Below are 121,896 nucleotides of genomic sequence, written 5' to 3' on the forward strand. Positions count from 1 at the left end.
TCTGTTCCTATCACTGCCACTATAAAGGGAAGTGTATTTTTAATTTTGCAGGCATGTCAATGAACAGTTGAAGGTTGCCATAAAATTTATAAAGCCAGCTTGATCTGCTGGCTTTGATATATCAGCTGAATCTGATATAAGCCTGCTTCCCAAAGGCTGGGCAGTTATAGTCAAACCATTTCTGGTCGAAACAAAACCTGTCCTTAAAGATCTTAATCTATTCTGTTTATATTGTATGTGAACTGCACTAGCTGGTAGCAATGCAGCCTTCAAATCAAGGCATGGTTCACCTTACCACTAAAGATGCAGAGGAGTCGAGTGATTCGTACTGGTTAGCGAGTATTTGACTGACCTTCCAGTGTTTGCTGAAAGGCATTTTGCACATCTGATTGTCTCCCTTTAATCAGTCCTCACAGCAAATTTCAGAGGGTATGTCTATGAAGAGTACCTGAATGCTTGCAGTCCAATAAGGAAATTATTAGCACTGGTGACCTCCACCAAAAAAGGTCGAAGGGAAATTTCCCTTTCAACTCCTCATCAGCTCTTCGCAAATGAGTGTGAGATCCCACACTTACAGCTGAACAGCACCATGGAAACTGGTCCAGGTGAACTGCTACCCATTACAAAAATCTATGTTAATCACATGCATAAGGATGATAGAAATGCTCCCTGGGCACCCCAGTGCAATGAAACAATGTGACTTAATGACATTTGCAGGATATTACATACAAAAGGAGGAAAGAGTAGGATTTCCTTCAGAGATAATTAAGATATGGAACAGGGACATCAGTGGGGTAAAAAAGGTTAAAATAAGGAGTAAAAATCTATGCTGCTGCACTTCAGAAGTTTTCCACCTTGGCCTTTCATATCTTTGCAATAATTTTTCAGAGTGCTTCCTGAAGTGCAGGCCAGAGAGAATTTTTTATGAACTCCTGAAAATAGATTTAAAATTCACAAAGTCTCCTAACAACCGCTATGCTTCCTGCCACTCTCCTCCATGGTAGTGCTTCAGCTGAGAACTCAGCAAAGCTCAACAGACTGACACATGGCCGTGACTGGGCTGCTAAACACCCTCTGATGTTGAGGAGACGATATTCTACAGCCTTTGGCTTGTATGATTTTTAGTGGATTCAGATCTAAGCCTCTTTTGGCCTTTCAAATCCACCAGAACGACGAGGCTACTGGAGGGGCATTACTACCATCTACTGTTAGTCAGCCAGAATTGCACCTGAAGCCGTTTCTGAGTCTCCACACGTTTTGTACTTCTGCTTATTTATCTTTCCAGATGTTTATTTATCTTGTAAGGTAAGATTAATAACAACAGAATTCACTTAGGCAAGGGCTGTGACATCAGCATGCAGGAACTCACAGGTGGACACACATTGCTGCAGCTAAAACACAACATTGGTCTTAAAGAGCAGGGAAGAAGCAGCAAATACATCCCTATGGCTTGAGAACAATTTTCTCACCTCCCCAGCAAGTACCTGCACAATAAATACGTTCCAAACTCATGAAATGAGGAAAGATTTATCTTTTATCACTAATTTAAGCTCACTGAAAAATCCAAGTAGCTCTTTTACATAAGGAAATCGAGTGGCTAGGTCAGAACATTTTCTGGTAAAAATCAGCATAGCCCCAGGGACCTCCACTCGGGTAGATCTGAGCCAATTAACTCTGCCTTATGTACAGAGGTCTGATAAGTAAGCCTGTGCTGAGGATTAAGTCACCAAGAAAAGCACAGATAAGGCCAAATTTTATCTACTGTTGTTTGTGAGCAAAGGTGAAAAGACAGTTGGTCAAGCAAACCAAACTGGGCTGAAAGCCAAGTAGTATAACCTCACTTACTCTTGCAGAGTCACTTCAGATTCAGGTCTGCAAAATGGAGCCTCCTCTCCTGCAACTCCAGGCCATTTGATTTAGGTACGTACCCTTAGAGGTATGCTTATGTGAAACTGCCTTGCCACAGGATTTGCATACAGCCAACATTCACATGAGTTTACATCCATTTATTTTATCCATCTCTGATGGAAGATCTTGAACAAGCTTTGCAGCAGATCTCAAGATTTAGCTGTTTCATCAGCATCCTCCAGCTCTCCTTTTTATAGGATACATAGATAAATACCTAATAGTTCTGCAGTCAGCGCACACTGGCCTCCCACACAGGGGAGATGGAATCATCTCCACATTGTCGTTCCTCATCTCTGCAGTTTCTCCCTTTTTTATTAAGATGGATCTGATTAGGGTCGGTTTTGCTCTAACGAGGGCCATTGCTGGGCCTGCAGGGACTAGCCCTTGCCTAGGGCTTCCAGCTCGCTGCACAATGCAAATGTAGGCTGTGGATGCACAGGTGAAGTGCTCTTTTTCAAGCAGACGGACTGTTCAGTCTGTCCAGGTCCTAGGGACTGATCATGTCTGACAGGCTGTACTGTTAAAAAAGGGCATTCTCTGCTGTGGCCCCCATAGCCTTCATTTTCCAAGAACAAAAGCATTATTTTTCTGTAGTTTGCTCTTGTATAAGAGACTCTGCTTATTGTAGAAGCTGCCTCCTACACCCACCTCCACAGAAGCTCACTCCTGAGTGGGGTGATCAGACCAGAATACATCACTGCAGTCGTCATACTGCTTCCCTTGACAAAGGCTTTCACACTTCCCTGGTCCACCTCTCCTCAGGACACCACCAGACACTGCATTTCTATCTAGATGCTTCATGCTCACAGTCCAATCATCCTGAAATCAGGCTAAATGGCCACATTTTCCAGTCCTGTCATTTATGCTACTGATGAGATCACGGCGCTATGCTCCAAACCACATGGCTTTACTTTTCTCTTCTTTCCTTTGTTAAGTTCCATTCCACTTCTGGCCCTTTGTGTAGCACAACCTGATCCACCTTCACCAATGGTGACCTCTAAATGCTACCAGCAGCTTGCATAAATGTGTCCCTACCTGTGTGCTGAGCACATTAATGAATATGTTAAAGCAGGAACAGTTTTAAGACTAACCAAATATCTGGGAAGCATCACTGTCAGCTTTCCTCCAAGCTGATACTTTTCTTGAGCACAGCACATATTTTTGTCTCCCCTTTATCCAGCAGAGTTCTAACATGTAAGTAACATCTTCAGTAATTCCCCATATGGCAGCCATCAGATACTTATTAAAGCCTGGGAGATTTACCACATTTTCCCTGGCTGTGAAAATTTATTATCTTAAAAATAATAGTGTGACACGACCCAAAATTGGTATGAGCTTGTTATATTTTATTCCATTTTCCTCCCTCTCCCCCTCCTATCCTTCCTCTCATATTATTTTTTCCCTCTAAAGTCTATTCATAAGCCTTACAGACCGTTGTTACAAGCCTAGCAACTCTGTTGTTACTATTTGTAAATACAGGACATTTTTATTTGCTGTTCTCCAGTCACAAGCCTGATGTCCTGTTTGCTCACATTAGATATCCCTGGGACAATTTCACTCGCCCAGTCTGACAGAGTTCTAGGACAAAAAGTGTCTTGTCCCCAGTGCCCTCTTCTTTCCAGGAAAGTGCACAGAACTCTCCACATTTTGCTGTGATGTTCTCCCTCTTCAGCCAATGGCTTTTGTAGGGAGGGGAAATGCTGGCAGTTTGCTGCTCATGCATGTTGCAGTTGGAGCAAGGCTACAGATTGCGAGATACTGAAAATGGACTGGGGTAGTCCCTTGTATTGACCACAAACTCCTTGTGCATGTCTGCAAAGATCTAGTTCAAGACTCAGTGTTCTAGTTAATGAATACTCAGGCACAGTTCTGCTCAGCTACTGAAGTGTCTTCACACCAGCCAGCAGTTCTGAACTCAAATCATGTGGGTTTGTTATAAGAGAGATCCTCATCCCCAGAAAGGAACTCAAGCTCTGTTTCTTTCCCAGCATAGGACTTGCAGGCAAGCACCCTGCCATGGGCTGAAGTCACAAACCTTCTGGTATTTCTTATTTCCTCCACTCCTTTTTCTTCTCTTGCAAACCTGGCAGATCTTTTTTTTTCACAAACCCCACAGTATCTGCCACTAGGTTCTTCCTTCCTCTAGAGAAGACTTTTAGGCTTTCTCCTCTCATTTTCATTTATATTTTAACATAATTCTCCCTCAGACCTCTCTAATAAGAAAAGGCTCATCCAAAGGTGCAATTAACTCTTCCAAGGCCAGTGCAGCATTTTTCCATGAGGTCTCAAAAATGTTCTGAAGAGCAAGCTGAAAGATACTGACCATGAACTTCTTATTGCATCATAGTGTGATGGTCTGGGTATTTACTAGGGAAAGAAAGCACTTTGATGTTGACTTAAATGTTGTTCATTAACTTCTTTTCCATCTCCCACGTTTCAAACTACACTGAAACACAGTATTTGTTCCTTTGGAGAACATGTTATGTAAACTTCTGATGAAAAGTAAATATTGTTTTAAAGGAACTGGTTATGACTGATCCAGTCTGAAAACAGCTACTATAAAGGAGCAAAGAAGGTCTCTCGTTTCTGCCATCATTGTGTTTAGGCAGACAAATATGACAGCCATTATCACACCAGGAATAGCTTCCAGGCAATCACAGGTTTTAAACCTACTGAGAAACAGATGAATATTTAGGGCTGTGTATCATCCCCTCTTCTGTGGCATATGGTTGTATTTTTCCCATAGGATGTGCTTAGAAGTCTTAATATTTGATCAAATCCATCCTTGCACCTAAAGCATCAGTCCATATCACACACCTTTTACAATGGCCGGGGAAAACACATTTCCTATTTTCGGCACCCAACAGCTTTATGAGGTCTTGCAAGTCCTTCATGCCAAGGCAGTACTTGCTGCCTATAGATCTCCAGATGCATCATCAAACAGTTCTTCAAGGTGGGGTTACCTCTCTTTCACATGCAAAGCAACCGAAGCTAAGCCAGCCAGGGCTTCCAACCACCATTGTAACATTGGTGATGGTCTTGTTCTGCATTGGCGGGTCGCCCAAATGGTCTCCAGAGGTTCCCTCCAAACGAATTTTTATGACTCAGTGACTCCACTGGTTCGATTATCCAGGGTTCCCGCTGGCTGCTGTTATTTCCCTTGTGCTGGCAGAGCCACTCACTGCATCCCTGTTAACCCAACTCATGGAGTTAATCTGCCAAACAGGTAACCTTACCAGAATGAATGATTCATTTTCTGCTTCCTGCATCAAGTCACTGCATGGTCAGATGAACGACAGAGGAATGTCAGAGAAAGGTGAGAGCCTGTGGCTAGGAAGAAGGGATGGGACCTCCCCTTTCCATGGCAGGTAGCGGCTGCATCAGGCGACTGGTAGCGTCAACCCATGCCTTAAGGCAGACTTGGGAATTGAGCCTGCTCCGTTGTTCACGCCTGCCCCATTTCCACAACCTCTCACAGCGTCACAGATGTGGTTGAGTACCTCTGATGGACATCTGCCAGATTGCCCTGAGTATGCTCTGGTTGGGCATGGATCTTGGCATTTGGTCCGCAGGCACGGAGCAGTGACTGCAAAACACTTGGCAGTGGCAATCCCTTAGCCCACTACTTAATACCTGTTACTAGCAGCATGTTCTTAATTCTCTCCCAGCATGTTCACCATCTCACTGGAGGTACAAACCCTTGTATCCAGAATATGCCTCTCAGGCACATGGCTGGTGCAGGTTTTCCACAGTTTTCTAAACACTGAAATGATAAGCTCTAAGACATTGGTCTGAAGTTCCTGGCTACACTGAAGCATTTTTTGTTGTTTGTTTACAGGCCCAGGCTCTTCTGCCCTAATAGCTGCTCTTTGAAAACATGGACTCTTTTCTACCCTTATTTCATGTCTCATTTCTTTGATCTTTGTTACACAAGCAAACTTGAACTCCTGCTCTAGGAAAGCCTTTGCATTCATTCCTCTCTCCTAGCACAAGCTTCACATAGTATTCTATAATTCTGTTTAACATTGTCTTGGTATCTCTTTTGCTTTTAGCCATTCCATCCTGTACTCCCTTCAAACTTGGCTAAACCAAATCTCTCTGTTTAAATACCCATCACCCACAAGTCTGAGTACCATCTTCTGCATTGACTATCACAGAATCACAGAAACATTCATGTTGGAAAAGACACTCAGGATCACCAAGTCCAACCAATAACCCTGCTCTACAAGGTTCACCCCTAAACCATATCCCCAAGCACCACATCCCTCATTGTCCCTCTTCTGAGGGGACAGGTTATAAATCCAGTCAGTTTTGTGAAAAATATGTACAAAACTTTTGTGCTGGCTCTTCTAACCTGCTTAGTTTCACTGGAATGCAATGCATTTTCCTACTTTTCCCTCCCACAATTCTTTTCAAAGACTTCACTTGCTGGGAAGTTTAAATCTGTGGCATGCAAGTTCATAATATCAGAAGACCTCCAATGTCCCTTTCTGCTCTATGCAAGATACCAACTGTTTTTTTCACAGGCACTGTTGCACCCTCTCCAGTGTTTTTGATAAGGATAAACTGGATGGAGACAGAGTGCAAACTGAATACGGAAAGAGCTATTTCAGAAATTACCTAATGTGTAGGCACTCCTGCCCCAAAATAACGTATTTTGTCTTCATCTCTAGCTGCAGAAGGGGCCTTGGACAGGAATAGGGGAAATTACTCCTGAAAAAACGATGATGCTAATGTGTTTGAGCCACACACATCTTACAGAGACATACTTAAGGAAATAACACTTTTTCTGGATGTATTTGGGGGCAGTTTTGGGGGGAGTTACAGTTGATTATGGAATGCAGAAGGCGGCCAAAAGCGTATATTCCTTGGAGACTGGACTCTTTCTTGCAAACTCATATTGATCCAAACAATGGGACCCAACTGTGACTGAAAACTGTAGGCCCTAATAATTTATTATTTAGTGATACAAGAAAAAAAAGAGTTTCCCTTCCTCATTAACTGTCATAATAGAGAGCAGAAATTGTTCATTTCATACCGACTTAAATTTCACTTTCAGCGAAACTGAAGAGAAATTATTTAATCATTCACCCTCTATTTACCTTTGATATCAAAGCAAAGTTAACATAGGCGGCTTCATGATGCATGTAAAACAAATCCCACCAGAGACCATTTCAGGATTTTAGGGGAAATTATTTGCATCATTATTATTCTACTGGGCTGCCTGTAATTTTCAGATCAAACCCAATACATTCCACCCCCCCCAGTATCTGCAATGACTTCCAAAATTATGCAGATGATTATTTTATTAGCATGTACCCAGATGGTAGACTGCCAGGCGCAGTTACTGTCATTGCATCTAGCTCTCTGTAATGCAAGAATTACTAAGAAAACAGTACATTTGGCCACTGGTTATACAAATTAAGACCAAACCAACAGTTGCAAACTCAATTCAAACAAAATCAATAAAAGGTATGTGAATCATCAGACTAGTAACATTAGACGCAATGTTAACACTAATCTTTTCATTAAGATGTCTAGCACAACACTGAGATGTGGGAAATGTCTGACAGGCTGCTCCTGCCCCACAGCCTCATTCCTCATTGACTTTCTCTAAAGCCAGTTCTATTTAAAGCAGTTCATCACAAGCCTTGCAATTTATTCTATGGGTATACCTTAGATCACAGCTGAAGAGACAAGGACCTAAACCATCAGAGCAAACGACAGTGAACAGGGAAAAATACATCTTCACTTGAAGAGTGAATTTTTGTCCCACAGCAATCAGGGCCATTTGTGACATTTACCACACTCGAATGGCAGTGGTGTTTACTCCAGGATTGTATTCTGTATAATTGCAATGTTTGTCTCTTCCTACCTCCAAGGGATGATTACCCATGTAGTTTGTAAAATCATTTTGGATGTGAAAAGCACAGTGTGTAATATTGGCTGTGAGGATAAAGTACCCAGTGTATTGTAAGATAACTTATTGAATCCCAAAGCCACAGAACTGCAAGTTTGAAAAGAATCTCCAGAGATGATGCTGTACAATGAGGCTGAATTAACTGTCTGGTATGCACAGGGGCTAATGAGCTGTTTGCAGCAGGCAGCCATTACAGTCCCAGTTATTTAGCACCCATCCTCACCTTCGGATCTTTTCAGTTGCTGAAGACTCCTCTCCTCCTCTCTTTGCTCTGATTTCTTCCTTTGGGTGTCCACCTTATCTCTGTGGTTCTTCTCAGCATTGGTGGACTACTTCTTTCTGGTATCAGCACCAGCCCTTCTTCTTGGGTAGTCATGGTGGCCAACGAGCCTCAGACATATTTGCCATTTCTTAGCCCACAGACAACATAGAAATTTATCCTCCTGGGCACAAAGACCAAATATGATCTGGAGATTCCTTCCTCCACTAAATCTCAGACCTCTTTCTCTTTTCTGCAGCACATTGCCCAAGTTCCTTCTGTCTTCCTCCCCAGACAGATCACTGATGAGGAAGTTGATGGCAGAAGAAGTTACCTGGATTCCTTGGTTGGACTGTGACAGGCAGGTAGAGAACTGTGCCAGTGTCTGCTGTTTGGAAAACTGCTCCCCATCTTCAGGATGAGACAGATGGACAGATCTGGCCCACAGGCTACCAGCTTAATGACACAGAATCATAGAATGCTCTGGGTTGGGAGGGACCCTCGAAGGCCATCTTGTCTAACCCTGCTGCAGTGAGCAGGGACATCTTTAACTAGATCAGGTTGCTCAGGGCCCCATCAATGCCCCAAAAGTGCGAAAGCATAATCCACAAGTGCAGGAGTTAGCATATCAAGGAGACAGCAATCTAAATACACCTTACACTGTTTCAGAAATCTGTTCTCTCTCTTTCCAGGCATGGGTGGGAAGACTGTGCTATTGAATCTGGCTGAGCTAGAAGCCAAGTGTTATATTAAAATCTGTACGCCACAGGGGGCTTGTGAACACAGGTCTTTTGTTGAAATGTATTACACATTATATCTGCAGATTGGGTTTAGCTTTACACCTTGATTCTTCTGGCACAGCTGTTTGCGTTAGGAAAGTCAAACATGATGACAGATCTGATAGCGGGCACTGTCTGATGCAAACATGGGAAGCAGGAAGCAAGAGAAATCAAAGAAGAAAAATGTCTCTCCATTAATGCACAACAGCAAACAGTCCAGCCATATTCTTGCTGAAAGGAATTTGATGTCTCGGTCAGTGCTTTGCCTAATGAGCTACCAACATCAATCTGTCATCATCTGTATTATTTGAAATGGCCTCTGCTGACACAAGGTATATTCATGTACTGGCCCTCTTGGGCACTTGAGAGTTCAAGTCCTGGCCAGTTTATACCACACTGAATGATAATGAAGGGTAGCAGAATAATCATTGGCTTCCTTCTCTCAAGGGGAGGCAAGAATGTTGTTGTAGGGATATCCCCCAGCCAAGAAGGGCTTTTGATTACAGAGCAGGGAATATGAATTATTTGGTTCTGTGTGTACAAATAGTCTCCAGCAGTCCTGTGCAACGGTGCTTTAGCTCTCCAAAGCACATGTGGTGCATCTGTCCATCTTTACTGCCATTTCTGAGCCTGCCCCAACAACCCAACGCTCAAGAACTTGCAGGGCTATATCAGAAGACAAGAAAGGGATGAACACTGGCAATAGTTGACAATGCCAAGCAAAGAAATCTCTTTTAGAGCTCTTCCTATGGTACACATGTAACATCACACAATAATCTTGAACAGTACTTCAACCACACTCAAAATTTTACTTCCTCTGGAAATACCTACCGAGCGATATTTCAGACTGCAAGATTTCTGACCAACACCAAGCAGTTCTCTCAAAAACAGAATCCTTAACTTGCATCATTAAACAACAGCATAGTGGAAGCTTCACACAATGAAGCAAATAATTTGTCATGAAACTTAAGGTGAATGGCATATATTCTATATTCTTATTGGTGCAAAGTTAATAAAAGATCTTGTTTCCTTTCAGAAAGTACCTGGCAGTTGCCACATCATCAAACTAGTCAAGCCTTATGCCTCAGTCCATCCTGTCTCTTCCTAAACACCTCCAGTGATGGTGACTCCACCACCTCCCTGGGCAGCCCATTCCAATGGCCAATCACTCCCTATGAAGAACTTCTTCCTAACATCCAGCCTAAACCTTCCATGGTGCAGTTTGAGACTGTGTCCTCTTGTTCTGGTGCTGGCTGCCCGGGAGAAGAGACCAACCCCCACCTGGCTACAACCTCCCTTCAGGTAGTTGTAGACAGCAAGAAGGTCTCCTCTGAGCCTCCTCTTCTCCAGGCTAAGCAACCCCAGCTCCCTCAGCCTCTCCTCATAGGGCTTGTGCTCCAAACCCCTCACCAGCTTTGTTGCCCTTCTCTGGACATGTGATTAGATAGTGTTGGATGATAGGTTAGACTCGATGATCTCAAAGGTCTTTTCCAACCTGCTCAATCTATTCTATTCTATTCTATTCTGTTCTGTTCTGTTCTGTTCTATGTTAATACACACTTCAAACTGTCCAATTGAGTTATATAGCAAGATAAACAGCAATGTTTGACACCAGTATTAATAACTTTGCTGCTAGGAACTCGCAGGTTTCAAAATGTATGAACTAGACCTCACTTTGTCTTCTCTAGCAAGCAAATATTCTGCATTCCTTTCTGTCAATGGAAGGCCTTCCTCCAGCTATCCCAAGGATAGTTTCATATTTGAGACTTGTGTGTGGACTACAGGATGTTTTCCTCACTCCTTACATAAACCAGCATGCAGACAACAGGAAGGGGCCAGCTATGATATCCATTTTCAGAGGAATGAGTCATACCAAACTGCACTTGTTAAGCAAAGATGATAAGGCTATCCCTAGAGTGGCATTGCCATGAATGCTCCTGAAGGCAGATTAGGCAAATACTTAGCAAAACAAAAATGCAGCAGACAAACTCACCATTTTAGGTGTTTTTCAGATGTTTTGCCTTGAGGAGTCCTAAAATCTTTTCAGTGTAAGTGCAGCTCTCTGTATAATAAACACAGGTTTAAAAGTCATGTAACACTACTATAGATAGTGTGACAAGGGGCAACTCTTCAGGCCCTGTGAGAATTCAGAGAGGCGACAGCCTCAAGGACAAGCTCAGGAATGGGATTCTTTCTGAAGAGAGTGAAAGAGACATATCTGTCAGTGACATGGCTGAACAGCTCAAAGAGATTGTGATGGCAGAAGGGGCGAGGTGAGATCCAGGTGAACAGTGAAAGAGAAGATCTGATCCTGGACAGTCTTGCAGATGAGAGGAGAAAACTGAGGTTGATATTCTCATGAATGGGGAACTACATGGAGAAATGATGACATACTTAGCAGACTAGCATAGGGAGTAGGATCAGTGGTGGTGCTGTGGAGGTCATATGGAAATCAGCACATTGAAGCATTTTGAGCTATAGTGACAGAAAACAGGGATTTCAGATATATTTGGCAGAAAGAGATTATGATGCAGACCCAGACTGACTGTGTAAAACAGCAAGACTCAAGAACACCCAAGATCCCTTTTAAGAGAAAGACTTGGGTGTCAGGAACAGGGTGCTGCCACCAGCAATAAAGAATGGAAATACCAAATGGAGAAATTAGACACCCATTGATACCAATGATGCTTGACAGGACAGCAAAGGGGATATGCCAAAAGCAAAGATGCCCACTACAAAATCTTGTCGCCTAAATGAAGCAGTTCTGTGAGTTACCTTTATTTGTTTTATTGCTAAATCCATGAGGACAAAAGCAGCACTCTGCTCTACCCAGTTTTGTGTACACTTCCTAACTGGCAGAATTTAATATCAGCGTTAGGTTCAGAATGTCTGGGCTGAATGTAAACAAGGATAAAGCTCTCTTTCCTTTGGCATTACAAAGCTTAACAATTTCACAAACATCTCAAGAAAAGCTGTTGATGCACACCTGCTTATATAAAAGTGACACTGGATGTTGTTTTTAATCAGCCCACGGAGCTTACATACATATCTCCCTTTCTTTTAGACACTAAGGAGAAGGTCACCTGGGCACTTGTGTCTGTTCAGACTGCCTCATGTTTATTGCTCTTGACAGCCTCGAGTCCCTGTCTGCTGTGAATCTGATGTTGTGTAAATTAAGCAAGGAAAGCTGTAAGTTTAGCTACTTTGTTGTCATAAAAGTCATCCATATTTTATGTCTAACATGCAAAATTTCAACTCCTTATGCAGGAATGTCTACAGAATTTCTTTTTAAAGTGCACTAGCTTGGAAAGATACACTTCCCCTATTGCAAATGTGTTATTAATACATTGCCTCCATGCTATTAAACTAAAATGTCCCCCTCATGTTTCCATCCTAGTTCCAGTTTTTTAGCCATGTGGCTGGAAAGCAGCAGCAGGAGTTGAATAAATGGATGATTTAGGGACGTATAACAGTAACAAACCAAAAAACTTTCTTGATCATCTGCCTCACTAAAAATAAATAACTTTAATTTTTAAAAAACCCTCTTGCCTGTCAGAATTATGTAAATCTCACTGGGATATTGATTGAGTTTGTCATGCCCCTGAAGCAATGCTCCAAGGTGAGAAAACATATCAGTTCGCTATCCTCCCACCTGCCATTCCTTAGCCCTGCCTGTAACAGCATGGATCTTCCTGTCACTCATGCCAATGAGCCTTCTGATGGAAACACATGCACCATTTTCAAAACAGTAGCCCAGTACAAGTGGGGAACAATTTCATGTTCTCAGACTGCCGCAGCACAAGGATGAATGTGTAGTTTTTCTCCACCAAACTCGGTGGAAAAACCACTTGCTTACGGTGCCAAAAGTGAACTTCATTTCGCACATCAAAAATATGTCATTGCAGCTGAGCATGTGGGGATCCAGAGAGCACAGCAGGTTTCCCTAACACTTGCTACTAAATTTCAGGATTTAACTCAGCAAGGGAAGATAACATGTGGAGCTATCATGTGGATTTCCCCATCAAAGAGACTAACAGCCTCATAGGACACGACAGCATCCAGACCAATTTTGAATTTACATCTTCAAACATTCCTGTAAGTAGAAGGAATTAATGTGGCATGTTTTGATTTGCCTTTTTAAACTGGAGCCATGTGTCTGTGGATGCCCTGGTAATGCCAGGACAGTCATTAGTCCTCATAGCATGTGGAGTTTAAATTCACTTAGGTTGACACGCCGTTCACTGAGACAAGGAGAGGTCGGTTTGACTGCAGGGTGTCTGTTTACTCAGTGTGAAATACTCTGTTTCTGCTGTCTGATCCACTGTTTGCTCCTGCTGTTCAGCTCTGCAATCTCTTCCCAGTATCTTGCTTCATTTGTTCTAGGCTCTGATATAAAGCAATGATCATGGGGAACACCTGTTTAAGATGGAACCCCAAAATATAGCATAAGGACATCAAGCCACAGGAAAAATCTCAGTAGCTGCTAATCTCTGATTTCACAGTTGCCACCTATCCAACTCCAACACAGCTTTCCCACACCCATCAAATTGCACAGGCATGATACTGAGAGAACCATGACATCCCTGCAGGGCTGAAGCAAAAATATCCCACTGTTAAGAGTTGCATAGCAACATAAATAACTTTGACCTTGATAAAAGGGCAAAAAGAAGTATAAAAATTTGGGGAGTCTTATGCACCAGGACAGGATATCACAGGGGAAGTCATGCAGGGACTTGAAAATCCTTGACTCAGACAACTGCTCTTGCTACTGACTTGCAACATCAAAACACGTAGCAGAGAAAATGAGGAAATGGGGAGGAAAATTTAAATCAATTAAAAACTTCACTAAGACAAAACATCTTATATAATCTCCCCACTGGGAAGAGAGGGAGAATAGACTTTCACGTAACAAATGCTAGTAATGTCACTTGGTGCACTTCTGGAAGGCACTCAAGTTTCTCAGTGGCACAGACAATAGAAAAAGAGAGAACATAACAGAAATAGATTTGGTTGCCTTTGTCTGGGAGGAGATGGTCAAAAAATTGGAATTTCCATTCCAGTAAAAATTTCCAAATTCTTGACAACTTTTCATGGTCTTAAAAAAAAATTTAAAAAAATCAATAAATCTGAAATGCTCAATAGGAAACCTAGAAGCCCTGATTTCAACCCTCTCAATCCTGCTACAGCTCCAGTAAATGAAGAAATCTCTTAACTTTTACTAACTGGCAGCTGTTTTTCCTGACTCTTTGATTGCTCTAATGCTTTCATTAGATCCTTCAACCACTGATAACAACACTTTTTACAAAATTCAGTGGGTTATTTCAGGTCCCAGGAGTCAAATGGAAAACAAGAGATTAATAGATTGAGATAACAAAGTTGAGTGAAAAGGAATGTCTAAGTAGGCACCCAAAACTAGAGGCTCCCGAATCTGGTGCCATATCTGCACATTCTATTTCAGAATACAGAATTAACCAGGTTGGAAAAGACCTTTGAGGTCATCAAGTCCAACCTATCACCCAACACCATCTAATTATCTAAACCATGGTACTAGTTTCACACAGAAAGAAATCTCTCAACTCCAAATACTAGAGCAAACTATGGCACATGATCAGACTTCCTTCTCTTAGATGCTTTCATTTTAAAAAGCAAACAAACAAACAAACAAAACCCCCAAAATAAATCAGTTCTCATATAATGTTCTACTGCTGCAGACTGGCAAAACTGTTCAGACTTCACAGGTTTTCCCATGGCCTGAAATTTCTGCTATGGGGACACTGGGGGACTTGGACTGTAGTAAATCTAAGCCAATTTAGATCTGCTGAAGATTTGCCCGTGCAGTGTTACGGGGCCAATAAGACTATGCAAATCAATTAGCCTAATTTGTCTTGAGGTTTTTCTCAGACCTCTATGGGTTTTCACAGGCTCTAATTTTAAATGCTGATTATACTGTCATTTAAGGAAGCAATATGCTGCCCTGACAAGAATGGTCACCTTAACTACCTGACATTTTCCCTGCAGACATCTTCCTGCGTTAGTGTGCAGGTTTCTAGGTAGGTGATGGCTGCAGAGAAGACAGCCCTGATGTTCCAATATCTTGTGAACTCTATGATCCAAAAGTAATGTACTTAATCAAGTGTAAAGCAAGAGGTGATTAAGTTTTGCAGTATTGTACAACGCTTGACTGCTCAGAAATGCATCTTTTGATGTGGTGTAGAGAATTGGACTCGTTCTGTCTACTTTACCAAAGAAAAAAAAGGACCTTTTTATAATGTGAAAAGAGAGCCTCAGAAATCCCCACAATTGTTTAACTTTGATCTGAAGCTTTAAAAAGATGATATTTATCTGCTTGCTTCTTTAAGTTGTTTGAATTTTAAGCTCAGGAAGAGGTCAACTTGACATCTTGTGGAAGCAATTCTTTTCTTTTGCTTTTTTTTAGCAGGTGAGGTTGAGCAGGGGCAGCAAGCTTCCAGTCATCACTAGTTGTTTTAAGCATCCAACCAAGGGGGGGGTGGGGTGTGGAAATAAAGAGAAAGCAAAAAAGAGAACCATCAACTCACCTTTCCACTCTGATTTATATGAATTATTAAGAACTGAGATTCAGTGGTGCTTCAGTTCTTGAGCATATAATCAATACTAGATTTTATATATAACAAAGGCAGTAAACCCAGCTTGTTCTGCTTCCATCACAGTGAAGCCTTGTCAAATCTCTCAGGCAACTCAGTTCACTAGGGACAAAGTCTAACACTACCAATGTGAAAGGTGGATTGAGGGGGACTGAAAACTGGCTGAATGGTTGGGCCCAGAGGGTGGTGATCAGTGGCATAAAGCCTGGTTGGAGGCAAATAATTAGCAGTGTACAGCAGGGGTCAATGATGGGGTCCAGTCCTGTTTAATATTTTCATTAATGATCTGGGTGATGAGGCAGACTCTACACTCAGCAAGTTTGTAGATGACACAAAACTGGGGGGAGTGGCTGATATGTCAGCAGGTCATGCTGCCATCCAGAGGGATCACAGCAGGCTGGAGAAATGGGATGCCAGGAATTTCATGAAGTTCAACAAGAAGTTTGAAATCCTGCATCTGGGGAACAACAGCCTCATGCATAAATATATGGGTCCAACCTAGCTGGACAAGCAGCTTGGCAGAAAAGGACCTGGGGGTCCTGATGATCACCAAGTTGAACATGAACCAACAATGTGGCCTTGCCATGAAGAGGCCTAGCAGTATCCTGAGCTGCAATAGGTGAAGTATTGCCAGATTCAGAGAGGTGATCCTTTCCCCTTATTCAGCCCTGGTAAGGCCATAGCTGGAGTACTGTGCCCAAGTTCTAGGCTTCTCAGTACAGAAGAGACACAGACATACAGTGCAGCACAAAGATGATTAAGGTAATGGAGCATCTCTCCTATGAGGAAAGGCTGAGAGAGCCAAGACTACTTAGCATAGAGAAGAGAAGGCCTGGGGACATGTTATTAATGTGTATAAATACCTGAAGGCAGAGTGTGAAAAGGACAGAGCCAGGCTGTTTTCAGTGGTACACAGTGACAAGACCAGAGCACAAATTGAAACAGAAGGTTCTATTTGAACATCAGGAAGCACTTTTTTATTATGAGAGTGACCAAGCACAGGTACAAATTGCCCAAAGAGGTTGTGGTGGAGTCAGCAACTGTCAATAGGTGGCCCTGCTTGTGTGGTGGAGCTGGACAAGTTGCCGTCTAGATGTCCTTTCCAACGGCAACCATTCTGTGACACACTGATTCTGAGAAAGACTCGTTCACTTCAGTTGGCTTTGTGATGTGACCTTCTGTCCAGGAGCCCATGGAAATCAGCTCAGTTTCTTGTATGGTAAGAGCTATTTGCAGCCACTACTAAAGGATAAGTTTTTACTATATCCAGGACATAAAAGAGAGAGTACAGATCTACACTGAGCTCAATAAAAAAGTTATTTCTGCAATTATTACTTCTTAAGTGAGGGTGCCCAAAAAGGGCCAGTCCTGATGTGACACAGGCCTGCAGGGAACTGACATCAGCAATCTCACTTTCAGAAGAGATTAATTAGGTAGATCTGTGTCAAGTCTGTATCCAAAAGGTGACAGGCTCCTTGTTGTATCACCTGTAGCCAAACTGCCTGACTGCACTTGCAAACTCCATTCCCAACCATATAAACCAAATACCTATTTCCTCACTCATATCACAGCTCACCCAAAAAGTGCCAGCTGCAAACATTCTACATTGCACTGAGCAATAATAATCATATGGGTACATGCTGTATGTCAGCAAAGAAAGTCCACACAGTCAGTAAGAAGGGAAGGTCTTGAGTAAGCCTATGGAGAAACTGAGAAGTATTTCTTTTTTTGTTCTGCTTGGTAAATGGAATACTGAATGTGAGTGACAATGGAGAGGGAAGGAAAAAGGTAATAAATACTGTTTGGTACTTGAGGTTTTAAGTTTTCCTTTGAAAATGGAACCTGAAGTTGACTGAACTGGGTTATATATTATATTTTGGAATAGCTAGAGCTTGACTGCAGAAATGTTAGACATCTTACAGTATTTGCTGCTCTGAAGTGGAGAAGCTGTAACCTAAGAAACTGAGTAATGACCACATCAGATTTATAAATAAAGGTTTAGGTAATTATATGTCACTTAGGCAAAAAGCAATTTCAGTCTGCACCTGTTGGAAGTTTACCCTTATGTTTCATTCTAGAAAAGGAAAAAGATTCACAGGTTAGAAAGTAACTGTGGGATAATAGTGAAGAGTACAATACTATCATTCTAAATAAATTTTCCTTGCTTCAAAAGGAACACTCAGAGTGTGTCTTTGGGATGCCAAACCATCCTGTAAGTCGTCCAGGCCAAAGTCAAGAAGACAAATTATCATCCACACAACAGAACAAATGCCAAACAACACCTGCTTCAAATGAGAGGAAAGAACCTATCATGCTCAGAGCAATGTTCTGCTGCAAGAGAGAGGAAGAGTCTTTCTTTTCCCCAGGAATCTCTTCAGTATGCAAATCCTCGTATCCAAAAATCACCTCATCCAACACAGATGAAGGAAAGAATTCCACCTTTTTTGTCTTTCTCATTTTGCTTTTCCATCACTTAATCTATCCAACCAACCAATTTCCATTTATTCTGTTTTCCTTAATTCCACATTCTAGAAGAGAGAAGCTTGACTCCACTGCCTTATTTTTATTCACAATTATTAGCCATGCTCACACTATCTTGCAAGCTGAGAAAAACTTATCTGAAGTGAAAATTTCCAAACATGCTGGAATCCTCCTATTCATGTCGAATCTGCAGCTCATTCTTGAACTTCTTGGAAAAGATAACAGAGATTAAGATATTTTAAAGCCAAAAGAGACCTCTATTATTCTGCAGCCTGATCACCACCACAAAATGGATCATAGAAACCTACTCTGAAATGCCTGCAGGAAAAACTCTTCTGCTGCTTGAACTAGAGGCTACTGAGCTAGAGTTTATCTCACTAAAGTCATCATACCTTAATTTACAGACCTTAAACGCTGGACACATCATAGAAGCCATATTCCACTCCATAGGACATTTTTGTTATCCATTTACTGTTTTGTAAATGTGTACACTGTGAATGTAAATATAAACTGGGGCCCAGCACTCCTGAGCATTTAAGCAGCCTATTTTCACCTACATTCTCCTTAAAACACATTTGTGCTCTTTAGGGTCTTCTGTCAAATCCTCAAATCTGTACAACATATTCCAGAAAAATTTCTACAAGATGCCTGCTTTGCAAAATGAAATTCCAGGAACCACTGGAAGCATTCAGATTATTCAGAAAGAGCTGATGCAAAAGATTTAGACACTACATCTCATTTCCTATTCCAAATGAATTCAATAGGAGAAGTTGCTATATAATTACATTTACTGTTGAATGTGATCCCTACAATGGATTCAAATCCCATTTTCTCATTTATCTTGTTACTGATCTCACAATTTAGACTGGTGTCTGCTGAGATCTGAGCCCTAACAGATTGTGTCCTGCTTACAAGAAAGCTTAATTAGCAGTAGCATCTCTGCACATTTAACAGAGGGATCATATTCCTCTTGCGTGTACTGTATTTGGTTGGTGTCTAAAAACTGTTACATTTTTGCTGACCCTTTCTTCTTTAGCTGCTTTAGCAGACTTTGCAATATCCTACCTGATAAAATTTACTTTGGCCAATATTAATCAGTGCGTTTGATGTCCCAACGTTTACTTATCTCTTTTGTTGTTTGCAATGCCTCTTGGAATTGGGACAAATATCAGACGTGCTCCATGCAAAGTCTGTGGTATGTACTATATAAATGTGTGGTGGTTTTAGACCTCACTTCTAGCTACCTAGCTGCCATCTGAACAGTATTCTTAGATCTTTATTTCTGAAAGGGATCAGCTTTCCTCAGGTGCCATGAAGGCACTAGTAGCTTTAATATTGCTTGTTCAGCTTCCAATTCACAAAGCTGCACCAGCAGCTCCCCCTGCTCCCTTAGGCTGTGATGACCCAGAATCTGAAGCAGCAGCAGAAGTAGCTGTGAGTTACATTAATGGCCACAGTCATCATGGATACAAGTTTGCCTTAAACAGAATCGACAATATCCGCGTGCTACCCCAGGTAAGTGAGGAGCTCAAAGGCAGAGCATTTTGTTAACCTGGAGATGGTTGGGAATGACCAACAAGCCCTGCCAAGGGCTACTTCCTCACATGGGTTAAAGCAGCATGGCTCTGTTGATTTAAATGGGGCAGTGCCAACTGGTAGCAGTTGAGAATCCAGGTCACTGGAATGTATCTCTCAAAGAGCACAACAGAGAGGAAGAGAGAAGCGTTCAGATATTTTTGTACAAGGCTAGGAAGTGCTCAGTTTACAAATGCAGCATGCTTGCTAGGGCAGATCCTCCAAAGTGCTGAACCATGAGCCCAGTAGCTAATCTGGAGGAAAATTGGTAGGATAATCTTTGTGATGCAGGTAATTTATTGGCTATGTACATGCCTATCATAACTCCATGCTATTAGTGATTTTGTAGTAGGCATTAATTTTACCTAATATCCCATTGACCTGACAAGGAAGCTGAATGGAAATAACTGCATCTTACAGTCTCATTTTCACTAAGATATATTGTCATCATTACAGGCATCTAGAAAGGCTGTAGAAATGGTCATGAATACAATGTATGCACCCATTCAGAAGCTTTGATTCCCTCAAAACATTGAAAATGGTCCCAGATATTAACAAGAATGAAATTCCATGGCTGTTTTCTACTTATTATGAGAGAGCGAGAGAGGATACCGATGTCATTTACAAGAGGCTAAAACAGACATTAATGAGATTAGAAGCATGCCCACAGTCACCCACATGAAAACACTGGTGACACTGCTTTGCTCACATTTAATACTTTTACACTAAAATAACTTCATATTTTTCACTAAAATAACTACATTCATTTACTCCTGAGTCAAACCCCAGAGTTAATCTCACAGCTAGGGAACCTCACTTTGGCCTTTCCACTCACATGTCTTATGTTATTCTTGCAAAGGTTCAGGAACAACCATAAAAGATTCTGCAGCCCATAAACAACGCAAGTATTTGGGCTGGAACTTATCTGGTGCAATTCAGGGTAGTTCTAGAGGACTGAAGGAGACAGGCCAGTGTGCACCAGTGTTACACAGGGAGAGTGCCCATTGGAATCGGCTGCCCAGGGAGGTGGTGGAGTCACCATCATTGGAGGTGTTTAGGAGGAGACTGGATGGAGTGCTTGGTTGCATGGTTTAGTTGATTAGGTGGTGTTGGATAATAGGTTGGACAAGATGATCTTGAAGGTCTCTTCCAACCTGGTCTATTCTATTCTATTCTATTCTATTCTATTCTATTCTATTCTATTCTATTCTATTCTATTCTATTCTATTCTATTCTATTCTATTCTATTCTATTCTTTGGTATCTGGTTACAGAAACACAAAGATTTTGTAACAGAGCCAGATGTGGATTTTTTAAAAACTACTTAAAAAATAAAATCAAGTCAACTTAAGAGAGCTGACCCTCTACATACAGGCTGGGCTTTCCAAACATCACAGGCCAATTCCTTAGCTGGAAAAAAAATTAATGGTGTGACTATCCTGACTTACTCTAGCTAAAAAAATGGGCCCTGTTGTTTATGAAATCAAAGAGGAAGGTCCTGTGCAGTTACTCTAGTGTATACCTGGAGTACCAGTCAGCAACAGAGTTCACAGCACAGCCCTAAAGAAGAAATCTGGTGATATTTTGTGAAGTAATTACTACAGTTCTGAGTTTGTTTGTTTTGTTTGTTTGTTTGTTTGTTTCTTCCAGGGGCCAAATCATGAGATAATATTTCTTGAACTTGACTTATTAGAGACCACATGCCCCATTCTCAGCCCTACACCTCTTGCAAATTGCACAGTAAGGAGCTTCACAGACCATGTGAGTATCTAAAATATCACTAGCTCAGTCCAAAGGTGTATGTTCAGTATGTGGATGCTAGATGTCAAACTATGTTCAGTTAGATTTCCAAGCAAATCTTCTGTCTCTGTAAAAGCCTAGAACCACCCCATCACTTGCAATCTCATGTCATGAATTATTTGACTCCTAGATTTCTTTTATGTCCTGTTACCTAAAGAGGACAGGTCACTGTCAGAATAACATCCCACATACAGTTCATGAATGCCATGGGGCCTTGTTAAGAGGATCCAGATTCAGGCTTCCATGGTCAGTCCAGATGTCACTGGCTCATTGCAAACTATAGACAGGGCAGGCTGTGTAACTGTGCAAACACAACCCCTTGGCTGCATGGAGGGTGTTAACTAGTGACATTCCATTAAGTCTAGCCACCTAGATCTAGTCAAGACTGCAGGAGAGCTATTCCCTTCAGACAGGGCTCTGCCTTCAAAGTCATTCTTAGCTGGAATGTACTGGCCTCAAATATTTTGCTCTTATGCAAGTGTGATCCAGCTGTGAAAAGCTTTCCCTGACCAAAGCAGTGGGAGTGTTGTCCAAGTACAGGCAGCTCTGATTTCTAGGCAGAAAGCAGAGTGAGCAGCTGACAATTTAATCCTGCTGTTCCTAGAAGAGGGCCGAATTCACAGTGCTCATGACTACATGCGAATCTTGATCCACCCCTGTATTCACCCGAGCTCAGATCCCATTTACCATTCTGGGGGAGGTAACTCTAACTGTTCCCTCTTCCCAGTAAGTCCAGCTTTGCCTTTGCCATCTCCTCCCCTGCTGGATGATCTCTCATGCTGCACACAAGGCAGCACATTCTGCCGTTACCATGGCCACTGACCAGCTGAGATTAGTGAGAATGGTATCAAACAGCTCTGCAGAAGGCCTTAACACATAAGTATTCATATTCTTTGCTCTTTATGAGAGAGGAACCTGAACCAGATGTCCACATATTGGCTATCCTGGCACTTCTGACGCTTCAAATCCACATTTGGATCCAAATTTTGCAGCTCTGGTCTGTTTTTCACACAATCAGAGACAACAGGACACGCCTAGCAGCGCCTTTGCAATCAGGCTAATTTTGCCAGGAACAGTCAGCCAGGATCTGTTCTTTTGATTTTAATAATACTTGCCCTTTCCAGAAATTCCTATTCATCTGAATGATGTAACCCTTTGATTTTTGTCTCTCTCTAGGCAGTTGAGGGTGACTGTGATGTCAAACTGCAGAAGGTGAATGGACAGTTATCTGTACTTGCTAGTAAATGCCACTCACATGCAGGTAAAGACTTGGTTATTTAGGTTTTAATCTAGAGGCTGGAGTATTATTAAAGCAGTGGTTATAGCTCACAAGCTTTTCTGATTCTAGCACTGTGTATATGGAATAAAGGATGACAGTTAATGGATTTTCTAAACCCAGATGATAAGAGTAATTTTTTCCCCTTTTCTGATTTCATTCTTCTAAACCCAGCCTTTTCTCTTTGCTGTTCTTTACTCTAACAATTAAGATACCATAAGTCAATCTAGAAGCAAGTTCCAGATTTGAATTAGAGATTGCCAGTACTGAGGATTTTCACTCAGAGTTTAGCCTCAAGAATTTGATTGCTTGCTGGTCTGAATTTGAGCTTGTTGATCTTCAGAGCCCTTTTGTCAGATGTTGCTTACTTATTAAACCAGCATTTTTAATATTGCCATGGGAAAGCAGAATCTCTATTCAGCCTCCTTTGTGTGAGCTCTCTGCTCTATACAAGATGTCTTCTGTACTACTTCCACTACTGGTGAGCGAATGAAATGATGAGTGGAGCTTTTTAGTATGGAGAGGAGAAGACTGAGAGCGGATCTAATAAATGTAAATAAATACATGAGGGCTGGGTGTCAAGAAGGAAGGGACAGCCACTTCTCACTTGGGTCCTGTGATAACAGCAAGAGGCAATGGATGTAAACTACAGCATAGGAAGTTCCACCTCAATATGAGGAAGAACTTCTTTACTGTGAGGGTCACAAAGTACTGGAACAGGCTCCTCAGAGAGGATGTGGAGTCTCCTTCCCTGGAGACTTTCAAGACCCATCTGGATGCGTTCCTGTGCAACCTGCACTACATTATATGGTCCTGCTCTGGCAGGGGGGCTAGACTCCAAACCCTAACATCCTGTGATCCTGTGAACACACAGGCAAACACAATTCATTTTTCATCTTCATTTTTCCACCATTCCTTGTGTGAGCTGGGACATCTTTTAATTGGTATTGTAGATAGTTTGCCAGAAAGAGAATCAATTAAAAGGCAAGTTAGGAACATTAAAAAGGCACTGTTGAAGTCCACAGCACTTTCTCTTGCAGAAAGGCTGGGACTGCAAAAGTCATGTGAAATAGTGCCATCTGTAGCTTGTACTGCAAAAATTCCTTCCACTATAATTTGGAACAGACCATGAAACACTGTTTTATGTGACTGAATAGGTTTATAATGCCTTTCAAAACAACCTAAAATCTGATCGAAGTGTCATCTGTTTGGTTCCTCCTGCAGACTCAGCTGAAGACATTCTCCAGCTCTGTCCTGACTGTCCGCTGTTGGCAAGCTGGAATGACACTGAGGTATTGGCAACTGTTACAGAATCACTCAGTGCCTACAATGGCAAAAGTACTGGTGCCTACCTCAAGCTCCTTGAGATTGGAAGAGCCAAAATACAGGTAATTGCTAGAACTGTGTCTAGCTTTTCATGTAAACAGAGTACTTCTTCTGTGGTAATTGTGCAGTGCTAACTAGTTAGGTTTGCAAACAGATTTTGTTTGCTCTAATTTGCCCTGCTGAATTGCTCTTCATTTCCCAGGCATTTTGTGTGATTTTAGCCACAGGAATCCCTTTAAATTCAGTAGGAGATGCAGAGCTAGAAGCCACAACATTTTCCTTTTATCTTTCCTCAAGCAGCTCTGCAGTTTCACAGTGCAAAGCCAGTTAAACAATTTTCCTGTTTTATCAGTATCACCCAGCGCATGTTGTCTTTGTGGAGTTTGCTGTGGCTGCCACAAACTGCTCAGCAGAAGCTGCTAATGTGGAGGCTTGTCACCTGCTGCCTGATGACCAGTCTGTAAGTATGCCAGCACATCAGTCCTGATCTCACAGCAGCACGCCGTGCTGCACTCACGCTTGAGCAGGAGCACACTGTTGTGAGGATGAAAGCGCAAGAGCTGTGTGCCATCACGATGTGCTTTTCAGGAGAGAATTCCTAAAGCTAAATCTCACCTTGCTTTTCTCTCTGAGGTATGTGGACTAAATCCTGCTGTACCTGAATATATTTCAAAAGGGCTTGGGAACCAAAGTGCCCTTTACACACTGTATTTTTAATCAACAGGATATATAATATTGATTACTTTTCTTAACATGAGCACCTGAGAAAACCAGGCTCTTTGGGCAGTGCACAAACACGTAACGAAAGGGCAGACTGCTTTACCTTCCTGTCATCTGAGTGCTGTCAGTGTGCCTCATCCTCATACGTGGCCTCCTGAAAAATTATACTGTTGTACACTTTATCATGTGAAAATTCTACTCTTGTTTCTCGTGAAAATGAGTCCTAGAGAGTTTTAGTGGGTGGGAACCTTTTACCTATATATATAGGGGTGTGTGTGTGTATATATATAGGTAAAATATATATAGATTCCTATATATTTTTTCGCTCCCTCATATGCAGTCATACAAAGGATCTTACTCTAGAACAGCTCAGGAGTTTCACTTACTTGCTGATTATGCATTAAAACAGCTTGGCTTCTGAGTCTAACAGACTGAAAAAGAAGCACTTTACTGCTCAGCTAAAACATGAGATGTAGCTATTTCTAAATATAATGAAATTTAAAATTGTAATGTAAGTCTCCTCTATTTCTAACCAATTTCTCTTGTCTGTGTTCTGCTCTGCCAGAATTTTGGTTTCTGCACAGCAACAAAGGTTATAAGGCCCTCACAGGACCTTGAAGTCAACTGCCAGCTCTATGGACATCAGGTACCAACTCCAGACACTCCCTTCCTTTCCAGAGTATTCTGGCCTACCAGTACTAGAATTATTACAGTACTAGAATTATTAATACCAGTACTAGTATTAGAAGCAATCACCCTGAGTTAACCTCTCCCACAGTAGACTGCATTAGCTAGCTATGATGAGTTTAACTTTGCATCCTAAAACCCAAGGCAAAGTAGCTCATGGTATCCTATGGATTTCTGTGCCAAGAATTATGTCACCCCTGCCATCCAAGCTTGACACAGTTTGTCCTCCTAGCCATCTGGCAGCTTCACATGTCTGGTAGGGCAGAGGGAACCAAAGTGTACTCAGCTAGGGGGATGGGGCAGATAGATGTAAAACATAAATGAGCCATTTCTGGCAGATTTAATCAGCTGGGTTTTTTTGCTAGTAGTCCTTAAATTGTACTGAATTCAGCAAGCCTGACCTGCACTGCTATAGCTATAGGAGGAAAACATATATGCATTGGACTTGAGTGCTCTCCAGGAACTTTAGTCTCCATTAGGTCTGAGAAGGATAGGTGGTACCTGAATACTTCCTATGGACCAGAGCTCTTGGTAACACAATAATTAGCTGACTAGGAATTATAGGAAAGAAAGAGTAAGACAACTGGTCTTGAATGTTTCATTACCTGCACAGGTGGCCCTGAAAGTTCACAGAATTTGGTGCTAATGATTCACTGAATATGTTCCTGCAGTCCTGTGTATGTATTCAAATGCGATCAAACTTCTATGACTGCCAGGAACATTTTGTACCTGGGTTGGATGCCTATATCTAGTTAGGAGCAGAGTACCTAGTAAGGTATCAATAACCTGTGTATTGTAAGCCCCAAGTCACTGAACACAAACTGTTTTTCTTTCCCAGCCTGGAGTTACCTACTCTCCACCAGGTCAAGCTACATCAGGACTGGTGCCTGGAGTTGTGCAAGGCTTCACAAACCATAATCTCAGGCTTTCCCACAATAACCCTCTTGCATCTGAATCCCTCTCTTCAGAATTTTCTGCTTCCCTGCTTTCAGCAAAATCTGTAGCACGAAGAGCAGTTGCAGAGGTTGCTCAGCATGACAAAGTAGCTCGCCCAGTTGGCTTTGTGCCTCCTCCTCCTCCATGTCCTGGGAAGATTCGTCATTTCAAGATATAGGCTATGTTACAGACATGGCAATACAGCTAACTGAAAGATCAGTGTGCAGCAGCAACACGCAGACCACAACATCGGGTTCAAAGAGGTGAGAATGTCTGAGCGCAAATGAATTTTACTCTCCAGAGAGCAGAGCCGTGGCCAGGATCTTGCAAAGGCCTGCTTCAAAATATTGGTGCTTACAATATATAGCTTTTGTTTTCTCTACATACAGAGATGCTCTATCCAGAATACAGAAAATATTGTTTCAATGAAACTGTTGTAAGAGCTATACAACAGTCGTATCTTTGTGACAGAACCACCACCCGAAAGGTCACTTCACAATAAAATGTTCGACAGAAATGCTCTGGTATCTTTTATCTGTGTATATTTTCATTTAGTTGTCAAGTATCTCCTTCACAGCATTATGAGTCACATTCTGGGCTTGGTTTCAAAAACAGTAAGCTCTTGCACTTCTCATCAGCTTCACTGGGATGTGTGGGTGCTGAGCACTGCAGAAAATCAGGTCAGTCCTTTCTTTTGATCACGCACCAATAACACTGAGGAAGTGTCAGGGAAAAATGTGTATTTCCCTGCCACCTGTAGTATTTCCTAGCCTGTATCTACTTTTAATATCCACCAGAAATACCTCAGTACTTTTGGGCATGGCATAAAAGCATCCATGTCGATGAAAAGAATAAGGAATGAGGACATTTCCATTGCTGCACAGGCTGAAAGCATCAATCCTTCCAGACAAAGATGTGGATTCTCTGTCTTCCACCAGGTGCAATACGGTCACAGGGTACTGGATGGCCTGTGTGTATATGAGGGAATATCAATTCAAGGGAATAAAAATATACTACAGGCATGTGTCTCATATAATAAGATCCAGACAGTGATGATAATTTACCATTGCCCTAACAGTCAAATCTTCCTTGAATTTCTGACACGTTAGCATCTATTCTAGGTAGAGAAGTAATAAGGGACAGGGGCCAGAAGGATCTTCACTGCCAGCCAGACTTGAATTCTGCAGGCCTAGGGGAGCAGTCTCAAAGATAGTCATGAATCTTTAACCAGGAACAGCACTTGCTACGAGATAATTATCATGCAGGCAGCAAAAGCTGCAGAACACATGTCATTTCTGAGCTGTTTCAAAGAACCTATCCTGTTCTCTTAGTTACAACCTTCCAGTATCCGGTAAGCAACACAACTAACATTTGTTCTTGGTGACGGTGCAACAAGTTGTTGTACAGAAAGGTTCTGCTCTGCTGTGTCAAGGGGGAAAGGAAAAACCATAGGTACTTGCAGCAGTACTTCACATGGGTGTGTGGAGGGGAAAGGAAAAAGGAAATCAGACCAGGCTCTATAAGCCACACTCTGATGTGATGGTAACACACTGCTGACAAGCTCTCCCCACCAAGGCAGCAACTCTCATGTTTCAAGAATATGCTGAGTTCTTACAGAAGTGTGTTGCAGGCAATTGCACCAGCTACTGCCAGTCATTGCTCAGCAATTTTTTGCTTCTCTGCAAAGCAGTGACTCCAATACATTCTGCTTGCAGCCATTCCTTCTAAAAGTGCTAGAACTGAGCTGCAGAAATTTCTGGAAGTGGTAAGGTAGGTCATCCTCCCATCCCACTCCACGAGACACAGCACAGCATTTAGTAACACCAGATACACGAGACTGAGTTTTTAACTCACCAGGAACAACTTTTTCCTAGCTTTTGTATTTTTTAAACTAGGAATTGCCTTAACTAAACCATACAAAACTGTTTCTTTTGTCATGAAGTGGGCACTAAGCTACAGAAGACACAATGTCTTCCAGGCATAGAAAATTCTCTGATGGCAGAAACAGTATATTTATAAAAGTGATCTCTGCCCACAGGGATCTCTGAACTCCATAACTGCTGCATTTTCTTGTTGCTTGCTCCAACCACATAATGCAAGGATATGTAGCTGAACATCTGCAGCCTCCACACTCCACAGATGTTCTCCTACACCTTGGCATTGTTATTCCATTGTTTCCTAAAACAGGAGGGGGGGGAAAAAAAAGGTGGAATTGCTCTGTGCATTCCAATTAGTTGCTACACCTCATCTTTCTCCTTAACACCCTTCTTCTTAAGGACATATTTTGCCATCTTAAGGAGAAGTTTTCCATGACTGCTTTGAAGCAGTCACTTTGTCTCCCTGCAGTGTGCCCCTGTATCCATGTACCTGAGCCTTAGAAACAGGATCAGTATTTTGTCATAGATGCCCTGGGTAATGAGGGCTATGAAATGGCAATACATAAAATACAAATGCCTCCATCCCTGCAATGCCACATGAAGAGTTTTGTCAGGTCTGCATCACTGGCTGACAATGTTTTTCAGCTTTTTCAAACTCTGTTTTGCTAAAGCATAGGTACTTTATGTGCTCAGATTTCCCAGCTGTGTCCACGTTTTGAGTTTAGCTACTTCAACAGAGAATTTTTTTCCTTTCCAGTGGAAGGAAGAATACAAAGAACAGAGTCAGGGACACAACAATTCCCCATTATGAGGCAGTGACACAGGCAGTACTAATTGGCACCCATCTCCACAGAAATGACATGCAGTGTGAGCATAAGGAAAATTAGTTCTTAGCCTTTAGCTGCAGAGGAAGCATCTCCAGACACAAGGAACATGAGCAAGTCTGCTTTGCTGCTTTTGCCATTCCTGTACTATGGCTACTGCAGTATTTCTCAACATTCATTCCTTTTATCCCTTCCCTCCAGGCTGCAGTCTGTACTTCATCATGCCTCACCCTGAGTTTGCAAAGCAACTGGCAACACATCAGGTGGCTCAGCCTAGCAGCCATGTGCCCCTTCTGTCCTGCTGTCTGCCTAACCAAATTCCTGTTAGAACACCTTCAAGCCCAGTGCTACTCCTGATGTTTCTGGCTGTATGTATAATCTACCCAGCTTTCTATGAACATTCTTTTAGACAGGTTCTTCTGCCTCCCAGAAGAACATGCTTTGAGCATTGCTGGGCTAAAGAGCTGAGAATCTTTATAACACCTGTGAAAAAAACATGACAATATGTAAAATTTTAACCCCCCCAATTTTTACAGTAGTATTAAATAGAGACAATTACGTCCTTCACTTGCACTTTTCCTCCCTCGCTCCAATACAGGGACAACCCTGGAACCTCAGTGTCATCCAGCAGATAGCTGTGATCACAGAGACTCCCAGGATAGAAAATGAGGGCCAGGGCAATGGTTACCCAGCTTCTGGTATCCTTCAAGGTGAAATACTGCAGAACTGCCCCTTAGTAGAAAATGATGACTTTCACTGGGATCCTCCCCAAGTAATGGTGGTTGTCACTTCTCCAGACCTTTAAGATAACAGCTATTTGTGCAGCTATTCCCCTCTGCTTCCTGACAGGTTGGCCACAATGCACACCGCTGTCATTTCAAACTAAACTTTCTCCAGGCAGAATTTTCCATGACCCTTTTTAATCCATACTCAGCAAAACACTTGAGAATCAATGGTGACCACAGAGCAGTCTCTCAGTTGGCAAACCAACCTCTAAATTCCACAGTGAGAGGATAAGTCAAAGGTACAAATAAACCTGCACAGCTTAGCTTGTGCTCTGTGACACTATGAGAGAAATAGCTAAGTCAGTGAATGGCTGCCCCTAGAGTCACAGTCTCCAGTCACAGCAGGATTGTATTATTTATTGTTTCTGAAAATGAACAAAAGCAGAGCACTGAGTAGTGCTAAAATAATTAAAACAGTGACATTGTTGAACCAATTTCCTTTGTTCCTCAGCCTATAGCCACAGGCCTATGATTCTCCTGTGACTTCCTACAGTTTAAAGTGGAGTAGACCGTGGAAGTGGTTAGAGAAGCCAAGGAGCTAAAGATTAAGCAGGAGAGACTGTTTTCCTTGAGCCTATTCTGGCCATACAAAATAAGGGAGACAGTAACACTGACCAAGAGAAAAATAAGGTCCTAAACCATCCGGCCAAGAGCCAGTTACAGGATAAGTAGCTGCAGTTGACAGAGAAGTCTGGACTAAATCTGGGAGAGCTATGCAAGGAGATGGAAACTGGCAAAGAAACAACTGGATGTACATTTTCATTGATTCGAAGTACAAGAAGAGTAATTCACAGTCTAAAAAAGAGCAAGAGGTAGAAAGAGCAAGGAGGAAGGCACTGGCTACAAGAAGTCAAATGAAGGCAGGTCACCCTCCAGTTTACATTATGTGGTCTCTCTTCCTTAAAAAGTTCTTTCTGCCAGATTCTCCCCTTCAGAACTTTGGCAGCAAGAGAAGTGCAAACAGCCCCAGAACTGCAACTTTCTTGCAGGCCACCTTCCTCTCCCCTCCCCTCTCAGCATATAACTTCAGACGGTTCTTACCTCACCACTACATTTGTTCTCAGGCAATAAAAATGCAGCAGCATGTTACAATTAGCAGTGGAGTTCATGTGCAACTATACCTGCTTCTAAACCCACAAGAATATAAAGGTAGGCATTGCCAGCAGGGGCTGAAACCAGGTACAGCCAAAACGTTAAAAAAGGAGGAGATGAAAGGAAACAAGGCTTGCTCTTTGCCATCAGAAGCAACACGTAGTGATGGCAAGTTCACACTGTACAATGTGGCAGTGAGAACAAAGTCAGAAAGTAGAAGGAAGATAGGATGAAACAGGAAGAAATATTCAGGGCTCAGAGCAGAGGTCAAATATAAGGTACGTCTCAAGAAATTAAGATCTTTAGGAAGCAAAAGACAAGTGGGTTGAATCAAGACACTGAGAGGGAACAAATCCTGAAATAGAGCCTTCAACAGCATAAGACCATTTTGATAGCCTTGATTCACTTATTGTCTATTCTCTAATCTCTTACAGCATCATATTTTGCACCATCCTCACCAACAGAAGTGAAGTCTTTGGGGGTGGGAATAACTTACTCCCATGTATGCCACTATATTGAATTACAGTGAGTTTTAAGTCCCAAATAAATGCAATGGAATTTCTGCTTAACAGCAGACACCATGGTGAAATCGTTATTTCTTTACTTTTTCTTGTTATCATGTTATCTAAGAGTACTTAACATTTATCCAGAAGCTTCCTGTCTGGACATGAGACTGCCTTTTGCTGGCTTAGCCTGGGCTAAGAGTTAGGTATCCAGCTGAGTGAAAATGCTCAAAGAATGAATCCAAACCAAGCTTTCTACTCCAACCAAACTGACTGCATGTAACAGAGAGTCAGTCTGTTTGTTTACAATTAGCATTTAACAGATACAAAACCCATTTAACTTTGTGGCCCTTATCCAGTTGCCCTTCAAATTACCAAGACATTTGTCATTGTTTCATTTTGAAGAACTGGATCAGTAACAGAACAGAGCTGCAGCCAGACATGTCCAGCACATGAGTGAGTTTAAGCAATTCTGTTCCTTAAGAAAACAGCTCTGTGTCTATTCTTCTTCCTTGCAATGAGGTTAAAGTTATATGATCTGCCCAGTCAAGTCTGAATTGGAGATGTAAAGCCAGAAGGAGAAAGTGCTCTTTGACCTCAGAGAGAGCAACAGCACTTTTGTAAGACTATATAATCATTGACTTAGTGTTTGCTGTTGCAGCTGTCGATTTAAAGGTGATGGTCAGTATCAAATAAAGAGTGGACACAGCTCATAAAGAGGCAGAGCTCCATTACTGAAGTCTGCTGTTTTGCACGGGTCAGTCCCTCCATACTGATTTACCATTCTGGTCGCTAAGCAGGATGTTTTCATTTGTTTCAGTGCTCCTCGGTGTACAGGCACTTTGGTCCTGTGGTGCCTCTCCTACCAGACAATCCCCAACAGCATTGCTCTCCCCAAGTTGTGATGACATTACAGTAGAGGAGGCTGCCGATCTAGCTCTTCGCCAGATCAATGCTGACCGAGAGGAGGGCTACATACTCAGGCTGTACCGAGTTTTCAGTGCCCAAGAACATCCTCAGGTAAGTTACCTGCTTATGCTGTATCCGCTTCCCCCACGAAGAGCCCTGTGTCCATCACTCTTCCTTAGCGTTATCTGTGTGAGCTGAGAAATATTTCAAAAGGCAAATGTAAAGTTGCATTCACAGGACTCCAGAGGCCATGTCAACTTTATACACAGATGACTAGAAGCAGTTTCATCACCACTGTGGGCAATTAGAGAGCAAATCTCAGTCACGATTCTCTGCTGCCTGCCCCTGGAATAGCTCCAGGCATCAGTTCAAATTTGGTATGAAACACCACTACTCTGATTTAATTTCATTTTACACCTTCCTCCCACTGCCTTGAGCAGTTGGAGTGCAAAGGCTATTAAGTTATCCTGTGTTTCTCACAAAAAGATGTAAGCACTAACAGGTGTAAATACATCCAGCTTGGGACCAGGGAATTCCTTCACAGACCTCTAAATGATGACTCATTCTCCAGAAGAAATCTGAAGCCAGTTCAAGTGCACAAATTACACTGAAAAAAAAACCTATGGAATATAACTCTCATATCCTCAAGTATCTTATTTCTCTGTGTGTGCTTAATTTATTACTATTAAATGTTACAATAGCTGACTCTGCTAGCACTAGCCAGGGACAACCAGAAATGAGTGCTTGAGGCCCACAACACATAAGGCACTGTGGAAGCACACTCCTAACATAACCTGCTTGCTCACTTCCCATAATCCTACCTGAAAGGCTGATTTCTGAACCCTTAATGAAAATCAGTCTCATTGCCAGATGTTTAAAGATCTGTACTGGCAAAGATATGACACTACTTCCTGCTGCTCTCACAAGGACATAGTTCCTCCAAACATGTTGTGTTCTCCAGCAATCTGAGGTCTCGCAACTAAAGATGCACTCTGCTGGACTTTGCACTATGTTCTCTACATGGCTTTGCTCAGGTGACAGGATGTGTCCACCAGATAACTGGATCAGGTCTCCTGAGAATTTTTTTCTACATGAGATGCCTCTGAGCTGGTGCACAAGTCATATCAGCAATCATAGAGCCCCTGTCCTGGGGCTATTTCCTACTGACAATAATTAGAGCATCCCTATGACCACCATAGAGTGCGGCATGCTGTAAACCACTTTATTTTTCTGCTTCTCCTTTCTCCTAAGTATGTATCAGCACAGGAGAATTTTGGTCCTTGTTTGTGATTTGGTCAGTCACTTAATTCCCTAAGTACTTTACTTCCTGCCTCAGGACATACTTTGCTTTTTGTGAATTTAGGGAGTTGATTTATTTTTATTCTTTTTTTTTTTTTTGTAGCTAATATTGTTTCTCCTGCAAATAAGGTATTCCATGACACTGTAATAGCAAACCAGCCCATCTAAGCCCCTTGTCACATTTTCCCTGCTGCTGGGACCTAGTACACAAGCATCTGTCAGCTATGTCAGCGATGTTTATGGACAGTAGCAGCCTTCTGCAACCTTCTATTCCCCTCAAGAAAATAAAATCTTTTTTGCCTTTTTTTTAAAAACCAGCCAGTCATCCTTCCTCTCTTTTTTTTTTTTTTACTCAATACTCAGGATAAAAACACTTTCAAAGTTACTTCAAATTCAAACCTGCCCTTAAGCAACCTGTGGTTCAGTTTTGCTCTAATTGAAACTAATGAGCCATCTGCTACTAACTTACATGCAAGTAGGACAGAGCCTTTCTTTCATACAAGAGGCTCATGATTAATTTCACTGACAGGCACTTAACCAAAATTACAAAACATGGCCAAATATTCAATTTCTTCCCCTTGCACCAGGTCACCCTGTCACAAAGGTGATGCTGCATTGCCACCACATCTCTTCTGGCTCCCCAGGCTCCCCGGTACTCATTGTAGCAGCAATCCTAGATCAGCAGTGCTGAGGAAGGGATCTTTTTGGCAATGCATAAAAGATAGAAGTTCTTATTCAATCCTAAGCAGATATCAAAAAGCCTTTGCATAATGGTCTTTTAATGAAAATTAAAATAAGGATGATGAAACCTTCAGAGATCTGCTGAGCTCTGAATAAACCCCAAATTACCTTTTCCCCAGTGGAGGATGATACATACAGAAGCAGGTAGACAAAAAGATGTGTAGATTTTATAATAACCTCATCTGCGTGTTAGAGCTGATATTATACAAGAGAGCTACAGGCAACAGGAAATAGAGCCTGGTCCACCGTGGTTGCATTTAATATTTCAAGATACCAAGCTTTACAATCAGCCTTCATGATTCAGCTGAATAACCCCATCTAACATCAAATACATTTGATTATAAGAACATTTCTTTAATGAGATATGAGCATGCTTTTGCTTCTAGATTACCTGAAGAGCTGACTCGAAAGCTCAAGTCACCGATCTCAACTTTGGGACTCCTTCAAGATGCACATTTTCTTTGGGTATCACTGGTTCAAGCAGGACAAGTCTTGCTAATGTTTTTTTGCTCATAGAGGATGTATTTAAAGATACAAGCTTGTACCAAGTGCTGCACTAAGTTTACAACAACTGGCAATTGCTCTTTGACAAGTCTTACTTTCTGTTTACTGATTTAATCCATATTAGCTCTCATAATAAAGAATGGTATCATCATGGTATTAGGTACCTTGTGAGAGAACAGAGAATTATGATCAGTTCCTTCCCCAGAAGGAAGTATGCAGCCAGGTGTGGGGATGCTGCCATGCCATTGTATGCAGTGATGCTTCACTCTTTGTCAAACCAGCTTTTGATCTTTTCACAAGCTTCCATATGACACTTAGAATTAAACCTCAGGATTAGTGTAGCAAACCTTTGAGAGTTCAGTGCAAGGCATTAGTTCTTAGAATACTTTGGGGAAAAAAAGGAGGATATTAATATATTTTTAAATGGTAAAAAGCATGATAATTGCATATTACTTAGAGACAAAACTAAACAAAATGATCTTATATTTATTCTCTATTTAGTTTTCTCTTTTATATTTAAAGGGTCTGGGTTTATAGTTACAAGTACATACAGAAGAGCTCACATAGAATCACCACCTCAGTCTCTTTCCAGAGGTCTCTGTATACTGTGTGGCCAGAATCATCTGCATCACTCAGTCTCCTCAAACCTCAAGAAAGATACCTCTTACTGTTTTCTCAAACAGTATAAAACAAAAAAAAGACAGCAGTGCTCTAGCCTTTAGATGCCCTATTGACTGATCTTCAGTTGCTGTTAGACAGAAATCAAAACTGAAGTCAAAATTACACAGATACTGGCCCTAGACTTCTACAAGAGTCTTGCCCCATAAAGTGTTGTGGTTGTTTTTTCCCCATAAATCAGTGGGGAATAAATCAGTGGGGAAATCAGCTAGGAATAAATGAATGAATACTGCTCTCATTCAGTTTTGTTTTTTTCTCCCTTTTCAGTAAAAACATAATCCCAGTCCAAACATCTAAATTCTTCAGGATGTATAAAAGACAGCTGTTCTCTTTCCAGCTTTCCACTACAGAAAATAAAATATGATCCTAATACACTATATCCCTATATATATGTGTGTGTGTGTGTGTATATATATATCCCTATATATATCTGTGTATATATATATACACACAGAGAGAGCTATACTTGCATTCTTTCCCTGCCCCTCTCACATAAAAACACGTGTGCCCACAAGTTGAGCCCTAACTCCTATGTGCACCTGTGCTGCACTGAACTGAATAAAGGTTTCTGGATTTAAGCACAGGCTCAGAAATCAAGCACTGGTCTGAAACTTTAAGTGCATCAAAGACATCCATGTGGATATGTGAGGTCTCTCATAGCACATTCTGGTATGAGAGAATATTTGTCTGTATGAATGCAGTCATTGCCTCTTTATGGCGAGTGTAAAGCATCCATGCTTGAAGAAGACACACTCCAAGAAGGAGACACACTCCAAGAAGGAGTACCTGCTGGAATATTCTGTGTTAGCAATGTTTTATTACTTGTGGTATTTATTGTCTCTTTCTTACTGAAGGCAAAACCCCCTCCACCTTTCAAATCTAACCATAAAACACAGCTGATGATTAAAAACATCACTAGGTTTAGTCCTTATTCTTGGGTTCCAGCTGGTAGCAGAATCAGAATGGTAAGGCTGACTCCAAAAGGCTTCAATTAAAGCTGGCTAGACATATGACCAATCCTGTCTGAAGAGCACCTGTCCCACAGAATGTTCAGTTTGGGGGATATCTATGTATATACCACATGTGTCTTCTGCATTGCTCCATCTCTTCCTTTTTATGTGTCCCCACATTGTTCTATACAAAACTGGGATATGATCCTCTTTTATTTATTTTCAGGAGATCACTGGTTCTGTCTTCTATCTCATCTTGGATGTAGTAGATACCGAGTGCCATGTACTCAGCAGAAAGCTGTGGAAGAACTGTAAGGCCAGAGTACCTCATTCAACTGTAAGGATATTATTTTCTAATTGAATCTGAAGTATGCCCATAGAATCATAGAAATGTCAGGGTTGGAAGGGTCCTCAAGGATCACCCAGTTCCAAACCCCCTGCCATGGGCAGTGACACCTCACACTAGATCAGGTTGCTCAGAACCCCATCCAGTCTGGCCTTAAAAGCTTCCAGGGATGGGGCCTCTACTGCCTCCCTGGGCAACCTGTTTCAGTGTTTCACTACCCACATGGTGAAGAACTGTCTTCTAACATCCAATCTGAATCTACCTTTCTCTAGCATGGATCCATTCCCTCTAGTCCTATCACTAGATGACATCCTAAAGAGACCCTCACCAACTTTCTTGTAGGCTGCTTTAAGACACTGGAAGGCCCCAGTAAGGTCTCCTCAGAGTCTTCTCCTCTCCAGTCTGAATAGCCCCAACTCTCAGTCTGTCTCCACAGGAGTGGTGCTCCAGGCCCCTGACCATCCTCATGGCCCTTCTCTGATCACATTCCAGCACATCCAGATCTTTACTGTAATAGGGGCTCCAGAACTGGACACAGTATGATACGTTACTCAGGTAGTACAGAAGACAGCAAAATCCCTGCATATGTATTTTTAATAGGCAGCAGAGCTTAGAAGAAATCAAACCCCATTTTTTAAAGCTCCATAATTTTTCTCTGTACTTTCTAATCAGTTTCTAGACTGGTAAGATTTATAGTAAAAATGAAAAATTGAAAGATTTTTTCCTTTTGACCAAAGCTATTAAGCAGCCATAGCCAAATAGCTATGCTAGGGCACTATTTAGAATAAATGGTTTACTTTTTATAGCAACCCTGTAAGAGTTTATTTTAAAGACCGTCTGTCAAGAAGGGAATAAAAAGAATCTCCATTTTATATAACATGCAATTTTGGGGTGAGTTTAATTCCACTTTCATCCTGACAACTTTGCAAAAATGGCACTGAAAGAGGAGGGGGGGGGGGGGGGGGGGAAAAAGGAAAAAAAAGATCAGTAAGATAAGCTGCAAAGACAGAAAGTGATCTAAGACTGTTACTACTGTGTCCAGTTCTGGGCCCCTCAGTTTAAGAAGGACATTGAGACACTTGAACGTGTCCAGAGAAGAGCAACGAGGCTGGTGAGAGGCCTTGAACACAAGCCCTGTGAAGAGAGGCTGAGGGAGCTGGGATTGTTTAGCCTGGAGAAGAGGAGGCTCAGGGGAGACCTTATTGCTGTCTACAACTACCTGAAGGGTGGTTGTAGCCAGGACGGAGTTGGTCTCTTCTCTCAAGCAACCAGCACCAGTTTAGACTCGAGGTGAGGACAAAGTTCTTCACAGAGAGAGTCATTCGTCATTGGAATGGGCTGCCCAGGGAGGTGGTGGAGTCACCATCCCTGGAGGTGTTCAAGAGGGGATTGGATGTGGCACTTGGTGCCATGGTCTAGTCATGGGGTCTGTGGTGACAGCTTGGACTTGATGATCTTTGAGGTCTCTTCCAACCTTGGTGATTCTGTGATTCTGTGTGATACAGGTGACCAAAATTATTCTGAACCAGTGAAAAAAAACAAACCCTTATGAAACATAGAATGATGAGAAAGAAGCTTCATGTGGAAAATAATAGTAAAAAAAAGATTAATTCCTCTGTGCTGCTTCTTAGGTCAATCATTTTGAATTGAAAACAAAAATAAAAAAATTCTGTTCATTTCTGCCTTCAGCAGGAAAATGATGCAAAGAATACATTGTTGATATGGCTTCTGTGCAGTCAATAAAGCTATGGCCTAGAGGCCTCGATCATACATGTGGCAATATTTAAGACGCACTCAGGGAATGTATATGCAACTTTCAAACACAAACTCACAATGGATATTAAGAGACCAGTATTTTTTTTCTGCCATAAAGTCAGAGTGTCTTTGTGTGCAAGGGTGCCACAAAACTGATTTAGGGCCTTTCCTACCACTCTCCTTCCTTACTATTGACACAGGGAGAAGATGGAAGAGAGGTGACTGGATCCAGACACTCTGAGCTGATCGCCAGGTTTCAGCTCTCTGGGTTACAGTCATAGATCCAGCTCCTGGGGAATGAGGGGGCGGGCGTGGGCAGGGAAAGCAAATTGTGACACTTGAGCACTACTCAGGTGCCAGAAGTACCTTGTATAAGCTATCCTGCAGACAAGTACTGACCCTGTGTAGCTCAGAATTACACCAGAGGAAGATCTAGGCTTGTATTTCTAAAGGAGATATTTAGAAATGTACTTCACTGCTATCTGAGTATACACACAGCTTTTTTTCTTGAAAAGCATTTCATGATGCAAATAGAAAATGAGCTACTCATTGACTAGGGTACTAGATAATCACAGAATCATAGAATGGTTTGTGTTGGAAGGGACCTTAAGGAATATCTCCAAACTCCCTTGCCATGGGCAGGGACACCTTCCACTAGTTCAGGTTGCTCAAGGCCCTGTCCAACCTGGCCTTGACCACCTCCAGGGAGGGGGCATCTACAACTTCTTTGGGCAACCTGTTCCAGTGTCTCATCATCCTCACTGCAAAGAACTTCTCCCTAATATCCAGTCTAAATCTAACCTCTTTCAGCTTAAAGCCATTGCTCCTCATCCTATCACTACAACCCCTTGTACAAAGTCCTCCCCCAACTTTCTTGTAGGCCCCCTCAGGTACTAGGTGGTCATTATAAGATTTCCCATGAGACTGACCTTCTCCAGGCTGAACAGCCACAACTCTCTTAGCCTGTCCTCATAGGGGAGGAGCTCCAGCCCTCTGATCATGCAAAAGGTACAATATTAATTGTTTGAAAATGTTTCTGTTATTTTAGGTTTATGGTCAATGCAAAGCAATCATCTACATTAATCAGGCAAGAAATATTGCTCATCTGAATAATTATGAGTGCACTTTACAACCAGGTATGCCTTCATTTAACATACTCATTTTAAAAGAGAACTTGACAAATATTCTTTGCCACACACCATTACTTTACATTTTAGTTGTCATTATGGCCCCACAGCATGTGCATTAGTTTTCAGCTGCCCTAATTTTCTCAAGTCAGTGATTATAAGGCCAGTATGGTCAAAGCACTGCAGTAATAACTGTTTTCATCTTTGAGACACCCAGCAGAGCCTCTATATGGGCCTTTACCCTTGTCATGACCTAGTATCCCGAGCCAGCTCTGGGCAGCATGAGAGGTCATGCTGGGATTCAAAAATTCCCTTGGAGCAAATTAAAGGGAACTGACAACAAACAGCTGATGAGGTTGATTTGCTAGAGCCAAGGAAAACTCTCGGCAAAGACGCTTGGTTGGACAGGAGCAGAGGGAAAATGGGAAGAGAAAGGAGAGGGAAAGAGAGAGAGAGTGGGAGAGAAAAGAAGATATCACCACTCCTTGGATCTAGCAACGATTTCACAGGGACAGTCTAGGTTCTTGATGGTGGGTGCACATTCCAACAGTGTCTTCTGTGATAACCCTGGAAGTTGCAGTCCTTTTATACCTTTTTGGTGGTGGTGGTACGTGAGAAGGCTGCTGTGTGTCTCTCCAAATCACAAAGAGAGGTGTGCACCTGTGCACTGCATCCACCACCACCCCCACCCCCGAAATGCCATGTGTGTCACATGGTGCTGTTACACATGCTTTTAAAGAGGGAATTCCCACCTCTGCAGGAATTCTCTCTTTTCATTGTTAAGACAGCAGCTCTCCTCGGGAGATATCAAAGCCATCACCCTATCTATTCATGACCAGGTGTGTCACATCTTGTTTAAGACAACAGAGTCATAAAGGGCTATCAACCCTGCCCTGCTACAGTCATTGTTTTGAGACAATAGAGGACTGGGCTGTCACAACCCTCTGGTCCAAAAAGCATTTCAATGCATTTTTGAAAGGTGAGTAACATCAGCAAGACCTACTTGTCGGTAGGCTGAGCTTCTTTCTGCAGTGTTTCTGCTTCCACTGCAACATTTTTTGTGGGTCTGCAAATTCATAAAGATCCAAAGCCTCTGAGTGAAGCAAACCACATCTTGTTATTCCAGGGGACTGGAGGACAAGTGGATAGGGTTAGGGGTATATATGTATTTACAGTGAGCTACACTATTAGCCTGCTCACTTTCTCTAATGACATTGTTTTGTTTGAATAAAAAGTTCCACCCAGATATATCTGGAAAACATGTCCTGACTGCCCAGTTGATGACAATCCAAATCAGCCCAAATATTTGGAAACTGCTGTTAAAAGCCTTGCCAAGTTCAATGAAGAGAGTGAACAAACTCATTATTTCTCTGTCCTCAATGTCACAAGAGCTTCAATGCAGGTAAGCCAAGGCTCATCTGACTTGCTTTAGCCCTCAAGTATAGATCCACTTGTTAACAACTTTGCATGATTTGTTGTATCTTACTGATTGTTTAGAATTTGCATCTGTGTAGTACAGAGAATACTTCTCCTGGGAAATTAGGATGTGCATTGATCTAAGACTCTGATTCTACTTGTTGCAAAAGAAAGGCTTTATGCAAAACTCCAGACAGATTTACATTCTAAAATTGAGGGAATCTTCACTGTGAGCTCTTTTCTTCTACCACCACCATGAATTAGTGATTCCCTAAGAGAAAGTATTTAATCAAGCACAGTCATCCTTTCCAACACATGCCTGTAATGAGTTTAAAACTAATTTTAGACTAACAGAGAGTTAATGATCACTGGCTAAATCCTGTTTGTCTACCACAGTAATATCTGGTCTTTCTAAAATTCATTACCTATAGCTAACAAGGTAGTTTTCACTCTTCACCTCAAACTGTTAGATACTGCTACAATGCCATATTTCATTGCTCCCATTTCCCAAATCTGAGGTACTTGCACTTCAGAAATTGAAAAAGTGATCTTGTTCATAAAAGCAGCCAGAAACCATGGAGAAAGCCCTGATGAGGCTCTTTGGATGTTCTATGTGGATGCTAACTTATTACAAAACCCCAACTCATTTCAACTATAGCTAATCCACGAGTTACTAAGATTGTGCATTTGTAAGAGATAAAAAAAATTAACCAGGCAATAAAGCTGCACTGGCCAAAAAAATCATTCCATTTGAATGCAACTAACAGGAATGCTGCAACTGTAACCTGCTCCTTCCACACTTAGTAGGATTCTTCCTTCTTCCTGACACATGCACAAGGTCTAATTGTCATTGGTCTCCCATTAACAGTGGGTCGTTGGTCCTGCATATTTTGTGGAGTTTTTAATTCAGGAGACATCCTGCTCCAAAAGTGACAAGACTGCTGACATCTCCAAGTGCAAGCCACTTCCACCAGAACAAGCTGTAAGTGCATTTCCTTGTATAAACACCTATCTTTCAGAAACTAGGGTTCCTCAGTGAATATTAGCTTATCCCTTTGATTCTTTGTGGACAAGAATCAAAGCCCACAGGAATCTTTTTATGGGTTGTACTGCTACACTGTCTTGGCAATGCATAAACTGCTTAGAATAAGTATTTCAGTAAAAGGTCTGAATTCTCACCTAAGAAGTCCATGAGCAAAGAAAACAGAAAGAAAAAAAACAAAAGATCCAGAAAAAGGTGGGGTTGCCATTGCCTCACAAAACAGACTCATTCTTGCAAGTAAACAGACATAGACAATTAATCACAATCAACTCATAAATAATATATTCATACTACAATCAAGTCAGGTAAGGAAAACATTTAGGAACTAAATTAAAAATTATAAAAGAAACGAGGCATAACGCCAGGAGATAACATTTCAAATCCCATCTTAACTTAGATCCAAGCCCTGTTACCTACAGCTCAGTAAAGCCACTACTATTAGAAGCAATGTTTTTTTCATAGCTTCCTTCACTAGTATGGTATGAGATTGGTTTTGCCTGAAAAAATTTGTATTAGGTTCTATTAAGGGGGCCTACAAGAAAGGCTGGGGAGGGACTTCTCAGGATCTCAGGCAGTGATAGGACTAGGGGGAATGGAATGAAGCTGGAGGTGACGAGATTCAGACTGGATGTGAGGAAGAGGTTCTTCACCGTGAGAGTGATGAAGCTTGAGGCCCCATCCCTGGAGGTGGTTAAGACCAGGCTGGATGAGGCTCTGGCCAGCCTGATCTAGTGTGAGGTGTCCCTGCCCATGGCAGGGGGGTTGGAACTAGATGATCCTTGTGGTCCCTTCCAACCCTGACTGATTCTATGATTCTATTCTGCAACTTGACTGCATGGGGATATTCTGCTGCAGCAGAACTCAAGTGTGCTGTTGTAATTTGGCCTTAGGTTGCCACCTCATTTTTACTGTCGTGTTACCTAGCTCTCTTTTACTAATGTTAAGCCTTTTTCAAAATGCTGCCTGCCTTTGTAAGCTTGCCAATCCCAAAAGAAAAGTTGGCCCAAGCTGCTTATCCCTACAAATACATGCAGAAGCTGTAACTATTCTGCCTTTTCATAATCACTTATTTTACAAGATAAGAGCTAAGTATTAGTGCTACAATGTGAAAAAAATGCTTACATTTTCTTCTTCCAGCAAATAGGCTTCTGCAAAGGCTCTGTAGTAAACAGTCACATGGAACATCAGCAGTTTGTCTCAATATCCTGTGAAATCTACAGTCTGCAGGTAATTCTCAATCTGGTCTTGATATTGCAAGAGTAACCCTCCTTTACAATCCAAGAATTGAACTCTTGAAAGCCCAGCCACTCTTAAGTTTTCTTATTCACAAAGATATGGGTTTTCAAGAAAGTGATAAGGTCAAATCAGGAAGAAATTTCTCTTGTGACAAAAGAGACTGTTGCTAGGTGAGTAAAAAGGCAATAGACTAAGTTGAGAGTCAATCATACAGAATGTGTTCAGAAAGCTTTACAAAGATACTGTAAATAACAAATGGAATGCAAGAAGCAATAACTGTGCAGTTACCCAAGTTTTATGCACCCACCTCCCCTGGCATAAGATGTAGTTCCATATGTCTATCCATTGAGCTTCTGTTCTGCAGCTGGTCTTTGCAGACTGAAACTGCAGCAGATCCTTAGTGTGAAGGGTGACCTTGCTCATATCTGAAAGAATTTGGAACAGCTTCAATGTAGGTAATGCTTATTGTCTGTTATTTAGGATCCTGCCACTGAAGAGCAAGATAATCAGACATCTGGAGAACCCAGCCAGACTCATCAACAATCTTCCCCTTCAGAAGCCAATCCTTTCTCCCCATATCTAGAAAAGACAACGGGCTCAGTTAATATGCTACCCCCTTCAACTGAGGACATTTCTTTCCACCAACTGCCAGAAAGTCATCACACACATAAAGATGGAAAGCCAGTTCCACCTGAGGCTGTAGGATCTAAGCCCAGTGTTGATGAAGAGAAGTCTCAAGTAGACAAACCAGACTTGACCAAACCACTCACTGGACCAGTTATTCTCCCTTTTCCTGGAGAACTTTCTTTATCAGACTCATGTCCAGGAGAAGCAAAGGAGCCAAAGGCCATCCTTGAGCCTTTGATGCCTAAAAAGCCCACTAGAGCCTAGTCAGCATTCAACCACCTCTACGTGTGACAAAATAATGGCCAAAACGGCAATTTGTGCAACATCTTTAAATGAACAAACTGCTTATTGCAGTCTTCATCTTTGGAGTTCTTCATTTTTTAAGAAAACACAAAAAAGAAATTTAACTGAGGCATTTTCCAACAAAATAAGCTGGCTTTTAGTTTTATTAATTAATGTTAATTAAAATTAAATTCTAACTTCATTTTAATTCCTCCCACCAGTAAGAGCTTGAAGGAAAGGTAACTGTGGATGATGAAAGAACCTGCAGGGCTGACACTGCTCAAAGGCATCAGAAAAAAAAATCCACAGTAGTAGAAGTCTGCCAGGATACAGTATGGGATGGCTGTTCCTACACAGGTCAACATCTGACAGGGCCAGGCATGATAGCCAGGCTGGCAGGTCAGGGGCCTGTCCCATGGTACCTGAGCAAAGCAAGTAGGGCAGATCCAGGGATGGTCTGGTTACAGGGGGAGGCCAGATCACCACATAAGTTCATGGGCAGTGAGGCACTTCTGAGATCAAGCCAGCTACATGAGTTTTCAAGTCAGAATCAGACAGCCCAGTGGTCTCCAAGAAGTGCACAGTGATGAGGCAGGTCTGAGATCAGGCCAGGAAGACAGGCTGCAGGTCTGAACCTGTGTCCGGATCAACGGGGTCTGTGGCCCAGCACAGGCACAGCTGCAATATACCAGGAGGTCCTGTGGGATGTGGGCCTGAGTTGGATGGGACCTGCCCAGATGGTGGCCTGGGAGCCTGTTTCCAAGATCACCAAAGAGAAGGCTAACAAACCCCAGCTGTGCTGCCAGTTGGCCCAGAGACCCCCCAGCAGCCAAGCCTCCAGGGGTGTATCCCCTTGCAGAGCCATACCTTGGGTCATGGTATATAAGTAGAGAAGGTAACAGTTCCAGACGTTGGTGGGTTTTAGAATTTTATGGCTTAACTTCTTTCTTACAATGTGATGAGTTGAGGCTTTTTTTTTTTTTTTTTTAATTTCCCATGGAAGATCTCCAGAAAGATTTTTTTTTTCCTAATACGTTATACCCTCACTTAAAGAAAGTGAAAATGAATATTGAGAAACCTCTGCACATAATTCTGGCTGGTGGAGAATCAAGCCCAAGCTATTCAGGTTCTTATGCTTTCCTGACCCTGTGCAGGAAAAATGATGATTTACAAAATCAGCTTAATTCTTTCTTGAGATAGGTCATATTAACTGCCTTATAATAAAAACCACAGGGACACTCCACAGCCTGTAGCTAGGAAAAATCAATTTCACTGTAGCCAGACATAGCAAATGCACTGACAATAACAAATATAAATAAATGAGAAGACAAGAAGAATAAAAAGGCTGTAACATGGGAAAGAAATGTTGTTTGTGGCCAGGAGTGCCCTGGTATTTGCAATAATTATGGGACTCATATAGCACCACAGAGCCTTGCTCTAGTTGCTACCAGATCTGTAAAATAATTTGTTCAAAACAAAAATCAATAAAATATTACTGTTTCTGAAGCTTTTATGCTGCTGAATCATCCCTAGAGGTGCTGGGTAATTTCTCCATTCAAAAAAGCTTTTCAACAAAAAATTATGGTCTTGTTAAAGTACCCTGACATTCTGCAATTTGATGAAAATGTAGTATTTTATTATTATAAATAAAACAGAAATAAAAGTATTATTTTCCTTTGAGTGGAGACAAAACAATCCTTAAATATTGTACAGAGCAATGTTCATAACAAACATGTTTGGGTTTTCAGTTTTCAAAACTCTTAAACCTCACAAATGTAATTAAAATAAGCCAAAAAATTGCCGTGTGAAAACATAAACTGAGCCAAAAAAAAAATGTTTCCTTTTCAATTCCACATCGTGAGAAATTTCAGCAGGCTTGGGTTTCATTCATTGCAGGGTAGAAAACAAGTCAAAATCAGGTAGTTCTCCAAAAATGATAAAATCCAATTTCTACCCAGTTCTTATTGCAGTAGGAGCTCTAGGCTGTGTCAGCATCCCCCTTTTTATCAAGTCATCAAATTACAGCATCTTGCTCTTCCCTCGGGAAGTCTCACCTTTGCCAGCTCAGATTTCCCTAACACAACCAGTGTGTTGCACCTCCCTGCAGAGGGAACTGCCAAAATCAGGGCTACCAGGTGTCACTCCATGCCCTCAAGCAGGGCCCAGTGGTTGGCACCAGTGAGTCAGAAGACAAAAGCATTTGGGCAACAGCCTGTCACACTTCAATGATTTTCAAAACACCTTTTTTGCCCCTCTTTCCAGTTAATCTCTGTATTTCACTATTTTAGAAAGTTATTTTATTAACTGTGTGTTGATTGTAATCACACTCTGCCTCCATCAGTTTGATGATACTACTGAGATTTATATCACCATGTAACCAGATTCTTCCTCAAAAGCAGGGCTGGAGAAGAAATCACCTTCATTAGCTGCTAACCACACCTAGGAATACCCCATTTCAGCTAGTTCTCTTTCTTGACTATGGCCCATGACAATAGCAAACTGAACAGCAACAGCAGCAGGTGAGGATAAATGGAGTGGAGTTGGTGTGAACACAAACAGATGGAGTGTAAAGGGAACATCTGAAAGTCTGGAGCATTCTTTGAGCATTCAGTTTGGATACTGTGCAGCCTGTTCGGCAGGCAGGGCTCAGAAATGACGTTTGGATCAGGATTTTCTCTAGCTCAGATCTGAGATTTGGATTCAAACACTTCTATGATTAAAAAATGAATAGGAGGAGGGGTGGGGGGGATGTAACTAAGCAGTAACTGTACCTACAGTGCAGACCTGCAAGCACCAGTGGTCAGTGCAGATTCATGGGCATTTCTTCTCTTTGCTGTGGCCACTCCAGCACAGCAATTCCCATGCCCAGCTTTCAGTGTCACCTAGACCGCCGTTTTCCATAACAGGCCTGGTGCTAATGGCCAATACTTAACTGTGCAAGCACAAGTAGGAGACTGAAGATGTACCTCTTCTGTGTTTCCTTTGTTCTCAGGACATACCTGGGTAATGATGCACTCCCAGATGGAGTTGATATCATTAGCAGCTGGTAATGTTTAGTCCTCACTACATCACATCCTGCTGCTGATTCAGCAGATTTATGCCAGTGTGCGAGCGGGCCAGCACTGCAGCTTTCTCTTTCCAGCACGCCCACATGGAACAGATAAGGGCACAGGACACAATGCACCTAGTCTCCAAGCACTGACTCTGTGTGACAGCCGGATCTGCAGCAAACCCCCTCAAAAACATACCCAGATTGTGCTGAACCTCTCCATCCTCTAGCCTGGTCTCTCACTATCTAGCCAAATGGTGCAAAAGAGCTGGCAGTAACACACCCTATGTACCTGCAGTCACACCCCAAATGCTAAGTGCTGCTGCTTCTCCTTGTTCAGCAGAGAATGGATTTTGGCATACCATTCCCAATGCACTTAGCAATTTTTGTTTCACACTTTTCACACACCAATTTTTTTCAACACTTGCTGATCTTATGGTATTATATCAGTCATTATTAACTTGCTATATGAGCAAAGTCCAGCTAAAATCTGGTTTGATGTTTATTTCAGCAAACATGCCAGTTTCACACGGCTTTCTTCAGGCTCAGATAAGGAATGGTCAGTGACCTCCAGGACTGTTAATTTTTTTACCAGACATTATCAAGCCTTTATCTCTGAGGTGAGGCATCAGGAATGCAAATGAAAAAAAAAAAAAAAAAAAGGGGGGGGGGGGCACAGTATTATGGAAAGGTTACAGAAGAAGATATGTTGGCATATTTATGCATCCATTAGCTAAGCACTTGTTGAGATTGTTCAGCTACCTTTCTCCTACACTCGGCCAATCAAAAAGGTTTTTTTAAGGTAAGGCCCAGCCATCAAAGCTCTCTCTCAAGATGGGTTTAGAAATCAAGGTATTTGTAAAAGAAGCTAATTACAAATTCTATTTGTCTGGCTTCAGACCCTGTCTCTTGTACACACTTCACGGATAAATACTTTTTTCCTGCACCTCTGAGATGATACACGTTAAGCAGCTGCATCCAGAATATATGCATGTACTATTTTGATTTCAAAGGTAGATTTTAAACCTCTCCCACTAGATATAAATACAGAATCACAGAATCACCAAGGTTGGAAGAGACCTCAAAGATCATCAAGTCCAACCCGTCACCACAGACGTCATGACTAAACCATGGCACCATCAGCAATCACAACAGTTGCCAAGACTTTCCTTATGCTAGCCTAGTACAACGTAAAAGCTTAACTTTTAAGAACAGTAAAATGCCACAAGCCCTGAAAAAGTAAAATCCCTTGGAAGTTCCTCTGACCCCATTCTTAAAATCAAATTCTTAACCCCACTTTCCTCTCCAGGATCACAAGCCCCTTAGCAAATGGGTCAGTCTTGCACGGTATCTTTACGGTCATCAACTTACAATTAGGGTCATTTTTTTATAGAAAGTAATTTGCAGCCAAAGACACTGAGGACAAGACAGGGAACAGTGACACCCTTTTTAGTCCCTGCATCAGTTCTTGAGGCCGCCTAAGCGGTAAGACTGCAGTAACTACATTGTTAACCTGCTCAGTTGACAGCTGACCTCCCCCCATATAACTTCGGAACTTAAGGTCTGTTAGAATGAAATTTGATAGGCAAAGTGATGAAGCTTCTCAAAGTTTGCTAAAAAACAGGTGACTGGTAAAGAAAAATAAGCTGCAGGCAGGGAGGTGAAGCTATTGCTGCAGCTGCTGCTTTTACGACCATAGCTGAAGCAAATTTGTACAACATTGCATTTGCATCAGGGGCATCTTGTTTACAGCTAGCAGATAAAAATGAGACATGAATAAACACATAACACATTTACATGTATTTCCATCACACTTGGGGGAGTTTCTGTTAGATGCAGAGATACCTCCAAAACTGGAAAACCTTTTTTGCATCAAGGTGTCACTCTAGTATGAAGCTATGAGGCACCACAGACTGAAAAAAAAAGGAAAGAGAAGCTAGCCAAGAATTCAGATATAAATAAGTGGAGCCACACATGTTTTTGTTAGCTGTACTTTTCCTTAGGAGCAGAAACAGCTGCAGAGCAGCACAGGCTATGAGACTGCTTGCTAAGGTCTACCTGCATAATTGACTAAGCAGTGTGGTTTGATAATCCTAGCCTGTGAGCGAAGTGCTGCAGCAGAAGGCAGAGAACAGTCAGTGAACATAACAGTTGCCCTTCCAAAATATGAGATATCTGTAAGTAGTAATGACTATACTACAGGAAAGGCATAATTGGCTGTTGCATATTTTCACCTGTGTTTGTCAGCTCTCTTCCTCCACCTCTGCCCTGGCTCCCTAGAATAAAGCTGTATTTATTAAGCATTTATCCCCATTATGCTGCTTTTCAAGTGGGGGAGATAAGCCTCTAAAAAGGTTCTCCCAGATTTCTGGAGAGAAGTTTAGGATGGATGTTGAATACTAACTCCTTAAAGTTTGAATCTGGATCACCTCTTACTGTTTCAGGTCAAGGTTTGGTATGAGCCGTTGAGATACACAAATTTTTGACAACTACCCAAGGGAGATGCCACGTTTAGACAAATATTCACAGTCCTGACAGCAATCTGTTTATAGAAATAGCTTCATTATAACAACACACAAAACTTACAAGCAATACATATAAAACCAAAACAAGTATTAGAAAAATCTATCAAACTGTATGAGAAGTTATAAAAACACATTATCCTGACTCAAGTACAACAAATATTTAATTAACTGCTCTGTCTGTGCCTGGAGCGCTTGTCCGTGCTGCACTTCATTAATAATAGAGTCTGAGCTTCATTTTCCACATAAACCCCAAAGACAATACTCTCTGCAGTGGGAACAGAATCTCACTTTTACTTCTGCAGCCAGTTTTGCAGTAATTGTACATTTTCTGCTGTTTATTCCATTATAAATTACTTCATCTGATGCTTTTCTTCCCTATGACTGCCCACTTCAAAAATTAAGCGCCATTGTAAGTGATGAACATGGGTGTAATTTGGAACATAGCAATGATGTCAATATTATTTTTAACTGATGAGACAGATTTCTAATGTCTTTGATTATATACACAACATTTATTTCAGTGCTTTTTTCAGTCTTCCAGAAGAAATTCTGAATTACTGTAACGAATCATTATAGAAACACAGCACAAAACCCCCACATGCCTTACTGCGTACGAAGGGTGGTTCATGCCAGTATTCATCTCTCACAGTGCCAAAAGACAATTCTGGTTAGGAGAAACGTATGTCCTGCCCCCCTTTCTGCAAACCATTGCCTTTGTACTTTTCCAGCACCCAGAATCATTGTACTAGGGATTTTAAAGAGTACTCACTGCTCACTCCTTCCAGTACCCACCAAAGGACCTGCTTGCCCATGAACTTTCCTAAGGCATTCTAACCCTGCTGATACTGTCTGCTTCCACATTTTTCTGCAGCCACAAGTTCCAGCAGCTGACTATCCACCATGCAGAGTAGGCCATTTAAAATGGATTCACATTACGTTTTGAGTGCTTGGGGCAGGAGTTGATCTGCTGGAGAGCAGAGAGGCTCTGCAGAGGGACCTCAACAGGCTGGACAGATGGGCAGAGGCCAACAGCATGAGATTTAACACATCCAAGTGCCGGGTTCTGCACATTGGCCACAGCAACCCCATGCAGAGCTACAGGCTGGGGTCAGAGTGGCTGGAGAGCAGCCAAACAGAAAGGGACCTGGACGTGCTGATTGACAGCTGCCTAAACATGAGCCAGCAGTGTGCCCAGATGGCCAAGAAGGCCAATGGCATCCTGGCCCGCATTAAGAATAGTGTGGCCAGCAGGAGCAGGGAGGTCATTCTGCCCCTGTACACTGCACTGGTTAGGCCGCACCTCGAGTACTGTGTCCAGTTCTGGACCCCTCAGTTTAGGAAAGATGTTGACTTGCTGGAACAAGTCCAGAGAAGAGCAATGAAGTTGGTGAAGGGTTTGGAACACAAGCCCTATGAGGAGAGGCTGTGTGAGCTGGGGTTGCTTAGCCTGGAGAAGAGGAGACTCAGGGGTGACCTCATTACTCTCTACAACTACCTGAAGGGAGGTTGTAGACAGACGGATGTTGGTCTCTTCTCCCAGGCGGCCAGCACCAGAACCAGAGGACACAGTCTCAGGCTGCACCAGGGGAGGTTTAGGTTGGATGTTAGGAAGAAGTTCTACACAGAGAGAGTGATTGCCCATTGGAATGGGCTGCCAGGGGAGGTGGTGGAGTCACCATCATTGAAGGTGTTCAGGAGGAGACTTGATGGGGTGCTTGGTGCCATGGGTTAGTTGTTTAGGTGGGTGGATTGGTTGATGGGTTGGATGTGATGATCTTGAAGGTCTCTTCCAACCTGGTTTATTCTATGTATTCTAAGTTCTTCATTTAGCATGCCTAATACCAGAGAATTTTAGAGTGTGCCCTGAACTAACTCTGAAAGAAAGCCACTACTTCAACTCTACACATTCTAAAATACAATTTCCTAGGCACTAAACATTCTAAGAGTTGGATTTTTTTAAGATAAGGATTAATGAAATGAGTAAGGGTTAAGGATGATTACCCAGCATATTTCCCAAAGCTTCACACAAAAATAAGTCACAGAAAAACTTCAAACCCAGAAATTAAGTCAATTACATAGCTAACACCTTTGGATATAAGAAGCTGATTCAACCCTTCACACCAACCAGGACTTGGAAAATTTCTCCTATGAATCTCATCATAAAATTTTGGACTCACATTGAATTTTTGGATTTTCTTATTTGGAATTTGAATTTTGTATTGTCTCTGACAAGTGATTATGGCCTTTTATGAATGTTTTAACCTCTCCTGAGTAAAAGATGCTGAGACAGCATCTTCTCCTCTCTGCTTCACAGCTGATGTAGATGTATCCTGTGAAAGGTATGAAACTTAAGATGTACTGAATTATTTTAGTAAATATAAAAAAACCTACCAGCAGCTCTCTAAAGAAGTTCATGATGGCTGCTACAGCCAAAGAGCACACAAAACCGAGAATGGAAAGGTAGCTTTATGTCGTTTCATGCCACGCCTAGATTACATTGGCATTAACACAATCAGTGTGCCAGACAGAAACGATCTAAAGCTAAGAGAAGTCTGCAATGAATTTGCTTGAGCTGCAAGAATAGCTAGTACTTCTGTTGTACTTCTGTGTGAAGAGAAGATACCCACCAGCTTGCAAGTGCACATCCCTTTTCCAAATCTGAGTGAACTCTTTGTTTCCCTTTCAGTACCCTTCCCAGATAAGGATCTGTAAAAACAGGGATATGGATATAGGCTTTGTTTGACCACAAATATTTCAGCATATTTTCAGTTCACCTGTTTTTATAGTAAATAGAAAGCCAAAATTGTGTAATACTCACATACATTAACTGGGCCTTCTTAATGCCAGGCTCAGCAGTGCACTGTTAGAAGCCAAGTATTTTTCATAGTAAAAGACTATTGCACAATGCCTGCTATAAGAAGCACAAATATAGTCCCTTTGATGGGTAGTCCAGAGAGTATTATAAGACCTATTTTCCTGAAAATCTGCTCAATCATTATATAATCATTTACTTGCTGTTTACTGATGTTAATCCAGGGTCAAGGTAACAGCCCTCTGACACAACACTTAAATTTATATAAAACCATGCCTTTTTAGCATTCATTTATAACTTCAGCAGGCTACCCTGATTTAAAAGCAGACTACTGGCTTCATCAGAGCATGGGCAGAAGTGACCTAACACTGCAAACAACATGCTGCTTCTAGCTTCAACTTTTTTTCTGACACTATTGCAGTGCTCTTATGGCCAAAAGGAAACAAGCATTACACCTGCAGACTGTCATGCTGTCGAAAGAGATGCAGGAGTGGCCCTGGATTTGGTCAACAGACATCGCAGAGACGGCTATGCTTTTGGCTTATTCCGTGTTGCTGATGCACACCAACTACACATAGTAAGTAGCAATTTAAAGGCCAATTTACACAAGACTGTCATTTTAAAATAATGAGCCAGATCATTAAAAGCTTATGTTTATTGCTTTTTACAGAGCAGTGTTGATATAATCCAGTGAATCAGCTCTGATTTACACTATCTCAGTATTTATTTATGCACAATTTGTTGTACACAAACTTGATTTGGAACAAAGCTGGATGCCCTCCATTCTCTTGGCTGACAGGATGCTGGCATAAGAGGTGCTCTGAAGAGCTTCATACAATACCAGAAATTAATCTGTCCTGTCTGTTGTCAGGTCTCAGATGTTATGTTCAAAACTTAAGTTTCTTTAATCTGCAAATATTTAACATTAATTAGACCAACATATCCTGCAAGATCTCTGTTTTGTAATTATCTGAATTTCAGAGATAAGTGCATAACTGGAGGGAAGGGAAAAAGGCAGAGGAAGCCAAGGGAGACAAAAAATGTCACTTTACAAAACAGGGGAAGGGCTGGATAGAGAATCCATACCAGTCATTTCCTATCGCCTTCCTATTTCTGTTTCCTAGGATAAACAATGACGGCCTACATGCCAACGCAAATCAACAGCACAAAAAGCATCAGAACACAAAATTTCTTTAATTAGTAGACAAAAGAGTCCAAGACATGTAGGTTACCTTTTAGCTGCTTGGCTACAAAACTAGAATCCAGGTACAAATACACTGTTCAAGAAGAGTACACATCTTAGTATGGCAACTGAAAAAAACAGGCTGGTTTTTGATGAGGCTGGATAAGGTTTCTTGCCAGGACAACAAAAAGCTCAGAAAGTGGCCCTAAGCCCAGATTCCTACAGGTTTTCCAGTATACTTTCAGAAAATCTGAAGGATTATTTTGCTCTTCAAAGATGAAGATGTAGTAAGTAACACTACTGGGTTTTATACCATAGCCAGGGAGTTAAAGAGCTCATTTAGGAAGTGATCAGTCTTCTTCAGCAATTAAGAGATTTAACCCCTCAAGTCTTCCACCCTTGAAGATTATTCTGCTGCCATGCAGGTGTGTGCTAGCACCCTCTAAAGCTGAGCCACAGACATGCATATTTCATTTAATTGATGAGAAAAAAAAATACTTCTAAACCAAAAAAAATCTCAGTGTTTATACATTTTGACTACATAAATACAGACTCGTAGCTCCAGAGCTGAGGATTCACACTTTCAGATGAATGCTATACCCACTAGACTACTACACTTATATTTTACTTTGTACCCTTAACAAATTTTGCTGTCTCTGAAGCCCAGCTTCAGCTATCACATAGAGTCTACAAGAGCAGAAAAAACTCTTCTATTTTACCGCTAAAGAATTCTCTCTGTAAAGGTCTCTTTGCCTTCTCAGAATCAAAGCCACCAGGTGTGGTCTCCTGCATGCTGATCACCAACATTATTATGCAAGAAGTGGTGTTGGCTCCACTGCCAAGATGACATTAGAAAACTATTTTTTTTTTTTTTTTTTAAAGAAAAGATCAGAAGATCAGAACATTATTTTGATTATCTCCATGCAACACTGTGCATCAAGTCTATCACACCGACACTCTTGGAAACAAGCAGAGCAATTCTCTACTGGGTTTTTACATGTGAATTCCAGAAGCATAAGATACTCAAGTATTCACACTAGAACAGTTCTGGGCTTGTGTGGTACAGGACTCTGGTGCCAAAGATGTTTTTATAACAACTAAGAAGGCACCATATAAAGGACTCATTTTTTCTTCTACATATTTGGATATAGACACTTAATTTCACTTTAATTTAGCCATTGTTGAATCCAAGTGTGTGCTTGCCAGGGACGAATTGGCTTCTTTAGCATTTCACGAGTTTCAATGACAAAGTGAATGCATTTAGTCATTTCAGTTTTAGGGGGCTCCTAGTAAAGAGCACATTTTATAAAAGACTATCTTAGCCATCTTACCTTCCCATTCACTGCAATTCCATAAATACAAATCAGAAAATACCCCAGTCTTTCTCACTGTCTCTGTTCTCTGCCTGCACTTTACCTTGTTCTGTTGACTAGCAGCTTGAAATTACTGGCATTTATAAAATAACACTGACATACTTACTACCCCAAAGCAGTGAATTATCATGTAGCTAGTGGGTAGGATGGGTATCCAGGACAATTCTGGCTTTTGCTGATTCTGCTATTGAGTAGCATATACTCTGTTCAAATCACCTACCCCTGTTTTAAAAACAGAGACAATGCTAAGACATGCACACTGCAGCTGTAGCGTTTAACATGACACTGGTGTACTCTCACTAATAAAAATATTACACTAGGCTGCAGTAATTCATTCTCAAGGTCTCATCTATATAGAAGCAATCTGAAAAAGGAATTTCAATGGCTGAGATTTCATAAAAGCTGAGGACACTTATCCACAGTGAAGGGCTTTGCATTATTTTATCTAAATGACAAAATAAAATACGTCTGTGTTCATTCTGATTGTCCACATAGGCATTGCATAAAGTTTAAATAATCCATTCCACATGTGTGCTGAGAGCCATTTTCCTACAGAAAAATACAAAAGGAAAATTCTGACTAGATGTAAGGCCAGAAGAAAAAAAAAATTCATAAAGGAAGTGGTTAAGTACTGAAATGACCCAGGAAGGTTGTGGGACCTCTTTGGATATTGAGCTGTATATCACCTGTCTTGCTGATATACAGAACTGGGCTGAATCTAACTTTGAAGCTGGCTTTACCTTGAGCAAGTGGCTAGACAAGATGACCTCCAAAGACCCCTTCCAGCCTAAGCCCTTTCTACACTTGTCAGATCAGAAAAACCTTAATAGGAAACTGGGGAACCTGCATTAAAAATTAAACATATGCACTTCAAAACCAGTTTCTCGCACACAAACTCTTTCTTACCAGCACTTCTCTTTCAGGGAAATTCATCAATCCTCTACTTAACTTTGGATGTGGTGGAAACTGAATGCCCTGTATTATCCAGAAGACACTGGGAGTCTTGTGAATATGGTGACCTCTATACCATGGTAAGTAATGGCACCCAGGCAGACTTATGTGTCTGTATTAACTTCATCTGAATCGTCCAGAAATTTCTGTGTCATAAAATCTCTAAGTGAAGACTAGAGTATGTCCTACTATAAAAGAATATCTATTGAATTCTAGAGTTGTTAAACATAATGTCCTAATTTAAAAGTTGTTAAACATAACATCCTGAGCTCCTCTGCTAGCTAACATTATCTTACTGCGAATAAGTATTAGAATGACTGAGAAGGCTGGTTTAGTTTCCCATTGTCTACTCAGTCATGCAAAGTGATAATTAAAATAAAGGCTTTTGTGGATGGAGATCCCATTTTATCTGAATTCAAATTTTGAGTGGTACCAGATCAAGATTAATGACCACATCTGACATTCTCAGATGTACTGTACATTAAAAGGAGGCATAATTTCTATGATCACCGACCTCCAATTAAATCCAGTAAAAACAACATAACCATGATTTTTTTTTTCCTCATAGGACTTTGGCCAGTGCAAGATTATCACATACACAAACCAGCTGCTGAAGAAACCTCAACTATATGGATTTAATTGTACATTAAGCTCAGGTAAAATAACCAGTGCTGTAAGCCAATGCATAACTCAAATCAGCCCTCTTACCACATTACAAGTCTGTGCACTACTAGTGTATGGTAACCATAACAGATTCATTCATCTGCTTGTCATTCATGTTGTGGATAATTCAAATGGAATGTTAAGAATGAGGCTGTTCAGTCTGGAGAAGAGAAGGCTCTGAGGTGACCTAATTGTGGCCTTCCAGTATCTGAAGGGGGCCTACAAGAAGACTGGGGAGGGATTTCTCAGGATATCAGGTAGTGATAGGACTAGGGGGAATGGAGTGAAGCTGGAGGTGGGGAGATTCAGACTGGACGTGAGGAAGAGGTTCTTCACCGTGAGAGTGGTGAAGCCCTGGAATGGGTTGTCCAGGGAGGTGGTTGAGGCCCTGTCCCTGGACGTGTTTAAGACCAGGCTGGATGAGGCTCTGGCCAGCCTGATCTATTGTGGGGTGTCCCTACCCATGGCAGTGGGGTTGGAACTAGATGATCCTCGTGGTCCCTTCCAACCCTGACTGACACTATGATACTACGAATAAAGGTTACCCTACTCTTCTAAAGCATACTTGGTTAATGTCAGGTGATATCACCATCCCAGTCCACCAAAACATAGTAACGACTATCAGAAAAAAATACTAAACTTGGAAAGAATGACAGTTTAGGGTGGTAAGACTCTAAGGTTTTAATTTTCAGAGGGTTTTGTTTGGTTGGGTTTGTTTGGTTTTTTGTTTGGTTTTGGTGGTTTGTTTTCACATTACAGGACAAACCAACTCTAAGGAAGAGCTAAAAGACTTATAAGAATATTACTTTTCAGATGCTTTTTTCACATTACAGGACAAACCAAATTTGTGGAGTGAGGGACAGGTATTTTACCTATCCACAGAGACACTTGTATTTCAGTTTCTCTGGCACATGCACACTTCCAAGACTACTAATATCCATTACAATGTTAGCAAATTTTCTGTTTTCACAGTTCCTCCTGATTTATTAGAGTGCAAAGACTGTCCTGTGAAAGTTGAAATCCTAGAAGTCACTGAGCAACATAAAAGTATTGCTGCAGAGGCCCTGAAGAAATTCAACAGACAGAGTAACCACACAAACTACTTCAAAGTGGACAAAGTCGAAAAGGCTTTAAAGTTGGTAAGTGGCATTTTGTTCTAGAATTACTTATAAACAACAAAATTCTGTGAGCAGCTCCAAAACCACGGGACCAGAACCCAAACCCTTCCAGGATCAGAACTATTGTTTGTCACCTCTCAGCATAAATCATCTGCTTAAAATGGAAGTTCAGCCTAACTGTAATTTAGGCATGCAAAAGCAAAACGATGTCTCATCTGCTAAAAAATATGACAGAATGATGGCATCCAAAATGTCAGAGCCACCCCTCTGTATTTTTAGTTTGAATGCCTATGTACCTATCATATCACAACATACAAAAGTTTATTTACTACTGACCTGAGTTCTTCAAGATATACAGTCATTAGTATAATCGTGGTCACATTCTGTCTGTCAGCTGAAGTCAGATCATTTTTCACTCTTAGACTATTTAGCACATGGTGGCAATAGAAAGTCAAACATACTCAGGAGCATTCTGACTTTCTGCAGCAGAGCAAAGCAGCACGCTGAGAGCTCTGAAGCATGGGAGGTAGATCTGTATCTGTGCTGCTGTACCTGCCGAAGAACTATTTGCTCTGGTAAATGACTCCTCCATCTTTGAGTGATATTGACATGAAGACTTACCCTTTGGGTGAAGCATAACTCACATCAACAAGCTTTCTTGCTGGGAGATACTGGAGACCTTCACTTAAACAGACCAGGGTCATTCTGTCAACACGTGTCAGTTCAGGGCACCTCTATAGTCAAGTCCCATGGTGTCTACTGTAACCCATGTTGATCTTGGAAATGCCTACAGTATAGCATGCAACCCTATCTCTCTGCAGCTTTTAATACTGCTCAGAAACTTGACAGTGTTCTACACTGTAGTCCCGTGAAGAACATGCCTACACCCATTTAGCCCATGGCTGGCTTTTAAGTTGCCTAAAAAAGAATCATGGATTTATGGAGGAATCATGGATTCCTCTGACTTCACACACTGCCATCTTTAGCAACAGTGACAATTTAAGACTGTATGACTGTATTTCAACAGATTGCATAACACTTAGAAACTGTGAGTTGTAATTTTAAACCCACCATGAAGTATGTGCAGCAATGGAGTTAAACTAGGGTAAGCAATTAGTAAAAAAACAACCAAAAAAGCAACACAAAACCAAACAAACACATCCCAACAAACACCAACACACACACCCCCAACATCCCCCCCCAGAAAAAATACCCCACTAGTTAAAAAAATAAGTAAATTAGTTTAAGCAATTTAGTTAAATTAGTGAAACTTGTGTGCACACACATGCTATGGACACCTTCAATACAGACTTGAAATAAACTACTACTGCACTTGGAAATTAAAATGAAACACCTCTTTATGGATTCTAAGGGGATCAGACAGGCCTTCTCCCATGCTCTCGTGGAGCAATGCCTTCTCTATTAATTATGCCACTGAAAAGAGAAAAAGCAACAGTCTCATAGCAACTGGCAGCATTTTATGCCAAATTAGCATCATCACTGTAGTGTCACCCCACCACCACCACTGGATAGGGATGGTTGCGATCCAATAGATCTCTGTATTCATACAGGAGCAGCAGTTCTGTTTATGGAGAAGACTCTAAGGATGCTACTTCATAAAAACATAGGCTGTAAAAGTAAGAGGTTTTATAACACAGACACACTAGACAAAGAAATAAAACAACCATTCCAGAACTCATAAAGCTGTGTGAACAAGTCAGGTATGAATTATCTAATCTATTTTCCTCACTGAATACACATAAGTGCATGAACATTGGGACAGCACAGGTAACAAAAGCACGATGTAGACAGGATTTTGTCAGCAATATGAAGTATGGATGCTTTTATTTTTTTAAACTGGATTAATTTTTTTAAAATACACCTAGCTACTATTTCTTGTTTAACCTCTTGGTTTCAGACTGCCTCCCGCGAAGGTCACAGGGTAGCATTCTCTATAAAGGAGACCAACTGTTCCAAGTCCACAGAACAAGCAGATCAGGCATTGGAATGTGATTTTCTGGATGACTGGCACGCTGTAAGTAAAGTCCTAGAATGAGCACTGGTACAATGGCTGAGAGCAAGATGATCTTCCCAAAATATTTCCAAGTGTTCCTCATAAGCATGCATCCAGCACACCCAAATCCAGATCATAATTTTGCCATGGCTTCTGCTTATTCTACCAGGAGCCAGCCTGAACTCTCAAATCTAAATGTATCTGGGGGCTGGCATATTACAGACCTAGGGGTGAGGAGCTTTTCAGTTTGGATCTTGCATTCACATTCAAATGAAAGCCAATCTCTAGGAAGTAATTCATGCTGTTTTCACAAAAAGTTCTACCCTAATACAAGTCAGAAATACTGAGAGAAAAAAAGCAAACACATATTATGTCATCCCAGTGTGCCCAGGGTTACTTTCCACCCCCACTCCCCCTTTTCTGCTGGGGAACAGTGAGTGTAATAATCTAGGTGTGTCTGCAGATTACTCAGAAAGTTGCCTTCTCACCTTCCCCTTACAATAGGAATCTACATCAAAGAAACAAGTAGGCAAAATCATAATTTCAGAACAAATTACTCCCCAGAAAGTAAACTGAAGGAATTACATAAAACTATGGGGGAAAAAAACAAACCAAACAACAATCCAAACATACAGAAGTTTTGGTTTAGCTACTTCCATTTTCTTTTCTGACTCCTTGGGTGGCAGAAGACTGGAAAAGGTGAACAAACGGGTAGCAGAGCCAAAAGTTGACTAGACTGAAGCACAAGCCAGATGGCTAGAGTGCTTGAATTCTGTTCTCAATGCTGCCACCACTGGGGTGCACGTGTAAAATACCATTAACCTTTGTAATCAGTGCTCATAATGGGTTACTAATGGCCCAAATAATCAAGATCAAGCATCCACTACAGAAACCAATACACAGAAGTCCTTCCCCAAGCTCTGTGCTCTCTTGCACATGAGCAGTTCCACATGCAGCGACTGGATAGCAGGTGAAAGTCAAGGCACAGAGGATGCTAAGGGAAGTGATGATGAACAACTGTAACAAACTATTTTTCAAAAGATAAGTCTGGAAGAAACCTCTGCCTTGAGCTTTGTCTGGAGAAGCACAGCTATGCAGTATGTTTTTGAGGCCATTCAGCAGAATTTCAGAATAGCCCAATCTGAACAGAACTCTGGCAAGCAAAGATGAAACCAAGGAATAAATATCAGTTGCCCACAGGGTAGCCATTTTGAAGGATTCAGTAGCTAAGTTGTTCTTACAGGCATCAAAAGAGGAGCAAGATGCTCTCTAGATGCACACAGCAAAGTGATCTCCCCAGTCAGGAGCACTCAAGATTGGCACATACTTTAATCATTATTAATAGCTGGCAAGTATCACTGGTCAGAAAGCTCAGGATCTATTTAAGTTATGTAAACATTGCAAGTACTGAAGGAACTAGCCTAGCTTTTACAATCTTGATGTTTCAGTAGCTTTGTTAACTCAATCACAAGCATCCAGATGTGCTTTTTTTTTTCTCTTCCCTTTGCTTTTGTTTAGCATGTGGGATTCTGCAAGGCAAGAATTATCAGTGATCCAGAGGAATCTGATGGAACAGATATAAGCTGTGAAATCTACCGTCCTTGGGTACGTACTCGCCTGCTGAAATGTCTCTGGCTATAGCCTCAAGCAGTCTACAGCAGCCTCACGCAGCCCACGCTGAAAGATGATTGCAACAGTTATGTCACAGAATCATAGGCTCACAGCATGCATCAGGCTGGAAGGAACCCTCAAAGGTCATCTTGGCTAACCACCCTGCAGTGAGCAGCGTCATCTTTGACTGGATCAGGTTGTTCAGGGCCCCATCAAGTTTGACTCTGGATGTCTCCAGGGATGGGGCTTCCGCCACCTATCTGAGCAACCTATTCCAGTATTTTACTACGCTCACTGTGAAGAACTTTCTCCTAATGTCCAACTTAAATGTACCCTGCTCTAATTTAAAACCATTGCCCCTTTTCCTGTCACTACACTCCCTTGTCCCTTTATTACTGCCTGGGTGTGGTGCAGCATGTCTGGAAAGACTGGCTTTTGATTGCCAAAATGAATTAGAATGGAGCTGCCCCCACTACTCCCTCCAAGGGTGTCTTCTCTCAGTCAAATCATAATCCTTAAAGTCCATAGAGACTAAAAACAAATTCAAAGGACTGTTTGAATGAAAGAAGCAGGGAGAGAATCTTTATTGTATTTGGAATTTCATTTTATATCACAACAGCTAGTCCAGCATGGGGTTTATAATGTTTTGGTCCCTCCCAGATTTTGCTCAGTGGGTTATATGATTTCACTCTGTCTTGGCGTAGTATTTCCAGATGATTTGCAGTAATTTGGCATTTTATCACCTACTCCTTCTCTTCTATCTTGAAAAAACAGTATTTTTTCCTTCCTTACAGAACTGTAAATGCAAACCTACTAGCTCCTCTCTCTCTCATCACTTTCTTCTGTCCTGTTTACATTTCACTTATACTTTGTCTCTTGGTGTGTTTTTTATAAACAGCTACATGACTGCAGACGTCCTCATCATCATTTTGGTCACAGACATCATCACAAACATCCTCACAGACATCATCACAAGCATGGATGTCCACCCTCTTCTCAATCCAGACCTGAAGATGCTGAGCATAAAGATAGTTCCAAAGAAGAACATCAAGCAAATCATGAAGGATCTGCTCCTCCTCCCCATGGTGGACATCATCACCATCATCACCCACACCATTGTCCTCCACCTCCTCCCCACGGTGGACCACATCCTCCTCTCCAAGAGGAACCCAAACATTCCCTGTCTGCTTCTCCTTCCCATGATGAACAGCAGCATTCTTCTCCTTCCCAAGAGGAATTACATCAACATCCTTCTCCTCCTCCCCATGATGCAGCACATGATCATGATCACAATCATGGACCACACTGTCCTCCCCCTCACAGACCACATCACCACCATCCTCTTCCCCACCATAGACCACATTGCCCTCCTCATCATGGACCACATCACCACCACCCTCCTCCCCATCATGGATCACACTGTCCTCCTCCCCCTCCTCACGGACCACATCATCACCATCCTCCTTCCAATTGTGGACCACATCACCACCATCCTCCTTCCAATTGTGGACCACATCACCACCATCCTCCTTCCAATTGTGGACCACATCACCACCATCCTCCTTCCAATTGTGGACCACATCACCACCATCCTCCTTCCAATTGTGGACCACATCACCACCATCCTCCTTCCAATTGTGGACCACATCACCCTCCTCCTCATCATCATCTCTGTCATCACTATGACAGACACCACTGCAACAGGACAAGTATACCAGGAAAGCACTTTCCATTACAGGTAACAGGAGCTGTCTATCACATTCCAGTTCTAAATCAGCAGGATTCTCTCACACCTCCCACTGCAAACTTCCTTGAAGTATCCCAAAACAACCCTCACTCCTCCAGCACTGAGGAAGATACTTTCTTCACTGGCTCAAATCAAAAGGAGATGCCAGAAGCTCTGGTATTTCCAGATCATCCTACACAATCAAAGTCATGCCCAGGAAACCCCAAACTCATTCTTCCAGAAATTTTACCTCTATTTCCACATAACTCCATGGAAGAAAAATCCTCTATATGACCTCAGAGAAGATGTTCCTGGTTTGAGAGCTGCAGGGCCAATAATAGTTTTACAATGAATGAAAACAGCACATGGAGAAGGGAAGAAAAGATACAATTTCTGGGGAGGAGAAGCACTGAAAATGTCTAAGACAAGTATTCCAATCTGCCTCTTGATTCCCAGCTATCGCAGACTGCCATAACTGAAAGGCTCAAAAGTCTCTGTCTCCCAGATAATGCCAACGGGTACAAATCTCCTCAGCAAGTAATGCTTTTCAGTTTAGCAAAAAGGAACATTCTCTAATAGAGCAATCTTTAATTTTCTCATAATTCATCATTATAATGTACTTCTCTGAGGCAATCTGACCACCTCCCATGGCACTATTCTCATGCTTTATAAAGATTCAATGAAAATAAAGACCCATAAGAAATTTTTTTTCTTGACACTGTTGCCAAAGTTTTGTCTTTTTTGTTCCTATGGATGTTCAGCTGCACAGTAAAAAACCCATGAAGCATACTCTAGCATGAACTGACTAACACTGGTTGCATTACTGCCATTATCTAGAAAAGATCTGAAAATAGTTAATGACCTGTAGTGTAACACCGCAGGGTGGCCTGCACAGGTGCTTCCATTGCTACAGTTGCTGGTGGTGATGTACCAGGTACACTGTATTCAAGGACAGCCCTTTTCAAAGAACTGCTCTTAGAGGAGCAGAAATGCAGATGCATGTAAGAACTCTTTCATGGAAAGGTTTTCCTTATTGCTGAAACTTCCTCACCAGAAACTGAGTTGGGAGGAGTGGGAAGAAGGAATACCGGTGTCTCTTTAGGCCCTCTCAAGGTAAAGTCCATTCAGGCAGACCTGGGACTCCACTGAGTTAGTTCAGAACAGTTATCTCATAAGCAAGAACATGAGATTAATCACAAAAAATTAGTAATTTTTAATGGCATAAATATAGTAGAGGGGTATATCAAAGGAAGAGAAATAAAATGGAGACAGCATTTCGTGTCACTGAGTGAAGGTTTTCTAATTTTTAGAAGTCCATTCATGTGCAAAATTTTTATTTCTGCCATAGTTTATCCTCAGAGCCTCTAAAGCGCATTTTCTTCAACCAAAACTTGTAGCAACACACAACTGGAACACTGCAGCTGAGGCAATCCCAGGGTATTCATAGTTTCAGAGCAAAGCTGTTTGGTGCTTTACGCTGGAGCAAGGACCAGATGTTCCCAGCCAGGTTTGATTCCTGTTCTGCCTGAGACAGACAACATCATTTAACCCCTTGTTCTTTGGCCTCACTTTCCCTGTCTGTAATAATTACAGGACATTAGAAGACTGATTAATCCATGGTCCAAAGGCAGTCTTCATGTGACAGCAAAAATGGATACTTGCAATAGCAGAGTGAAGGGCAAGGTTTATCAAGAGTTTTGGAAGAGCTACATGACATTCATCTGTCCGAAGATGTTTTACAAACATGTTCCAGCTTCTCAGAACTATTGCAGACTGAACACTAAACAGATCTGTAACATTTACAGAGTTGCTGTCCAGGACCAAAACTTCATTGCCACTGTGACCTGCTTGAGTGTCTTGTTTAAGCCTTCTGAAATTCATTCTTGGTAGCAGTTTAGATCTTAAGAAAAGAAGCCAGAAAGCTGCAAGCATTCTGCTGTCTCTCGCTCAGGAGCTATCCTGCTCAGCCTGCTGTCCACAGCTGCAGCCATTAGCCTGTTATCTTGATGGCAGGTGGATAACCTTAGTGTCATTGTGGTGACCACACAAAGTTTATTTAGATAAACTCAGAAGTTTATTTGCAGTATAAACAGGGTATGATGAGAACCAACCAACCCCAGCAATCCACTCATTCTGTTTACTTAGCTATTGCTCCTGAAAAACAGAAGAGTTGACTAAAACCCTGTCAGGCATTCCTTTTCCATTTGGTTTTTCAAGAGCCTTCTAATTCAGGGGACTTTTATTCCTCAATTATGAAACCTTTCATTGTACTCATGCTCTGCTGTAGTTTTATCTCTAGCAGAGCCAACCCTATACCATTTGAATTTTCACACTGCGATGACCCTGATGTCTTTAAAGCTGTCGACGCAGCACTGAAGAAATACAATGGAGATAGAGCAACTGGCAATCAGTTTGCTCTATACATGGTGATGGAAGCCAAGAGAACTGTAAGTAGACTTTGGGGGCAAAAAAAAAAAAAAGCTGGAATTGTTTCTGTAGTCTAAATCAGATTATCTCCACATTGCTCACGAGAGCAAGCATGACACCAAAGTGTCTTCCAAAAACGTTTTAAAAATCAAAGGAATGACTTGCACAGTAAGACACTCATTACCATGACAAGCAGGGATGTATATTCTGTTCTTATCAACGGGGCTATGTGGGCTGGTGAACTGCTCATTAATGAGAGGACTAAAGAATAGATAATTTCTGTTGCTAATACAATGTGTCTTACTAGTCCACTCTGTTTTCTCCTTTCTCTGTTGGGAATTCTACCCCTTTGCATCATCACTAAGGTTTTCAGCTCAATGGCAAACCCACACTTCTTAAAGAACCTGAATATTATCTTGGCTTGGGAAGAGCTGATATCAAACATAAGAAAGGATGACATAAAATGTGGCTATACTCTGAACAAATTGCTTGCAAATATTATTTGATTGACTCTAGTCCTGAGTCACAGCACAAGGTGGTATTTTAGTCAAACAGAGTGACAGGAAAAAAAAAGAATGAGACATGATCCTTTGCCTGGAGTCCTGTATAGCATTAATCTAACAAAAGGGTATTTACCTCTGAGAGGCATACAAAGACGATTATTACCATAATAATGACAAGCATTACTTTACTTGAAAACAACATTACCTTTTTTTTCTACTGGCTTGGATTTTCAGATGTAAAACACAAGAAACCCAGTACCAGAGAGAATATTTTGCACTCCAAAAATCACAAGATACTTTTAATCAGATAGAAGTTGACCTCAGAAAGGGGACGTGAATTGCTAAATGCCTTACAGTAAACTGCCCAAATCTCCTGGCACCTACCCTCTGGTTTTCCTGTTTGCAAATGGGAGATTTTAGCACGTAGTAACAAAGATTAAAATCTGGCAAACCCTTTACACAATTAACATTAAACAAATTAATAGTCCTACTGTCTACACTGAACTACACACATCCTTAATAACAGGCTACTGCAAGCATCTTTGTATCAGAGCTGCAACACCACCTTCCTTTTGCTGCTGTTGCCAAAGGACAGGTTAATATCTATTGCAATTGTTGTTTATCTTTCCTCCTCTAGATATCCATCTTTCTCTTTCTTAAAAGATCTGAGATGGAAATCAGTTATTACTTTGAATCACTGATCTGACTATAATGTTAAGTAAAAACAGAAAAGAGGAATCTGCAACAGAGAATTCCTTATCTTCAATAGTCTTTTTCTAAAAAGAGTATAGGTTTTATTCATTGCTAGTCTCACAATGTTGAATACATTAATTAAATAGCTGGTTCTTACATATTCATGTACATTCATTATTGATAAGGTAATAAAACATAAAAGCTGACTGGTGAAAGACTGAACCTGCCCCAGTTAAAGGCATAGCTGTTCCTAATAATAATAATGACATAAACAAATAATGTACAGAAATAATGCCTTTTCTCACCTATTTTGTTTACTTACTGAGCTGATTTATTACAGATCTGGAACACTGTAATAGAAAACAGAATTTAGCTCTTTTTAAATCTACTTCCCAGATAGTATAATCTGATGCAGCTCTATAAATGTCAATTTATACCTGCTGAGAATTAAATCCATTATATTTTTAGAGACCTTTCATCCTGTTTTACAACCTGCAAACATTTATCAGGTACCTCTGCACCCCTTCACAGCTGTGGCAATACACAACAGGAATTGAGAGAACACAGAATCTAATTCTACATGAGCATAAATTCAGTATATTCTACCCACATCAGCTCAGCTGCACCACTAAGGCAGGAATTCTCATTTAATTTTCCCAGCACTATCATTTAAGGATAACCAGTGTTAAAGTACAGCAACTGCCAGTATTTGTATTTGAAAAGGCACGTTGGCAGCACATTTTAAGTGGCTGTAAAAGATTAGTAACTTCTGCCTTTATATCTCCCCTAAAGGATGAACAACAAACCTTGCTGTGTGTTTTTGTTATGTTACGGGCTCACTACTCAGTTTACGGCGAGGAGAAAATACCCCCTCACTCATTTCCTTCTGATTACCAACATTGGAAGCATTTCCACTGGCCAGGCCAAACTTTGCTTACTACCACATCTCTAATGCATCTCATGGGATTCCTGAGCCTACCCTGAAGAGCAGCTCTGCCTTTAATGCCGATAGGAAAGCTGCAGGCACTGCCAAAGGCTGTCTCCAGATCATATGCCCTCCTTGCCCCTTTCCCCTGAGTAGGCAGGGCAGATTAAGTACCCTAAAGTAAAGGCAGACTAGGCACTGCCAGGCTGCCTGAGGGTTTCTGGCTGCTGTTGCTGGGCTGCCTGTGGAGATGTACAGAAGGAAAGTAGACAGCTCTGGGAAAAGGCCAGGAGTGAGAGAGGCAGCAAGGAGCATAGTCCAAGCTGGTAATTATGCTAACTGTCCAACCTGCAACTCAAATTTGCTTATTTGGAGTGCATTTGAATATGAGCATAAAACCTAACCACTTCTTTCTGGTTCTAAACTCTTCGGTACTACAAATTAAACTGAAGGTAATTGAGCATCCTGTACCTATGGTATCAATATATTGTAATTGTAGGTAAGGGCTCAGTAATATAAATAGGTAAGGTAATTATTAAACTACCAAGATTTAGAAGACCTAGCATGGAGACCAGCAGCTAATCTGAAACTACACTGTAAAACCTATGGTAACCAATGGATATTATTTACCATTTGACTCTCTTATCTTTTCTCTTGATTTATGGCTATGCAAATGATGACATGCTCATTGTTTTTATCCAGGCAGGTCCTGACCCACAATTCTATGTGAAATATCGAATAAAAGAAACCACTTGTGCTGTAGAAGAAAACAAACTCTGGCAAGACTGTGATTACAAAGCATCTGAAGAGGCTGTAAGTATCTGTCCTCTTTAAAAGTTCTCTGTACAGAAACATCAGCCTAATGACCAAGACTACAGCTACCTGGGGAAAAATACAGTGAAGAATTTCACTTTCTTAGTTGTGTTGCATTTGAGAGCTCATAGGACTAAAGTCCAGTTACACCAATGTTTGTTTACATCTCTAAAGTTCACCATTCTACTTGTGATTTCACCATTGTTATCCTGAATACATGCAGAAGGGAACATTTCAACACTTCAACACTTCAATATGTAGGTTCACTACAAATTCAACATATGATACAAGCACTGTGAGAGTGTGAGGGCTATAAAACTTGCTGTTAATGATTTATAATGGAAACTTGCACAAATAATTGACTTCAGATCTGCCCCAACAAAACTACTGACATAGAAGCCACTATGGCAAAAAAAAAAATCCCAGAGGGCTTTCCGCAGTGCAATATGCCAGAGAACACCTAGAGGAGATACAACTGGGGCACACATAGCATAGAATCTTAGAATTGCTGGGGTTGGAAGGGACCTCAAGGATCGCCTAGTTCCAACCCCTCTGCCATGGGCAGGGACACCTCACACTAGATCAGGTTGCTCAGAGCCACATCCAGCCTGGCCTTAAAAAACCCCCAGGGATGGGGCTTAGCATGCAGGAACACTGCACATTTCCAGGGGAAGTCCCTGTTATTTCACACAGTACACAATGCAAAGAAAGGGATGAAGGTGTTAACACCATTAGGGTCAGTGTGAAATGCCATGTTGACTGCTGCCTATCTTGTACTAGCAGAGAGGAAATTAGGTAAATACACAACTCATATGGACTTCATTTATGAGGATGTGCTCATTTCCGTTATTCTAACTGTACATTCTTCAGTTAATGAACATGCATCAATCATGACACAAAGCCATCTTTCAAATTATCTGCTCCGTTTCTTCTCTACTCTCCTCACAATCAACAGCACCATTCCTTTTTCAGTAACAAAACAGCAAATGAGACATTAGTCCAAATGCAAATATGAGCTTGTTCCCCAACTCAATCTGCAACTGTCAGGTATGTTCAATAGCTAGATGAATATATAGCACTGTATTTTTCTTCAGCAATTTTAAGACAAATGTTGTCATATGTTTTTTGCAGAGCACAGGAGAATGCACAGCTCGAGTTCACATGAGTAATGGTGAAAAAATGAGTAATGTTTCGCAGGACTGTAAAATTTTCCCAGGTATGTAACTGTTTGGGGTAGCATTCCACAAGTATGTTGACAAATATAAATGGGAAAAATACAATACTGAGGTTTTCTGGTAATTTTAGAGGTAGGAGCTCCTTACCTTTCTACTTGGACATTTATAAATGCTCTATTTATAAATACTCTAAGCAACTACATGTTGAAGATGAAATTTCACTTCACTGTCACACACACATAGGCTAAGTCAGTGAAGCACTGGCAGTTTCTCTAGGATAATGAAAACCAGTATGCACACTAAGTTTCTTCAAACACTGGATTTATACCAAGTTAAAGTGAATTTGCTTAAGACCAAAAGCATATCAATCACTTAGAGACTAGATACAGCTTGTCACACATGAATTTTCTATCCTTACTTAGAATTGTGCCAGAAATGATATATGAAAAAAAATTACATGACAAAACAGTACCTTATCTTCTCCAAAATAAAGTTGACCAAAGTATTTCTGTTAAAGTTTATCAATGCAAATATTTAGCCCAACCAAAAAAAAAAAAGAACAACAAAACCATTTTAGTTACAAAATAAAAACCCTGTAGTGATGCAATTATGTGAGACTGTGGTATCTTTTGGATCTTAAGAAGCAGCAGTACTACATTTTCTGAAATACCCCTTTCAACCCAAACCATTCTATGATTTCTTGCCTATAAGACATTCATATATGACTCATGTTCACATAGTAATTTCCTTCATTAGAAAGGGATCACATTGTTTTAAAAGCTTTGAAACCGAGATCTCTATGTGCCTATGCCCATTGTTCCTGCAAGACATATTGAAGCTACTATTACAATATCCATGTAACTACTAGTAGGGAGCCAAGTGCATTTTAACTACAGAAATACCTACCACAATTTCTGAAATGTTTGGCATTTTTTGTGGGGGGCTTCAGTTGTTTTTGTGGGAGGTTATTTTGGTTTTGGTTTTGTTTCGGTTCTTTTTTGTTTCTAATTATCTTGCTTAATGCTCAAATGTCTGTACCTCCAGCCAGCGCGCTTCTAGGGACTGCAGTACACAAAATCTCCATGTTCTGCTACAGAACATAGGCTGCAAGGTTCAGACGCATTTGTAGAGCAAGGGTGACACCTAGTTGCCAGAAAAAGCTGTGTGAATCCCACGGAGAATCCATGGGAAATTTGTACTTGAAGCTTTCCTTAGATAACCAACCAACGACAAACCAACAAACCAAACAAACCCATAAATTACATTAGTTGTATGTGGTCTAAGAAGCTCATCTCTTCTTGCTAAATTATAGCAACTCTGAAAAAAAGATGACACTTGTTCAGCACTTACGAAAATTTCATGGGACCATAGGCAGTTTGGAACTGGGGGTACTGTTGTTTTATTATCTCCCGTGTGATTACTCCCTGAAAACATGGTCATTTTTTCTGTCACATGTATATATTTGCCATTACTGAATCAAAGTAAATGTTGCTAGAAATATGAAGGGCCAGGTTTTGTTCAAGTTCCCCTTGGAGAGCTAACACTTAGTGGTATTGCTTACAGTGAGATATTCTAAATGTACAGAGCATCCAAATCAAATCTAAAGGAAAGTGCAAAACAGTAGACCCTATCTGGTGAGGATTTCTCCACCATGATAGGTACCACACTGTTCAGACTTCATAGTGGAACAGTTTGATCATACTGACCTGGACTGGTTTCCTGGCTGGTGCAAGCTGGCCTAACCCCATTAAAGCCAGTTCACGCCAGCTGAGGATCACGCACACAAATTTTACTTCAATTCCATGGAGACCACATATTGTCCCACTTTCATTCTCAAGCTCACTGAATCATGAAATTAATTTATGTATTGAACTATAAAATTAATTTATGAAAATCCAATCCATGATTACTAGGAAGGAAAGAGACTTAATAGGATTAGTAGTAGGAAACAGAAGTTTGAGCATCCCTGTCAAGCTTGTCTATCCACTGCCAATCCAGTTGGTTAAGCCTGACAGTAACACTGAGTGGTAACTGGCAGCCACAGTGACAAGCAACACCTCAGTAGGACAGCTCAACTATATTCCCTTAGGAGCTCAGAGTCAGAGCAGTTCACATGGGTGAGCCAAAACACTCCTGCCAAAGTCCCCATCCTGTAACACAGTGAGGACAGCAAGCAGCTGCACATGGTGGGTGAGCTCTGAAAAATTTTGAGTACCTCCTTACTTGTAGTGTCCAGTGGCTCTTCCCTGAGTGAATGAGGGATGACTCTGCCTTACTGGTGTCAAAACTATGGGCAAGGTTCTTCAGAGACTCAGTGACTCCTGAACTATGGCTGGATCCAAATGCCATGGATAGCCCCTACCACCACAAACCAAATTATGTTCCTAAATAAAATTAATGCCTTTTGCAGGCCCTGAAACTGAAGTACAGGTTTTGCTGAACACTTCAATTAAAAGCAGGAAAGGGTCTTGCTCATTGAACCTTTTGTCTCATTCCTAGATAGGAAAAAGAAAATCCTGAGGCTGTTTTACATGAAGCCTTATGTTTGTTTGGTTTTTTTTTTGTTCATTTCTTTTCCAGCTACAAAGATAAGAATTGCTGTGGGTACCTGTCTTGGATGCTTCCAGCCTATATCAAGTGACAGTTCAGAAGTGCCAGAAATTCTGAAACAAGCCATTCAAAAATTTAACAGGCACAGTGCTGAACCTGCCCTTTTTAAGCTTGTGGAAATAAAAGAAGCCAAAAGACAGGTTTGTGCATGGGTTTGCTCTAAATTTTACCACCCCCACCACCCCCCCCCCCAAAAAAAAAGCCAACACCAAACCAGGTATACTGGATGTTTCTGATTCTAAAGTGGCTTATGTTTCATAAAGGCTTACAATATGTATCTAGAATGTAGACCCTGGAAATAATTCTCTTATAAATTAAGGAATCATAAAACAGTTACCCAGTGGATTTTCAGAACTGGCAGCATTCAAAAATTTGGATTATCAATAATTTTTTTTTTTCCAATCTGCAGTTGCATCTAACTGGCGTTTAGCACCAGTTTATTTGAATTCGGTGCTGACATGGGCATTTCATGTCATCTCAGATGCTCTTAGGTATCCCACTTGGCTTCCCTCTGAAGCACCAGCAGGAGAAGATCTATCCCAGGTTCTGTGCCAAAAGTGCCAGCCTGCACAGATGTCTCCAATACTCTTTAACCTCTCAAACAACAGCAGGCATCTATGGCTTTGCAATGCAGTACGACCCATATGTCAGCAGCTGCTATACGTTATACAAAGGGTAAACCCCACAAAGGAAAGAGAACAAGAAGAAGCCAGCATGTCACTTGCTGAAAGATTTCTGCACACAAGAAAATTTCACATGCTCACAAGCATTTCTGCTTTGCAAGAAATGGCTGCTCAAGTCACAGAAATATCACGTCATCTGCTATTCCATGCACAATTCCTTCCCTGTGAAGGTCTCTCCTATGGATCTGTGTCATGTTGCTAAGGAAGTGAAGTTTCTTTGCTCTTAACTGGTATATAAGCTGACATCAAAGACAGGCCCTTTGCTTTGAATGTACATGTATTTACTTAGCCAAAATGTCAATTTGTCCCATGATTTCTTTTAGGTTGTCCTCTTTTTATTTACTGATGGTAACAATCCCCTTAGCTTACACAACATTGAAGCCCTGTGACACAGCATCACAGACAGACTGCAATCCCACAGCTGGGAAGAGAGCCAACATGTAACCCTGGTCAACAGAGACTACTTGGAGCCCTCCACTTTAACTGATCAGGGATGGAAAGCTTCTCTAATTTCCCTTTTTTAGCTCAGTGCTACCTGACCCATGTGATGTAGGGAGATTTCATGGGTGCACAGCAGTAGCCAGAGTAAGGAAAACCAAACTGTTTCCTGGAGAGGAAACAAAAAAAAGGGGCAGAAATCTGGACAAAAAGCAGGCAGGGGCAGGTAAAGCCCAAAGCAGACACAATTATGGGTAGAAGATAAACACAGGACACTCAATAAGAAATTATGCCAGTGGTATAAAGTTACATTATTCAGATGCTGTTTTACTATGTCCCATGCTCAGGAACACAGGACTTGCCAAGCTCTATTAGTGCAGTCATCTATCTAGACCAGTTTCCTGTCACTGGGAATAATAAGTCACAGATACTTTGGAGGAAAGTGCAAGAAACCAAGAATTATGAGACTGCAGGCTTGCCAGGAAAAGTGGATTCCAAATACAAACTGCACTTCTAATATATGCATGACTTAGTTTACTTTTTGTATCACAAGGACAAGACTTTTTTTGCTGTCCGTGAATATTCTATGGCTCAATGACGGCAAATTGATTTGATAGATGGAAGGTACTAGAAGAGCAGTTTTGCTTTTTTTTTTTGCTAATCACATTTAATAGTTTAATTTCCAAATTTGTATTGGTTTACATAATGTATCTGTTCCAGGTGGTAGCTGGATGGAATTATATAATTAAATTTGAAATTGAGGAGACTAATTGCTCCAAAGACCAATTTCAAGATTTAACTCCAGAGTGCAAAACCACTTCTAGAGGGGTAAGTAATCTTTAAAATCTATTTAGCAAGAAGGTATCATATTAACAAATAATTATGGAGCTCTGAAGCCAGAAAATCTATAGTCTTGCTTCCCTTTGTGAATGAAGTTTAAATCCAGGCTTAGAGATAACTGTCTGTTCATGACATTAGAATATATACGTCTTCTCAATCAGCAATGATGACCACTGAAGTGGTAACAGATTACTCTATAGGATCTAAACATCCTCATCCAAACAGTAGATTACTTGAGAAGTTTTATTATTCAAGGAGTTATTCAAAAGCAACCCAAAAAGCAATAATTAAAATGAGCACTGTTTTTCCAGCTTAAGACCTATCTTCTAAGAACAGCAAGTAGAAGAATTTTTACTTAATTCCTACCACAGTCCAAATAAGTGGAATTTATTAATAAACATGCATACTCTAGCTAAACAATGCTGCACAAATAGGTACTTCCTCAGCTTTTTTGACCTGAAACAGAATTAAGTGTCCCAAACCCTGAGAGTTGTTCTCTCAACCAGTCCCCTGGACCAGATCACCATGAGGTCAGGCAGCACTCCTGCAAATTCAATGCAGAAGACAGGAAAGCAGAGTCATAATGAAGAGTGGTGGTAAATGGGGGAGGAAAAAACCACAGGACTTGCATCTGTTTCAGCTGTTGTGGAAGTGCACTATTGAGTGTGACATTCAAGAGCCTCTCCTGTTACAAAATTGCTCCTTGGATGTCTCAAAAAATATTTCAGAATGTTTCAAGCGCATTAATTGTAAAAGGAAAGAATGACAACACTGGCAGTTAACAGGAGAGTGAGACAGACTAACTGGAGCAAGTCTCTCCGTTACTGCACCTGCCCTTAAACCTTAAGCTCATTCACACACTGCTTTGATTGTGCAAGGTTTGAGGGATTGGATCTTTATCACTTATCTCCTAAACTGTTAAGCAGCCTTGCTAACAGATCATTGACTGACATTAGAATCTGATATTCCAGGAACATTCCATATCGTGGAATGACCAAATTCCATGGAAGTTGTTTCATACTGTTATTCAGCTCTGTATTATTCATTTTGAAATGTAAAGATTAGGATTGCATCCTGCATTGAGCATCCATCTGAACCACAGAGTTGGGCATTGTGTCACTCTCCCTAGCCTGGAGAATAAGACTTATCTTGATTTTTTTTTTCCTAAACCACTGCTAAGCACATTTTCTAATGGACAATATTTTCTGTAATAGCACTAAGATCTTGAATTGTCAGTAATTGTTCTCATTCTGCAGTTGGGTTTCCTTTAAAGTTTCTGATAAGGGATTTCACTGAAACCTTTTTGAAAAAAAAATGTTTTCAACAAGTCTCTTTGCCCACTTTTGTTGATGCTTTTGCAGAACTTTGATAAATCTGCAAAACACAACTTCCGTTTACAACAAAACCCCCGCTCTCGCCTTGATGTATTCATTCTCCACCGTTCTTTCCTTATTACCATTTGTAATCACTTGAATGGTACAGGCATCAGTTTTATGGGCCTATAACCTTTTCAAAACAGAACAGCATCAATGTCTGCTTCCTTCCAGCTCTCAGATATCAAGGCAGTTTTAAGCAAGCCACCTACCACAGTTCCTTTAGAACACCTGAGTAAATACAAAGAAACTCGGAAATGTTTGATTTGTTAATTGTGTAATCTTCTTTTTGGTCTTTACAGTTTAGGGCAGAAATTCCAGTGAGTTACCCATAAAATAGGATTCTGGCCTGTAAACATCCCCATTTCCTTCAGTAATGAACACATACAAACGGTTCATTTAGATTCTCTTTTACAGTTTTATTTTCTCTGAGCGGTTCTTTTGAACCCTGATCATTTACTGGCTCTACAGACTGTCAGGCTTCTCGCTCTCACTTTATTAGAGGGAGAAAAGAATAATTAGCAGCATGTTTGACTTACTCTGATAGTGAGAAGGTGCTAGGATGGGAGCGTCTTCATTATTTCTAAATAATAAGGAACTGTTTTGGGCTTTTCACTCCAGCGTGTAGGTCAATGTGAAGCCAAAGCCTTTGTAAATCTTCAGGCACAGATCGCAGATATCGCAAGCAAATGCAAGTTTCCAGGTATGTAGTAGGCACTATCAGTTCTGAAAGTTCTGCAGCTTTCAATGTTGTTGTTTTTTTTACAACTGTAAAGACAGAATTAAAATGCAAGAAATGAAAACATGGTAACAAGACTAAAAAAGCACTGCATCTTAATGAAACATTACCACAGAATTTTTCACTTCCTGCAAGTGTTTCATATGCAGTCACATTTTATCATTTGCATACTGCCCTACTTCTGTGACATAGAGCTGCTTCCCGATTCTCAACTGGAGATTAAGAGAGAGAGACTCCAAGAGTGCAATTGTCCCACAAAAATCTGTTCATGTTCCACCACAATGACAAGGGAGTTCATGTTCTCCTGTGTAAAGAACTTTCCCGAGAGCTCCAATGTAGTCTTTTGAAAGGCAAAGGCACTGAGCACTTTAAGTTGTCAAAAAATGGTAATTCACCTATTGATACTATCATTATTTATTTCTTAGTGCATGGCTATACTTACATTTGATATATTAGAGGCCTTTCCCCCTCCCCCCTAGTAAATAAATTACTTAGAATAAGTAAGTTCATTACAGTTGAACTCCCAAGTAATTTTCTTACTGTTAATTCTTCCTGCAGCCATCTTTTTGGACACAGGTTGTCATCAATCCACAGCCTTAGAGCAATGAATACAGTACTACTCCATGCAGTAAGAGCTGCATTCTCATCTGTTCAGACTTGCTTTACTTCAAGAAATTAACACACTCTTTTACTGGCACCTGTTTCACCTGAGTCAGGTCCTCCCATACATATAGTAGGTGCATCCCTGTTTGCTAGCCACCCACGAATGGTACACACAATTCTTGTTTTGACAAAACTGTTAAGTGGCCAATGTGACACTTGGAGCTGAAGCAGTGCTCTTTTAGACAGGCAAGATACAAAAATGCTGAATGTATAAAACTAAAAAGATATTTTGGTTTCATCTGATAGACCCAAACACAAAGCATTCCAGAAGGCAGAATTTTGTAACTGGTTTCCCCAGTCTTTATTTACATTGACTCTTTTGTTCCTTAGATATGATGATTGTTGATTTCTTTCAGTTGAAGACACAGCAATTCCTGCCACTCGTACTGGTTGTTCAAAGACTATCCCAAATGACCATCCAGAACTAAAGGAACTACTCAAGGTTTCTATGCAGAAGTACAACTTGGAAAGCAACGATGACTTCTACTATAAAGCTGGAGAAATAGAAGCAGCAACAGTTCAGGTTGGGATATACCACAGACATAAACAGTAGATATGGCAGTGTTAATGGTTTGAGCCCAATGTCATCTGAAGTTTGTACTTGGAGAAAAAAAAAAGATATTTCAAACCTAAGTATTGATACATGTGGTAACTGAAAGATCCATGCAGTTTTTTCTTGGAAAATGTTATCCCTTTTGGCTTGTGTTCAGAAGTTGTTTAAAAATCTCCCATCTCTTGATTTTTTTATTTTCCTGGAGTAATGTGATTTTAAAAGCATGGGACAGAAGCTGACTTAAGTCATCTAATTTCTTGATATCTACCCCATTTTTAGAATCACAGAATTGTTAGGGTTGGAAGGGACCTCAAGGATCATCCAGTTCCAATCCCCCTGCCATGGGCAGGGACACCTCACACTAGATCAGGTTGCTCAGAGCCACATCCAGCCTGGCCTTCAAAACCTCCAGGGATGGGGCTTCTACCACCTCCATGGGCAACCTGTTTCAGTGTCTCACCACCCTCACAGTGAAGAATTTCTTCCTAACATCTAATCTGAATCTACCCATTGCTATTTTTGTTCCATTCCCCCTAGTTCTATCATTACCTGACACCCTAAAACATCCCTCACCAGCTTTCTTGTAGGCCTTCTTAAGATACTGGAAGGCCACAATGAGGTCTCCTCAGAGACCTTACCAGCCTTTGTAACCGACCTTAGAATCCTACAGTAGAAAAGTAGAAACAACCCACTCGATCCACCACACCAATATTCTCTCTGTTATTTTAAGCACTGTACACTCTACAGTAGGTGTAAGCTCTATGAAATGAGGCTTCCTAATTTCCCAGAGAAATATAATCAAATAAAGACAAACAAGGACCCAAGAGGATAATACTGATCAGCATTAGGAGTTGCCTTGTTTACTGCCCCAACACATCAAACCAGAGGTTTAAGACAGTGGAGTAGTTCAGAAAATGCTTTGCCAACCTCTCCTAAGTATGAACAGTAGCACTGGAGAAGGCCCTAAAAGCATACCAGAATTTTTCTGCTTAGCTCACAGTATCTTACTAATAATATCTATGCTTTTTCTTCTCTTAAACATTTTTCTTCTTTCAAACTTTTTGCTTTTCTCGCTTCCAACATCATGACTGATATTAGCATACATACATCTTAAAAAGTAGACAGATTTTAATGTTTTGCCTGTTGTCTCTGAAGCAAGATATATTATCTTGGGCTCTCTAAAAAATACTCATAAGAGAGCTCGTACCAGGTACATTCTAGCAGCCATGCAGTTTCTCTGTTTAATGCATTTGGCAAATACATTAATTTTCAACTGAGCCTGCTCGTCACACAGTTCATTTTACTCGCATTCCACTTTTCTTACATCATACTTGGCTCTCCAAGCAGTGTCTCTAATGATTTCATTTGTTATTAATGAAATTAACACAGCCATCCAATAAAACAAAGCTAAAACTGTGGGCCTGATAATATTCTGACCTTTCTGTTTCCTTCAATGCTGGAATTTCTGAGAATGGAAACTGGAGCAAATAAGTCAATTAGAAGCAGATAGGTTTGCTGCCAAATATTTTAATATTGTTCTTTAACATAGGCTGCCCCAGTGGTAAGGGCTTGGAGAAGATGAATAGTATAAACTTGTAGAAAAACATCTTTCCTGTGAACCCTTTTCAATGAAATGCCTTCACCCCAGAAAGCCTTCTTGCTAATTTTTCAGCTGGTTGCGGGACGAAACTACCATTTAACATTTTCAGTCTGGAAGACAAACTGCTCAAAGACAGAGTTTGAAGAGTTTAATGAATACTGTGAAGCCACATCAGAGAGTGTAAGTAATGACGACGTTGCCAACTGTACTGTTCCTAATGGACAAATTCATTTGCACCAGAAATCATAAACACTTAAGTAAAAACACATCCTGAGTTCTGTTACCTCTTTCACTAGACCTCTGTTTCAGCTAGGACAACTTTCTCTGTAACCTAAGGCCATGACAACAGCAATAAACCACAAAGCTCAAACTGAGTCCCTCCAACTGCAGGATCAGTGCTCAATGCAAACCAAAAGGAATTTTCTTCTGATAATAATGAAGCAGAGAAAGGAGGGGAGGAAGCTGCTGCAAAATGAAATAGCTACAATATTACTGACACTGTGGACTTGCAGCTAAGTAAAACATGAGATTGGCATGTTACTGATGTACAATGGAATGGTGTTTCTGGAGTGCATGCTGCTTATACTGGGAAAATGTGTTCCAGGCACTGGAAATAATGCTGATAGGGCCAGAAAACATTGGCAAGGGAGTTGGTTGGAAAGGAAAGGCTTTATTTGCCTTTTCTTTTCCCATCACATGAACAGTATTTGCCTGCAAGGTTTTAAAACCTGTTGGTGCAGCAGGCACCAAATAGGGGAGGAAAAAAAAAAAAAAAGCCTTTCTCTCAATTTTCCAATTTTTAGTAGGAGAAATACCATCAACAAACAGTATTCCTTAGTAATATCCTGAAGATTAAACAGTTAGTGCTCCAGAAGTGATGGAGATGAAAAATTCTATTTTACAAGACCACATCTCCAATCCAAAGTTGAATTGAAGTGTTCATACAGGCATACTACAACCTCAAAAAGCTAAGCAGTGATGTGTCCCAATACAGAAGGATGGATTTCATAGGTATTTGTGCAACCTTCCAAGTATATTTGTATTTTAAAATACTATTTAATAATTCTTCTTCATGCAGGATGCTTTTCCTTTGTGTCTGATGCTCTGTTATCTCAATGTGCTGATTTTTATTCTGTCAATAGGTACGCATGCCATGTGAAGCACAAATTCATGTGATCCCATGGGAGAATAAAATCCTTCCCCAGATTAACTGCACTAAAGAACGGTCAATGGTATGATTCCTCTTCATTACTCATAATCAAAAGTAAAGCATAGAAGAAAAGCTGTCATTAAATTCTTTACCCATTCCAAATCATCACATATTTTGCACCAAAACTAAAGGAACATGTAGCTCTTTTAATGACCTCAGTAATGCCACACGCCTCCCTCTCACCTGCTAACCTCAGCCGCTTGCTACACCCCAGTCATTTTCACCACAACACCACAGTGATTACAGGAATACAAAGGCAACAGGACAAAGAGAACATTCTGCTGGTTGACTGCTCCCTTCTATTATCAGTTAAGCTCTGAAGTATCAAGCCTCATCAGCTCCTTTGAATCACTATTCATACTAGGTTTAAAAACTGAGACAAAAATGTATTTGGCAACACAGTACTTACACTCCACCATTTCAAAAGCATCTGTGAATCTTTTCATATTAGTAGAGTAGCAGATCTCCTGCCATGAGCTGTCAGTCTCTGCAGGAAGATTTTTCCACTTCCTTCCTGCCCACCTCTGTGATTAACTAGCCCTGAACATGGGGCACTTTGAAAATTTCAGGCTGGAATACAGGTCTTTTTTATTATTATTATTGGAACTTTTTTAGTTCTGCTGATTGCAGGGTTTTTAATAAAAGCAGGGAGAAGGAGAGAGAATACATTGAATAGAGAAGATACACTGAATAATGTGAGATAATTTACAGACACAATCAGTACTTCACTGTGCTCAGCACCTTTGTAACTACCTATGCATTCATTAGGTGCCAACTAATAAATGTCTCTGCTCTTTGTTTTCACTACAATATTGTATCCATAATAACTTGCAACTTCATCTCCATCCCAAACAACTCTGATTTGCAGCTACATAATGATCAGACACTTTGGTGGACAGAGACGAAACCCATGTTGGATAGTGACTGTACACCATGCATTCAGCCTTTGTCTTCTAGTTGACTAGTGATGGGGAAACAGATTACTCACTGACAACTGAATGATTCATACAACCAGCCTTAAGCTGCATCTGCTATTTCTAAGCAGTCTTACATACTGCGTCTGTCAAATCTAGAAACCTAAAATTGAACATTTCATACACTGAAACAACCCAGATCTTTCAAATATTCTGGTATTCAGACTACTCAGAGATGTGCTAGCCTTTAGCATGAACTGGTTTTATACACTGAAGGACACAGTCTCAGGCTGCATCAGGGGAGGTTTAGGCTGGAGGTTAGGAGGAAGTTTTACACAGAGAGAGTGATTGCCCATTGGAATGGGCTGCCCGAGGAGGTGGTGGGGTCGTCGTCGCTGGGGATGTTCAGGACGAGGCTTGACAGGATGCTTGGTTGCATGGTTTAGTTGATTAGGTGGTGTTGGATGATAGGTTGGACACGATGATCTTGAAGGTCTCTTCCAACCTGGTTTATTCTATTCTATTCTACTCTAAAAAGTGCATTTAGTCCTAGAAATCAACTGTACAGGAATCAGTACATGTTTTATTCTCTATAGCATCATTCCCATGTGAAGCTGACAGAGTTTCAGTGTCATACAAATTGTAAGTTTAACATATACCTGCTGAAATACTCTGGAGTTGTTTAGGAGGATGTTTATGTTTTCATGCTTATCACAGATAGAAAAGATAATTAGTTTACCTTAAAAATCCAGTAACACATTTTGCTAAATGACTCATTGTACTGCAATAAGCCAACTTCTGGATTTCCCAAATCTGAAGCTATTGGTTTTGTTCATTTAACAAATATATCTATTACTGCAATGTTTTTCAGTCTGTACTTCTGAGACGGCCTCCTGGATTCACACCTTTCCGAAGCACTGCTGCACTAGAACTACCAAACGAAATTTTATGCACTGATAAAAATGAAGAAGAAAGACAAAGTCCAGGTGAAGATATGAGAAGAGATGGTGGACAAGAACCAGCAGGCGAAGGTGAACTTGAGCACAAGCACAGGCATAAACATGGACATAAGCACAGGCATGGACATAAAAAAGATCAGGAGTTTGGCAAAAGGCATAGGGATGAACTTGCTTGTGGGCACAGAAATGGACATGGGTGTGGGCATAAAAAACACAGTAAAATGGGAAACAAACATCCTAACTCCAGATCTTCTGAGGAGTCCAGTGAAAGGGGGGTTAATCAAAATGAAACACTCTCATCAGTCAGTGCTGAAACAGCAGCAGGGCTAGTTAATCCAGGGGGTGCAAGAAAGGAAAGCAGTACTCATGCAGAACCACTAATTCTTCCTGATACTTCTTTATTTAATGGGTTGCCAGATCGCACAGAATCAACCTCCCCCAGATGTCCTGGAAAACCGTGGAAACAAAATACAGACCTCCCAGCGCCTCCTAGCTTTCCCAGAGAATTCACAGATGAGGATCTCTTGCCTCCTGCAGTAGAAAACACTGACCCAGCAACAGAAGACTCAACACCTCCTGAAAACAAAGACTTTGATCTCTTAGATGCTTTAGTATAATTCAAACATTGAAGGGCCTTTTCAGATATTATATGTAGAAAAATAAGAAAGATACTACCTTTTGAAATGTATGAAATGTGAAGAGGCCAATTTTTTATTCTGTTAGCTAAGATACTCAATAAGGTGACCAACACTTCTGGGGACCTAAGGCAATAGGGCACTACTCTGCATTTTCATATATTTGCAAAGATGTTATTCAGGCAATGGAGCCAATGATTCAGAACCAGGATAGCAAAGGGACCAGACAAGTCAATATTCTGCTACAGGAGTTTAAACTGTATCTCATCTGCCTAAGGTTGCTGTAAACACAAAGTGAACCACGGCATCAAATGTTACTGTATCATGCTTAAAATGATGGCACAAAGAATTTTGTATATTACATGATGAATATCAATTAAATTTAGGTAAGAAAAGGGAAGGCCAATATAGAGCAAGAGTGTATTTCTTAGATATATGAACTAATATTTAATTTACTGGAGTGCACAGTTTGAAGAACAAAATAAAATAAAGGAACCTGTTTGTTTTACATGACAATTGCTTTAAACAAATTAATATTACCACCAGTCCATCACAAGCAGGCTGTTCTGCTGAACGAGATAACAAGCACAGCTGAGAGAATCCTAAACAAGGCAGCTTTATTATTCCTTATGCATATTATGTTAACTACCATAGAGGCACTATGACTGGCAGATTTTCATGTGCCAGAGGTGCATAAATATTACAGATAAGATGACAAAATTGCAAACACTTGAGCTACCTAAAAATCTGTCTGCTTTCTTCCATTATAAGGTTGTATGTAATTTGGAGACTGGACTGAAGTTTCTGTGCTGGTATCTAACAAAGGTTGATTTTATGTTTTTTAAGCTAAAAACCACCAAATACTTCTGAAAAATTAAAGTATTAAAATGTTTTCCCCTCTGCATGGACCCAATAATGTATTCAGCTGACAAAACATCCAGCAATAGATGAATAGTGCCAGTTCACCAGTTTGTATCCCTACTCGGTTCTACAAAAGGTTATTGCTCCAAAAGGTAACACTTCACTGATTTTGTTGTAAAAGACCACATTGCTTGAAACTACAGCATAAGTATCCTCCAGCACAGCCACACAGACAGAAAGGACATTCTCTGAAACTGTTCATCCCACCTGCTGGGACTGCTGTGGCATCAAGATTACAGACTCCATAGATGGGACTGTGTCCTTCTTTTGCCATCACCTCACTGGTGAGGAAGTACTAGACGGAGGACTATTGAGAGAACACAACACAGATGAATCAACAGGATCAGGAGGTCTTGGCAGAAAAGGTCCAGGAGGATCTTGAAAGAGAAGATAACTACAAGGAAAGGTCAGAAGACACAGAAGTGGAAAGGACACAGGCAGGGTGGAATTATATAGACGGGGTGAAAAGAACAAAAAACCCATAGCAACATCATGGCAAAAATGGAAACAGAGTGAAGGGAATGAAGAAGTGGGTGAAGATAGCATGGGCAAGTTGCAAAAATAAAAAGCAAAAAACTTTTGCAGGACAGGAGAGTCCCCTACAAATCTCAGACCCTAACTCATATACATTCCCTGACAGAGCAGGCACACTTCCCCTCCCCAGTGCCTGGTTCCTACAGATGTAAAATAACCACAATGTGAGCAGAATTGCTCAGCCCTTCTGATTGTGTCATGACTGGTGATGTATCATCAGAACCATTCTACATCCTTTCTTTCTGAAAACAAAGTTACCAGTCATGCAACTTTGCCCTCTAAGGGAAGACACAAAAATAATAATACCTGGCTCTATAACTAATCAAATTCTGCTTTCCCCCCCTACCATTCATTTCCTTTCAGGATAAAATACACGGCCTCTTTTCTTTTTAGCTTATGACAGGCACTAAATTTACAAAGCCAGGCAAAGGAAAGCCTTGAGTTATCTTTAGTTGTTTTCTTCTTTGTTTGGGCTTTTTTTTTTTTTTAAACCTGCATAATTGGTAAGATTTTGACTCTAACTGGGAACTCAGTGTATGCTGTATTATTAAAAGGAGTATAAACTCAAAAAGCTTTTTCTTTATATTACTGTAACAGTGTAATTAATTCATGTAAAATTACAATAAAAAATAATAATTCACAGTTCAGAAAAACAGTTTTCTTTCTGCCTCTGATCTCTTTCATCTACATGAAGACAGGCAGACTCTTGACAAAGCTCACACCCATGACCACAAGTAGTGAGGCACAGATTGAATGGTCAGTGCCAGGACTTCTAGATTGGCGACTCCCTTGAATTTATCACATGCTATAGTGATGAGGTTTTGCTAATGTTTAACACAAAGAGATCAATTTCGACTTTGTGTTTTTTATGCCGTTAAAAAAAAAAAAAAAGGAAATAATTACTTTTAAGTTATATTAAAATTCTGGAATAAAAATCAAAGTGTTTCAGTCTACAAATTTTGAAACAGGATGTTCTGGTGTTTTTAGAACCGCACATTTCAGTTTCTCATTGATGGGTTCCCACAGAAGTTTTAATTATAACAAAACAACACTTTCTGATGGAAAAATAAGCTGCCAGAAAATTACTGACCGGGATGTTACAGATCTGCTCCTGGAAAGCTCTGCAAAACGACCAGTTTCTCCTATTGCAGGATAGTCAGGGCACCGCAGTGTGCTTTCCTCCTGAACCAGCAGATGGCAGAATTTTTTGGCCGCAGGGATTCTACGGTCTCCAAACGAGGCGGTTGTGATTGACAGGCAAAGGTTGTGTAGCTTAGCAGTCAGCGTTTCTTCTGGGTTAGGAATACTGCAGATAAAAACATCACATCTGTGCAATTTGTTTTAAATATTAAGCTCTATCAACAAAGCATATGCAGTTTGCCAGTTACTTACTGTAAGCAAGGTGCCTAAATAATGCTCCAAGTGTGATTTTATGAATATAAAAAATAATAGCTAGTCCTGCACCAGAGAAATTCCATTCTTACTGATCTAGATAATCGAAACTAGGAGTCAGGGGCATGAAAACATGTCTGAATTAAACCACTGCTTATGATACTGCTGAGATCTAGAGCCACCTGATGGCCATTCTGCAGATGTCTGGATTTAATGTGCTCTTATTTTTTCTTGCCACAGATGGAATGAACAACACATTTTAAACAAAACATTCCTATGGATGGTCTATTGCATTTTTGTTTTAATTCAGATATGACCTTTTAATCACACTCAGCAATTCCAATCACTTTCTAATGCTAAGTTCAAATAGTGTATCTAGCCATGGGAGAAAGATGTGCAGGCACCCAACACCACAAAATGGGGATAATTAACAATGAATACTGACATTTGATAAGATGCAAGAACCCATTTCTTTCCCTGGTTTCTCAGGTCTCTAAGCCAGAAAGAGAACTGTTGCCAGTTTAGGAATATCAGCTCCGTGGATAATAGGGGTCTAGGTGGCTACAGATTTAGGAATGCCAACACTGCATGGCCATTGTCATACAAACTGAGCTGTACAACATACACATTCCTCAAATACTCTTAAAAAAACCAATGGGTATAGATATTTTCAATTCTGTGACCAGCTACTCACACAGAACTCCTGCTGTGTTTACAAGACTACATTAGCATAATTCAGCCTCCAGAGTTTTAATTAAGCTTTAAGCAAAGTTCATTTGGTAAAATGTGATTAATAACACAATGTTTCTACTGTGTTCTAAAATAAGAGGAAGGCTGCTTTAAGGAGGAAAGAGTGAAGGTTTTCCTAATTGGGTAAGGCATCTTGCTACAATGAATACTAATATTACTGTTGTTTGAACTGGTTTCAATCAGCTGCTCAGTGAAGACTCAAATCTATGGTCCAAAGGAGTAACAGGGATTATAAACCTGAGAGCAATTCTTTTCTCTTCTGCCATGAACACTGATAGCACTGTTCTGCAAGCTGAGGCATTAAACTGCAGAGTAAACCTTGCTGTTTCAGCTCAAAGTGAGTCACAGAAAATCAGAACTCCCCTCAGAATGCAGAGTTATGCCAAAGCAGCGTATTTCTCATAAACTGAAGATCCTGAACCCAAAATATCTTTGAGAGTTCACAGTACAAATTCAGTGGATGATTCTCCATCTTCCACTAGCTGTACCTGTTACAGGAGCACTAAGAGACCTCTTGATTTGAAATGAGAAAATAATTGTGTGAGCAAAAAACATGAGAATGAACAAACAAAACTGGAAAGTTAGGGAATGAATGAGGACGGACCTTTTATCCAGGGAGAACATGTTTTTAGCTGAAATTAAGATTACTATAAAAAAAAATTTAAAAATAATCAAACTACTTGGAGTAGACAAGAATGGAGGATTATTGATTTCAGTGGAGGAACATAATGCTCATCGTCATCATGTTTAAAGAATGTTACAGCATGTTTAACCTACAGGCCCCCAACACTACAGTTCAGTACCTTGAAAAACTCACTGGACACACATAAAGGAATTTAAACAATAAAAGAACATTGTTTTGTTTCTTATTCTAATCCTGAAGCATGTCAGATGTTAATTCCTTGCCACAGTACAAACCAGTACAAAAAAGATTAACACCATAGAGAAATGAATTATCTTAATTCATATGTGCCAGCTGGTCTAATAGCTGTGTATTAACTAAAAGAGTACAAATGCTAACAAAGTTAATAATAAAATCAAGGGATATAATGGGGCATATCTTGATTTCCCAGGAATCAATCCAGTACTGACAATATGCTTTGGAAAAAAAGAAAAAACAAAACAAAAAAGTTCCAGGAAGTAATCTAGAATTCAGACTGATCATTTAAGCAGTCTTGTGACTGCCAAACTCAAATCTCTTGTTTGAGCACAGAGGCCTGATTTGAAATTGTGCTGAGAAGCCTGTGCTCCCATTAACTTTAAATAGTGTTGTGGGTACTCAGCCATTTCTAAAAATCAGGCCTTAGAGCACTCAGCCAAAGCCTATGGTGTAGAAAATGGGATACTTCTTAGAAGAGGCTGAGATGGACATTGAGTAGTTGTGGTAGGTTGAGAGAGGGCCTAGCTCTCTCTCTCCTCCACAGAGTAAGAAACCACAGCTAACCCAGTCGGAGGAGCAAAGCTATATATTTACAAGCATATATGGAAAGCAGGTTATATATAACACAATATATACAGGTATTTACAATATATACACAGAAATATACAGCAGAGAGAAATAACGCAACAAAAATCCCTCCCCAAGGAGGGATTCCCTCCCTGTAACCCCCTCTCTCCCCCCCTACCTCCCTTTTTCCCAAAAAGGGGTTAGAGAGAAAGAAAGGCAAGTTATTAAGGAAAAGAGTTGTTAGTAAGCTTCAAAAGCCCATGCAGGATTAGTTTTTGCTTATCTCAAGGCCAACTCCAGCAGTTCGCGAAGAAGAAGGCAGGGAGAACAGGCTGAAACCCAAACTCCCCAACTCCCAAACCAAACTGAATGAGGAAAAAAAAAAATTCCTACTGCTCTACAATTTAAAGTTGCATTTGATCTATCCACCAATGAAATTTGTTTAGAATATCAGAACGTTTTTGTTCTAGTACCGAAAACATTTAGCCAGTGTGTCCCAGCACTGTTTGCTCCTTAAAGGCGCAGGCTCAAACGGTCACAGTAGTCAAACACCTCCTTGCAAGCAGAAAAAGGTAATTATGGGTGGCATTAACCCTCAAAATAGCTCTTATATTTAGAGACATTTGGGGAATTGGTGCAGGTCCTGGCATTAACCACAGCAGCACTGGTGGCTTAATAGCTTTTTTCATGGCCCAAATACAGTGATTAGAGTGTTCTGGGCAACATGTTGCCATACTTCCTTATTTTCTAGACCGTAATACAAGCCACATGTGTTATGGAATATATATTGAATTTATAAACCATATGGCAAATGAATAAAAATATTAATAACTTTTTATTCATGTGAAAAATTGCCAAAACATTGAAGAAGTTCAATGTACAGTTAGAATACTTAATTACAATGGGAAAGTACAGTATTAAGGCAAATATAACCATTTTAAGTAAACCAGAAGGAATAATAGAAAAAGAACCCCCATGAGCAAAATGGTGCTCAGCCACAGCAGGGGGAGAATTGATAACAACTGTTAAGCCAAAGAGGCAATGAATTAACTACTCATAGCTGATTCCACCCAAGCAGGGAGTGCTGCTGCTGTGTATCAGCTGCTGAGGCTTTGGACACTCTCGTGTGCTGCTGGCACGACTGGCTGCTGGCAAGAAACACCACGTGGTCTCAGGGCTCATCGGGCTTCAGCAGGACAGCAGGCTGTATGACGCTATCACAAAGGGCTCTTCATTTTCCTGGGTAAACTGAGGTGCAGCAAAATTCTACTCACAAGGGGAAGCAAGGCTTGGCTCCAGCTCCAAGGTTTGTGGCTTCTCTAGATTGCAGTGAGTAGGCTCATGGCTTTTATCCCAGGCTCCGGACCGGGCAACTCGAGGCAGCTTCAAGCAAGGCAGGTCCAAGGCATCAGCCTGTATATATATTTCGCTCGAGATTCAATTAGGCCAATAGGGCAACTGAAGCCAGCACATAGTTACCCAATGAAAAGGGGCTCAGCCAGGTGGTGGCCATAAAAAGCAGAAACATAGGCCTGGTCAGGGAGCAGTGGCCAGTACAAGTGCTCTTACCCCAGAAACAGACTTGTTTACCCAGAAATGTTGGGGCCTCTCTTTTGTTCCTCTTCCCATGTTACCCTGATTTCTGCAGGAAGCGGGGGTGAGGCAGACCACGTCTAGACACTTCAGAGTCTGTTTGGCCCTACCATGACAACATGGAAGAAGCAGGAAAAACAAGCATAAACTGCAAGGTTGTCTCTTTCTGCAGAGTTCTATACAAGCGTACGGAAAGATTATACATTTTACAAACAATTCCTCCTCTTTGTTTAGCTTCAGATTAAGTTACTTTTCTAACATAAACCGACAAAAATATCTCTGAAATTTTCACTGAAGTTGATAGACCTGTTAGCTGTAGCTGACTGTCTAGCACATGGATAGAGTCAATATGAGTGTTAGAATGCATCTGCACTTCACACAATGCACAGTTAATCCTCCAAGACACTTCTGTATTAGCACTACTGCACCTCTTTTCTTTTTCACTGTAAATATGTATTACCCATCCTCAATGGTGGAACCAATGAATACACATTCTGTTTGCAAATTTGTGAGAATAACCTGCCAATTAGCAACATTGTGCTATTGGCTACCTGTTGCTGTCAGTAAAGAACAACATTAAATTGATCTAAGACTAACACCAACCTTCCACTAATATTTACCTAAGGCAACCAAGATTTAGTTTGCAGAAGGACCATCCTTTCCTTCTTGAACTGCTACTCTACATGGAGGCATTTATTATAGTCATACTTGTTTGATTAATCACCTCGGATGTCTGAAGAACCCAAACTGCTTTGATCTGCAAGTTGAGTGAACTCTTATGAAATGCAGCACCTAATGCTCTTGCAGAAGATCATCCTGACACAATTATTCACTCCAGCAAGACATTAACATTGCTCAGAGCAGAAAATAACTAAAACCCTTGCTGACATTGAACAAAATCACAATCATTTGTATTGCCAAGGATTGCCTCAGTCATGGGTTAAGACTTGATCTTAACATGCCCTGGCTTAAGAAACCCATGCAAATCTTACCAGGATGTCATCAACCACTGACTACTTTGGGGACTAAAAGAACAGTTCTCAAGACCATATAACAACCTGCAGCTAATGAATCTGACAAAATGAGTCTGAGTCACAAAATGTGTCTGACTAGTAAATATACACTTTCACATCTAATTCTGCATGACATACCTTTGAAATGGCCACTGATGTATCCATGATCATCCCAGTGCCATTCATGTCTGGGAAATAGCATGTGTGAGCTAAGTGCTATAATCTCAAAGAGTAACAACTTCACAGTGAGAGTCCATAACGTTAAACAAGATCTGAACCCCTACAATACTTTTATTTATTTGCAGCCTGGATTGCTGATTCTCAATCAAGCTAACAGGCTGCTGTAGGAGAAATTCCCCTGACGCAGTCTTCAGACTTCAGGAGAAATAGCCAAACCGGTGACCATGCAAAACAAGATTTTGTGAGGAAGGGTTGTTCTACACAAGCACACTCAACAATGCAGCAATCAGCTGGTTAAGCAGTATCTGCACCCTAGTACCAACACAACGAAGCGTTGTTTCATTCTCTTCAAGGCCCCACTTTGCAAACATAGCAGCTGTGCTGGGTTTGCTATGCAGGGCATGTGGTTCAGTCACCTCAGAGAGAGACAGAAGACTGAGAGAAGGCACAGGGGAAGGATAATAAAAAGCTGCAGTATGTAACCTGCTAGACAGATGTATAAATAGCAGCAGTAGTTTTAGATGAGTGTTTTGAAGATAATTTTGCAGTGATCATGAGAGTTTTAGTCTACAAAGCTCACCCCATTAAAGAGATTCTGCAGAAAACATGTCTGATGACAGTTCTGTAGTCAGTACTCTTAAGTATCTAATATTTAATCTTCAATTATTTATTATACATTTTCACTCAAAAGACATCTACTTAGATAAATAAAAAATTAAGGATCGTTGACAAAAGGTTGTAACAGATCAATTTATTGTAACAGGATTACCACAAAAAGTCATAATTTCACTTGCATTTTCAAAGGTTTCAAAGATGAATGCAACAACTGATACATTTTAATACAGAGAGATTCCATCAGCTCAGGATTATGATGAAATTTTTAGCACTTTTTCTTCTTGCTTATCTACCTCCTGAGGTTTTTTTCAAAGCTGTCTTTACCCAGGGGAACAATATTAATGCCAAAATGGTATCAAAAAGCAGCTATCTTAAAGCAGCAGTATTTTCTAAATGACAAAGCCACTCTTCTCTCTCCTTTCTTTGCAGTATTTCTTCCCGAAAGCATTGGAGTGCACTTGCTTGCTCATCACCCTTGCTACCCTAAACAACTGAGATAGCTTTGTTCTTCTGCACCAGCAGTTCTGCTCATGAAACTGAATTTCCTTTTTTAGACAGCAAGGACGCAGACTTTCTTCCTCTTCTCCCTCCCTCTTCCTCCCCTCCCCCTTCTACAGTCTTCGCTGTGCCCTCATCTTACCTTCAACAGCATAAGAAATCCATGCTGCAGTTTTTTTTCCTCCTTCGCAGCTCTATGGCAACAGCAGCTTTGAGGCAGCAGTCCTTTACAGTTCTCACTTTCTCTCTTTCCTTCTGCATAAAGATACACTGTTAAGCCAGTAAATTAGCAACAACAGTTCTGATGTGATGTAAATTAATAAACACAATTCCAATCTGATTTCAGAAAAAAAGTGTGCTACCCAAGGGGTACAAAGTTGTATTCCCAGAGTTGCTGAATGTTAGCAATGCAAAGGAGTAATAATAATGGAAATCAGGGAACTCCTTTTGGGTAATAAACTATAAAATCATCTTTGTCATAACTGAGCTTTTTTTTGGTTGTTGTTAATAGAAATGTCTAAGATAACTAAAATACATCACCTAAATGAAGTCCTGAAACTCTGAAGATTCTCTCCCTGAGCCCAGTGGTGGGGAGTATGCAAGCAGCTGTGTGGTGCTTAGTTGCCAGTTGGGGTTAACCATGACAGTATCTTGTCATTAATAACAAATAAAGACTCGGGCAAACAATCAGTGGGTTGTTTGTTAAAATTCCTGCTGAAATAGCAGGAATAATGACATACAAGATCTTGCAGTCTTGTAATCCATGGAAAAGTGTTTATCAGAATAGATCTAGAAATGGTAACACAAGCTACAGAGAACAAAAGAGCAAAGAAAATATGCCAGTAACCGGGTGGTTACTGAGCACTACAGTATCTGCCTGCTTAAAAATCAGTATCTTACTGACTTTGCTACCTTTAAATTAATCAGAAGACTGAGCTACAAAGAAAGGTTGAGTACAGTAACAAATTAACAGCTCCTCTAAGACTGAGAAATAATTATTACCAGAAGCTCTTAAGTTAAAGTACCTAGCACAACAGAAAACTACTTTGAAGAGAGGCATATGCATTTTATTTATTGCAAAAAACCTCCCAGCAAGTGATAACCTAATCACTTTAAATCCATGCATGAAATAGATGAATCGATGTATTTCTGCAATTCAACATGAACTCTCATTTCTGTCTTTTGCTGTGTAAAGAACAAAGGCTACTGGTTGCTGCCAGCTGCTGTGACATGGCATGTTAAAGTACATGCCCTGGATCAGCACCAGCAATGCCACAGCTTTGCCTGAGTAAAATAAGGTGATCACCTGCATTCTGTCTCTGCTTGCATCAGTGAATGTCTATGCTTGCTTCTCTCAGTGGACCCCAGGAAAACAGGCAGGTGTTCCTAGACGCAAGCTGAGAGAAAAAGAATAAATTCTCTACCATCCTCCACCTTATATCTTCATTTTTGCTTCATCAGGCAGTATGCAAAATGATACAGAATAGTATTTTGGAATCTGTTAAAGCCTGGCCTACACAGGCTTTTTGACACTAAAAAAAAACCCCAAATAACAGAGCAGGGCAGTGACAAGACAGTTTTTCAGCAGCCTGCTTGGCAGTTTCAGCTTCATGGGCACACCTTTCAGACCCAACTACAACAACAGAATGCATCTGTCACACTGTTATAGAGAAAAGTTTTGCAACATTAATATTTTTCATCCAAAACCCCTCAAACACCTTAACAAAACAAACAAAATTGTTAAACAAGTCACAATGTTTATCTTGATCTTTTTTAACTTTACCCAGGTAGAATCTCAACTTCCACCCAGAACTGATTGCTCTGCAGGCTCAAGCAGAGCACCTAAAGCAATCAGTCCCAACCTTAAGTAGTTTACAATCAAAGAGGTCCTTCAAAGACAGGAGATGTAAATTTCATTTTACTGCCAGGTGAAACAAGGGCACAAATCTGAAACTACTCATCTATAATTTCCTATTAAGCCAGTATCAGTGGCAGAAACAAAAGTTGTGGAATCAGAGCTACAGATACCTGCAGAAGTGAATAGTATCAATTTTCTTTCAAAAAGCATAGCTCAGAAGAAAAATTCTGACAATGCAGCTCATTTTATTAACGACAAAGTATTTATTGTTAACATTTCCATGTTGTAACAAACTCTATAGCAGAACAGTCTTCTGGATGTTAAAATGCTCCACTAGAGGAAGAAGAGACTTCAGTTAACACACAAAGCTGGACATGGACAGAAAGAGCTTCTGTTAAAAAACAACGTAGTAATTTCTATGATATCTTACTCTTGCTGTTCAGGGACATAGACATGTTAAATATTCTGAGAACAAAGGCCTGCAAGACATTCCTACCAAAGCTTTTTGTGCAATGCTGTATGAGTTGACAAAACATAGCCATTTTGTTATCACTTTTTTGAGATGGGCCCTCATAACTCACAGTGCTGTACATTAACTCTGAAAAGCACAGTGTGTTTGTTTTAATGTCTGAAAGTGCAGTTTGGATGGGGAAAAACTGAGTTGCATGACTTGGTTCCATCAGTCGGGACATGAAGCATCTATCAAGGTAAGTGTATCTACAACACATATTAGAGATTGTTAGGTTTCTTACCACAAACTCGGGTTGTGAGAACGTCTCCCTGTAAAATCAAAGAACTACTTGGCCTTTTTGGTGTTTTCACTCAACTTTTTTTGGTGTAACACTCAACTTTTTGATCAGTAAGGAAGGGCAGTCAAAATACAGGGCATGTGTCTATCTGTACTGGCTATTCAAAAAATTAAATAACTGAAATCAGCTCAGCAATGAAAAACCTCAAGCAGCTTCATTGGATTCCAAATTGAACAACCATAGGACTAAGTAACTTACATAGACAGGTAACCAGTATCATAAGGGAAAAATGTTTTCTTCAAAATAACACAGAGACTCATTATTTACCTTTTCCTCAGAATTGGGAAAAAAGTACTCTGCAGTGTCGCACAGAAATACATGACATGCATTATTTCATGGTAGTACAGAAAAGCAAAAACACAAATATAACTCTGTCAGGATGTCAGCAACAGCTGCCACCTGCCTAATCTCTCTAGCTTTCCTTATTTTTGTAATAGAAAGAACAAGCTCTACTCTGAAAGTATGCATGTAACTGCTATTAAAGATTTCTAAGCCTCCCACCATGACTTATCTCCACTTTTTTCAAACATATGCCCACACATCACCTCTGAGGCAAACGCCATCATAGCCACATTACAGAGGAGTGAACTGAAATGCAGAAAGAGCTCTCAGTCCAATAAAAGTGAGTAAGTCTCTAATAAATATCATCTGTTCAATTTTAGTGCTAAAATTACTTGCCTGTGGACACACAGGGAGTTTATAACACATCAGAACTAAGCTGACTCCACATCCTGGGCCTGACTACACACCTCAAAAACTGCAAGAAAGAATCCAACTGCTCAATCAAGGAGAATATCCAAGACCTAAAACTATGATTATCAAGTTGTACGGCATGCAGAGGACTAAATGACTAAATTGTAGGAAAAAAACTGTATTCCCTTTCCAAGCATTTGGGTTGGGATTTTATCGTGCCAATATTCTTCTTACTACCAGAATAGTTACTAAAATCACAGGACCACCATAAGTGATCCCATATGATATTTTCTTACTTTATACTCACTTTTAAAATTAACAGTAATTTACATACTACTTCTAAGAAAGGAAATACTAATTTTCTAAAATTAACACTAGTTTTCAATTAGAAGCCAAATATCATGCTAACTGAAGTGGGAAATTCTTCACAAGTTCAAAGGCCACTAGATGCAAACATGTAGAATCATAGAATAATTAATGTTAGAAAAGATTGAGTCCAAATGTTAACCTAACAGCGCCAAGTCCACCACTAAACCATGTCCCTAAGTGCCACATCTACACATTTTTTGAACACTTCCAGGGATGGCAACTCCATCACTTCCCTGGGCAGGCTGTTCTAATACTGAACCTCTCTTTCAGAGAGGAAATTGTACTAATATCCAATCTGAACTTTCCTTGGGGTAACCTGAGGCCATTTCTTCTCATCCTGTTGCTTGGGTGAAGAGACTGACCCCCACGTCACTACAACCTCCTTCCAGGGAGGTGTAGAGCATGAAAAAGTGTCCCCCAGTTCCCTCAACCACTCCTCATAAGACTTGTGCTCTAGACCCTTCATTAGCTTTGTTGCCCTACCTTGGATAATATGTACCATTATAAAAATAAGAAGTATTTAACTTCCCATTGTTCTTTAGATTTTTGATCCTCTAAGACAGGATTGAGAATTCCAAGTTCCTCTGAGGCCCCAGAACATTTCCACCACTTCCTTTCAGCAGCAGGTCACAAGCACTTTCTCCCTGTACAAAAATGAAACCATCTTTCTTAAAAAATTATAGAGAACTTCATTATTCCAGAATAAGAAATATGCAACAGGTAACTTCAGGCCTCTGAAGGCACTAGGCTTACTACAAGTTCGACTTTAAACTCAAATCTCTGAGATAATAGATGAACAACATCCATTATGGAATTCACACAACTTTGCTGTTTCTTAAAAAAAACAAGTAAATTAGTCTAAAACAGTTTGACAAATGATCATTATCAAGAAAAAAAGGATCTTACTTGGAATGAGAGAATTTAGGCTGAGAAACAAAACTACACCACACTGAAGCAGAACACTCCTTGGAGACTGGTGTTCAAACCTATTAGGGAGTATACTGCCAGGAACTACCACACAGACCTTTCAGATGAGTCAGCTGGTCAGGAAAAGGTCCTGTCCACCCTGTATAGGTCTGAGCATCTTGAATAGACTTCAGCATGTGGGACAAGTGAACTAACTCAACTAGCCTAAATCCCGCTGGCTTGGTGTAGTGCTTGGCTCCTAAGTCATTTAAGCGTTTTCCAAAGAGTTCCTTATTGGCCTAGCACACAACTATTCAGTGAGACAAAACTTCCACAGGGAGAGAAAATTCCATGTCTGGAAGTACTTTCAATTCACTCAATCAAGACATCATTAAGATTTCACAACACAAGTTTGATTATAGTTACAAAGAGGAGAAATATCTGTCAAAGCATAACAAAGTTGTAAAATGACTTTTAAAAGCATGACAAAGCAAGCTCAGCAGAAGACTAATGCACTAGTGTCATCATAATGTGGATTTCAGATTACCCTGGGACAATGAAGAATACAAAGTGAGCTCTCTCTAAGCACTAAACCCACAGCATCTTATAAATTCTTGTTATTTAGTGTGTTTTATAGTACAATTTCAGTGGAATTACAAAAAATGTATCCTAGCATTAATGAAACCCTGTGACCGCACCTAAATTACAAGCATGGGAGTCCTGGAATTTGGACTTTCTCTCCCCTGGAAATTTTCCAGAATCTTTCCTATCCACTCCTACATCTGAGGAAGCATGCTTTTGTTTAGGCAAGATCCTTTGGGAATGCTGAATTGAAAAACATTACTTCTCACTAACAACACCCTAACAAATCATCTCGATTCTTAACGTGACCTACTCTGAATAAACTATTTACAATTACTATTTGATTGCCACAATTAACAGGGCAAAGAAAATGTCCAGGATGTGCTCCAGCACCAGACGTGCCAATGCAGGAGAGGAACTTGTGATCTCCCAGGTTTCTCATGAAATACATGACAGCTTCGTGGTAAATTCAAATCATGGTAAGAAATTTCTAAAAGGAGATTTCTGCAATTTCCTAGTGCAAACTGTGACATTGCCTTTGCCAGAATATTGATGAGCAAGGATTGCTCAACTCGAGCTCAGTTTCAGGAGGTGTCAGCTCCTACTGCTTTCTTTAGATACCTCATTCTCTACTTCAATCTGCATGATTAATGACTGGAAACCCAGCTGCTAAACCAGCTAGTCCATCTGTTACCCCCCGTTAATAAATGTATAATTATGTTCACTCTCACTAAAGAGCTCATGATTCACCAGGACTGTCTTTTGGGGAGAGACATCTAGCTAAGTATATATGTGTGCATGTAAATGTGGCCATGGATCCTATCTTTAGCAGTGCAGACATATTATTTAGTATCTTTTTGGTATCTCTTCTGCCTGATGATAACATCAACCTGTTCCTTAAGGAGCAAGTCTTCAGTTGATACTGCTCTGGAAAGCTTAATAAGATTTAAAGCCACAACAAATGCCAGTGTCAATCCAAGAATTCTTGTCAGTGACAAAATCTTAGCTTCCGATACCTCTCACTATGATTCTCCATGTTCAGATCACAAAGAATCTCAGGCATAACATGGCTATCACCAGTCTAAAAGTATACAAATTAGATATGAGATCACACATGAAATGGCTGTTTGCCCTCCTGTAGCCAAAGAGATATTTCTCAAACACTGCATTCAAGTACTCAGGGTTTAAAGAGTACAAAATGTCTATAACTTTCCCTCCAGTACAGTTAGGGTCATCGCTGGGCCAACAGTGCTGAATTTCTGCTATCTTGTTTCACAAAAAGAGAACCGATTCAAGTGTTTCCAATCCTTCCCTTATCCAAAATTAATGAAAAAAAAAACTCTCTCCCCTTTTCATTTGCTGAAACAAGCCAGTGATTTTCACTGGATGAGACACTGGATTCCTTTCCTCAAATGCCTTGATGTCACATCCATACGAAACTCTTAAAACACAATTTCATAGTTCCAGTCATACAGTACTTAAGGCAAATAGAGAGCATCTATAGCAGTGGATTAAAATGATGATGAACCAGAACAAGAAACAGGCCAACTCATCACATTTGTCAAACTCTGCCATGACCACATGACAGGAGATACCAATACACCCACAGATGTTAATATTCAAGCACCAAGTAAATCACTGATGAACAAAATCCTGAGAAGTTTCAAGCTCCTCTCTAAATGCCAGTGATCAGCTCTAGGGCAGGTGACGCTGTTTTACTTCATCGTTCTCTCTCGCCTGCATAAAGAAATCTTGGCATCTGACTGAGAGCCTCCCAGATGCTGTTACTGGAGACAGTGAATAACAAAATCCATTTTTAAAATCATCCTTTAGTTGAAGTAAAAAAAAAAAACACAACCAAAAAACCCCCACCAATGCCCTCCCCCTTCCCACCCCCCCCTCCCATTTTCCAAGGCTGTTTTTTGGCTGGTGGGGTTTTTTTTTTGTTTTCTTTTTTTAATGGGATAAAGTTTGGCCAAGTGGAGTGAAACAAGACTTGCAGCAAGTCAGAGCAAGGGAAAGCATCTCCTATAAAGCAACCTAGGAAAGCCTTGCTAAGAACAACTTTTGTCAAAAACCAAACCTTTGAACTGGTTTGAGTACACAGACAATCTGAAGTGATACTCATTTCTTTAGAAGAGAAGATAAACCAGGTACTTGTTTCTGAGGAGTGTTGCTTTTTTAAAAAGACATTTAAAGCCTGTGGAAAATGATGGCTTGTCTTCCTGAAACTCCCACATCAAAAAATATTTTTCACTCAGGTTTGCAAATACTTTTAAAACCTAACTGCAAGACTTAAAAGAACCCAGACACATTCTGCACCTTTCTTAATAAAGATCTTAATTAAGATCCTTAATAAAAACAAATATTCAGTAGTGTTATTTCTTCCATTTAAACCTAAAGTGATTTTTAATGGGCAATCTAACCATGCCAGCATGAAGCTGTGTTCATGTTCTTTCTTCAGCCCACCCCATTTCTTTGACAGCCACAAATTTGTGGGTCCACGCAAGCTGATGTCACTCATTTCACAGGGCCTGTGGTTACTGTTGCATGGCTGTCTCAACTGCAGATACAAGAACCATCCTCAGTATTTTCTCCCCAGCGTAAATGGGCACAAGTTGAGAGCATTAGGGTGGGTCAAGAGAGGAGCTGCAGTTATGCAATTTATCCAAGATAACACTGGTAAGTGTTGCACTATTTCTATAGGTAATATTGCCCCAGCAGATGCCACCATAGATAGAGCTAATGTACAGTCTTTCAGAGGTTCCCTATCTGGATATTCTAGATGGTTCTAAACAACTTATATTATTCTAGACAAGTAAACATTTGGGTTTCTCAAGCACTGCCTCCATTTGTTTACACACACACATATATATATATATGAAATCACTATGGCAACAAGTTTGAGAAGTGACACACATAAAACCATTAAAGTGGGCAAAAATTATTGCTCACAATTTATAGTTTCCCCACATAAGAAATACACAGATTATTTCAAAACCCGAGAAGAGCATTAAAATTGTAATTTTTTTCTACAATGCATGGGCATGATCACTGCTCATTTCACTGAAATCAGTCTGCACAGTAACATTTCCCCTCTGCTTTATTTTGTAGTGCACTAACCTTTAAATCAGTCCTGACAGATTGTTTTTGCGGACATGGCTATACGAGGAACTGCAGCACATCACAGCACCGCATTTCCAGCAGCACCCTGAGGACCACCCTGCCTGTCTCCTACAGACACTCTCCAAATACGCCGTCATCCCCTTTAGAAACGATCCGGCTTTTAACACCCCGTGACAAATCTGCATGATTCAGCTGGCTGCTGCCTCACACCCGGGCTCTCCCCCGGGCCTGCCCGGCCTCCTCACCACGGCGCCGGTTTCCACACAAACCCTTCCTGAGCTTGGGCTCTGGGCTCAGCGGGACTGGGGCTAAACAGGTCCGGGACACAGTATAGCCGCGGGTCGGGTCGAGAAAGGTCGGAGCTGCAGGGAGCCCCCACACGCCATCTTCCCGCCTCACCTCACGGCCCCTTCGGCTACCGCTCACCCCTCGCTCACCGAGCCGGCCTCAGCCCCTTCCATCCCCTCACCAGAAGCTGAGAAACGAGAATTCAGTGTGTGTTTTGCCTAGCAGGGAGCAGGAAGCCATTTCGGCGTGTAGGACGAAGGGGCCGAGCCCTGAGGCCCAGGCGCCGCCTGCATCCGCCCCAGAAGGCCGCTCTCCTATCGTCCCTCACCCCAGGGCTTTAACAATAACCGGCATGGCGGGGGAAACGTGGCGCCATTCTATCTCTCCGTTGTTGCCGCATGCTCCGCGGTGCCTCTCTGAGCGCGACTGCCCGCAACCCCACAGTCCCGGACCACCCCGGCCCGCTCCCGCCGCCCTCCCCCCGGGCCCCACCAGGCTCCCCCTCCCCCCGCGCTGCACCAGGGCCGGAGCAGGAAACCCCGTGCACAGGAGCCAGCAGGGAGGGGGCAGAGCGGGAGGAAGGAGCGAGGCGTTGTCACGCCGCTAGTGGTGCAATATCCTTCCGCGCTCGGAGGAAAGTAGTTCTACGTTCCCCTGACTTTGTGGCCTCAAGATAGCTCAGGAACCCCCTCCACAGTACCTCAAACAGTGAGATAAGTGGAATCCCTTGGGAAAGAGGCTCAGTCCTGGGGGATTTGTTCTTTTTTCGCAGCGTCGTGAGATGTATATCCATGCGCAGAGCAGAGCGAAACGAGTCCGGCAGCTGAGCGAGTATATAAAGGAGGCGCGGCGGAGGCTTTGCCTTTTCAGTTGAGGACAGAGCTGGTGTTCGGAACATGTCAGGAGGCTCCGCGGATTATAGCAGGTATGGCGGGGCGTGCAGAGGCCGCGGGTCCTTTTCTCGTAGGGAGACTCGCCGAGCACGGCGGAGGCGGCCGGTGGGAGGGAAAAAAAGCGAGGCTGTGTGTTTGGGGGGTTGCCTGTACACTCCAGGCGCGATGCGAGGGCGGCTCGGCGTTGCGGTTAGGCAGCTCCCGACCCCTCCCGCTTCTAGATGTTTCGGTCCCGTATCTCCCCCTACTCGCGGTTCAGCGGAGCCTTAGCTGTTTTCCTTGGGGCTCTATACTCTGTGGTTGATTTCCTGTCCCCTCTACCCCTGGAAAAATGTTTGCGTTTAACTTGCTCATACCCATGGAGCTACGCTTCAATTGTAATGTTCGAGGTTCTTATTCAGAATTTTTTCTTTAAACTTCCTCGCCCTGCCCCTTTGCCCCCACCCGGCTCCCACCGTTGGCTCGCCCCGGCTTTGCGGGCCCGGCTGAGGATGAAACCATTTTCCCGGGGAGGGGTGCGGGGCGCGGCACCGGCGGCCATCGCGGGTTTGCGCAATGCTGGGGGTGGAGCTCTCGCGAGAGTCGCTGGGGCGGGGCGGGGGAAGCGCAGCGCCGCCGGGAGGCCGCTCCCCCCCCCCACCTCCACCCTGGCCCCGGCTGCGGCAGCGGAGATGGCTTGGAGTGCGCAGCGGCAGCGCGTCCTGGCCTGCCCAGCCCGCCTGGGGCCGACTGTCCTCCGCTGCACGTGGTGGCAGCTGTGTATGGCCAGACCGTTCGCCCGCGGTCGAGCCGTGGTTTTAATGGTGGGTCTTTCAGTAGTCTGAAAACACTGCCCCGCACTGTGGCTTGAAGGATTGGATGAGCTCCTGTCACGTTGAGACCTGAGGACTTGGGTCGAAGACACCCAAGGCAGGTCGGAGTTTTTGCTTTGGCAAAATACCAAAGCACCTGCTGGGATTGATCTGTCACGGCTTCCAGATAGATTTGGCAGCTAAGGTGTCAACTCGCTTCTGCACGTTAGTTGTTCCTGTATTAACGGCTTGTTCTTTTTGGTGGCAGAGACCATGGCGGCCCTGAGGGAATGGACCCCGATGGTGTCATTGAGGTGAGCACGTGTGAAGGGACTTGAGAATTTAATCGCTGATAGAGATGGATGTTGGATTTAACGTTTTTCTGTGTTTTTTTTTTCTTTACTACAGAGCAATTGGAATGAGATTGTTGACAATTTTGATGATATGAATTTAAAAGAATCCCTTCTAAGGGGTATTTACGCGTATGGTTTTGAGAAGCCATCAGCTATTCAGCAGAGAGCTATTATTCCATGCATCAAAGGTATGCAGGTGATTCATTTGTTGATACCAATGTTGGATAATTAGGAAAGTGTTGTAAAATGCATATACTGCTTTGCTAGTCTGTTTTTTTGCTAGTCTGCCTATTTTAATGGTTACTGAACAAGTGATATGATGGTACACCATCTTTCGGGACTGACCTGAAATGGAGAGAACTCTTAATACTGATCACTTACTTCAAATGGAATAAAATAAAACTGAAAACATGAATGACCTGTGGGAGCAGTAAATGTGTATCCTACTTTTTTTAGGGTATGATGTGATTGCTCAAGCTCAGTCAGGTACTGGCAAGACAGCCACATTTGCTATTTCCATCCTGCAGCAGTTGGAGATTGATCTCAAGGAGACCCAAGCACTAGTATTGGCCCCTACCAGAGAACTGGCTCAACAGGTATTGATAGTGTAGTTAAAAAAAGCTGCTTGTGTGTTGCATAGGTTTCAGGTTTCACAACTGTGAGACAAACTAAGGGGCTGTAACCTATATCCATTCAGAACCCTTTTTGTGTTGAGTAAGGGGGGTGTAAACTGGCTTTTGTCCCACAAGTTCTCTGCCTGCTTGAAAGGTTGAGCTGATGCATTGGCTGATGCATTGGAGGATGTGCTGGGGCAGGGAGGTAGGAGACAGCTGCTATGCTGTGTATAGTTCTGAGGGAGCACCTTCAGCAGAAACCCAAAAATGTTACTGAAGTCCAGTGTTCTGAGTGGAAACAAACATACTTTCCAGAGGCTATTTGAACTTGAGTGCAGTTGTGCAACATGAAAACTGCAGTGAGTGTGTGGTCACTTCATTGTACTTGTACTTTTGTGATGTTTTTCTGATTCTTGCTGCATGTCTGCTTCACCTTCAAGGCTTGGCATTCTGGTCTACTAAGTGGGAGCATTTTGAAAAGCTTACAGGGTATTTTGGGATGAAAGTGAATCAGTAAGGTGAAGCAGTGAAGTGAAATTTAAAACTGCCTTTTCAGCTAGCATATACTGAGGTGCCAGTGCTATAGTGAAGGTAAAGCTAAACATAGTAAAGCAGGTAGGAAAGCACTAAAGAAGGGGAAGGAAAGAGGGGAAGAAACCCAAACAAATCAAAACCAACAAAAACGAAACCAGAACACATCAGTGGAACAAGGACTTGTGGTCAGAATGTTTAGCCTTTGTTCTACTCTGAAGACACTAGTGAGGTGAGATTTTTTTGGAAGCCTGGCACATAGCAGTGCACTTGTACAATTCTCATTAATTTCCTGCAAGTGCTTAAGATTCCTTAAGTTTGCTTTTGAAGGCCCTGCTTTTAATGTAGCAGATGATAGTTTAACTAGGAAGGACAAAAACCTCACTTCAGTGCCTCATGACTTAGTTTTGTAGGGAACAGCTTTGATAACAAGCAGTTGGGCAAAATGTTTATCAATTTGCCTTTTGTAGCCATAAGCTTGCGCAGTCCTTGTTTGCTGTCTTAGATGCCAAAGCTGTCCATAAGCACCAGTGATATGGAGCTTAATCTTTACATGTTCCAGGAACTGCTACTAATGGAAGGTTTTTATTTTAGATTCAAAAGGTAATTCTGGCCCTTGGAGATTACATGGGAGCAACATGCCATGCTTGCATTGGTGGCACAAATGTTCGCAATGAAATGCAAAAGCTTCAGGCTGAGGCTCCACACATTGTGGTGGGAACTCCAGGGCGTGTGTTTGATATGTTAAACAGACGCTACCTGTGTAAGTATGAATTCAGTTTTGCTCTTGATAATAAACTGCTCATACAAATTTCATACCCAGTAAGAGCTCAAATAATGCAATTGCATTAATTGGAAAGAGCTGTGCTGGAAATCTTACTCCTGAAGGAGTGTGATTTTAATAACGTATTTAGTGCTTCTGAAGCTTCATGAAATGCTATTTTTGCTTTTTTAATAGCACCTAAATGGATTAAGATGTTCGTTCTGGATGAAGCTGATGAGATGTTGAGCCGTGGATTCAAGGATCAAATTTATGAGATCTTTCAAAAACTAAGCACAAACATCCAGGTAAAAAACCTATAGGGTTAAAACTGGTTGGTACAGACTTTGCTGTGGTGTAGCTAAGAACTGTTTAATGGCTTGAATCAAAGTTGGCACCCTAAGTATGTTAACGCCCAGTAATGCATTCTAGGTTGTGTTGCTGTCGGCTACAATGCCAATGGATGTGTTGGAAGTGACCAAAAAGTTCATGAGAGAACCCATACGTATTTTGGTGAAGAAGGAAGAACTGACTCTGGAGGGTATCAAGCAATTCTACATTAATGTGGAAAGAGAGGTTGGTATTGGCTGAACTTTCTCTGCTTGGAAAGAGTTAAACATTTAAGTTCCCACCTTCTTGTTAAAGCACTGTGCTAAAATTGCAGAAACCAAGGCTGCGCTTTGGTTTCTGTAGTAATGCTAGCAGAGTATAGACAAGAAGAAGAACATCCATGCACTGGATCCACAAAGACAAGGGTGGACCTCTTTCTTAATGTCCAGTGTCCTGTGTCTGAAGATTTGGTGCAACAGTCGCTGCAGAAACTTAGTGTCTCGTATCAACTTCTAGGGTCGTGCTGAACATAATTGCTTAGTAAATTAGTTACAAGCTTATTCCTTGTTGAAGATTGTCTTTTTCTGTGCTGAACTGTCAGTGGCATGAGGCATTTCCTGATCATCTTTGTTCTGTTCAGGAGTGGAAGCTGGATACTCTCTGCGATCTGTACGAGACACTGACCATTACACAGGCTGTCATTTTCCTGAACACAAGGAGAAAAGTAGACTGGCTTACAGAGAAAATGCACGCCAGGGACTTCACAGTCTCAGCTCTGGTAAGAATTGATGTTTCCACAAGTTGTGTAGTACAGTGTGCAAACTGAAAAACAAACCCAGCTGTATTTGAGTGAGGAGCAGGAAAGTTATAATACAGCTGTGCAGTGCTGTATTATCGTTCCCCCTGCTTAAAGAAAAATGTTTCCATCTATCTCTACCTGCTTCGTCCCCACAGCAGGTAGGGACGCTGGGTTTCATACATCACTTTTAGAAAGGTGTATCAGTCCTGGAGTATTGGAACTGTATTAATTTTAAATTTTGTGCTCTACAGCATGGTGACATGGACCAGAAGGAGCGGGATGTTATCATGAGAGAGTTTAGATCAGGATCGAGCCGTGTTCTGATCACTACTGACTTGCTGGTGCGTATCAGCTTACCCTCAACGTGTTAATGCTTAAATCTGGTACCAAAAGCTTCATGATTCAGTGAAGGTTCTTGTAGCCTGAACTGTTTAAAGCCTTTTGGAAGAGTAAAGACTATGTTCCACTATGGACTACACAGTTGTAGTCCATAACTAACCATATGGCCAACAAAAGCATTAGATAAGCAGCTGAACCTAAGGCCTGTAACTTGCGTTCAAGACTCTGTATTGCTTTTCAGGCTCGTGGCATTGATGTCCAGCAAGTGTCACTGGTTATAAATTACGACCTGCCGACCAATCGTGAGAACTACATTCACAGGTTGGTTTTCTTTCTGCTTCAGTTGGTGTGCTCCACTGAATGTCATATCCTCTACACAAATCAGCACAGAGCCTCACCTGTTTTTTCCGTTAGTCCTTGCCAGTGACTTGGAGGTGTTGTGCATCCTTTCATACAGTAACTGCCAAAAAGCTAGCAGGAAGTAAAAGTAGTTGGGTTTGTTTGAAAAAAGCCCTGACTTTAGCAAAGCTGTGACTCTGAAATGAGGGAAGAGCAGAACTTTTTACATGATAAAAGCAGTGGGAAAACTTAGATGTGCAAGTTCAGTACTGGCTGATCATTCCTTGGGATTTGGGAAAACTGCCAGCTACTGAACTACTTTTGTCATGTAGGTTGTGCAGTACAAGAGGACTTACTGGTGTGGCATCTTGACAGCAATGTCAGCTGTCTAGGTCTTAGCTCATCTTGCTGCTGCTGCTCAGTGACCAGACCTTAATATTCCTAGCAAACTAGTTGTGCAGGACAGCCTTCACTTCTGGAGGTCCAACTGGGTTCATGTTTTGTGTGCCTTGTTTGCTCTTGGTGGCTCCTCTTACAGTGGGATTCTTTCCTCTGTGGTGTGTGTCTTCTGGTAGCAATTTTGAGTTGTTTCCCTAGGTTTAGTTAACTGCTTCTAGTGACTGTCCTTAAATGAAGTAAACTGTGCTTTGTTACTTGATGTAAAAAAATACAGGAGTCGATAGCAGCAGTTGATGACACAAGATGGTGCTCAGAAACGGCGTTGACGTAATTTAGGACGTGGATTCGTAAGCGGCACAGTTTGAATAAAGAGCGAGTTGGTATTTATTTATTTCTTTTGTCATGATTATCCCCTAAGTTTTGTGAGCCATTTCTGTGTGTTTAGCTCTTGCTGATTAGGTGCTTTATTGTGCAGTCTGCAGGGAGGTAGAACTTACAGTGGGTGCAATTGTACCGTGATGTGTTAGCGACTGACCTGGGCTTAACCAAAAATGTTGGAGCTTGGATTATGCAATTTTCAAAAGAAAACAAGCTAAGTTTTCCCACTGGAAACAGTTCTGTTGAATTAAATTTTCCAGTTGAGTGCTGTTTCATGTTAGTGGATATAAGTGTATTAATTTAGTAACAGTTGATTTTTGAAGAGTAGCTATCCTCCATGCCATGTGCTTGGGACTGGATGCATGTGGTTTGGGTGTTTGAACAGAGGGGAGGGAGACCAAGCTGGGACTTTGTAACACAACCAACCATTAAATAAAGATCTTACTTTGCAGCCAAAGAGTAACCTTTACTGCTCTGCAAGCCTTCATAGGATGGACACCACATCTGTACTGCTGGCACTAACTGCTAGTCTCTCTGGACCAGGCATGACTTTGGTAGCATCTGGTCCTGTACACGCAGCATAAACTGGCCAGTGGCACATAAAAGAGCAGCAATTAATGAATGGATCTTGCAGACATTGGAAATGGATTGGAGTGGTTAACCTCTGTGTAAATGTGTTCTCTCTTCATGTAGAATTGGCCGGGGTGGTCGTTTTGGCAGAAAAGGTGTGGCTATCAATTTTGTCACTGAAGAGGACAAGAGGATCCTGCGAGACATTGAGACTTTCTACAATACTACAGTGGAGGAGATGCCGATGAATGTGGCTGATCTCATTTAATCCCTGGGATGAGGTGGTTGTGAATGCAGTGCTCGCTGTTGCTGAATAGGCACTTCACAACGCGCATTGTGCTTCTTTCTTTGGGGATACATCGAATCTTGTCTCAATGCTCATAACGGATCAGAAAAACAGATTTTTGATAAGCGAAGCGACTTCCTGTCGTGAGCTCTTGTGGGGAAAGCCATTGGCTTTATCCACTTTAGGGTTAGACTGTTGGGGTTGGGTGGAAAGTCATGGGGTCTGTAAATTTTTTCTTTATTAGAAATTTATTTCCTAGTTCCGTAGAAGTGGTTGTATTAGATGTTCTTTATCATTTAATAATTTACTTATGGACTAAAAGATATAAGTGCTGTATAAAGTCAGCCAATTATGTTAAACTAGCCTACCTTCCTTTATTGTATGTACTTAACATGTCGGATTGAATTGGAAAGGCCTTTCAAAATCTCTTAAACTTTTATAAGAGCATTAAAATGCATTTGTTTCATATGTATTTATTCAATAAAGTATTTAATTAGTGGTAAGTGTGATCTGGACCCTGTTGCTAAGCCCCAGCAAGCAATCATACTATTGTCTTAGTTAGGGTTAAACCCAGTAAAATTTGCCATATTGCACATGTCTTAATGAAGTTTGAATGTTCAATAAAATACTTCTATATTCACTTAAATTGTAAATAATTGCTTCTTGGTTAGAGGGGAGGGTGATGGCAGCTCTCTGACCTGTCTGAAGTGTGGAAGGTAAAAGTGCCAGCTCTTGCAAGGGTGCAGTGGGAATGTTCATGCTCTCCCCTGACTTGGGCTTCAGTGGGCTTCTAGGTGGGTCTTGTCAGTAAGGGCAGGAAGAGGTTTTGGAGTATTTTGGATAAGTTTACAGTGAGTTGAAGTGCCAGTCTGTACTGTGACACAGCATAGATGATGGATGTCTCCTTAACACTGAAATACAGCAGACCTTATAACCAATATGGACCTGCAGGACTAGCTGCATCATTTGTGCTTTTTAACCAGTCTAAGGTTTTTTATTAATGCCTGTGGGAAAGTGGGGCAGCACAGGGAAACTAAAGCAGCCATGAATTCAAGGCAATGCTAACATGCTCAACAGGAAAGAGCTTGAAAAACTTGGCTTTGTGAGGGAGAAGGGGAAAATCTAAGCAACTTCTTTGGAACATGCAAGTTGCCTTTCCCCCCCCATTTTTCCTATGTAGCTTAATAACATTTGCAGAAAGTGGGGTTTGCATCATTTAAGGGGTTAGGGTTTGATACAGGCCCTGCTCCCTCAGGAGTTCTGAAGTCATTTTGCTAAGTCAGTACTTCCAAACCAACATGGGCTTAAGGGAGCAGCAACTCCTTTCCCTGCATTCAGCTGATGATAACTATGATGTTTATGCTGCTTTTTTTTGGTGTATTTAACCTTTCCATGTGTAAGTTTACAAGAACCACACAGCAATACCAGTGCTCTCTAACCTAGTGTAAAAAAATAATTGAACCAAGTATTACAGTAAGAGCTTTTCCAACTGCTAAGCAGTCCTTTTATTGCAAAATACAGTACAAAAGTCTCTGGTCTCAGAAAACTTGGCCACCCATGAAACCAGAAGCTGCTCCACTTGAAGCTAGCCACTGCACTGCTGGAGTTAAGTGTTTTGTGTTAGCTGCTGCATCACAAGGGCACAGAGACTCACCAACTGCAAGTACTCATCAGCACCATCTGCCAAGCATTTGTCTACTTCCTGCAAACAGAATGGAGACAGTACAACTCTTAAAATGGTGGTGCTCGCAACAGTGGTCTCTTAGGTTACAATGGAGAACAAGATGAAGTTTGCCAGCTACTTAATTGGCAATGACTACTGCAGCAGTGACACATCCCACACCCATCACACCAAAAGGGAAAATGACTTCTACAGACACAACAGTTCATACAGAGAAGGGGGACACCATTTGCTCTTCAACTGACTGCATGAGCTATCACTATAGATTACCAACACTACCCAGCCTTTCTTCAGAGAATTTAGCTAAACGACCAAAACTTGTCTTCATGGTCAACATTTACCAAGTTCATTAATAAATTTGAAAAGGCTGTAAAAAAATTGGGAGCTGTAAAATGCAAGTTTTAAGTGCTGACTTAATCTCATCTTAATTTTCCCTCCCATGTTATATATATATTAAAAAAGCACACACAAAACCTGAGCAACCACAAACCTCTTGCTTGAGTTCCATTAGAACAATCTAATGTGGCTAATAATTCTCTTCAGTGGATTTCAATTTCTTCTTGTGAAATATCTCAGGACAAAAATTTAGGTTCTACCAAGAAGCATTCAGAACCAAAAAAACAACCATTTTGTACTTGGGAGAGAGAGCATGTACCCAGAAATTGATAAAATGGAGATCACTGGGGTGGGTTTTTTCCAACTCAACTACAGACTTACTGCAAGCTTCTCGACTATAACGGATTTCTGCTTGTCGCTGTAATCTTCACTCTCAACAACAGCATCATGCAGCTGGTTCACAAGCTGAGCAACAGCATATCCTTCATTTATGAGATTCTGTGTCAGGGAAAGAGGAAAATGGAAATAATTTAGGAGCAGAAACACCACAAAGTGGAAAACCAATTGGAAAACTTCTGCCTGTACTAGAAGTTACCCTGGAACTTTGATAAGTCAGTAGTTTGTGTAAGGTCCAACACCCCGCCTGAGAGTGACCTGCACGAGCACCCAGGAAAGACTGCAAGAGCATGGCAGGAATATAGCCATCATTTTGCCCAAACATTCTTCCAGGTTCTGACAGCTTACATCTCAGGGATTTCATGAGCTAGAGACACATTAAGCATTTAACAACCTCCACTGAACCTGTCCAATCTTATTCTAAAATTAGGAGAGCTTAGGATCCACAGCATCATGTGGCAGTTTCACAGCCACCACATTTTAAAGTGCTACCTCCTTTGATTTATTTTCTTCAACTGGCACTTGGTAGCCTCAGAAAGGCGGAGCTCTGGGTCTGTAAGGCCAAAACTTTTAATAAGATGGAAAACACAGCAAGTAAATAGAGCACCCCCACACCTTTTTTTTTTTTGTGTTATTAATCAGTGATGCCCAGTTACAAACCCAGCAAATATTGAAGCCACGAAGCCATTTAGGCAGGGAGAAGATTATAAATAGAAAAAGAGTTGGTGTAATCTTATTTTTCTGTACAGCAGAACATCCACCTATGCTTCACATACTGTGGACAAATTGTATCAACTGCATATTGAGCACTAACACTTGAAACAAAACCCTGCCATGAAACACCTACTCTAGAAACTGGAGACCAGTTCCAAACTACTACAGCAGCTCTAAGGATTTAGAAAATCTACATTATCATCTCTTAAGATCAACACATAATCAGGCATCATGGCAGGTAAATGTGAAGGTGTAACAAATCTGCACAAATCCTTGCACAATCAGTTCTAAGGTCAGCTGCGAGTTTACAGGACAATAAATCCGTATGCAAAACCAGAGGTCCTGCCAAAATTATCCAGTGAGGCCCATCCAAGTAAAAAGTGGGAGGCTGACTAATACTGGCTTTTTCCTTACAGATGTGGAACACTTTACTGGAAATGAGTCTGACAGAGAGGAGCACGTCATAATGTCAGAGACAACAACTTGATGTAAAATCCAGTTCAAGAGTGTCTAGGCCTCCTTTAAATTCATGAAATTAGGAATTTCCCGTTCTTCCAAAAGTAAGAATCTTTTCTGTATGAAAACAGTAGCTTGGACTTTCTCCAGCAAGATGTGTTTTAAGTCACTACAGTTTGTAAGACAAATTTAATCACTAATGTATGGTTAAGAGTGACAAGAAATACTTTAAAATTGAAGACTTATTACAGCATTATTCTGATACTTCCCATCTGACACAGCTTCCATGTAATGAAGAAGGTGACTAGTCCAGTCTACTGAAAACACAGCTCTAAAGGCCTGAGCCAAGTGTCTCACTAGAAATTCTTACTCTAATTCCAACCAACAGCTCCACATGTCATCACTTAACTCAAGGGAAAGCCAGAATCACACTGGAAGAAAATCCTGCAGCTTTGACAGCTCTTCCTCAGAAGGGGAAGATCAGAGGACCAACTGGTAAAAGACATGTTTCCTAAAATGTGCATCCTAACTGACCTGGGGCCAAGTGTTCTTCGGCTGCAGCCCAGCAACAAAGGATTTGCAGGGAAGCTTACAAAAATATCCAGGCTAGACCACTGAAAGGACTCTACCTTTGCTAGCGTTTCCAGCTTCTCAAATGAACCACTCCCACAGACAGACAGCAGTTCATCAATTGTTTCTTTAGGGATGACCTGTAACAAGAAGTTACATTTCTTAATTTCCACTTTGTAAACTTCAAATGGGGGTTGATGGTTACAGTAACAGATAAAACTGTTTATGAAGGAGGCCATTTTATCATTGAATTCCACCCAACCACTTTCAAGCAAGTAATTAAGACAGACAAGCTAGATTTTGAGAGCAAGAAGCAGACTGCAATATTTGTCCTACCTGAAATAAAAACTGTATGACAGTGATCTGTCAAAAGTCATCTTCGTAAATCCAAAATCCAACACACAATTGCTTATTCAGGACACTAAGTGGAGGACCTGCTTCACCAATTAGATCAGCCAGTGCTTTCTGCACCATTCTACACCTAAGCATTTTCACTGGGAACATGAAGTTGAAAGCAAGCTGCTACTGAATGTCATTCCCTTGTGGTGTTTCCAAACTGTACTTTGCACTGATCTGTATTTATACACACACACACACATACAGTTCTAGTGGATGGTGTATTGGTACCATACTGCAATACTAATGGGTACAACCCAAATTTTTAATTAAACTTTGACCAGAGGTAGATAAGGGAGCATGTAGATTTACTAGACAAATGCTTTCCAGGGTAATTGCAGGAAAAACTATAAAGCATAGCTTACCCCAGCAATTTCAGTGACTATTTTCTCTGTGATCTCTTTCCCACCCATTAGGCGAGTGGCACTTTGAAGAAAAGTAATTGCTTTCCTTAAGTCCCCCTCTGACACCTTAACAAGGTATGACACTGCCTGAAAAACAACGTCAGAAAATGCCAAGTTATACATTCACTGCTGATTGAAGTTCAGTACTTTTTCTAAGCACATTGATTTTAAAACCTCAAGTAGTGCCCAAAGCAGACTGGCACAGATGGGCACAATGTGCAAGTTACAAAGCAGCCTCTCTACTGACATTAATGTGTGCTGGCAATTTCAGAACAAAGCATGATTTAATGCAAGCATACACAGCACAGAACAAAAAGCCCTACAGTTGTGCATAAAATTGCTCAGGTTTTAGGAAGACTCTTACATTTCATTCCATCTATGGAAGGACAATAACATGTAACCGAGTTAATATATTACATTTAATACAATTGAGCAGTCTGGAAAAGTACACTGACTTACTGCCTTTCATTGCAATGGAATCACACACTGGATTAAGGAATAAAATTACATGGCAACCATGAAGTTACCTCACTACTAATCTTCACATGTTCCTTCTCAGCAACGTCCAATAGCCTCTGCTGTTGGATTTTGTCCGACAAAGGCTTGAAGCGGAATTTGGAGCATCGAGATGTTAAAGGTTCAATTATTCTAAAGGAAGGAAGGTGTTTGGTTATGAACACATGGGTCAAGTTCATACAAAGCTATCAAGTCAGAAAAGGACAACAAAGCCTCAAAACTGCAACAGTTAAGAGGAAAAAAATAAGTTGAAATGAGAACACTGTCTTCAGTCTTGTATCACATAGCTACATCTGTGTTAAATGAAAACGGTGAAAGCCAGGTATCAGCCCCTCCAGGGTGAGGGGGTAGGGGAAGAGACTTTGGAACAGATAGGGCAGCAAGTCCACACTGACAACAGATTCCACACGTACCTGCTGATGTAGTTACAAATAAGGCAGAAACGTGTTGTCTTAGATTCTTTTTCCATTGTGCGTCTTAAGGCTGCCTGGGCTGCTGAAGTCATCGAGTCTGCTTCATCCAGTATCACAATTTTAAAAGGAGGACACATTTTACCGCTGAAAAATAGGAAAGCTGTTATCCACAAGACACGCAGCGTGCAGTCCAAGTGAAGAAAAGAACTTCACTACAAACAGTAAGCAGCATTTTACTTAAGTGTTTATACCCAACAAACTGAACGTATGCAGAGGTTCAATCTTTTCTGAGTACTTTTACATAAAGCACTAATGTGTAATAAAGGAGTGGGGGACATGGCTGAGGTCCATACAACAATGGACACTTGAATACTACAAAGTCCTCTAAAATTCACACTCTTGCTTTACGTTTCTTCTTTCAACAACTCATGCAGCTCTTCTTATTACAGGCTTCCTGATTCCTTGAACCTCAAAGAACTCTGCCACAGATTAATTTCAGTACAGAAGACCATTTCTTGTCAGATGGTCCTGGCATGCAGTTTCTTCCTGCTACTTTCCACAATCTGTTTTTTTTTTCCACACACACAGCTTCACCTACACAGGGTTTCTCATCACCATAATCTTGTTAGAGTCTTATAAACTAGCACCCATCTGGTAGGAGATGTTGCAAATTAGAGGTACCAGAGAAATAACCTCCACCACAATTTACCCAAAGAAGCTTTTCTTTGTGTGGTACTCAGACAATGCTTGCAAAAGCAACAACACATCACCAAATCCAGAAGGCTTGATCCATTGGGATTTTCCCTGTCTGTCTCTGTAACAGAATTAGTAAAAGCTCCTCTCAGGTATTCAAGTTATCAACTGTGGATGACCCAGTACCTGATTTTCAATGTGAAATTACATGAAGCCAAAGCTTAGCCAAAGCACTGTTCATGTTGCAAACTTCTGTGCAGTGCTGATCCATCATTTAGATTAGAATTCTCAAATTGATCTAAATAAAAACAATCAGATGCTTTGTCCCAAGCAAGATGGGTTCGATCCAGCACTTACTCTGAGCGGCTTCCAGATGCAGTTAGCTGAGCAAAAGCCTTCACTTTTTCCCTAATCACTTGTATTCCACGCTCATCAGAAGCATTTAATTCAAGGACTCTTTGCCGGAATAATTCAGGCCTGCAAAATTTTTTATGAACAACGCATTAGTTGCTAACTCTTGTTCCATTACAAAGTCTATCAACAACCCTTCTGGCCCTTTTGAATGGCAGGTTGTGTTTGTGCCAGCATTCCCAAACAACAGATTTGGTTAAAAGACAGCTGAGATCATTAAGCACTAGGTAAGAATTTCCATTAGCTATTTTCACAATTGCCTCCCAGACTGCAGAAAACAATGAAGTGTAAAATTACATCAGTTATCCAGGAAGAGGGGGGAAAAAAAAAAAAGAGTAGGAAGTTGGCTTCCTACATTCAGAGCACTGTAATATATGCATTTCTACTTATAGGCTGTGAGCAGTGTGGAAAAACAAGTGAAATGCCGAGATACAGTCACTGGCAGCACTCTGCCAGTGCAAAACTACTAGAAAGAAATATCTAGAAAGTATGATACAGGCAGTATTTAGCAGCAGTACTACACAGCAGTGCCTCTGATTAAGAAAAAAACATAATTAAAAAAAATAGATGAATACAGTGGGTTTTAAGTTCTGGGAATTCAAATGGACACACAACAAGGCTGTCTTCCTGCTATTAAACCAGAAATGGTTTAACATGAGCCAAAAATTGAAGATGACAATAAAGATTGGGGAAGGAAGGTATTAAAGTCAACTTTAGATTTGATCATAACATCAGACAACTTTCTCATCTATTTTTTGCTTGTGGGACACTGAATTCACTACCGAAAAACTCCCAAGTGTTACAAGTGAGTTGGTGAACGCACACATAGTCTGACTCCCAATATTACTTCCATAACAGAAAGGCTACAATTCAGACATTTTATGAAATACTTTGAGATCCATGTGTAACTAATAACCATTAAAACTTACAAAGTTCAGTAAGGAATACACAAGCCATTTCTATTCATACTCTTAGCTATAGGGCTACATGGCTGCTAGTCTCAAGTGTTAAAGTCTATATTGGTAACAAAATCAACAACTTGTGACAGGACAAATGAGAAAAATCTCATGTCAGAGCTGAATCAGAATGTGAAGATGTTCCTGATAAAGACACAGAAGCTAAGCAAGAACAAGCAAGGACCAGAAGACACTCTGCCACATGATTAGAAGGTGTGATAGTTGATTACACCAAAGCAACTCGATTCCTGCTTACCCATAGAGTTCTCTAGCAGCTGCTAAAATAGTAGAAGTTTTTCCAGTTCCAGGTGGGCCATAGAACAACAGATTGGGAAGCTGAAACAACAAGGCACCTTTATAAAGAAAAGCAAACAAACAAAACAAACCTGAAACAGGAAAACCTAGTGAAAATCAGAGCACCTACAGGAGCATAAATTATCTACTCCCGGAAAATAATACCAAGTCTTTCACTTCTAAGTCATTGCACAAAGTGCTGGAAAAAAAGGACAAACGCTGTTTATAACTCAGCATGAAGAGAATCCTCACACAGTGGAATCCTCACACTGTGTTGGAATCACATGTTCTATCAAAACTGGTACTTCAGTTAGTATTTTATTTTTATATAGCCCCTACAGGTCATGTCTGAGATCACTAAAGCCTACAGAACTTACATTATGACTGCAGTGACATTTATCCAAGGATGCCTTCAAACAGCCTGGACAATTCTTGCAGTGCAGCTGTGACAACATCTGTCACAGGTTAATTATTCCTTACTTTCTCAGCTCCCCAGATAGCCTTTTCAAGCTGTGCTGAGAATTCTCTGCTGCCATTAACTCTACTGCAATAAATCCAAGGCAGCCTGCAAATGCCTGCACTATATTGCAGTGAGTGCACTGCAGACATTGCCTAACACTAATCAAATTGATGCTGGCAAGGGCTGACTGGAATCCACAGCGCTGGCAAAGGAGACCAGTGGCATTTCTTAAGAAGACTGGGTTAACTGATCTTTCAAATAACTTAATTAATAACCTCATCATGAACAACAAGAATGCATTAAAGAAATATGCTGACACAGGAAGATCATAGCAGGACAGAAAAGACTGCAGCAATAATTATTGGTTGATGCTTAGCAGCACAAAGCAAAAAATCCCACAATTTGAGAATATAACTAAATATGTGCCAGATGCCCAGGATTCATCAGCTGGAATAAAATTATTTGTTTTGTCTGACAGTCAAGGAAACAGCATAAGGCTGTGTAACACAGTAGTCCTAGAATGTATACTTCCAATACTGATGGAAAATTACTAACAGGGGGCTAACAAGACTATCTGGAAAGCTACACAGTTCAAGTCATCCTTCGTCAAGGAATCCAGACTGGGTGAAGTGACTGAAGCAGTGGCCCCCTCTGATCAATATCAAAAAGACAAACATCTCAATATGATTTATTTCCAGCCCTTAATACATGGGTGTTTTTTAAAGTCAACTAAATTTAGATTAGAGAATTTTATGCTGAATATAGCAAGCACTGCAGACAGAATGGGAACAGCAAACACGAAGTAATCCAGAGAGCAGAGGAAAATAGAGGAGTACAAAATCCATAATCAGAAAATGGAAAAGAGACCAGTTTGGTAACAAGCATCCCATTTTAACAACTAAGATAAGACACAGAGAACAGATTCATCTATGTGTTTCAGTCAACTCACAGTAAATAAATCCACTTCCAGTTTTGCCTGCTCTTTCTGCCAATCGTCACTTGCTTGTTTCCCTAATTACTAGAAAGTAAACAGCACCCAGTGCTTGTAAGTTTTTTCAAGTTTAATTAGACCACAACATTATTATTCCTCTGTATCTTATAGGAAAGCTCCAAGGAGAGGAAATACTTATTGAATGACAGCTGAAAATTCACCAACCATGGTAGCTTAGCACACTCCAAGGGCAGACATTTTCATGGAGATTCATAATTTCATGCCTCTGTGCTAATTCACACTCTACAAGTTCTCAAAATTAGCATTAATAAAGGTTAAAAATTTTAACAAGAATCTGTTTCCTAATTCCATTAAACCCACATTTACTACTGTTTCTGTTTCAACCTCATTTATCCTTGTTTCTCACTGAAGTTCTCACCAGGGTTCACACTACTTTTTCACCATGCAGAGCCTTTATGTAACTGTGGCAGTATTTTTAAACAGACTGCAATCTGATCTGGTTACCCATCTTCCATGCTTGCTAGGGGTAAGCAGGATACCTGCAGGAATCACCCTGCTTACAGGAAAGTTACCACACAGTGCAAAGCCCAACTCCTTTCCTAGATGCTTCAGTACAAGTAAAGATGTAAACTGCAATTATAATCCTACACTGAACTCTCTTTTCAGTCACTGAGACACCATCAGGTAAGCAAAAATTAAAGGCTACTATGACACTTGTCAGTTTCTCTGCAAAAACACAACAAATCAACAGTCCTACAGAGAGAAACTGACCTCTCCAGTTTAAAACCACATGGACTCTGGTCTCTCCAGTTTATAACAAGATAGATGCTTGCTATTACAAATGGAGACATATCAAGGACTTTAAAGCCCTGCTCCATTTAGTCCCAAACCAAGGCCCACAAATACAGGCCAATCAACAAAGGACTGGATCCCCATTTTCAACACTAAGGTTTAAATAAAGCACATTACGCAAACCTACAGCATTGTCACAGCTGTTTCTTTGATCTTGTCAGATCTCCAAATTGCCAGCCACCTCAAATTACACTTTTGCCTTTTTGACAGAATGAGTTCTTTCAAGAACTAACAAAAAAGTCCAAGTTTCAAAAGTGTCAAATATTTTCAAGTACTTGCATGACTTTGTTCTCAAATGCCTTGCTGAGTTTAGGTAGCTATGGCAAAAAGCAGAATTTATAATTTATCTTTTCAGCTCAGGAGGCAGACAGTCAACATAAGTGTACTAGGCTCATAATCCAAACAACACTGCTGATCCAGAAGCTGTAGGGCTTTAAATAGCTGTTGCTCAAAATAGAACTTCACAACCCATCACCTAAGCGCTGTTACACGATTGATATGTCCAGACAGAAGAGGTGGCAACACCTCATTTCTCCTTAGCTGTTAATAGCTCCTTACTAATAACCCCAACTGTACAAACATTATAATATAGTAACAGCACTGCTCTTGAAACCCAGATTTCTACTAGTACAGCATTATATGCAAGGTCACATAACAACAACATTCTCCAAGTAACTGGAATTTGGAGGCATGACCTAAAGACAGAAATTATACAAGTCTTTCCAACTTCTGTCATACCAGCTTCATTCTGGCTCCCTATGGCTCAAATGAAAAAGGTACTTCTGCTCTTGCAAATTTAAATTAGTATTTTCAGATAGAAATAGATTCATATTAGTCAAAACCAGAACTGCAGAGCAAATTGTCTGAAGAGAAAATTTTCAAACACCAAAGACTAGCTGTGCATTCCATGCATGAAAGCGCACTACCAGTGAAAGAATTCTTACATAAAACTTTGAAAGGTCCAAATTGTTTCTTTTGGCTATTGGTGAGCAGACAGCCATAGGACAAATGTCACTTTCAGAACATCCTTATCATTCACTTTGGGTGGCATTATGAAAACAGAAACAGCTTTCAGAGCACAAGAATGACCTTTCCAGGTGAAATGTGGGGCAAAAAAGTTTCAGTATGTATGAAAGCAGAAATGGTCCAGATTTGCAAAAACTTTCATCCACCTCTTGGCTACCTACTTCTCTCCCTAGTCCCTTCATCTCCCTATCACTTGGTTCATTCATACTGAATATTTACTATATTTTTTATCCAAAAGCAAACGCAAGTGTAAACAAAAGCAGCTGAAAATGCTCTGCTCATCCATTTTTTATTCTTAGGTCACAGTGCAATTCACATAAGTCACATTTTAAAGCTGAAGAGGCTTACACGGAAACTTTAACCCAAAAAATTTGAGGATCACAATCTAAGCAGGAGACCTGACACCTATAACTTAAACCTCCCTGATTAGTCAGTATTATATCTGTTTTAAAGCTTAGCAGTTTCACAGAAGCACTGATAGATCATGAGAACTGTTTAGGAACTACTGGCAATCCAAACTTTTTTTGTGAAAGAAAAATTTCCCCCCTCCTCTTCAAAGGAATACCAAAAGCAGTAGCTGAATAGTAGTGTGGAAATAACAAAAGCCTTTCCAGATTTGAAATTACTAACAAGAAGTTTACCAGTTGAGCTCTTCCTGAAAAATTCCAGCTGCATCACAGAGCTGACAATTTTACAATGTTTAGAGAGCTGGAAACATCACAAGTTTTATGCATATATCACAACCTACTATGAGGAAGCCACTTAGTTTGTTCATCAAGTACCACTATATAAGTAATCATTGTTGAGTTAGAAGCAAGAAGTTTTCACTACCACTGGCTAAAGTTTCTGCTTAAATTGATTTGACAGATGTTATCATTACACTCACATCAGCACCTTCCAAGGACTTTTTCAGCACAGCAACAACTTCATCCTGGAAAGCAACTTCATCCACGTTTTTGGGGCGGCTAGATAAAAATACATTAAACACAATTTCATTTGTTAGCTACAAAATTTCACAAGAAAAATGAAACTGAGAAAAACGTTTCCTTTTCTGATACACCAGGTACTGAAGAACTGCAGGGAATTTTTCTAATTGAAGTAAAAAACCATAGCAGGAAATCTTATGCCTCTGGTCTGTATTATTGATCTAATTTCTCAGGAAGTTGTTTGTTTCTATTGTAAACACCTGCCTGAGCTGTTTCTAGAAGCAGAACTATACCGCAGACTGCAACTTCGTGAGCATATAAAGGCTTTCCAAAAATGAAGCATTTCATGCACTTCTGCATGAAGGCACAGTGCTGAAGCTGCACCACTTGACATGGGTAATGGAAGCATATCCTGCTAACACCTACACAGAGTTCTGACAGTAGTTCAGAGCGCAGGTTTTCCCTCCACAACACAAAGAGTTAGACCCGTGCTCCCTACAGCTGCGACCTCCTTTGCTACACACCAATCCCCTCTTCCACAGATCTCCTCCACAGCCAAATCCCCCCAGAGACCAGCCACTGCCGCCCCGGTCAGCGACCCCACTACCCCTTACTATTTTTCCACCCAGGGGATGGGTTTGAGCCTCTTGCTCTCCCCGCTGCTCCCAGCTGAGCCTGCCGGGCCCTTCTCTTTGGCAGCAGGAGGCTTGGTGCTGATGGAAGACGGGCCTTTGAGGAAGGCCTGCATGGCTCCGGCTCGGCTGGGCTAAGACGGCCGTCTTCACCTCCCGCCTCAGCCCAGCCGTTAAGCCGAGCACGGCCCGCAAACAGGCGCGACACCCAAACCACCCCCACTACACTCCAGGCCCCGCCAGCCCTTCCCGCCAAACCGCCACAGGCCGCGAGAGAGGCCGCTTCCGCCTGCCGGAAGCCAATCACAGCGCTCAGCCTCTCCACAGGGGCGGGAGCTTGACGGGACGCCTTGGGGCCAGCGACCGTCGACAGCTCTGCGCATGCTTCGGAGCCTGAGCTAATGGGCGGGGAGCGGGGGGCGCCCCCTCCGGCCGGGAGGTGGCGGTAGCTGAGGGTGTGGTGGCGGCACCTCCCCTTAGGGTGGCCTCTGTGGGTGCCGAGTGGCTGGAGCCCGCTCTTCGCCCTTGCTTCCGAATGCCCCTTCCCCAACAAGTGGACAAATAGTTTAAAAAAGAAAAAAACAACCACAGAAAAAAAAAAAAAAAAGCTCTGTACAAATAAAAGCAGCGCCTAAGGCAAGCGGAGGAGGGGTCTCTCCTGTCAGGAGGCGGGGGCCCTTGCTGTCCCGGCGCAGGGGCGCTTCCCCTTCGCCTGAGGTGTGTATTGGGGGGTCTCTGAAAGTGACATCCATGAAAGCCGGAGCCTCTCCCAGGCTTGCCCTGTTCCAGCTGCCTG

The 121,896-nt window shown here is 41.2% G+C and overlaps 6 protein-coding genes, 1 long non-coding RNA gene and 3 other non-coding genes across 10 annotated transcripts; 8 read left to right on the forward strand and 2 right to left on the reverse strand.

Moving 5' to 3' along the window:
* Positions 1–19,189: 19,189 nt before the first annotated feature.
* AHSG (alpha 2-HS glycoprotein) lies at positions 19,190–26,822 on the forward strand. Its single transcript, XM_009903546.2, has 7 exons — positions 19,190–19,485; positions 21,195–21,305; positions 22,521–22,605; positions 23,845–24,008; positions 24,299–24,406; positions 25,232–25,312; positions 26,192–26,822. The coding sequence occupies exons 1-7, from the start codon at positions 19,282–19,284 to the stop codon at positions 26,465–26,467; spliced, it is 1,029 nt and encodes a 342-aa protein (XP_009901848.1). The 5' UTR covers positions 19,190–19,281; the 3' UTR covers positions 26,468–26,822.
* A 5,299-nt stretch (positions 26,823–32,121) lies between these two features.
* On the forward strand, positions 32,122–44,264 carry FETUB (fetuin B). The gene is made up of 7 exons (XM_009903600.2): positions 32,122–32,390; positions 36,678–36,788; positions 39,601–39,688; positions 40,915–41,081; positions 41,964–42,077; positions 43,275–43,364; positions 43,854–44,264. Exons 1-7 carry the CDS (start codon positions 32,172–32,174, stop codon positions 44,262–44,264), a joined length of 1,200 nt encoding a protein of 399 aa, XP_009901902.2. The 5' UTR covers positions 32,122–32,171.
* Positions 44,265–52,966: 8,702 nt separating this feature from the next.
* On the forward strand, positions 52,967–63,601 carry HRG (histidine rich glycoprotein). Its single transcript, XM_009903601.2, has 7 exons — positions 52,967–53,245; positions 56,148–56,255; positions 56,744–56,831; positions 57,811–57,977; positions 59,875–59,991; positions 61,489–61,575; positions 62,480–63,601. The coding sequence occupies exons 1-7, from the start codon at positions 53,048–53,050 to the stop codon at positions 63,599–63,601; spliced, it is 1,887 nt and encodes a 628-aa protein (XP_009901903.2). The 5' UTR covers positions 52,967–53,047.
* Positions 63,602–65,434: 1,833 nt separating this feature from the next.
* On the forward strand, positions 65,435–83,064 carry KNG1 (kininogen 1). Its single transcript, XM_054166570.1, has 11 exons — positions 65,435–65,754; positions 68,558–68,668; positions 69,800–69,884; positions 72,424–72,593; positions 74,295–74,402; positions 76,409–76,490; positions 77,546–77,712; positions 79,415–79,522; positions 80,485–80,574; positions 82,338–82,497; positions 82,843–83,064. Exons 1-11 carry the CDS (start codon positions 65,560–65,562, stop codon positions 83,040–83,042), a joined length of 1,476 nt encoding a protein of 491 aa, XP_054022545.1. The 5' UTR covers positions 65,435–65,559; the 3' UTR covers positions 83,043–83,064.
* Positions 83,065–85,728: 2,664 nt separating this feature from the next.
* On the reverse strand, positions 85,729–96,728 carry LOC128897673 (uncharacterized). The gene is made up of 4 exons (XR_008462519.1): positions 96,216–96,728; positions 93,310–93,400; positions 92,146–92,258; positions 85,729–85,821 (listed from the first exon to the last, which is right to left on the reverse strand). It is a non-coding gene; the product is annotated as an uncharacterized LOC128897673 (long non-coding RNA).
* A 4,702-nt stretch (positions 96,729–101,430) lies between these two features.
* On the forward strand, positions 101,431–108,662 carry EIF4A2 (eukaryotic translation initiation factor 4A2). Its single transcript, XM_009903548.2, has 11 exons — positions 101,431–101,559; positions 102,587–102,632; positions 102,727–102,859; positions 103,128–103,267; positions 104,411–104,579; positions 104,775–104,884; positions 105,009–105,152; positions 105,547–105,684; positions 105,957–106,046; positions 106,286–106,365; positions 107,854–108,662. Exons 1-11 carry the CDS (start codon positions 101,531–101,533, stop codon positions 107,996–107,998), a joined length of 1,224 nt encoding a protein of 407 aa, XP_009901850.1. The 5' UTR covers positions 101,431–101,530; the 3' UTR covers positions 107,999–108,662.
* Positions 102,981–103,050, forward strand: LOC128897730 (small nucleolar RNA SNORD2). Its single transcript, XR_008462549.1, has one exon. It is a non-coding gene; the product is annotated as a small nucleolar RNA SNORD2 (small nucleolar RNA).
* LOC128897729 (small nucleolar RNA SNORA81) lies at positions 105,207–105,387 on the forward strand. Its single transcript, XR_008462548.1, has one exon. It is a non-coding gene; the product is annotated as a small nucleolar RNA SNORA81 (small nucleolar RNA).
* On the forward strand, positions 105,761–105,887 carry LOC128897765 (small nucleolar RNA SNORA63). Its single transcript, XR_008462582.1, has one exon. It is a non-coding gene; the product is annotated as a small nucleolar RNA SNORA63 (small nucleolar RNA).
* Positions 108,663–109,507: 845 nt separating the features above from the next.
* Positions 109,508–121,366, reverse strand: RFC4 (replication factor C subunit 4). Its single transcript, XM_054166453.1, has 10 exons — positions 121,083–121,366; positions 120,429–120,507; positions 116,215–116,294; positions 114,949–115,068; positions 113,899–114,042; positions 113,497–113,617; positions 112,931–113,056; positions 112,229–112,309; positions 110,415–110,531; positions 109,508–109,718 (listed from the first exon to the last, which is right to left on the reverse strand). Exons 1-10 carry the CDS (start codon positions 121,214–121,216, stop codon positions 109,623–109,625), a joined length of 1,098 nt encoding a protein of 365 aa, XP_054022428.1. The 5' UTR covers positions 121,217–121,366; the 3' UTR covers positions 109,508–109,622.
* Between the last annotated feature and the right edge of the window lie 530 nt (positions 121,367–121,896).

Source organism: Dryobates pubescens, chromosome 13 (assembly GCF_014839835.1).
Source record: "Dryobates pubescens isolate bDryPub1 chromosome 13, bDryPub1.pri, whole genome shotgun sequence".
NCBI classification, from domain to species: domain Eukaryota; kingdom Metazoa; phylum Chordata; class Aves; order Piciformes; family Picidae; genus Dryobates; species Dryobates pubescens.

Bases quoted from the DNA above. Each gene is read 5' to 3' on its own strand.
- AHSG (XM_009903546.2), top strand. From the start codon at position 19,282: ATGAAGGCACTAGTAGCTTTAATATTGCTTGTTCAGCTTCCAATTCAC. The intron at 21,306-22,520 runs GTGAGTATCTAA...GTCTCTCTCTAG, and splicing joins TAAGGAGCTTCACAGACCAT to GCAGTTGAGGGTGACTGTGA. The intron at 22,606-23,844 runs GTAAAGACTTGG...TTCCTCCTGCAG, and splicing joins TAAATGCCACTCACATGCAG to ACTCAGCTGAAGACATTCTC.
- FETUB (XM_009903600.2), top strand. From the start codon at position 32,172: ATGTTTTCATTTGTTTCAGTGCTCCTCGGTGTACAGGCACTTTGGTCC. The intron at 32,391-36,677 runs GTAAGTTACCTG...ATTTATTTTCAG, and splicing joins GTGCCCAAGAACATCCTCAG to GAGATCACTGGTTCTGTCTT. The intron at 36,789-39,600 runs GTAAGGATATTA...CTGTTATTTTAG, and splicing joins CCAGAGTACCTCATTCAACT to GTTTATGGTCAATGCAAAGC.
- HRG (XM_009903601.2), top strand. From the start codon at position 53,048: ATGCTGCTTCTAGCTTCAACTTTTTTTCTGACACTATTGCAGTGCTCT. The intron at 56,256-56,743 runs GTAAGTAATGGC...TTTTCCTCATAG, and splicing joins ATGGTGACCTCTATACCATG to GACTTTGGCCAGTGCAAGAT. The intron at 61,576-62,479 runs GTACGTACTCGC...TTTTATAAACAG, and splicing joins GTGAAATCTACCGTCCTTGG to CTACATGACTGCAGACGTCC.
- KNG1 (XM_054166570.1), top strand. From the start codon at position 65,560: ATGAAACCTTTCATTGTACTCATGCTCTGCTGTAGTTTTATCTCTAGC. The intron at 74,403-76,408 runs GTAAGTAATCTT...TTTTCACTCCAG, and splicing joins GCAAAACCACTTCTAGAGGG to CGTGTAGGTCAATGTGAAGC. The intron at 76,491-77,545 runs GTATGTAGTAGG...GATTTCTTTCAG, and splicing joins AAGCAAATGCAAGTTTCCAG to TTGAAGACACAGCAATTCCT.
- EIF4A2 (XM_009903548.2), top strand. From the start codon at position 101,531: ATGTCAGGAGGCTCCGCGGATTATAGCAG. The intron at 101,560-102,586 runs GTATGGCGGGGC...TTTTGGTGGCAG, and splicing joins GGCTCCGCGGATTATAGCAG to AGACCATGGCGGCCCTGAGG. The intron at 106,047-106,285 runs GTGCGTATCAGC...ATTGCTTTTCAG, and splicing joins TGATCACTACTGACTTGCTG to GCTCGTGGCATTGATGTCCA.
- RFC4 (XM_054166453.1), bottom strand. From the start codon at position 121,216: ATGCAGGCCTTCCTCAAAGGCCCGTCTTCCATCAGCACCAAGCCTCCT. The intron at 115,069-116,214 runs GTAAGCAGGAAT...AAAATTTTGCAG, and splicing joins GCTGCTAGAGAACTCTATGG to GCCTGAATTATTCCGGCAAA. The intron at 114,043-114,948 runs GTAAGTGCTGGA...CCTATTTTTCAG, and splicing joins GCATCTGGAAGCCGCTCAGA to CGGTAAAATGTGTCCTCCTT.